Consider the following 139732-nt stretch of genomic DNA (forward strand, 5'->3'; position numbering starts at 1 on the left):
GCTGCACGAGCCAACACCTTGGGAGGATGAGTGCTGGGCACGTCTTCATCCTGCTAGCTGCGCCTGGGCGTGGAGGAGCAGCACTTTAACTAGTTCCTCCTGTGCAGGCCCTGAGGAGGAGCATGTGGCGAACTCCACGGTTACTTTTCCTCATTCTTCAATGCAAAACGGTGACTCTTTATGGTGCCATCCATAACAGCTTTCCTCTTCTGCTGCCGCAGCGGCCACATACATAATATTTTAACCACATTGGTGGATGACAGAGATGGACGGATGCTCTTAATCCCAACAGACTATTACGGTTCATATCATGTCTGTCAAATAAATATAATGAATCATTTCCCGTTATCTTTATGGGGGGCAAGTTGAAGACACCGGGGGATTGGGCAGGGAGACTCTTCCTTGAATATTTATCCAGCGTGTATGGATATGTGTGTGAATAGAGTGAGATTGATGGAATAATTGTTGATAATAAATGTCCTGATAAAATATATTATCTCCTCGCTTGATAGGCTAAGTGGGGAGAGGGGCAGGGCACAGGCAGCCAGGAGGGTGTGCCGCCTGGACAGGTGAGGCCGGGTTGCCACCCCAGGCTGGTTGTCTCACCTGAGCTTTCTCAGCTTCTGTGATGTGTCAACATCATCATTGAGTCATTTCATGCCAACAAGTCTTCTGTGGTTTGCTGGTCCTTCCACAAGAAGAGACTTGGGGTTCAGAGAAGTCACCTGTCCAAGGGCCACAACAGTTAGTGGCTTTGGACTCCTGCTGGTTACCCCCTGCCCCAGCACCCTGTGTTCTAAGTCCATCACCTGTCCCTTCGTTATCTATGGACTCCAGTCTTACCTGACAGTCTGGCTGTCTGACCCACACCCTGTGAGAAGTAGGCAGACACCAAAGCTCCTTGGAGGCAGCAGCGTGAGGTTGGTGGTTTTCTGGACTTGTTTTTGGAAGTCTGAGCAGAAGCTGGAGCCACCGTGGGACCCACAATCAGTCCCTGCCGCCCTCACTTGCAAAATGGACTACGGGAGTTTGGCTTGCCGGGAAGAGGCTAGAGGGGAATGAAGTCTAGCAGTGTGTAGCTGACCTGGCACCCGGGGGAGGCACCTGGAAAACACCTAGGTTCTCCTCTCAGGATTCTGAACTGTCTCACCCTCTAGAGCTGATCACAGGGCCTTGGGTTTTGACAGGAGTGCCTCTTTGGAGGTCCTTCAAGGAAGCCCAGATGCTTTTGCTCAGAGCTGCTCCCCCATCTTGGTTCCTCTCCACAAGATGCCTGTTCCCTGAGTTTGGTCAGGCCATCACTCAGCTGTGTTTCTTCAAATCAGCATCTGCCTGAGATGGAAGAAGGCTTCATACATGTGGACGTCAGACCCAAAGTGTCCTGCATGCAGAGGGTCTGATCCAAAGCACCCTGTGTTGCTCTGTGTGTGGATGCCCACACTTCTTTCTCCATTGTCTGATGACAGACACAGGAATGTCCCCCAGAACTGCAAATATTTCTCCGAAGGCCTGGACCTGGTCTCTCCTCATTTCTCTCTCACCCTCCCATCCTTTGTGGCCACTGAACAGGACAGAAAGGAGCCCAAGTGGGACAAGTAGCTTTCTCCCTTTCCCTCTAGAACAATAATGGAGAGTCAGGAGGTGATACTGAGATGGGGACAGAGGCTGGACCTCTACTCCAGGCCCAGTTTCATCTGGCCTTGCTGGGTGACTTTGGGCAAGACCTTTGCTTTTCTGACTGTGACATCCCAGCTTGGCTCAGTGTCACCACAGGTAAAACCCCCAAATGGGCCACAGGGGAGGTGAGAAAGGGTGGGCCAGGCTGGGACTGGGAGTGACTAAGACATCTCAACTTCTGTGAGGTCCTATTTACCAGCTCAGGATAATGTGAATCTTCTTCTGGGGAAGGAAGTGGGCAGTGAACCCCTGAAACTCATCTTGGGTCCCAGTTAGCACAGGGTCTGAGCTGTCAGCCTGATGCAGCCTTAAGGCACCCAGTGCCACAGTCAATGGCTTTTAAAAACACTGTGTACCAAGCTCTCCCTAGGCCGTTTACAAGGCGAAGCTACGGCAGTGAGTGAAGTGGGCCAAGGTATCTTAAAAAGCACCCTTCAGGGAGATTAAACAAAACAGATAAATAAACAAAAACGATCTTTTCTCAGACTGCAGTCTGTAAACAAGGGGACATTACTATAAAAATTAGCTGCAAAAGTATATGGCAGGAAGCCCGAGAAAGTTTTCTTTTTCCATGGTTTGATTGGACCTGGGTACCTAGAAAATAGGACAGCCATTGTCTTGGGCAGTTTCATGTGGGATAGCTTGCACTAAGGAGCCCCAAGTAGAGGGGCAGTGGAAGACAGTGGCCCACGGAAATAACACGCAGCCTGGCCATTTTCCAACCCGAAGCCGGTGGGTTTGTGGCAGGGCCTTCCTCCAGTGGTCAGCTGACTCTCTTCCTGCCCTCTGCCCCGGGCACCTGTGCCGCTGATTTCACACCAGAAAGGCGGCCTCTTGGATGCTGAGGCTGGAAGAAGGCTCTGAAGGTTCTGAATCCCATATGCTCCCCTCTGTCCATGGCTCCCTGGATAGGCAGGCTTCATAATAACAGAGGGTCCCTCTGGAACATTTAGCCATCTCCTGGCTGAGGTTCCTGTGTGAAAACCCATCTCCCTGGGCCTCACTGTCTCCAGGCGCTCACAGTTTGACAGTTTCCATGGCAAATGGCTGGTAGAGAGCAGTGGGATGAGAAGGAACCTGAGCCCAGCCATCAGGGTGTCCACTGTCAGGAGGTGACCTCAGATGCTGTCTCTAGCCTTTGGGATCCCTCCCTCCCAGCTTTTCCACAACTGTCCCTTGTGTTCGGACCTGCTGGCCAGGCTGTCTGCTCACGACTCCTCACCACCACACGGGCCCTTCTACCTGGGTGTGTTACCCTGACTCGACGAGACAAACATGTCCCTGCTTCCTGGCTCAACTCAAGGACCAGCTATCAGGAATGCACTGGGGCCATTCCCTGTCACTGCCCATGTCATTTCCTGTCTACCTGCCCTGCTTGACCCCAAACTAGGCATGGTGTGGCCCCTCCAGCCTATGAACTATCCCCATCTTGTACCAAAATAAAACAACTGCCACCTGCCCAGCCCTCCTCTGGGTCCCACTGTCCCTGGTTAGTTATGTCAGCGACAGCGAGGAAGGTGGGATCGTGTCCACTTTACAGAGGGAATTGAGGGAGGGAGGGAAGTGTCTTGGCCCCAGCCTTGTCCATTTTGTCTACACTTACCCCCACCCAGTACCCAAGTGTGGCCTTCAGCCTGGGCTATGCAGATGTCCGTTAACTGAACGGATGACCCACAAGCATCGGGAAACAGGCGTCACCTCCCACCCTAACCATTCTCTTCCCTTCTGTCCCAAGGCCCAGCAGAGGTGGGCTGCCCACAGCTCACAGAGTCTGCCAGTTGTGGGAGGAAGGCAATGCGGGGTTCTCAGGACAGGCTTTAGTTCAGATATCATGTCACCTCCCTAAGGTGAGGTATGCACCATTCTGTCAGCTCTCTGGGCCTTGCTGTCCACACAGGTCAAGCAGGTTCGTCCCGCCAAATGCCCACAGGCTGCTGGAAGATCCTGAGTGACCCCGCATGCAGGGAAGGAGATTGGAGGCCTTTCTCCTTGGCCACACGGGCCCCAGTGGAGCTGTGAGGACTAAGACAGGCAAGAAAGACCAAAAGCGCCAGAGATTGTGTGCCACCTCAAGGGTGGGTTCTAGGGGTGAGAGAGGGGACAGGCCTGAAAACTGGGCCTGGTTTGTGACACACACCCAGTGCACCCAGCACCTGCTTGCCTTCTCACTCCTGCTCCCGTTGGCCCGTTCTCAGACCCAGTAGGAGGAAGTCAGCTGGCTTTGTGTGGGAGATTGGGAGGGGTCTGTTGTGACTATGGCCATCTCTAAGCCCTGCTGCTGGAGGGAGGCTCTTTGGAGGGCAGGTTGCATAGATGGACAGGGATGTGTGGGGACAGTCAGGGGGTAGAGGGTCCAGAAGCCAGTGAAGGGTCAGGGCTGCCTCATTTGGCGTGCCCCTGGCCTTGGCCTGCACTAGGGTGGGCTCCCTTGTTGGGGGGAGAGGTGTCTTTCTTGGCAGCTCCCTGCTCCAGAGTGAACAGGGAAAGCTTCCTTCCTACACAGGGCTGGTGGTGCTCCTGGGTCGCTGCTAAGGGCTGTCATCTTTAGGAGATCCTTACTGTCTCTTTACACAGAGGAGAAAAAGTGAAGCACCCTGAAGGCTGGTCACACAGGTAGCAAGAGTGTGTGTCCTGTGAGTGCAGTGCGATGGCCCATATGCGCTCCTCTACCTCACTCTACCCCCGGCCCACCCTGTGCATCCTGTGGCCTTTGGATAAGCCCCTCTACCAGGGCCTGTAAGCTCCACGTTGGTGGGGGGCACCAACACCGAGCAGGAGGAGGCGTTGTTGCTGGTCGCCTGGCCGGGTGCTGGGGCGCCTTGTGCTCTGGGAGAGACTGGCTTGGCTCTGCGCAGGTAGCTCACACCCAAACCCGAATTCCAGCCGCCCAAGACGGCGGGCGGGCGGGCGCGGAGGAGGCCCGGGTTCTCCCTGGGTAGGAGTGCTTCCTTTCGTTTTTAAACAAACAAATCATGAATTTAAAAAGTCCGGGCAGAGAACTACCCAAGGTATAAAAATAGCCCGGGGCCACAGGCGATGTCCGACTGGGGCAGTAAAGCGCCACTCCAACCGGGCGCCTTGGAGGAGGGGTGGGAGACGACGGGGGGGGGGGGGCGCAGCGTGGGCCCCTCCCCCGGCCCGCGGGGGCCGCGTGGCGTGTAAGTGTGTGTGTGTGTGTGTGGGGGGGGGCGTCCAGAGGGCAATCGTCCTCTAAGCCCAGCAGGCTGCGTCAGGCGTCGGGGCTCACCGCCCCTCCCGGGCCTCAGTTTCCCCACGTGTGATCTGGGGTGCGTGGCGTGCCCAGGCTCTCCCGCAGGACGCCTTGCTGGGCTAGGGTCCCTGCGCGGCCACGGCCGGCCTCTTTGTGTGGCCGGGCAGACAATGGCCGGGCCGCGGGGCTCCCAGCCCCGCTCTCCACCACCTCCTCCTCCTCCTCCTCCTCCTCCTCCGGCGGCAGCGGGTTTTTTGGGCAGCCGGGGAGGGAAAACTGCTCCCGCCTGCCTCTTCTCCCACCCCGCCCTCCTCCCACGCCGCCTCTCCGCGGCTCCCGGGAACCCCTGGCGGAGGCAAACTTGCAAGTTTGCAGAGCGCTCTCAACTCGGCACCCGGGCGGCGGCGGCGGCGGCGGGCGGGCGGGGCGTGCCGAGCGGCAGCGGCGGCGCTGCGTCGAGTCCGCGCCCGTCGCGGGCCCCCCGCCGTCCCCCCCCCCTCCGTCACCCCCCGCTGCAGGCCGGGGCCGGAGCGCGGCGCGCGGCGGGTGCGCGGGGCGGCGGGTGCGCGCGCGCGGCGGCGGCGGCGCGCAGGCACAAGTAGTTTACATTGTTGGGCGACTTTTGCAACAACTCGCCGCGCCGCGGCCTCCGCGCGCCGCCGCCGCCGCTGCCGCCGCCGGCTCCCCGCCGCCCGGGCTCGGGCCGGCCGCGCCGGGGGCCGCCGCGCCGCCGCTCGCTGCTCCGCCGCCGGCTGGGCATGAGTTAGTCGCAGACATGGACACCAAACATTTCCTGCCGCTCGGTGAGTGCCGGCCGCAGCCGGGCGGGCGGGCGGGGGACGGGCCCGGTGGAGCCGGCGGGGTGGGGGGGCGCGTGCGCCGTGCGCGTGGGGGTCCGGCCCGATCCGCTCGGTTCCCCCGCGCCGCCGGCCTTCTCGAGAGTTCCGTCCGTCGTCGGGCCCGGAGGAGGGTGGGCGCAGGCTAACTTTTCCCCGGCCCCGGGCGGTGGCGGGAGTGGGCGGCGGGGCTCGCGGGCGGCAGGTTTGCCCTGGACCAGGAGAGGTTACTCCACCGCTCCGGACGTCCCCGGCAACCCGGGCGTCCACACCCGGCCCAGCCGCGCAAGAACCGGGCCGCGCTGGAGGAGCAACTTCTGCGCTTGCTGGAGAGCTCCGGGCCTCCCTGGCACCGGGACGACGGGGATGGGGGGGTTGGGGGGAGGTGGCGTGCTGGGCCCCGAGTGGCCACTGCGCCGTCCGTCGGGTTGCCGTTTGGAACAGGCCGCTGGCCCTTGGGTGTCTGTCTGCCCGGGGAAACAGGCTTGTACCCAGTTCATTCCTCATAGCAGCCCCAAGCCCTGGCAAGGCACCTTCACCCACGGGTCCCTGGTGAGGGGCATCAGATCCACAACCGGGGCCCAACACTCTGGCACCCCACAGCTGTTCTCCCTGGCATGTGAAAGGGAAGGCAGCCCAAAGGCAGGAGAGTCCGTTTTCCTATCCCTTTGCCATCCTGCCAGCAGCTCCCAGCCCCAGACAGCCTGCCAACTCTAGGAGGAGGAGGAGGAGGAATGGGTATGGTCAGGGGCCCCCACCCATTGCTCTAGCTGGGGTTTGGGAGCTAGTGGGAAGCAGTTGGGGAGGGGTGGGACTTTATAAATGAGCTCTGGGAAGGATATTAATTTGGTGGTGGGGACAGCAGCCAGGCTGTCAGGCTGGTGAAGGATTTGTGCTGAATGGAAATTAGGACAGCTGATTATGGACGAAGCCCCATGATCATGGCCCCTTCTGCCTGCCCCCCACTCCAGCCAAGCCTGGGGTGCCGTTAAGCCATTCTGGGAGGTGTTCAGAACTCAGCATAGCCGGAGGGACATTTGGTGATATTGGGAGGTGGGCCACTCTGGGTGTGAGGGAGCAGATCGGAGCACCCTGGCCTGCTTACAGCTCACAGACAAGCCTGCTGGTAAGGGCGACTTGGAGTAGTAGAGGGATTCAAGTTTTTCCAAGCTTGAGAGACTCCTTCTCCAGTAATAGTGATTCAGGTTGTGGGGTTTAGGCTGAATGAGAGCTTTCCTTGGATAAGCCCGGGTTCCAGCTCCTGGGCTGGCCACTCCTGCCCATGTAGGTTACAGACGAGAAACTTTCTGAGAGAGAGGCCTCACTTCAGGGCTGCAGAGTGATGGGCTTGGCGTCGGAACCTCTAGTCCATGTCTGCGGGACGAGAAAGCTGTGCTGTTTGTGGCTTGCTGCTGTGGGACTCCTGCGCAGGATACCTCCATCTCTACTGCAGCCTTCCTACTGCATGTGTGTGCACACAACAGCCTTTTGGAGCAGGGATTCTCTGCTCAGTCTCTGGCCCCTGGACATGGCCGTGCATGTTAGTTACTAGGACTGTTCCGCCTGGTGCGCGGCTGGGGACAGGGGTGCCCAGAGACGACAGTGGCTGTGCTAGAGTCCCTGGGAAGAGGAGAGGTTGTGCCTTGCAACTACTGCCCCAGGAGCGCCAGTGGATGGACATCCCACAGGGAGGCTGAGGTAGGAGTCTTGTGTTCCTCCAGCGGTGGCTCTCAGGACCCAGCTTGCAGCCTCCTGGGTAGCCCATGCCCTTGGGCTGAGTGTTGAGTCCTGAGCTCTGATTACATTTTATTTTTTCTTAAGCTTGTGACCCACTCTGAAGTCCAGCTCAGTTGAAGGTCCATTTAAGCAGCTACTTGCTTAAGCCCTTTTGTCAACACAGCCTAATCCCTACTGGTGGCGGAGTGTCAGAGGGCCTGGCCAGTCCAAGGCCCACAGACTGCTCAGGTCTGTCCTGAAGCTGCAGGGAAGGATCTACCACTCTTTTCAGTTGTCCGGCCACTTTTGGGGTTTGAAGCTGGGCGAGCTTCTCCTCCCAGCATGCACTGTGTGGGGCTTGGTGGGTAGGGGAGTCTCTCAGCCACCACCCACTGAGCTGATCTGTGTGGGGCAGATCTGGAAGGAAAACGAGGCTGGGGAATTCGCCCCGAGGCAGCCCCTGCTTCCTGGCTCTGATGTCCAGGGCTGGCTTTGCTTCGTGCCTGTTGAGGGGGTCTTGGCTGGTTCTCGGACTGGGCAGTAGGACTGGAAGGCTGAGCCTGCAAAGTCCAAAGGTCTTAGACTGCACTGACCCTCAGTTGCTTGTGGTTTGCTTGTGGGGGTACCAGGTGACCAGAGGCAGGGTTCTAGGTCCCCAACAACCTTCTTAGGGAGCACTTGAGGACCTGAGTGAATTTGGGGCCTGGGTGAGGGGTTTCTGGTAACATTACAACCCTTGTGACCCAAAATAGAGTGGTTCAGGGCCTCCTGAAATAACAGGGTCACGTGACTCTCGGGAGGCTGGGCTTGGAGTCCAGCTTGGGCCTGACTAGGCAGTTTGTGGCTAGGCCTGGGCTGCCGACTTGGGCATTTGTTTTGGGAAACTCTGGAAGGGGCTCTGTTTGTTGACTGGTGAAGTGTTAGGGTGAGTAAAACAGCCTTCCTTCCAGTGCTGGCCTGACTCTGGCTGTGGCCTCTCTGGCCTGCATCCTTGTCTGGGGCTGACTGCTACTGGGCCTGAACATGTGGCCCAGATGTGGGCTGACCTAGCTGGACTTTAGGAAGGGCCAGTGGAGGGATGGGGGCTCTAGACATAGCCCAGGGCTGCCCACCCTGGGGCGTGTGGGGCTCAGAGTTGAACGGGCAGCTTGGTCACACAGGGTGGCTAGTATGGGCTGGCTTCCAGTTATGCCAGGCCCCTGACAGCTCTTCCAGCTGTGCCTGTCTTTCAGGGATACAGCGAGGCATACCTCCTCAGGGAGGCCCCTCAGATCACCCTTCCAGGGCCCTCTCCCATCTCCACTGTGGGTGTGGAGGGGGCTGAGCTTGGTGGCCCTCATTCTTTACTCTGGAAAGTGGGTCCAAGAGGTTTGTCACTCTGCTGGAAAGAGTGGGTGCTCAGGCTATGTCCCTCTGCAGAGGGCCGTGCATGCCAGGGAGTTTATGTCCACGTGTATGAACAGACTTCACCACACAAAGTGGTATGGGATGGGGTGAGTCTCATAGGCCCACCCATAGCCATTGAGACTGCCCAGTCTTTCCTTTCTCGGGTGGTAGAGGGTCTTGCCATGTTGGAGCATTTCAGGGCTGGGGGTCTTGAGGGCGAACAAGGCTTAGGCTTGTGGAAAAGAGCTGCTGCCGGGCCTGGCTCAGCTATCCTGTAGATACAGGCCCAGGGCCTCTTGGCTGGCTTAGGGCCAGGACAAGCTAAGACCTGCTCTCTTTCCCTGCTCACTAGGACCAAAGTTTGTGGGCCAGGCAGAGCTAAAAGGGGTCTCTTTAGTTGCTGGATTTCCATGGAAAGTGGCCATTGGCTGGGTCACAAATGGAAGGAGGGGTCCTGGTTCTCAAGAGGCTGTGTGTCTGGACTAGTACGGCATGTGTGTGTCCATTTGGGAGTCACCTTCCAGAAAGTTATCCTGGTGCTTTTTAAACAGGTGGGTTTTGTGGATTCTAGGAAAGGTGGGGGAGATGTTCAAGTTCCCTCCACCCATGGGCCTATTGCATTTCCTTAGGCCATCTCCCTTCTTTCTGCTTAGACCTTTGTCACTCCCCCCCATGACCACACCCTTCCCTACAGCCACAGAGAGGCCCCTGGGCCCTGAAGCTAGATGGTTCACTTTGGCCATCTGCAAAATGGATGGGCTCTGCCCTTCCAGGGTGTTGGAAGTAGGCTGGCTGAGTTCACAGAACTGTGTTCATGGGGTGTGTCTCTCCCCCTGTGATCAGGGTGGGGCCAGGACTCCAGTATGGAACCCAAACCATCCTGAGAATCACTGGTACTATCAATATGGGAGCAAAGGTGAAAAGTGGGTGTCAGGCAAACAGATGTAGCCCCTTGGCTAGGTATCAACTGCTTGAGTGCCCTCATCCCTGCCAGGTTCTTAGGGCACCCCCTGACCATTGCACGACTTTCCCCAGAGCCCATCGTGTCAATGGGTGGGGGACTATGCACGTGCACACCCACCCAAGCCTGGTGCGAGATGTTCTGAACAGTCGTGCCCCAGCGCCTCACAGACAGGGAAATTGCACCCTAGAGTTACAAAGCAATTGTCTAGCTCAGCAGCTGAATGAGCGTGAAACGGAGCAGGAAGCAGCTAGATAAAATTGGCCTAGGCTGTGTGGGGAGTGGGGTGTACGCACGCGTGAGACCTGGGCGAATGCAGACATCCAGACACACCCGACACTCACCTGGCAATGCCCGCTGGCCTGCAGTGAGGCAGTGGAGCAGAGCTCAAGGCCTCCGGGGCCTCCTGGATCTCAAGTACTTCTGTCAGGTTCTGCTCCAACACTTGCCATGCAGTGGTTGCCTGCTATGTACCAGGGACTGAACTCAGGACCTCGTGGGTGATGGGGAAACCAGGCTCCCCAGTGGTGTCAGTTTGCCTTGGTGCCTGGGTCGCGCCTCTGCGTGCTTCTCCCTGATTTTGCTCTTCCAACTGATTTCCCAGGCCAGGCCCAGCCCTGAGCACTAGCTGGGCCAGAACTTGTCCTTGAACGTGCCCAGGTCTTCTTGCTGTGTTAGCATCCACAGAAGCCTACCTGTTGGCCAGGTCCACACCCAGCCTAGTTCTCTGGGAGGCCTGCTATTGTCTCCCTGGGGTTGAGCAGCTGTTGTGCCCTGTAACCAGTGGGCCTGAGGTCTCACTGTGACAGTTCTGACCCCTGACCCTGGGAGGCTTGCCTCCTCCCCCAGTACTGTCTGGGAGAGGAGACCCATTGATTGCCACTCCAGGGCCATCCTGTGGTAGGCTGGTAGCTGGGAGATATTTCAGGCTCCACCAGGCCACTCTTGGTTGGGGGAGCAGCCAAAGGCTCTTTATGTTAGAATCTGGTGGCCTGGCATACTGCCTTACCCACTAAGGACTGAGCTGTCTGGGTGCTGGGGGAGGGGGCCAGGGCAGGATGGCCAGGTCTCCAGGGTAGGGCAAGGACTTGGTTATCTTTGCAGTCCCCGCCCACAACATGCACACACATGTGCAAGCAGGCACACACACGTGCACCACTGTCTGGCCTTTAGGGACTCAGCAGTGCCTTTTCCAAGGAGGATCCAGGCCTGCTGGTGGGCTCCATTCTCTCTTATATACAGGAAGCACCTGGTGGGCACAGCCTGGTCCTCCCCATGGGCTACATGGGGAGGGTGGCAGAAGAGAGGTGAGGTGTAACAGGTAAGGGAGGAGTGATTGGCAAGGACAGACAGACAAGGCCAGCCTAAAGCCAGGAGGTGAGGCAGGAGGTGGTAATGTGCGAGGTGAGGCTGGAGCCCAACATGGTCACAGTGGTGTTGGCTCAGACTATCTGCAGAGGTGGCTTGGAGGCTAGAGGGAGGAGTGATTTCTGTCTGGTCTGGGGCCTGTGGCTGGGCTGGCCCACTCCACGTGGAACCTGGGCTGGTAAGCGTGCTCCCAAGGCACTTCTGTCCTGGTTGTATGGGTGTCTCCACCCTTCCTTGCCAGAAGCCCTATGGGCAAGGCCACCCTCCTTGCCCACCTCCTGCACTTCATCCCCCTTCCTGGTCCTTAGGTCCTTGGTCTGTTCCTGAGGGAGGGCCCCTTGCCTAGTTAACTGAGACATCTCAAGGCCTGAGGGCTTGTAACATCAGCGAGTGTCCCTAGGGTCTCTGGAAAAGGTGACAGAATAATTAAGCAATCATGAGTCCCTTCCCTGGCCTGGAAGGACAGACAACCCGGAGCACTCAGGAATACTGTGGGCCAGGCTGGTTGTGGGGAAGGAAGCAGGGAAGTCCAGCTTCATGGGGTTAGGGCTGGGACCCCAAGGGTCAGGGTGAAGAAAGGTGCTTTAGGCTTCCTTGGTGGTCTTCATTAAGGCTCTGGGTGTGTGGGGTTCTCTCCCAGACGGTCGTCCCTACTCAAGTTCAAACCTTCATGAAGGCCAGGCCCCTTCTGGACCAAGCTCTGCCTGCCAGGCTCAGGATGCAGGGGAGTTGGAGGCCCAAGGCCTAGCTAGTTCCGTAGGGGCCAAAACCTGCTCTAGCCTCCCTGCATCTCTGCTGGCCCATCTGGCCAGGCCTCCATTTCCCAGGTTGTGCCCTGGAGCCCAGGCCTAGTGCTGACGGGCTGTCAGCAGAGGCTGTAGAGTCAGAAGCGTGGAACCTCCAGCACCAAGGGGAACGGGGCACCCTGGGCCCCAGCCAGGTTGTGTGTAAATCTCACAGCGCCGTGGATAAGCCCCGGGGAGTTCAAAGCCGTCGGGTGCATGCTGGCTGTAATGAGGTTACTGATTCAACTGGCTTCCTGGTGCTGCCACCCAGAGTGCCGGGAGGCTGGGAAGCCCCGGGAGGGATCTAAGTATCCCATAATTGACCAATTTAGCTTAAGTGTCCATGCTGGCCCCAGGCAGAGGTCAGACAGTGACAGTCCAGGTGGCTGGAGCTGGTGAAGGTTCCTTATCCAGCCCCTCTGAAGTGGGGCCCGGGAGCAGCTTGCCCTGGACCTCAGGAGCTCGGCGGCCTCGGATCCTCACTACTGCAGCCTTGCCGGCTTCCTGCCTGGCCGCCTGCTCTTCTTCGTTGCTGCGTGCACAGGAGAGCACCCGTCTGCCCAGGCTCAGTGTTTCCCGCCAACCAGTTCTCTGCTGTCACTCCTCTTCCTCGCACATCCTGCGGGGTACCCACGCCCTGTGCTGGGCTTCCAGACCCAGCTGCTAGGATCCCATATTAGTTCCTGAGGGCAGGGCCTGGCTGTGGCCCTTAGTGCATGACATGTGCTGCCCCTTTGGTCAAGGAATGGATGGAATAGACCCTTTCCTGGCCAACACTGGCTGCCTCACAGTAGCATCAGTGAAGGGTGCCTTGTGCCCTGGAAAGGGGTCAGTGGGGCCATGGCAGCCCCTGTTCTCTTGGAAACCCAGGCCTTGTTCAAAATGCGTGATCTCCAGGCAGTGCTGGGTACTAGGCAGCCTGCATCAGCAATGGAATCCGCGAGGCAGGCCTTGAGCCTGTCGGTCCTTCAGCTCAGTGTCCTATGGGCTGGCTGTGATGTTGGGGCGCTTACAACCCTAGTAAGGTTGAGGAGGTTGCAAATGAAGGGGCTTCCTGGAGTTTTCTTCCACCGGACAGTTGGTGTCTGATGCATCCCTTTTGTGGCCCAGCTCCATTCAGCTGAACTTCTATGGTTCTCCATAGATGTTGCACCTGACTTTGGGTTTTAGAGGGTCTTCTAGAGAGTCCTTAGTCTTGCCCTGCTCAGGTGGGCTGGGGAAGGGACAGCCCGCCAGGCTTGCTCTCTGTCTAGCTGTCTGATGGCCCTGGGCAGGTCTTTTTCCTGCTATCTCTGTGGGGGTCCTGGCAGCTGGCAGCTGCTGCCTTCCCCTCGTGGCACCCTGGCTTCTTCTGCTGGGCTGCTGTCCATCCTGTCCTGTGACATAGCTGGGGAGCAGCCCTTGAGGATGACTCTGTGCCTTCCCTCAGCTGAGGGTAACAAGAATTAAGCGGGGGTGTCCCTGGGGTCCAGGAAGCCATGAGCTCTGAGCTCATCAGGGCTAGGGAGTCATGTGGTCATCCCAGGTGGACTTACTTTGGATTTGAACTGGGAAAGACACTTTTGGGGTAGAGTGTGTACTGTGTATATCATGGCATTTAAGAATACGGGGGAGGCAAGATGGGCACAGGGCCCATAGATGAGTGAGGTCAACCCTATACCAGCCACCATCCCAGGTTGGGCCAGCCTTCTCCGCCTGGATTCTGATCTCTTCTGCCTGGATCTTTTCACAGCTCCCATTGTTCCAGCATGGAGCCAGGCCCACGTCTGGATTCAGGGGGCTCTGTAGCCTCTCTAGCCTCATCAAAAACCTCTCACCCCCCTCCCCCCCCTCAGCTTATATCACACTAACTGATGATGTAGGCCAACCCATGTCGTGGTTAAATGCCAGCTCCTAGTTGGGGGATATGTGGCCCACCACCAGAAAATTCCTCTTTTTGGGCCTCAGTTGCTTTACCTTTAAGGTACTTGAGGAGATGAAGGAAGCTTCACAGAGGTGTTGTACATTTGACAGAGAAGAAAAAGCAGTGTTAGGGCCTCTGACTTCTGCACACCAACTCCAGACACATGTGCCAGTTGGTGCATCTGGTTTTATGTGGGTACTGGGGAATTGAACCCAGAGCCAGCAGGCTATGCAAGCAAGAACCTTTAACTACTGAGCCATTTCCCCAGCCCCTTGAAGATGGGTATTGAAGGATGGATGCAAGTTTACTGGATAGGCTAAGGAATTAAAGCAGATCTCCAGGGAATTACGGCTCTAGCCAAGGGCCCAGAGATGGGATGCTCAGGTGGGTATGGACATGTGCCCTTTTCTTGAGTGTTCCAAAAGTTCCAAAAGCTGCTTGGCCAGGCTCCTCTTTGCCTGCCCCTTGCCAGCTGGGCCACAGGTCTGTGCTGTGGGAGCCTTGTGAACATGGGGGTGTGGTCAGCTGGTCTGGGAATGATTAACCCTATGGAGACCTGAGTCTGGGCCCTGGGCCTGGTGGTAGTGTGGTGGCTTCAGAGTTGCTTCCCTGTCAGCCTGATGTCTCCTCTCTTTCTCTCTCCTGGTGCCTAAGTCTTCCTAAATGTGAAGCCTACCCCTGCTGGCTCGCCATCGGCCACTGTCCAGTGCAGAGCGTCAGTCCTGCCCTGGGGTGAGTGGCCCTTGCTGGGGCCCATTTTAGGTGGAGCAATTGCTCTCCCCCAAGCCCCCGCCATCAAGTCTGTTCCCACATCTCTGGTCCATCCTGCTTCTCTCCTTTTAGGCAGCTTTTGTGTCATCTGCCTGGGAGCCTGCAGGATAAGCTGGCTGTATGTTGTGGCCCTGTCTCTCCTAGCTGGCTAGAGGACAGTTCTGATTGGGACCAGAGTCCAGGGGAGGTGGCGGACCCGCCCCCACCCACCCTGCTGTGGACTTTCTGCCCAGGATCAAGGTCGAGGAGGGGTGGGGAGGCAGGGGCCTTAGTCATTGGGTGCCAGGACCAAGGGGGGGGGGCAGGGCTTGCATCCCCCTCATACTCCCTGGAAACAAGGTTGGGTCACCCACTGCCACTTGAGGTTGGAACCCTGGGGACTTGGCCTGGGGATGTTGGGTGGCCGTGGTCTCCAGGCTCTGTAGCAGTTGCACCTTAGGTGGAAGCAGGTCCAGGGCCTGCTGCCCCTCTCCCTTTGCCGCAGCACACGCCTTGCCTGGGGTGCATAGCGCCTTCCTTTGCTGGTTTCCTCACCAGCCGGCAGGAAGGATGAACACTGGGCTGAGGTAGAGGTGGGAAGTCTGTGGCTGGATCCTTGACAGCTGAAGACAGAAGAAGCCCTTTTCTGCATGGGCCAAGACTGCATGGCTGGCTCCCCGCTGCCAGACATCCAGGGAAGCTGGTTCCCAGGCTGCATTAGCTGCAGAACTCCCAGCGCCATGTGCCGCATGCATCCCACAGGGCTGCGGGACGAGTCAGGGCTCTCTGCAGACCCCATCCTATGCCACTCCCCCCCAAGTTCATGGCGGGGCTGAGATGTGGGCTTGTCCCACGCCAAGGACGGCTTCAGATCACTGTGTTAAGAACATCCCATTGGGCTCAGCTGGCTTCCCCGGGGAGGGAAGTCCTGCTTCTTGTCTATCCCAGCCCTGCCTGGGAGGGGCAGGGACCTTGCACTGGGGGTTCTGTGGAACTGCCTTCACACCCAAGGCCCTGCTGGCCCTAGTGTGGATCTGGACTGTTGCTGTGCATGCATGCTCCCGCCCCCCAAAAGTGTCTTCACCTGTGTTTGGCTCACAATTGACACAGCTGCCACTGAGCACAGCTTGCGTCTTCCTCAGACACAGCTGCCCAGATGCAGATAGTGGGGCCCTTACCTTCAAAAGCCCCCTGTGTGTGGACCTGGCTTGCTTTCTGGGCCAGATAGATCTTGTTGAAACATGTTGGCAAAGCTCCTCTGCCTGTCTACTCTCCATGTGTCCATCCATCTGTCCATGTTCGCCTGTACTCAATGAGTGCTGGAAGGAGATCTGAGCCTGTCCAACCCGAGTGGGCACCCAGAGGGCAGATTCCTGAGGTCTCTTTACACTTTTATTTTTTCAAAATTACCTAGTGGGTATCAGGGCAGGTGGCTCCTAGTGAGCAGGTAGCCTGGGCTGACAGTGCTTCCCTGTCTTTGATGTGGGGTGGCGATGGGGTGACTGTAGTGTTGGGAAGGTTTGGTCTTCTAGAGCTGGGTCTGAAGGATGTGTAGGAATTCGCTGAGAAGTTACTTTATGCACCCGGACTGTCTAGTCTCAGCTCTGTGTCCTTGGGCTTCTAACGTGGAGTTCATTGATGTTGCAGTCACTGTCTCACACAGGAGTGTGCCTTCCCCTGTGGGGGACCAGCTTTGAGACTCCTGCATGTCCTGTGGCTCCGGCCTTCAGCAGCTGTGTTCCTGACCACAGCGTGAGTGGTTGCAGTGTGCAGAACTTAAACCAAGAGCATTGAGATGGGCGGGTTTCCTTTTGCTTAGCTGGCTACGTGCCAGCCCTGCCAGGGGGCAGAGCTGAGGAGGGTCACGAGTACCCAGCCGCAGAACAACATCCGCAGGCTCAAGGATGCGCAGGGCAGGATCCCCTTCCCTCTGCTAGGCTGGGGGAGACATGATGGTTTGGGCCTCAGTCAGGATGTGGAGATGCTGAGTGCACGGAGCCAGAGCTTGGGGTTGCTCTGGAGAGGCCAGTGGTGGGCTGAGGGTTCATAGGCCTTGGGGATTAGGTGAGGGCACTGGGCCTTGGGGGCTGCCTCTTTTGGAGAGTAGAACCTGTGAAGGTGACCTGTGTGTGACAGAGGCTGCGGTGCTAAATGAGGAGCAGCTGCCAGAGCAGGTGGGGGTCCTGGCCAGGCTGGAGGTGTCCTGCAGAGCTTATTAGCCAGGAAAGAAGTGGGCTCGGCCTAAGGAATGGCCGAGGAGGAGGCTGCTGGGGTGGATGACTCTCCCAGGGACTATCTAGCAGATATGGCTCCAAGCCAGGTTTTGGAGGGTCCCTCACCTCACCTGCACCCCAGATCTGTGCTCCCTGATGGAGGTTGTGGGGTTTTTTGTGTGCTTAAGGGCAGCACTAGGACCATCAGGTTGAGCGCCAGGAGCAGGGTGGATCCCCAAGCCCAGCCTGAGCAGGAGGGAGGTGGTCCCGACTGTGCAGGGTGTGTGTGTGTGTGTGTGTATCTACACATGTGCAGCATACACTTATTCATACACCAGTATCCCTGTAGCTCTAGTGGTTCTGTGCCCCCCCGCCCCCCCCCCCCCCCCCCCCGTGGTCTCTGTGGTCCACTGGAGAAGTATACTTGGCCACAGCCAACCTGGGCGGGTGTGTCCGCAATCATTGGGCAGTTGACCCAGGCTCGAGACACTTGTGTGATTTTGGGTGCTACATGCTGTTACCAGCCCCTGCTGACCCATGTGAGGAGGGCTGGTCTGTATCAGACCATAAGAACATCCTCAGGGGGTCTCCCTGGTCCAGCAGGTAGTGGGTACTAGTGATCTAGCATCTCTTGCTGGCCTGGCCATTGTCATCGATGGGCCACCCTCAGCCTCAATGAGCGCAGGAGCATGGGGTGCAGCTGTGGCCAGGCACCTAATTCTGCTGCCTTATCCTGGCTCCTTGTGGCTGGTGTGCTGTGGTTTGTCAGGGAAAGTGCTGGTGTCTGCAGGCTTTCTTGGGAGTAATCCATACTCTACTGTCTGCAGGCCACGCTAGCTAGCTGATTCACAGATCAGGCTCTGGCCCAGGTGGCACCCCTGGTTCTTACCCAGGCTGATGCCCCCTAGGTCACCGTGGGGTCATGGGCCAGGTTACCCCTCTACCTCTGGCTACCTCACTGCGGGGAGTGGTGTGTTCTCCATGGGCGTTTGGCCAGCGTAGCTATGGCTGGTAGGGCAGTGTCAATGGGCCCGAGTTGCGGCCTCCCCGCCCACAGTGGCTTAGGGACTTATCTGCGTGTGGACAGTTATTGTGTCTCCAGGCTGGGTGGCTGGACGCACTTGCAACCGCTGATGGTCGGAGGAGGGGACAGTACCAGAACCCATGCAGCCTTGGACATGGCTGATAAGCTGGGAAGTGGTTATCAGAGGGGGCCTGCACCACCTCCCTCCTCAGTCATGATTCCAGACTTGCATGCAGACCATGTGTGAATGTTTGTGTGCCCTGTCCTGGGGGGACCTGTGCATGTGCGTTGTGTATGAACTGGGGCGTTATTCTATCTCTGGGGTCCCCCAGGGCTCTGGAGATAGCCTCCCTCCCAGCAGCTACTCTGCTCTTCCTGGCCATCTGCCTGCTGGCTGTCCCCTCCCTCCCCAGGTTTCCCTGGCTGCTTTCCTGAGAACAACGCTGTGATTGTTGTCACCACCATTGTCTGCCTCCCACTGCGACCTCCTCACTGGTATTTGACAGCCCCTGCCAGCGGGAACCTGGGCACCGAGGGTGGGTTTTGTGTGTCCCGAATCTGAGAGGCCGGTAGGCACTACCTGAAGTTGGTACTTGGGCCTTGAAGGCTCAGGGCCTGTCCCTTTCATCCTCAGCACTGGCCTGGTTGTACCTTGTTCATGGGGGTCCAGATTGCTTCACTGGACAGTTAGGAGGTTTTGCACCTGGCAGCTGATTCGGTAGGCAGCCTGGTCCCCTTTGTGAGCATGTGGCCCTCTGCTTTGCTCTGCCCTGTCCTTCCTTCATTGGCCTCAGCCCCACTGGACATTCAGTCCTTCTCCTGGGTTTTGGCACCCTGACTGCTGCAGCACAGGGTTTGCAGGGTACTCATGTGACTGGGTGCTGGGCATGGTGTGTGGTAAGAAGTCTGTGTGTATGCCTCTGGGAGTGGGGGTGACCCATGCCCATGCGCGACCCTGTGTTTGTGTGCACCTCTGACAGCATGTGACTCATGTGTCTGTGCACACCTACATCCATGTGTGAGGGTCTTTGTATTGTCAGCATGTGAGTGTGAGTGACCATACGACAGTGTGTGTCTGTGAACCCTGTCCATGTGTAAGAGTCTATGACTTGTCAACATGTGAACTGTGTACACACCCATGTCTGTGCATGAAGTTCTGTGTATTGTCAGCTGGTGAGTGAGTGTGTCTGCACACCTGTTGTAGTTACCTTCATGTTGCTGGCACATCTTTAATCCCAGCACTCGGGAGGCAGAGGTAGGAGGATCGCTGTGAGTTCAAGGCCATGCTGAGATTACATAGTAAATTCCAGGTCAACCTGGGCTAGAGTGAGACCCTCCCTCGAAAAACCAAATAAAAAAAATTTTTAAAAATTTGTCTTACAGTCTCAAAGGGAGGTTTCATGATGGTAGGAAAAAGATGGCAGAACAGAGGATGGGCATCACCCTCTTGCCAGCATTAGGTGGACAATAGCAACAGGAGAGTGTGGCACACTTTAGCAAAGAGGAGCTGGCTGTAACCCCCCTAAGCCCACTCCCCAAATACACTGCCTCCAGCAAGGCTTCACCTGCCAAGTTGCCATCAGCTGGGGAGCAATCATTCAAAACACATGAGTTTATGTTATGAGTTATGAGGAACACCTTATCCAAACCACCACAACACCTATGTCCAGGCATGAGGGTTTGTGCATTGCTCGTGTGTGTGTGTGTGTGTGTGTGTGTGTGTGTCTGTGCGCCCTGTCCCCCACTCCTGCTGTGTAGTAGTTGCAAAGCCAGGGTTCAGATGAGGCCCTTGCTTTGAACCTGACTCCCTCAGTCAGCTTAGCACCAGGGACCTCGGGGCCCGGCTTGCTTGGGGCGCAGGGACATGTCTTGCAGTCAGGCACTTAGAGGCCTGGCAGGCCAGGAAAGCTTCAGAGCAGCAGGTGCCCACAGACGTTATGCACTGCCTGGGGAGGGAGTCTTCTCTGGGGATAGGTGCTCAGCTCCTTGGAGAGCTGAGAGTGTGTATGTATTCTAGAAAGACCCCCTGGCTGGCATAGGAAGGTCAGACCAGTTGATGTCACTCCATCTGGGCCAGGTACCAGGGAGTGGCATGGGTGATGGGCATTAGTGGGGGCCCAAGGCGATCCTTGTGTGGCAAGGAACACTGAAGTAGTGCATTATGGACTAGTTAGAGGCTTGTTGTCATGGCTTTTGGCTCACTGTCCCCCACCCACGAGCAGCATTGGGACTGCCTATCCCAGGTGCCCTGGGCAGCCCCTACCTGCTGGTGAGTGCTGACCCAGAGGGCACCTATGCTGCCAGTTGTGCATGTGTGGGTGGGGGGCTGTGGAGTGATAGCTGTGGCAGCAGTCCTCTGCTGCTGCTGCTCTGGGGCTGGGGTGTCTCAGCTCCAGGAGTGGAGTCCTAGCACGGGGGTCTGTGCCCGGGACAGGGAGCTGGTTGGTCCCGAAGCTCCGGTCGCCATGCATACTTCAGTACGCACTCGCCTGGCGTGAATGCTGGCAAGGCCCAGCAGGGAAGGATAGGAAGGAATGCTTCCTCTCATTGTGTGATGAGGAAATCGAGGGCTGTGAGCTGCGGGTGGGGCGGGTGGCCCAGGCTGCCTCTGGTCTGAACTCCTGTGCCCCTGTCGCCCATCTGCCCACCCTGGGCAGAACAGACATGCAGACAGAGATGGCAAGCAGAGGGGCTGACCTTGATTCAGTCCCTACCATGGGGGCTCCAGCGGAGGCAGGGCGCAGCACTGTACACCCCTTCCTTCCACAGGGGAGGTAGCCCCTACCCCATCCCTGAAGCTGCGTGGAGACATGCGAAGCTCAAGGGCAGGATGGCAGCAGAGCTGGGATTCAAACCCAGAGTTTCAGGACTCTGTCTGGGGGCTTCCCATTGGACCCCAGGTGCCTGGATGACATTCTGGAGACAGCAGACCTGGAGACCCCGTGTATCTGGGAGGGACTGGAGCCAGCCTGCCTTGTTAGGCAAGGAGATGCCTCGTTTCCTATACAAACAACTGGGGCTGGCCGGGGCAATTTTATTTTTATTTCCTATTTTTACTTCCTCGTGAGCTCTTTTCAGCAACTCTGGGTTAGATGGGCCCCACCCTCCAGTCTCCACCCGGCTTCCTGGCCCAAGCCTGGGACCTCAGGACTGGGAGCTTGTGTGTGACCCAGCAGTGGGGAAGTAGGGGCACTCCAAAGGTGGCTGTCATACACCTGGGGCTAGGAGCTCCCCCCCTTCCTGTCCTCTGGGAACAGCCTCAGGCAGTTGGGTATTGGCAGGAGGTATGCCTGGTGTCTGACTCAGTTTCCATGGATGCCTCCCTGAGTCTCGCTGGGGGTGTGTTCCCCATGGGGTGGGGCATGGACTTTGGGTAAATAGATATGCAATGTGCTTACTGGGACCAGGCCAGGCAGGGTGCGGCAAGGGCGGAGCCAGGTTGTGGCTTGTGTGGATCATGGGATCATGTTCCTCTAGTCTTGGCTCAGCCCACTGAGATGTCCACTGTGTTGTGGGCTCTGTGATGCCCACCCTGGCATGGGGATTCTTACCCTGTCACTTGCTTGCATGCCTCGTGGACGTGTGGTCCTGAACTGGGCCCAGACCACTGTGACCCCCAGGTGTGTATGTGGAACTCCCCAGTCCGTACTGAGCCTGTGCCCCTCCAGGAGTCCTGGGGAGGGAGTCAGCCTTTGTAGGAAGGAGCAGGCTCAGAGGCAGCTTTGCCTGTGGGATGGGTGGTGGCCTCCATCAAGAGGTGGTTGATGTTGGCTGTCCCCTCAGGTCAGGACATCGGGGCAGGTGATCCTTTCTGCCCTGGCTGGCTTGGTGTCAGCACAGGTGGTGGCTGTTGTCCTGATGTGGTGGTGGCTTTCTTGGTGTGAGTCGAGTGGGAGGTGTGTGTTGTGGTGTTGGCAGAACCTGCACGTGTGGGTGCCAGGATTGTTGGTAATCCTTTGATTACAGGCCAGGAAACCAAACCCTGCAGTGCGGGGGCCGGAGGGGGTCCTCCTCAGAGAGGCCCCAGGAGATTATAGATTTCTACATGGCCACCCTTGGGAGGTGTCCTGGATGCAGGCATTCAGCCTGTGGAGATGAAGGCGAGCCTGCCTCAGAGACCTATAAGCTATCAGTGGGCCATAATACTGGGCAGGTAATGTATGCCGTAGGCAGTGGTGGCTCCTTCTTCAAGCCCCTTCTCTCATGTGTGGGTTCATGCCATCTGCTTCTAGAGTGGTCATGTGGATTACTGAAGGAGGGCCTATCCCTTGATGTTGGACCAGAAGCAGGGAGTGGGAGCTGGAGGCCTCTCTGAACCTCAGTGTCCTTGTCCCAAGGTCAGGGAGAGGAGTGCTGGCTCCAGTTATGGGGCCTGTGAGGCCTGTAGGCCAGCATTCTGGGATGGGGGCACCCTGTGGGGCTGGGGAAGGTAAGTAGGCTTGTAGCTCTGCCTACTGGGGAAGAGTGTTCCCAGATCTGGGCAGGGAGATGCTGCTGGATGTGGCCTCATAGGGACTTGTGGGTAAAGCCACTGTTCCAGTCCCATTAGCCTTTCTTATGACCAGAAGAGGGGCACATGTCCAGCAGGCTGGCCCTCAGGGCCCAGGCCTCATCCCCACCAGCACTGCGCTGACCATGGCCTTGAGCCTGAGGTGCTTCGTACTAGTTCCTTCCCCCTTCCTGTCTTCGTGGTGCTTTCGTAACTGTGGGAAAGTGCTTCCTCCCAGTCAGTGGCCAGGAGCATGGTCAGCAGATGCGCTGTCCCTGTTACTACAACTCTCTGGCTCTTTACAGTCCCACTGAGGGTGGCTCAGCCCTCCCTGTAATACATGGGACCTTCTTCATGGAGGTCCTGGCTGCCAAGCTCAAGATGTCTGGACCCCATGCCTTGTACCTTCTCACCTCGGGGCCTTTGCTCATGCCCTCCTTCTTCTTGGTAACTTGCCTGACACGGTCGCTTTTGTTCCAGCCCCTGGGGGCCTGGATTCAATGCCTCTGCCCCTGGAAACTGCCCATGGCCTGACCCTCAACCCTGCCCTGCTTATGAAGGCCAAGGGTATGCAGCCTGCTTGGAGTCTGCAGAATACATATGGATAAGCTCCTCCCCAGCCCCGCTTGGAACTCATTTCCTTCATCTCCATCCAGCCCTGATGTGAGGGTATTCTGGATGCAGAGTATGACGGGAGATGGCTCTCACAGCTGGGTGGCCTGGTGTTAGGCAGGCAAATAGGCTTTCTCTTGGGGCTCAGCTTCTTGAACCCACCATCCTTCTGAAGGGGTGTGAGTGGGGTCTGCCTGTGTTCCCAAGTCAGCAGTCACAGGCGGGGAAAACCTGCGGTTTTTCATCAAACTCCATTCTGATCATAGCCCAAATTCCTCTTAGGAAGGCAGGGCCCTTGGTTCCTGCCTCCAGTGCTACAACAGGAGGGTGGAGGTGGGGCTTGATCCAAGACTGTACCCCCTACCCACCTCCTCACACTGCTCCCCGCAGCACTGTCGGTTTTTGGTTCTCACAGGTGTCTTTTGTGTGCTGCCTCCTCCAGGCAGCCATCTAGGGTTAGGTCTCCTCCACCCTTCATGAGTGCTGTGCTTCTTGGGGCTTTGATGCTAGGGTTAGCCTAGGCTTGTCTGGACCCTGGTCATGATGGGCAGTGGCTGGGGGGTTGGGGAATGGGAATTAACCCTATCATGAGCTTTGCTTCTAAGCCTGGGCCACATGGCCAATCTCAGCAGGGCAGACGTGCTTAGGGAGGGATGGGATGGAGTTCAGAGGCTTGGTCTGGATATCTGTGCAGATAGCCTGGTTCTCTAACTGCCTCCCAATTGATCCCTAGACCACCAGCAGTGGTTGAGAAGATAGAAGTGGGTGTACCCCAGGGGTATCACCAGAGCTGGGGCCTCCACTGTCTTGACATGGCAAGTGATGTGGGAACTGATGGTGGTATGTGCTGACGTTGTGAAAAGCCCATGGGACAGGTTTCCAGGCATCCTCCTGTGCGTTGCTGGGGCAAGGCCAAGAGCTGTGAGCACAGCCATGCTGCCGTGTTGACCCTTGGCAGCTGTGGTGGGGTCCCTTCACTTTGGGCTCAGCTCCCCACCGCCATGGACCACGCAGAGCCATGGAGTAGGTTGGTGGTCTTGCTTGCCTGTGGCTGCCTGGCCTCCTAGGTGCTGGCTCAGCTGGTCCTCCATCTCCGTCCACCTAAGGCATTGTGGGAGCCTGAACTGAGGAGAGTCAGGCTCAACCTGGAGGGCGCCTGGTGGGAAAACAACTTAGACTTGCCTTCTCTCAACCCCCCACTTGTTGCTCCCTGTGCCCTGCACATGGCTCGTGAGTGAACGAGGCTTCTGCTTTCTGGCTGGATTACTGGGGACAAGTGACCATGGAGCAGGCCCCTGGGCCGCTCCTGCTCTTGGTCCTCTTGTAGGGACCATGTTAAGAGTGGTGGCAGTCTAGGCAGCTTCTGTGACAGAGCCTGGTGGGGTGGGTGTAGTGACATCCCAGGTGATAAGGCTTTGGGACCACTACTGGCCTCTGGTCTCCACCAGAGTTTTCTTTGTCTTATGTTCCTGGTCACAGTATTACCTGGGTCCCGATAGACCCTGACACCTGGCTCCCCAGTGCTGCTTGCTGGGAGCCAGCGGTTCTGCGGGGCCTGTTTCTGGAGGCTAGAGCGCCCTAGCCCTCGCGGCAGTGCCACCTGAAGGCCCTGTGGGTCCTCCTGGGGCCGCTGCCCCTGCAGGCCTCTCTGGGACATCAGCTCTTTCAGGACCCCCTTCCCTATTGGACACTCATTCCTCTGTCTGCTTGCCCTTCAAGGACTAGGCATATTGTGGTGTGGCAGTGGCTCTTGTGCATCACCTTTCTTGGGGCCTGTGGGTACGGGGGTGGGGCTGTGGACCTTGCCATCTCCTGGCATTGCCCCCAGAGTGGGCATGCAGGGGTGAGAGAGTGGATCTATGTGACACATAGGGTTCATTGGATGCTGAGCCTGTGTTCGGGATTTGCTCCCCTACCTCCTACCATGGCAGCATTGTGGGATCTGAAACTCAGTGCGCCCAGCCAGAGTTTTGTGCCAGAAATGGTGCAGTTCTCAGGAAGATTTGTGCTTGGAGAGGCTATTGGGACAGCAAGGGGGGAAGAAGGGGACAGGTGATCCTGGCAGAGACCCCTTTGCCTGAGCCTGCCTGTTTGTGGAGGAACACTTTGCCCAACGAGCTTTGTGATCAGAGCAGCAGCCTGGGGAGGCCTGAGCCTGGCTGCAGGCCCCAGGCTGGGCGGGAGAAGACTTGCGTGGTCACTGTGTAGCTGCCAGGTGGGTACGGTGGGCACATGGGCAGTGGTGTGGAGGAGTGGGCAAAGGAAGGGTTAAGGAACCTAGGGAAGTAACAATGTTTCTAATTTCCCTGTGTGATTTAATAAAAATGTAAATTGCTGGGTGGACGGCCGCACCGCCATGGTGTTGACCGAGATTAATTGCGGGCACTCGGTGGTCAGCCTGCCTTTGTCTCTGTGTTCCGAGCAGGCTGGTTCCTCCTCCTGGACAAGAGGCTGGTCACTGAAGGGCGGATACCTTTCCCCTGGCCCAGATGGGCAGCTTGGGTGTCCAGGCATCTCCTGAGCAGGAAGAGGACTGTAGAGGATCCCTGGGCAGTCTGGATAGACAGCAGCACCCCTCGGACCACCTGCACCCTAACCCTGGAGGAGCAGGGAGGGGGTTAGGCTATGGCCTGGTGCCTGCACTGAGGATGGTCGAGTCCTGGTATGTGGTGGGGTCCCGGGTCTCAGGGGCCATGGAAAGCCTTCGTTTGGGAGACATTTGGGCAGAGGTGATGGGAGGAAGAGTGTATAGGCATGCAGGCAGAGGAGGAGCCTTGCAGGCTGAGCAGCAGCATTCAAAGGCAGGGAGGTTGGGTTTGGAGAGAGGCGTCAGGGAATGAAGTGGGGGTGGTGGTGGTAGGTCGTGCAGTCAGGTGGACAGGGGAAGAGGTGTTAGATTTACAGTTGTGTCAGGGATGTGCCAGTGGTGTTGAACAGGTTCTGCCTCTGGGGTCTGATGAGTTCTGGTTGCTGGCAAGCAAGGAACCAGGGTGGTGACAAGGTGTGTGGGGAAGCTGGTGGGTTAGAATGACGTGGACACTCTGGGCTTGGGATGTAGACTTAGAGTGACCACACAGTTGGGGCCTGTTGGTGGTGCATTTGTGGGTGCATGCGGTGGGGCAGTGTTAAGGTGTGGACTGGGCTACTGGGCTGGGAGGCCCGGCAAGCCTGCTTGAGGTGGGAGGACAGTGCATGCTGATGAGCCTTCGACTTAGAGGCCCCCCAGAAGTGGAACTTGGGGTTTGTGGTCAGGTGGGATATTTTGGTGGCCTGGCAGCTTGGGGTGTTGTTGGGTGGCACCAGTGTTGTGGTGTGATCGCTGTGCTTAGGTGTGCAGCCACAGGTGCTAATCCTTCGTGAGCTTAGGGTGGTTGCTGGGAAGGTCCCTGGGGACCAGTATTAATCACTTGATTCCAGCTGCAGGTTTGAGAACTGTCATGCTTAGACGACTGGCCTGATCTTTGGGATCTTACGTCGAGGCTAGCTTGGTCCTCTTGGCCCCGTATGGCTCCCTCTCTCTTGGACTGATATGGACTTTGAATTCCTGCTCAGCGTGTCCTTGTCTGCACACTGTCGGAGGCTCCCTGTCAGAGGTGTCAGACACCCACCGAGTGCCAGCTCCGCGTCCAGTGTAGGACTCCGGGGTCAGATACTGAGTGTGGAGGCCAGGAGCACTGCCTGGGTCACAGTCCCCGGGAGAGCTGCGTTTCTGTGAGTGGCTCTGAAACACCTGGCCTTCCTAGCCCTGGGAGGCCAGCTGAGCCTGTACTGGCCTCTAGAATTTCTCAGGGCCCTTCTGAGACCCTGGTCATGCACCATGGGGGTGGAGGCTATGACACCGTGTGAGCCTTCTAGGGGGGCGTGTGTTCGATTTACAGTTGTGTTCCCAGCAGGTAAGAGCAGATCTTTGCTGTGAAGCCTGGTTGTACAGGGCATACTCATTCCCCTCGGGAAGGGACCTGAGCCAGCCTGTTTCACCCAGCCCACCTAGAGGCCCTGCTAGTTGATGGGGTTGGCCTGGCAGGCTTCAGCTCTTGGCCCGGCCAGCCCAGGGCTGCGGCTTCCCTCTGCCCAGCTAGCTCTGCTTTTGCTTGGGCACTTGAGCTGTCAGAAGTCTGGCCTTAGGTAGCTTTGGACAGTGGTGCCTCCGCCTGGGTGAAGAGCCTGGCTGGGTTTAGTAGATAGGCTATCAGGAATCCTGGCTGGGGGCAGGGGAGGGAAAGACCAGCCCAGTCAGCTGGGGCCTGTGGGCCTCAAGCACTGGTCCTTAGTGAGTATGGTGAGGCCAGTGTCCTTGCTGTGTGGGAAGTAGGGCTCCTGCCCTTAGTGCAGACCTCAGAGTGATGATGGGAGCAGCCACTGTCTTCCCACCTGAAGCTCATTTATTGGTGCAGGATCATGTGTGGACCTAGGTCCGGCATTGGAGGGCATGGCGTGGCATCTTCCCTCTGGTTGCTCTTCCTTCCCATACAGCTGACATCTGGAGACCTCACTTGGGGGTGGGCTTCCTGGGCACCTACCTAAACTTGTCGTGTGGGGTTTGGAATCTTGAGTCCTATGCGTCTGTTTGTGTTCCTAGAGGCACAGCACTGTGTCTCCACCCCTGGGACCGAGCCTGTTGTGTGGCATCAATTGAGAAGCTTCATGGAGAGACAAAGCCCGGCCAGTGGGGTGGGCGTCAGGGTGGGTGCAGCTGCTCCCCAGCTGAAGTGGTGTGGGTGCTGAGTTAGCTCTTTTCCCCCTGCCATCAGCACCTTCCTTTCCTCTTGGCCTGTGGGCTTCTCACCTTGGCTGGATCCCTTTTCCATTCCTTGGACCCCTGACTCATGGCTGTGTCCAGAGCTTGAACAGACTTGGGGTCAGGGAAAACCAGTTTGCCAGATGGCCAGGCAGGCACATCTGCCCAGCAACATCAGAAGATGCCGTGCTGAGTGCAGTTGATTAAACGCTCTGTCTGGGGCTGGCTGGGCAGCTGGTTAGCATCAGCCTCTGCCCCCTGCAGGGTGCAGAAGCCACAGGGAAGGGAGGAGCAGGCCCCAGGGAACCCTTGGGTGGGTGCTGCAGAACAGGGTGTCCAGTATAGCATTGGCTTCACTCCCTGGGTCTCCCACTCGCCAGCTGCACTAAATTTTAGGGGACCCCTGCCATCCAGATCCTCAGTTTTCCTATGTATAAGTTGGGGATGATTATTGTCACTTTGCAGGTCGCCCAGAACCTTACACACTGGGTGTGTTGGTGGTCGGGTCCCCGGGACTGCCAGGGTGCTTCCTGTGGTTTCCGGCCATGCTTTCCCCTGGGTGGGCCCGTCGCTCTCATGGAGGGTTGGGTGCAGCCCGTGTGCTCTGCCTGCACCTACCCAGGACACTGCATGGGGACCAGAAAGGTGGCTGCTGAGCAGGGCTTCTTGGCCTGGCCACCCACCCTTTCGTGGGAGCAGGCAAAGCTGTTTCACTGGGATGGCTTTCTTCTTGGTCTCCCAGCTGAGCCTGTGGGAACACAGTTGAGGGGCTACGTGGTTGAACTGGGGTCGAGCCTCCGTCCAGCGCCCTCTCCCCCACTGCTCCTCTCTTGTGGTGGTGCTGTGAGCTAGCGTGCAGCTGAGCTGGTGGTTGTTACCTCCTGGGCCTGTGTTGTGTGCACACCCCACCAGGTACCTGAGCCTGGGACGTGGTTCAGAGTATCCTTCCTGCTGCCGCACAGTCCTTGCGTGCAAGCTGGGGGCGCCCTGCTGGGCTTTGTGCAAGCATCCATAGACTCTGGGGACTCTGCCCGGCGTGGGAAGGTATTGACAGTGGTGGGCGAAGCCTCCAGCCCTTTGCTTCTGTAGTTATCATGTTGGGAGCTTGATTCTCCTTGAGACTCCATACAAGTGACTCAAGCGTGCAGCAGGACTAGGGCCAGGAAACCTGGTGCAAGTCACTGGGTCCTTTGGCAGGTGCCTAACCACTGGGTGGAAGTATTCTGCTTCTGAGAACAGGCAGTTGGTCAGGGAGCACAGGAGGAGCCTGGGCCAGCAGCGAAACAGTGAATGGGATGGGATGTAGTGGTGAGTATGCCAGTGCTCAGCCCCTGTCTTTGTGGGTTCCTGTCTTCCAGAGTGCCCTGACCCCATCACCCTAACTTGGTGTCTTCCTGGCACAGGAAGCTTCAGAGAAGGACAGCGATCCTGCACCTTGGGAAATGCAATCTCTTTATGGCCCATGAATATTTTATCATTAGATTAAAAATTGAAGCCACACTGTCCTCTTGCCTTCAAGAGGGTAGGTGAGGGGTGTTTGCTCCCATTCAGGCTGGTTTGTGTATTTTTTTTTTTTTTTTTTTTTTGGTAATGGAGTGGTGTCAATTAGAAAGTGGCATTGCTGTTTAAAGTGTCATTTTGGGGCCCTCTTTAATTAAGTCCACGATAGAATAACCAATCTGCCGTCGTGAATGAAATTTTAACTATAGGAATGAGAGGCGTATGCTGTGGAGAGGGCTTTGTCAGAGTGGGTGTGTAGGGCCTGGGTGATAAATGGAGGCCAAGGCCTGGCATGGGGTGCATGATTGTGTGTGCACACACATGCACCCAAGCCATGTTAGTGAGGAGGCCTGCAGTGTGCACAGCCTTGATACTGTGGCTCAATGGGGCAGAGTAAGGTTGCCCCAGGCAGAGGTCCATTCCACAGGATGAGCATGGCTTCCTTGCAGTATGGGGAGGTGTTCTAGGCTTGGGGATGGGGAGCATTGTGGTCTGGGGCTGCCTGAGAGTGTGGTGGATGCTGGCCAGGAAGGTGCTGTTAAGGCAAGAAGAGAGTGAGCTGGCTCTGGCCCTCAGCAGCAGTCTTGCATGGTGCATGGAAAACCATGGGGACTGTGTGCCAGGGTGGAGGAGGGCCAGGAAGTTGATGGCCGTTGGGCAGCAGCACTTTGGAGTCTGAAAGGCAAGGATAGGAAAGGGTTACATTGGGACCCCTGGGTGCATGTGGGGCACTGGAGGGTAAGATGCCGTGGTGGTTTGATTCAGGTGTCCCTCATAAACTTAGGTGTTCTGAATGCTAGGTTCCCAGCTGATAGAGATTTGGGAATTAACACCTCCAGGACGCAGTGTATTGTTGGGAGCGGGCTTATGGGTGTTATAGCCAGTTCCCCCTTGCCAGTGTTTGGCACACTTCCCTGTTGCTATTGTCCACCTTATGTTGGCTGGGGGTGATGTCCACCCCTCTGCTCATGCCATTGTTTTCCCTGTCATCGTGGGGCTTCCCTTCAGGCCTATAAGCCAAAATAAACCTCTTGTTCCCACAGGCTGCTCTTAGTCAATTGATTTCTGCCAGCAGTGTGAACTTGACTGTAAAGTAATGTTGGTACTGAGGAGTGGGGTTTCTGCTTTGGCATTTTGGGGCTGATTTTCTAGAGGAATGTGGAAGAATTTGAAACCTTGGCCTAAGAGATGCCTTGAAGTGCTGTAAGTACAGCTTGACAGACTATTCTGGTCACAGTGGAAAGACATGAATCCAGTAAGAACTATGGACTGTGAGGTTTGGCTTATGAGGATGAAAAGGAGCTTTGTCTGGACTGAGCTAGGAACAGTTTGTGTGAGAAGCTTGCTGTTTATGCCCATGTCCTGAGAACTTGTGCAGGGTTGCTTTGCGTAGAAACGGACTGGTGTGGGCAGAGGGATATGGCACAGAAATGAAATCTTTGGGCTGAAACTGCTGCCCATTCAGCTGCAATTATATGAAAGATTACAACCTTTGAGATTGGGCCAGCTGACCAGCACTGGGGGCAACAGGAAGAATGTAGATTCTTTTGAGGGGGCCTAAGCGCTCAAGGAGTGTCCTGTTCTTCAAAGTCTGCTTTATTCCCCATGGATTAACAAATTGGCACCCTACCTGGTATTGTGGAATATAAGAAATGCAGGAAAGAGAGGGTCATTGAGTTTTCAACACTGTCTTGTGTTTTGGAAATGGCCATGGCCAGTGGGAAGCAGGTTTGCTGGTTGCCTGCATGGAGACCCAATGGAGCCATGAGGATGAACCATGGGTTGCAGTAGAGACCCAAAGGAAAGCTGCTGGCCCCGATGAAGTTTTCCAGGATTGAGTAGCTTTGCTGGAGGGGCAGAATTGGAATACCAGAGACTTGTTGCTGGTTAGAATTATTGGACTTGGAGATTTGTCATTGACTAGAGTTGTTGGACTTGAAGCTACAGAGTTTGATGTTTGCCCTGGTTGTTTCAGATCTTGTATTAGCTGAATATTTCTTTGCTATGCCAAGTGCTATCTTTTGCAATGTGAGTGTTTATTCTGTGCCATTATGCTTTTTCGGGGGGGGGGGGCATTTTTTGGTATTATGACTCTGTTAAAAGATATTGGACTATGGGAATGTTTGAACATCATTGGCATTGATAAAAACTATGGGGATGTTTAAAGTGAGCCCGAATGCATTGTATTTTACATCATGTATGGTTATCAGTTTATGGGGTTCAGGGCCAGAATGTGGTAGTTTGATTTAGGTGTTCCCCCATAAACTTAGGTGTTCTGGATGCTAGGTTCCCAGCTGATGGAGATTTGGGAATTAACACCTCCAGGAGGCAGTATATTGTTGGGGGCAGGTTTACAGGTGTTATGAGTGTTTGGCATACTTCCCTGTTGCTGTTATCCACCCTGTGTTGGCCAGGGGGTGATGTCCCACCTTTCCTCATGCCATTGTTGCCCCTGTCATCATGGAGGTTCTCCCTCTAGCCTATGAGCCCAAATAAGCCCCCCTTTCCCACAAGCTGCTCTTGGTGAGGTGATTTCTGCCAGCATTGTGAACCTGACTGCAGCAGATGCCATCCTTCTTCTTGTGAGCGGGGCTTCTGCTCATGCCCCCAGATGGTGGACTAGTACCTGACAAGGCTGTCTTCCTCTCCTGTCTCAACCCTGTCCAGCAGTGGTCAGAGTAACTGCTTTCAAGGCAGGAGGCTATGCGAGGGAAAGTGCCTGGGCCTCCCAGCCTCTGCTCTCTGCTGGGCTCCAGCCTGTGCTTGTTTTGTCTTGGTGGGGCCAGATTCACCCTGGCTGCCTTCTGCAGCTCCCAGGCCACAGGCCTGACTTGGAGTGTCACCTTCCCTGGGGAAATGGTTGGGGATTACCAGGACTGGCTGAGAGGGAAGGTGTGTATGAGCCCCGGCCACTGCATGGCAAGAACATAGCTGGCCCTTACCACATGTGTGGCTCTGGCTCTGTGGCTGTCACCTGGCTCCTGTGCAGGAGCCCACGACCCCTCTACCTTTGGGGGCCTGCAGGACTCAGGGCTTCTTTCTGGGTGGAGGAGGGTTGGCTCAGCCAGGAGTCCTTTGGGTATGTCAGCCCTAACTCTTACCATCCTTGGGCTGAGGAGACCAGTCCTTGAGTGTACTCTCTCTGGGGATGCTCAGCCTGTCTCCCAAAGCCCATGGGGCATTGATTCTACTTAGGTTCTCTGTCAGGCTAGCCCCTGGCAGGTAGGTAGGGGACAAGTAGCCCAGAAGTCTCTCTCTGTGTTGGAGGGTTGGGGCACAGAGTGGCAGGGAGAGGGTAGACTGGTAGCTAGGGGGTTCTAGTTTGAGGCAAGAGCCAGCATTTACAATTTGCAAGAAGAGCAACCCCAACATCAGCAGCTCAGGGCAGGAGATGCACTTATCATCACTTTGGTGTGAGAGACTGCTTTGTCCTGCCTGGGACTCCCAAGGTGAAGTTTATAATAGCTCTTGGTAGCAGCCTCTTGGGCCTGTGTGGTGGAAGAGGTGACCCAGGTATGCAGGTACATATGCGCGTGCATGCTTGCACGTGCACACGTGAGTGCAAGTGTTACACGCCTGTGTGTGGTGAGCTGGTGCCTTCTATGGCCCACGTGCACAAGAGTGCAAGTGTTACACACCTGTGTGTGGTGAGCTGGTTCCTTCTATGGTCCACACGCACCAGAGCGCAAGTGTTACACGCCTGTTTGTGGTGAGCTGGTGCCTTCTATGGTCCACACGCACGAGATTGCAAGTGTTACACGCCTGTGTGTGGTGAGCTGGTGCCTTCTATGGTCCACACGCATGAGATTGCAAGTGTTACACACCTGTGTGTGGTGAGCTGGTGCCTTCTATGGCCCACGTGCACGAGAGTTCAAGTGTTACACGCCGGTGTGTGGTGAGCTGGTGCCTTCTGTGACCCACACGCACGAGAGCGCAAGTGTTACACGCCTGTGTGTGGTGAGCTGGTGCCTTCTATGGCCCACGTGCACGAGAGTTCAAGTGTTACACGCCTGTGTGTGGTGAGCTGGTGCCTTCTGTGACCCACACGCACGAGAGCGCAAGTGTTACACGCCTGTTTGTGGTGAGCTGGTGCCTTCTATGGTCCACACGCATGAGATTGCAAGTGTTACACACCTGTGTGTGGTGAGCTGGTGCCTTCTATGGCCCACGTGCACGAGAGTGCAAGTGTTACACGCCTGTGTGTGGTGAGCTGGTGCCTTCTATGGTCCACACGCACGAGATTGCAAGTGTTACACGCCTGTGTGTGGTGAGCTGGTGCCTTCTATGGCCCACGTGCATGAGAGTTCAAGTGTTACACGCCTGTGTGTGGTGAGCTGGTGCCTTCTGTGACCCACACGCACGAGAGCGCAAGTGTTACACGCCTGTGTGTGGTGAGCTGGTGCCTTCTATGGCCCACGTGCACGAGAGTTCAAGTGTTACACGCCTGTGTGTGGTGAGCTGGTGCCTTCTATGGCCCACGTGCACGAGAGTTCAAGTGTTACACGCCTGTGTGTGGTGAGCTGGTGCCTTCTGTGACCCACACGCACGAGAGCGCAAGTGTTACACGCCTGTTTGTGGTGAGCTGGTGCCTTCTATGGTCCACACGCATGAGATTGCAAGTGTTACACACCTGTGTGTGGTGAGCTGGTGCCTTCTATGGCCCACGTGCACGAGAGTGCAAGTGTTACACGCCTGTGTGTGGTGAGCTGGTGCCTTCTATGGTCCACACGCACGAGATTGCAAGTGTTACACGCCTGTGTGTGGTGAGCTGGTGCCTTCTATGGCCCACGTGCACGAGAGTTCAAGTGTTACACGCCTGTGTGTGGTGAGCTGGTGCCTTCTGTGACCCACACGCACGAGAGCGCAAGTGTTACACGCCTGTGTGTGGTGAGCTGGTGCCTTCTATGGCCCACGTGCACGAGAGTTCAAGTGTTACACGCCTGTGTGTGGTGAGCTGGTGCCTTCTGTGACCCACACGCACGAGAGCGCAAGTGTTACACGCCTGTGTGTGGTGAGCTGGTGTCTTCTATGGCCCACGTGCACGAGATTGCAAGTGTTACACACCTGTGTGCAGTGAGCTGGTTCCTTCTATGGTGCTCTGTGCTGCGCACTCTCAGTTGCGTCTGCTTGGTGAAGGTGTGCCGTCAGCTGAGGTACCCATGTGTCCATGTGCCCAGGGGGTCCCTCAGAATGTTCTGAACGTGGGGCTGTGTGCATTCTCTTCTGTAGGTGGGAGGGAGACCTGTTTCAACGTCACTGCTTTTCCCGATGGCGCGAGGCCAGAGGTGCATCAGGGTAGAGCCACTGCGCCTCCACCGGGTGGGAGTGGAGCAGCTGGTGGTGCTGGGATGTGCGCCTGCCTGTGAAGCCAAGAGACTCCGACATCTTGGCACATCTCACCAAGCCTTCCTGAGAGTGTCCCTAAGGTGCCATGGGACTGGGGCCATGGCAATGAGGGTTTGCTATGGATATCTGTGACCTAGGTTCCAGGGATCTGTTCACTAGGAGATAGGGGCCATGGGCCCCAATGGAAAGCAGGTAAAAGTAGGATTGGGCCACACACCCCAGCTGTCACCTTCTAATAAGGATTGGGCTGCCCTGGGAGCGCAAACTGTGGCTCCCGCCTACATGCCTGCTGTGTTGGGTCCATCGAGGAGCCTGGGCTCAGCAGTGACACATGGAAGGCAGCAGGGGTGTATCGGTGATGTCTTCTGGGACAGAGCTGGGTAGGCATGGGGACATGCTGCTCTTATCGTGGCCATTTGGTTGCCTTCCCTTGCCTGATCTGGGGTCTTCCACTGGAGTAAGGGTGGCTTTCTGTCCTTCTCGTCATCAGGGCTACAGAACTTCTAGCCATTGCTGCCTCGGCTCCCCTCTGGGCTGCCCTCTTTATAGGCCAGGCATGGGAAGTGGAGGGGCAGAGCTTGCTCAGGGACTGCACCCAGGAGCCGTGCTCTGGCTCGCTTGATTTAGTAGTTCCCTCTGCCCCCTGCCTTCTGCGTTATCTGAGGGGCTTTTGGACCTCTGGTATCCAAGTCACTGTTCAGCCTGTCCTGGCACCAGCCTCAGGGCAGAGTCTGGTACTGGGATTTTCTACCTCCCTGGGGGTCTTGCTAGGTTGTCAGGGGAGCCTGCTGGCCGAGCTCCTCTACAGGCATGCTCCTCTGGTCTTCACAAGCTCTGTTGTTACTGTGAGGTCCAAGTCTGGGTTAGACCTTCCTCCATGCTCCTCAGACCACGGCAGACCCTGTCCCGGAGGCTCGTGTGCTGACACACACTAGAGAGCACCCACCAGTTTCTTCCTCAGGTGTGTTTGAAGGCCGGCGGAGAGGCCACCGGAAGTCCCAGTCTTGGGAGTTGGGCAGTCTACCTAGGGATTCTGGAGTATCCGAATCCAAAGGACTCTATTCAAGATGTGCTCAGGACTGGGCTTTTAGGAAACAAGCATGTTCCTTTCCTTGTTGCTTGTCAGACTTTGGGGCTCAAAGCAGGGCTGGGTCACCCCTCCCCTGCAGGCAGGCAGGCAGGCAGGCAGTGTCCCTCTGCAGCTCATGGGTACCACCCCAAGATATGAGGGGCAGAGTAGGGCTGGTCATGGGAGGACTTGTCTCTTTCTCCCCCAGGCTCATTGTCATCATGGGAGTTGCAGGTCCAGGTGTCCTGAATTCGGGTCGTGGGTTCCTATTTGGCCATCAGCTTACTGAGGGCTTAGGGCTGGTGTGGGCGTCTCCTCAGTCTGAAGTCTGTGGGGGCAGGAGGCTCCTGCAGCACTGTTCTGGAGGGCAGCCTGAGCGCAGCCTGCCCCTTGATCCTCACAACAGGTCTGGGAGGCAGGGAGCAGAGCCTGAGCCCTTCTCAGTCCCGGGCTCCCTGCGGTCTGTGGTGTCTGGAGGCGAGCTGGAAGACGACCAAGATGAAGCTGTGCGGTGCTCTCTCCACGGCAGCTCAGCCAGCCCGGCTCTGCAGGTGTTATTTTTGTTCCTCTTTCCTCACTTGGGCTTCTCTTTGCAGAGGTGGGCGGAAAGGGGGAGACTCTTCTCAGGCCCAGAATTCAGGCCCAGCAGGGCCCAAAGGGAGAGGGGTAGTGGCTTCTACAGGCGGGTTCCAAAGTGCTCTTAAATGGCTGGCCTGGACTCCAGAGGTTGGGCAGTTGTGGGACCCTGCTGAGGATGGGGTGGTCCTCATCCGCAGTGTTTCCCAGCTCAGCAGGATGGCAGAGGCAGGTAGGGACCCAGGCCCTGTTGTGCAACCTGCATCTGGGCAGGAGCTCTTCCCAGGCCCAGCTCGCCCTGCCCTGAAGTCTGCGTTGTTTGGAAAGCAGCCTGGCACCACCTCCCAGTGGAGCAGAGGCTTGGAGGGGGCCCTGGTGAGGCTGGGCGGCTGCTCTCAGGTGTCGGAATGGCCTGGGGAGGGGGTCATCGCAGTCCCGTCCTTGGGTGGTGGCTATCCCCGGTTCTTGACCCCTGCAGAGTGGCAGGCTGTGCCAAAGGGTTATCCGTGTGGGAACCTGAGGTAGGACAGCCTCCTTACCCTGGTGACCTAGAAAAGCAGGAACCCTAAGCCCTACTTCCTCCTGCCCCACCTCCCCTGTTCCTGCAGGGACAGGGCCAGTGTCACCCTCTTGGCAGTGACCCTGCTGGTAGGGGGAGCTCAGGGGCCTTGGGCAAAATACTTTATACTACCTGAGCCATCTCTCAAAGGTGACGTGGTGAGAAGAGAGTTCCTACCCAGTGGGGTTTTGCAAGAGAGTTAGCTCCAACCTGGGGCATATGCGCTGTGGCTTGGGCTGGCGGTCAACCCACTGGTGAGGCTCAGGAGCAGGGCTGCACTGTGTGGGCCCCTGCTGTGAGTCCATCAGGCTTTTGAGGCAGCATTGCGTCCTCAGGATGCAGAGGTGGGGGCTCTGCTTGCCACCAGTGGAGGCTGTGAGAGTCCATGTCCTACCCATACCTTATGCGTCACCTCGATTGATGGTCCTGTTCTGTGGGCACTGACCACATGCCAACTGCAGTGAGGACCCCCTGGCAGTAGCTCTTGGATTAGATGTCTGTGGGGAGGATGGGAATGGGACAGGCCTGGGTGGTGGCTGCGTGCCCCTCTGGGGTTAGGAAAGGGTGATTTTCCAGGTGAGGGCTGCCCTGCTCAGTCTTGCTCTGCCTGGGGGCCTGCTTAGCCTCCACCCTTGATGGCTTTGATAGGGGTACCTCCTGCCTCCCTCCCTGCCATGAGCTCCCTCTCCACAGTGTAGCACCCCCAGGAAGCTTGAGGCCCTGAGTAGCAGGCACAGCTAAGGTGGAAACAAAGCAAAGCTGAGCTGAGCCACACCCCAACTCCCCCCCAGCCCACATCAGCCCCTGCTCCTCCTTATCACCGACTGCAGGCCTGTGGCAATCGCCTGCTCTGTGTGGTTGAGAAATGCGATGGGCAGATAGCCGCTGGGTGTCTGGGCGGTCTGACAGGTTTGGTCTCTGCCTGGAGTGAAGGCCCTTCCAGGAGAAATCTGGCCAGAGTTCACTGCCCAGTGAACAGGTGGCTGCAGCCTCTGCTTGCCATAGCCTCTGCCCACTGCCTGGGGCCCTGCAGGGTCCTAGAAAAGGGGGACGGGTTAGTCAGGCCCTTTCTTGATCTTGGTTTCCTGTTTTCCCCGCTCAGGCGGCAGTAGTCCCACAGTCGTCTGGCTCTGTGTGTTCACAGTGTCTGTCCTCTCTAGGCCCAGGGGTCTTCCAGTGGGGAGATCCAGGCCGTGGATCAGCTATGCTGTGGCTGCCTTCTGGGGAAGATCAGCTCTGAGGCAGGGAATGCTTGCACATGCTGCCTAACCACAAATCAGGGTCTGTTAGCAGAACCTTCTTGATTAGAAACACCCCAGAACTAAGCAAAAAGGGCCTCTTGGGCAGGTCCTGTGCTCTTAGAAAATGATATGTGTCGTGGTTTCCTCATGGCCTGTTCATCCCTTTAGCCCTGGCAACCCTTGACCTGTCTTGTTCTCTAAGGAAGCTCTGGGGACTGTTTGTGGCAGAGGGAGAAGTGGTGGTGAAGGAGGCAGAGAGACCTTCCTGTGGCCCAGGGCCAGGGCCACCCAGCTACCCATAGAACACAGGGAAATGAGGGAGATTGGGTTCTGGTTGGATAGGGTGTCTTTTGGGGGTGTGGCAGCCCAAGTCATAGGCCTTAATGTCCTGCTTACCTCACACTTGCCTTTGCAGTGTGGTTCTGGTTGGAGACAGAGCACCATTCTTTAAGAGGCCAGTGGCCAGTGCCTGTCCAGATCAAAGAATTTTTGTCTGGAGGGAGAGTGTCCAGGCTAATGAGTGGGAGTTGGGCACTAGGCCACTTGGGTTGTCACCAGCCAATCTGAGACAGTAGGCGGGTGGGGGCCGTAAAGGACACAGGAGTGGGACGTGGGTAGCTGCTGCCCAGGGCGTAGGAACTCTCTTAGGCTGGGGTGGAGTGGTGGTGAAAGAAGGGCCTGGGTGAGGTGACAACCTGCAGGTCACAGATTAGGGAACAGATGAGAACAGCACATGTACAAGCCCAGAGGTTTGACCGAAGCTCTGGTCTGCGTGGGGAGTCCAGCCAGAGGCTCAGTTCCTAGAGATGCTGTCAGCTCTGGCCTTGCTTCACGTGATAGTGGGCTGTGGGAATGCTATACACGGGAGCTGACAGGGTCCAGTTCTGAGGGTCTCTAGTCACCAGTGACCCTGCTTCCCATGCTGTCCTGCCTTCCTGGATGTCAGTGGGCCAGGGCAGGGCTTTGCCCAAGACAAGGAGAGTCTGTGGCAGAGGCACATGTGGGCCTTGCTGGTCTCCATGGGGCAGTGCTGGCCTTGAGACTACTGAAGGGTCTGAGGCGCGTGCGCGCGCACGTGTGTGTGTGTGTGTGTGTGTGTGTGTGTGTGTGTGTGTGTATACACACTGCATTCTTGTATGGGATGGTTGCAAAGATGGTCACAGGCTCCATAGAGGCCTGGGAATTTCAGGCACTAGAGGAGCTTTAGAAAAGGGGTGACGGAGAGTCAGCATGCCTAGCTCAAGTTGGTGGGGGTTTCACAGCCCCCGAGGAGGATTTTTATTGTTGTATCCCTCCATTTAACCGACTGCCTGCCTGTTTTCTCTGGGAGCCTTAGTACTGGTCAGTGAGCCTTTATCAAGTAACTTCTGGGTGGCTGCCATAGGGGGACACCAGAGAAGCTTGTGGCGAGGAGGAGGCCCTGCGCTTCATTGTGCGGTGGAGTGGATTGGTGCTGGGGTTGGGGTGTCTGTTCACACCCAAGAGTGGATTGAAACCCCACCACTGTTGCTGTGCAACTGGACAGACCCGGGGTCATATTGACTCCCAACTGGCAGGTCCCTGGGTATCAGCTGTCAGAGGAGCTTGCCATGAAAGGCAGCTTCGAAGGGCTCTCCTGGCTGCTAATGCTTCCCCACACTCACTCTGGTAATTATCTGGCAGTAACCTGCTAATTAATTGTTGCAGGTGTGTGGGCCAGCCTCCCCCCACTCCTCAGTCTTTTCTTTTGTGAGGTAGTCTCCTGTACCCCAGGCTGGCCTCAAATTCACCATATAGCTGAGGATAGCCTTGAACTCCTGATCCTCCTGCAGCTCCCTCCAAGTGCTGGTGCAGCCATGCGCTGTCATGTCCAGCTTTTCCTCTAGTCTTCACCCCTCCCCCGAGAGTTCCCGCTGGCCAGCTCTGTATGCTCTGCTTCCATCTACCAGTCCCCATTTGTGTTGCTAAACCCTCCCTCCATGGGAAACAACTCCACAAATCCCACAAAGAAGAAAAATCCACAAAGAAGACTTACTGTCTTCTGGGTTCCTCACCTCTCAGGAGACGACAGTTGTGGCCTTGTCGGTATGGGTGGGGAATCTCTGAAAAGGCAATTGTCACCCTCAGTAGTGGGCCTGTGTTTTGTTTTCCTCAGGACTTGTGAAAAGAGACCCTCACATAGTCTTCTCCATATATAATGCAAGCCTTGGCATGATGGGGACCTTGCAGTCAGCAAGGGGGGGGGGGAGGTGTGACACTGGGGACCAGAGCAAGCCATGTGTCAGGGTGAGTTTGGGCTGATACCAGGTGCTGGGCTCCCCCTATTCTGTTCTGACCTGGAAGGGCTGGTTCTGAAGGCCTTGGTTCCTGTCTGCCTCTTCTCTGCTCATTTGCCCCTCTGCCATGGGCGGCTGTGTTGGATATGGCTATGTTTGGCTCCTCATCCCCCTGAAGGTATCAGAAGGTTCTGGAGTTGAGTGGCAACTTCATTATGGGTGCCATGGCACTCCTTAGGCATATGAAATGGGGAGTCCCCAGGTCTTAATCTGAGGCTCTGCTTTTGCACTGTCTTGCCTGGGGTGACCCCAAGTCACTGGAGAGAACCTTGGAGCTGTCACTTGCCCTTGGTGGTCTTGGTAGGGACTGGGCACTTGACCAAATGCCTGGCTACATGAGAGCTGCGCCTGGCAGGTGACAGGCTGCACGTTGCTCATGGTCAGGAGAGCAGGGCATAGAGGCAGGAGACAAGTGCCCCCTCCAAGCCTCTTCCAGCCACCCGGGCACCAAGGTCAGGCTGCTGGAGCCCTAGGTTTGAATTCCACCTTTGTGTAGCGGGAGCAGGCAGTGCCACCAGCTTCCCTTTCTGGAGGCTGGCATTAGCAGAATGGATAGCTGGTTAGTGCTGGACATGCTGGGCACCTTGTCTGGGACCAGTCCCTGATAGGACCACTGGTTGTACTGACTCAGGCTGTTGGATTTTTTTTTTTTTTTTTAATGTGGAGATATACCTTGAGGCCTCTTGCCTATGTGGCCTGGCATGGATATACTGCCCATGGGCCTTCTGGCTCAGGGATGAACTTGGGCTCTGGAGCCACTGAGAAAGAAATTCTAGCTGGACTCCCTTGGAAGACATAGCCCACACCAAGTCTGGGGTCTTTGTGTGAGGGGGCTACCCCAAGGCTTGGGAGCTTCATGTGGGCTGGAGGTTAGCTGTGGACTACAGAAGGACTGGCTCTGCGCTGTTGCCCTGAGCAGAACTGCACCCCAGGCCTTCCTGTGAGGTCAGGAGGCCTGATGCAGACGGGTCCTGGTTGAGCTCACAGTTTTCCTTGTGGCCTGGGGTTGGGAAGGCCCTAGGCCGTCTGGGAGCCCCCGAGGGGCAGCACCCCTGTGCCTGGCTTGGCTGCAGGGATGTAGTGGCCGTACCTCCCCAGCTCTCCTTCACTGTCAGACTGGATCTGCCTGTCTGCCCTGCCATCTGACTCACCAAGTTAACACTGTGGCCATTTTGCTAATTCCTTCAACTCACTGGTTCTGGAAGCTTTTCTCTGTATGTGTGCGGTATACACACAACGTGTGTTCAGGCGTGCTTGCATGTGTGTTCATGTGGAGGCCCGAGGTCATCCCTGGGTGTCTTCTTCATTCGTTCTTCCCCTTAGTTGTTGAGACAAGGTCTCTCACTGAACCTGGAGCTCCCTGGTTAGGCTAGACTGGCTAGTTCGTGAGCCTCAGGGATTCTTCTAGTGCTAGGGTTAGAGGTGCACACCACCACACTCAGCTGCTAGGGGTTTCTGATCCCAGTTCAGGCTTTCATTACCCACTGAGCCATCTCCGTAGCCTTGGTTTTGGAACTTTACCTGGGTCCAGTGCTGGGTCTCAAACTCAGAGGGGAACTCAGGATTTTTAATTAAAATTTTTTTTGTGGGGGCTGGAGAGATGGCTTAGCGGTTAAGCACTTGCCTGTGAAGGTTAAGGACCCCGGTTTGAGGCTCTATTCCTCAGGACCCACTTTAGCCAGATGCACAAGGGGGCGCACATGTCTGGAGTTTGTTTGCAGTGGATGGAGGCCCTGGCGCACCCATTCTCTCTCTCTCTCTCTCTCTCTCTCTCTGCCTCTTTCTCTCTCTTGTCTGTCACTTTCAAATAAATAAAAGTAAACAAAAAAATTTTTTTGATGGTGCTTGGGTTGGAACCAAGGACATGGCATACTGCGTAGACAGTCTATCACAGAACCATATTCCCAGCTAGGAGATTTTGTTTTTGTTCTTTAGGACAGGGTTTCACTTTAGCAGAGACTGGCTTTGAACTCTCTGTGGTCCTGCTGTGTCAGCCTTCCAAGTACTGGAGTTACAGATGTGTGCTATCTTTTTTTTTTTTTTTTTAAATTTTGTTTTTTTTCAAGGTAGGGTCTCACTGTAGCCTAGGCTGACCTGGAATTCACTATGTAGTCTCAGGGTGGCATCAAACTCACAGCGATCCTCCTACCTTTGCCTCCTAACTGCTGGGATTAAAGGCGTGCACCACCATGCCCAGCTTCTGAACCCCCACCACTTTTAATATATGTATTTATAGGATGTGTGTGTGTGCGTGTGCGTGTGCACGTACATGCATGTAGTATATGCACATGTATGAAGATGTGTGTATCCTATTTGAATACAAGTAGAGGCCAGAGGAAGGTGTTAGGTATCCCCCTCTTTTCTTTTCTGCCTTATTTTTCTGAGACAGTCTCTCACTGACCTGGAGCTCCCTGTTCTTCAGTCAGACTGGCTGCTTAGTGTACCCATCCGTCCTTTTGTCTCCACCCCGCCCTCAGTGCTGGGATTACAGGCACTCCCGACTTCTTATATGGGTTCTGAGGGCCTACCTTAGGTCTTCATGCTTGTGCAGCAAGGGCTCTTACCCACTGAGCAGTCCTCCCCGCCCATGGAGATCATGTCACAGATCGGTGAACTGAAGCCTCCCATGTGGCTGAGCTTGCTGTCTCGTCAGCCCCACCTTTCCCTGGCTCGGCCCTGGGGTCTGCTGGCACGGTGTGTCCAGCAGGCCTCTCACGTGCCACGTCCCTCGAGCATCTTGCACTGCAAGGCCACGGTCTCCCATTGCTACCTTCTTTCCTGTCATCCCTAGGCTGACAGGTGGCCTGGCTGGCTGGCTGAGGCAGGACAGTGACAGTGGTGGCGAGACGATACAGGTAACACACGAGGCTGTGGGTGGGCACCAAGCATGATTTCTGGAGACCAAATGCCTCCAGTGTTCATGATTCACGAGGGCCTGTGGCACCCTCCATGGCTGTCGCCCATCATTCGTTGGTAATGAGCTTTTTGAAACTGTAATTTGTGTCTCCTAATTACCGAACAAGTGCCTAATGGCTCTGATTAAACTGGAGGAACTCCGGATGTTCCTTGTTTGGGAGCAAGCTGTGGCTTCCAGGGCTGCTCAAACTGCCTGCCCAAGTGACCAGGAGCAGGCAGGATGTTTGTGAACAGCGCCTCAGTGTGAGTGCTTGGCTTTTCTCCTGTGCCGACTTGGACAGGGCTTCTCCTGAGTGTCTTTGGTGTCCCTTTCTATAGAACGGAACAGCTGTACTTTGTCCCTGATGCCCCGTGGAGCTGAAATATATACATGGACCCTTGGCGCCCACCAGCCACTTAGTGTCCTGGGTGGACTGACTGTTCTTGTGTGCGTCGGGCTCTCTGCCACTGTAAGCTCACACCTCCGGGGCTTGGCACCACCACCTGGGTTCTGTCCTAGGCTGCCTGCTGGCATGACAGAGCCCCTGCCTGCCCACCCACAGCCCAAGGTTTATGTGGGAGCCCAGCCCTCCCACCCCTTCTGGCTGTGGCCAGCTCCTGACTGCATTGAAAGCTTGGGCTGGTGGCCGAGCCAGGCTGAGGGGCTTGGAGGGCGGGTTCTTGGGTAGAAGACTTGCTTCTGTGCATGCGACAGCCTTGCGCCCTCCCACATGCGTTCCCTTGGCCTTAAAGCACCCCCGTCTGGTCAGCTTTCCTGTTTCCATCCTGGGTGATACTTCGCCATCATCCATCCGAGGTATGGAGGGAGGGCCTGTAAAAAGACTCCTCCTTCCCACTCCACCTTCCAGACAGAGGCTTGGGGGTGAATCTGGGATGATAAGAGTCAACCTCCTGCCCTGCACTGTTCTCCCTGCAGGATGGGGTCCCTTTTGGGGACACTGTGTTCCTGGTGATGGCCGTAGGCCAGTGAGGAAGTCATTGCTTTCTGTCCCCTCCCAGCCTGGTGGGCATCAGGATGGCTTGTGTCTTCTGAGGTGCGTTCCCTGCCAAGGGGACTGACCAGTGAACCCAGGAATCCTAGCCCTTCTGCCTACCATTTGAGGGGGGCTATTCATAGAGAGTTTGCTTTTATCCCTCACTGGTGTGGACCCTAAGCCTGGCCCTGTCCTCTAGGCCAGAGAATGTCCGAGGGCACTCTAGGGAGGTCCCTAGAGCTGGTAGTGGTGAGGATAGCCGTGCACCCTCATCCCTGGGCCGTGCTAAGGACCAAGTGTGGACTTCAGTGGAACTGGCTCAGTAGTAGCAACAGTCTACCTAGGCATAGCTTCACCCCTCAGCATGGGGTTGGCCTGCATGTGCATCCCACTGCCTGGGTCATTCTTGGCAAACATGTCTTAGATATCCCTGAACCTCCAGTCCTAAGCCTCGAGGTCTTCTGAGCTACCTCGCTCCCCTTTCAGATCCTAGAGCTCACACATTTTTCACTCTTCTTGTGTTAGCAGGTTTTTCTTTTTTCTTTTTTCTTTTTTTTTGAGTGGAGAAGCCTCACCTACAGATGTTATAGCTGGTAAAGACAAAATGAGGGAAAAGAAAGAAAAGTGGACCATCTCCCAAGGACATGGTATCTGCAACTTACCCCATCCCTGTGGATTTTCCTGTTCTCACACTCATTTTTCTAGACTGTATTACAGTGGTGATGATGCTCATCTTTTTCCTCCTAAATCTCTAGCTGAATTCAGGCATTTCCTTACTTAGCTGGACATTTAGGTCCTCGGTATCTTGATTATAAGTCTAGGTCTTAAGGAAAGGGTGTAAGTCTATGACTGATGCTTTCCAGACTGTGTGGTCACTGGGTACTGACAGCTGATCTAATGCCCTCTCAGGCCCTTGTCTCTTACTGGATAGGCCAGTCAACCCTAGGACTCAGACTCTAGGAAAGTTCTGGCTGGTGTCTTTGGCATAGTAACCCCTTCTTGGATGTCTGTCTAATACCCAATGTGGTTTCTCCAGAAGCTCCCAAGAGGGCCAGGGCTGTAGTTCCAGTTGGTAGAGTGCTTGCCTAGCATATACAGAGCCCTGGGTTTGATTCCCAGCTCCACAGAAACTAGGCATGTCTCCATATACTTGTGATCCCAGCAGTTGGGAATTGGTGAATTGAGGAGATCAGAAATTTAAGGTTATACTCCACCATGTAGGGAGTTTGAGGCCAGCCTGGGATACATGAGTTTGTGTCTCAAAAGAAAACCCAGCAGTTTCCAGCAGCTCCCCTCTCCCCCATGGCAGTTGCACCTGCAGAAACTCAGGCCCAGACTGCCAGATGAAGTTCCCCATGGCTCTGCCTGCCTGGATCTGCTCCCTGCAGCCCTTCTGGGCCCCTTCCTGCTGGAGGGATGGGTACAGGTAGAACAGCTGCTCCTGTCCCAACGAGGCTGGCCCCAGCCATGCAGAGCCGTGGCTCAGCAGCCTTGGGAGCCTTGGTGTTCTTTGCCCAGTGCTGCCTCTGTCAGCACCTCAGGGCCCTGTCGCTGGTGGGGGAGGGGCAGGAGGGGTCTGGCAGTAGGCTTTGTGATCCTTGTAGATCCTGATCTCGGCCCTTCCCTCTTGCATGAGGATACCGAGGCTTGGGGGGGGGGGTTGTGCACACTGTCCAACATTACCTGGCAAGGGCAACGCAGGCCCTGAGTATCCAGGAGCACTTCAGTTGTAGGGAAGAGAACTGGGTGCAGGCATTGGCAGACGGGGTGAGCATCAGGCTACCTCAGCCTTGGTGTGTACCTTATCGTCTTGCTAGGCCTGCTCCAGAGCCCCCATCTGGCAGATGAGGGAAGAGGCTCAGGGTCCCCAGTGCTTGGGTCATAGCTCCTTACTCCATTGCCTGCCTCTGCAGAAGAGGGCGGTGGAGCAGTGGGTGTTGGGTGGGTGGACTGGGCAAGTGCTGTGTCTGAGGTCTGCATTGGCGTCAGTGACCCTCTCGGCCTGTGAGAAAGGGGAGGTCTGGCTGGGCTGCTGTGGAAGCAGGAAAGAGCTGTTGAAGGGCCCGTGCTCCTGGCTAGGAGAGCCTTGCTCTTCCTGCTGGCTTGGGGCTTTGCCAGCACCAGTCTGGGGCTGTGCTGGAGCCTAGTGGCTGGAAATGGGTCTGTCTCCTGCCTAGAGGCTCCGGTGTGTGGGTTGGGGCCTGAGACAGGATAGTTAGGATCAATTTAGTTCTCTTCTTGGTCAGTGTGAGACACTGGCCAGGGGCTGGGTACATCATTTGGCAGACTTCTACCCCTCAAAGGCTATCCTCATTCGCATGCCTGCTTTTGGGGAGAGGGCTGTGGTTTGGCCAGTAGAAGGTGTGCCCAAGAGGCCCAGTTGTTGCTACATACAGGGAGGTGTGTGTGTGTGTGTGTGGTGGGGAAGGGAGAGAAGTGAGTTCACAGGCAGGGCAACCTACTAGGTGGGGGCCAGGAGTCAGCCAGTGTGACCCTGGGTACTTTCCTGTCAGAACCTAGTGTGTTGCATGTTACCTGCCAGCTACCTGTACCCTCCTTTCTTGGCAATTGGGGTCAGTTTGTTTAGCATCTTGAGCTAGCCCATAGTGCCTCACTGTGGACCTGTGGAAAGACGCCATCTTCAGGGACAGGCTTCCAGGTCCATGCCAGTTTGTTCGCAGAGCATTTGGGGAAGGCTCCTGGACGTGGTGTTGTGTGGATATTTGCATGCACGCGTGCACAAGTGCGCATGCACACATGAGCTGCTCAAGAGAGGCGGTGTGAGGCCTTTTCCTCAGCTGCTGCTGGCTGCCCCTCCCCCTCTTGGTCCAGTGGGCTTTGGCATGGGCCCAGGAACTGCACGTGATTGGCTGTTCCCAGCTTCCTCAGCAGGGTGCCTTTGCTCCTGTCTCCCCCTGGCCACATCTGGAATGAATTACACCGAGTGTCAACTGCAGACTGGCCCTGTGGTGGCTCCCAGCAGGAGTGGAGGGAGCCCCCTGCCCACTACCCCTGGAAACTGTCTCTCGACCACACCTTGTGAGCAGCCAGCGAGGCCAGCTTGGCAGGGCCTGGCTGGGTGGGGTGGGGCTGAGAGGAAGCCTGGGCCTCCCGGGGAGGAGCGGGGCGAGGCTGGAGAAACCATCTCCTTCGCTGGCTTCCTGCTTCCAGAGCAAACCTAGAAGTTCACTGTGGGCTGGGAAGGGCCCCAGAGACTGCCCACAGAATCTTTTCCTTTTTCATTTGCCAGGGCCTGGTTAAATGGAACCCTAAAACTCCACTAAGGTCACAGGTGGTTGAGGACGGGACTCTGCAAAAGTCCGGCCCATCTCCTAGCCAGAAACCAGTGAGAAGGTTCTGCCAGTCCCAGTGTCTCTTTGGGCTCCTGTGGGAGGGGCTCAGGAGCTCAGTGTCTTTCCTGGTATCACCAGCATCTGGCGTCCATGGAGGCACCCCCAGCCTTTACCTAGCACCAGCCCCATCATTGCATTGGTTGACTGATGGGGACAGGAGTGACATGCCATAAAATTCTATTTAGTGCACAGTTGGGTGGGTTTTACTGGATTGCAGGCCATTTCACCACTAGCACAACCAGTGTTCAAAGTCTGTGCCATTTCCATCCATCTCCAAAGGACATTCTGGGATCAGCAGCAAATGCCGCCCTCCTCCCCCAGGCCTAGCAGCCACACTGGTCTTCTCTTTCCTGTGGACCTGCCTTACCTATGTGACTTGACTTGATCTTCAAGGCAGTCTGGGGCGGAATGGGCTGAGTCTTCACTCCTTGAAAGCCCCTGGTGAGGGCAGGGAGCAGCCCTCTCCCCCTGCTTATCCTGTGTCCCCGCTGTGGTCCTGACATGCCAGGGGCTGCTCGTGGGGTTGTTGGGGAAAGGAGTCACAGAGTGCTCAGGACAGCACAGGCTGGCTCTTAGTCCCTGTGACAGTGGCCTAGCTTTGGGGGTGGAGGTGATGGCCTTTGCAAGGTTCTATCCCACAGGTCTTGACTTGCTCCCTATGCCTGGGGGTGGGGTCTATAAACACCCACAAAGAGGTGTAGAGGCCCCACTAGGCTTTTGGCTCTCCTTTGGAAGGAGCTGTGCTGGGGCTCTGGTAACACCTCAGCATTTCTCTGGGGTCCTAGCCTACTTGGGCCAGTCTGGCCAGCCAGCAGTGTTTATTGACTCTGTTGCTCACCAGACCGGTGGTCTTCAGAGCTCTGTGAATGCGCCTTTGGTGACGGCCCGCAGGAATGCAGGAGCGTTGCATGCTGGACCGCTTGATGGGAAGTGGTGTAGGCTTCTCCGTGATGGGACCAGCCTGCTGCCTGCTGAGCCCGCTGGCCAGGGGTGCCCCAGAAGAGCACCGACTTCCACGTCCGTGGAGTCCATGTGTTCATGAGTTGGGCCCTGGGATCTCCTTAGTGACTGGGACAATTTCTGCCTTCTGAGGGGGCAGGAAGGGGCTTCCCCAGTGGGTGTTGAGGGGACCTGGAGCTCCCATGGGCACTGTTCTCCCTGGAGTTGGTGGTGTCTTGTCCTCCCAGTGTCTCTGCAGAGGGGTGCTGGTGAGAAACAGTCGCCCTAACCTACTTCCCAGTAGATGGGTCGGGTCACTTTGAAGGGTATCACCTGTTCCCCGTGTGGCGGGCTGGCCTAGTGGGCCTCAGGGCCCCTTCCAGGGACAAAGGTGGCTGCTGTTGCTTTGAATATACCAGCCCCTTCCTGGACCAGCCAGCTCCTGCCATGGGCCCCTGTGCTTTGATGCAGGAAAGACTATGAACCTGTGTGCTAAGAAGATTCTGGAGAGTTTGCTGTCCTGTTCTGTGTGAGCATGTGTATGTATTTGCATGATTTTGTGTGTGTGTGTGTGTGTGTGTGTGTGTGTGCACATGCACAGTGTATGAGAGAGTGTTTGTGTGCTTGTACATGTGTATGTTGGCTGCCATGCCTGTGAAGACCCCTTGTGACCAGTAGCTTGTGAGTTCTTCAGACCTCCAGCACCTCTGTCCCCTCCAGGCCTGTGGCCTCTGGGTTTGAGAGTCCTCAGGCCTGAGTTTGAGGTCAGTCCTGGAATGTCTGTCACCTCTTTGGCTGAGTGACCAGAAGATAGTCTTTTCCCTTCTCAGACCAGGTCGGGGCAGTTGACTCAAAGCTGTCTGGCGCCACCACCCCACAGCCCTATTTTGGAGGTGTGAGGGTAGTGGCCTGTTGGGGACACCCTTCTTTCTAGTTCAAGGCCCAAACTAGAGCAAAAGGATGTCATTTACTTATTGTTACATGTATGAATACATGTGCCCAGGTACACCCATGGGGACTTGCCACAGTCCTCCGTGCCCCGAGCAGGGAGCTCTCAGTTAGCCTTGCTCTAGGGCAAACACAGGCTGTGTTCGTCCTCCTGGTCAGAAGTCCCTAGGGTACTAGGGGAAAGTCCAGGGCATGGGAGAGCCGGTTCGTGGGGATATAGCAGGGTCTGCTCTCCTTGGGCAGGGTCTTTAAGGAACCCAGAGGAGACGTGAGTGGCAGCCGCGATGGACAGACCCAGGGAGGCTGGGCCCTGCTTCGCCTCCAGTACAGCTTTGCATGGTGCCTGGGGGAGCTTTGTATGGAAGGACAGGCTTTCTGTCTCTCTGCTGACCCCTTGCTCTGGTGCTGCCCGGAGCGTCACACTCTGCTGGACAGCTCCTCACGTGAGCCAGGTCTTGCCTTCAGCCTGTGCCTTTCACTCCTCACGCTCCCTGCCCCTTTCTTAGGTGCTGGTCTCTTTCCATCTCCCCTGGTGAAGCTTCACCTCTACTGGGCAAGATTTCTGCCAGGTCCCCAGATCTGCATGTGACAGGGGGCTGATCACCCCTTTGTGTGAGATTCTGTATCTGTCGGTACATCAGGGCCCCGGAGGAGCCAATAGGAAGGGAAAGTGACACCTGGCCACTCTTCCTCATCAGCTCCGTTGCTCAACAAGTAGACCCTGTGTGCTAGTTGAGCACCGTGCAGGATGTGGTGCCCGCTGTGTGCCAGGGCCCGGGGCTAGCTGGGGCTGCAGGACTTACTTGCCCGGCCTTAGACACAGCTGCATTCAGTCCTCAGGCTGAGGATGCATGACTCTGGGGGCTTGCATCGTGGAGAGCGTGTTTTCAGAAGATAGTGCTGCTTCTGTTCAGGGGTAGTGCTTTGCTTAGCAGAAGACACTCCGCCCCTCTAACTGTGCGTTTGAAGGTGAGCTGGGCAGGGGGCCGCCCTGTCAGAGAGGCCTGGGGCGAGTCAGCGCTGGAGGCTGAAGGTGGAGTGTTGCTGAGGCTGGCTGCTGCTCGGGATCAGCTGATGGTGGGGTTCTGGGGTGGCAGAACCTCCCCACTCTTTAGGACTCATGATAGAGGTCTCTCTGACAAGGGACTTGGTTCAGCCTCCATCCTACCTACCCCTGTCCTGCTCCTGTTCTGTTAGAAGTCTTCCCTCCCACTGGGTGAGGGGCTCGACTCTTTCCAAGTATGGCCCAGGAGAAATCCTTCTACCTCCCCAAGTCTCATGAGATTCCCCTTGTCTGATAAGGCTGCCATGTCAATTCAGGGCAAGGCCTGGCCGCTGTGGTCTTCAGCTGTGCTACGGACTGTGCTCAGGATTCGGCCAAGGCCTATAGACTACCTGAGCCTGCCAGCCCTGGCTATGAGCTGGGGCCAAGCCCCCATATGCATAGGGAAAGGATGGCCCACCGAGGGCCACTTAGGCCTTAGCATGTAGGGTACTCTGTGCACACAGACTGGGGACCAGAGGAACTGTTTCTTCAAGAAAGGAGGATGGTACCAACATGTGTGGATCCATATTAAGTATGTCCATAACTAATCAAAAAATAAATTTAATAAAGACAAAGTGTTTTCCTGAGCCTTGCACTGTAGGGAGTCTTGTTTCTGGCCATGGTACCAGGGTCTCACAGCAGGGCTAAGTGGCTGGGATTTGGGTGGGCTGGGCTTGCAGCTGGGCCTTGGGTCATAGACAACTGGCTGTAGGGACCTTTGCTCTTATCTTTGCTGCCCCGAGGATGAGCCCACCCTGTGTGAAGGGCAAACACGATAGCCGGCCCATCTCCCCCCACGAATTGAGCAGGTGGCCAGGCAGAGATGGCCACAAGTTCTTTCTGGGCTCTGCTGCGTGTTGAAACCTGCTTCTGACGCATCTGATGATGTTGAAATAAGTACTTGTAAGTTTCCTAACATCCTGCCAGGCCATCACAGGACTGGTGTCAGGTTGTCAGGTACCTGGTGCCAGACCTGGCCCCTGCTTTCCTCCTAGGCTGCCCAGGCCTCATTTCCCTCCCGACAGGGGACGCCGCCTTCCCCCACTGCTGCTGATTACACTGGTCGTGATTATGATGTCAGGACAGGGTGACACTCCTCTAGGCCCATGTAATCCCAACAACGTCCCCATTTTATGGAGGGGAAAACTGAGGCTCAGCAAGATGTGAGGGGTAGGATTTGAAGCCAGGCTGTTGAACCTGTGACTAGCAGAAAGGAGTTTGTGACTGAAAGGCAGAGCAAGGCAGAGGGCACCATGGCAGCATGGAAGGCATGTGCTATGGCTGGGGGTGGCAACAGAAGGGGCCAAGGGTCCTGGCACCCTTTGTACTCCTGAGGACTATTTGGACTGGCTGTGTAGGCCTTTTGCTGAGTCAAGCAATGCAGGAGATGATAGGATGTGAGAGCCTGCAGCACCTAGTGGGTGGCCCTCTAGGGGTTTGGCTAGGGGTTCTTGGTGCCTAGGACTTGCAGAGCACACAATAGACAGGCTGGTTGCAAAATCCATCTATCATTACCATGTTCTGGGAACTTGACTTCGAAGGTCTTCCATTCACAGGATGTTCCTAAGCTCCAAGTCTAGAGGAAGAAAAGAAGCCTCACAGAAGCCCAGGAAGCCTGGTGGGCACATACAGCCATGGTAGATACTCCCATGTCCAGGGCTGGCCACACAGGCCCAGCAATCTTAGTGAGGGAGCAGGGGCTGCTGTGGAGGGAGCAGGGGAATGCACACACTCTTGAGGCAGATTCCAGCTCTGCTCTAGTGAGCTCTGCTGCCCCAGCCGAGCAGCCCTGGCTTTCCGATTTGGCCAGGGTGGAAGACCTGCTGGAGTCTGGCCCTCTGGGTGAAGAGGAAGTTCAGAAAGCTTTGAGACTTACTCACCCCCCATTTGGTGGTTTGTGATCTAGATAGACCCCCCCCCCCAGGCAAGGGTGGGGGTCTGGGTTCCAGGAACCTCTTGGCTGAGCTGGTCAGACTGTGGCATCTGCCCATCAGCTAGAGAGCAGCGTGTAGATGAGGAAGCAGGTACCCAGAGAGGTACCCAGGCCTGGCCACATAGCAGCGCAGGATCAGGACTGGCAGAGGAGAGACAGGACCTTTGGGCTCTTTGGTAAGTGGAAGTTTTGGTGGTCAGGGCCAGCAGAGAAAGCTGTGGGTTCAGATCAGGCATGCTGGCCATGGGCAGAGCGGTGACTACAGAGGTACTTAGTTGCTGGGTACGTACTGTGTCCGAGGCCCTGTGCCTCCCACCTGCCTGCTTTCAGCAGCTGTTTGCCAGGGTGTGTCCGCTCTGCTCACGTGGCCATGTCTGAAGGTGGCCCATGAATCCCAGGCTTTGTTGGCTACTCCCAATGAAGACACAGCAGCTTAAAGACCAGGCATCCTTGCTGGCCTTGGACTGGAGCCTCCTGATGTTGGGGCCTGAGTGCCTGTCTGTTGGACCCAGCTGGGGTTCTGATGGTGGCCTCCCCACAGTGGCATGCATGCAGGTCTGCCATGTGCTACCCTCAGCTATGCAAAGGTCCCAGGGCAGGTTTGGGTGTGTGGGTGTCTGCTGTGCTGGAGCTGTGGAGCAAGATAGCAATGGTTCCTCCAGGAGGAGAGGGGAGTATGGCTCCTTTTGTGAGGAGGCTCAGAGAAGTCTTCCTGCAGGAGGCGCTGTGTGCCCGTGTGGGAGCCAAGAGATAGATGGATAGAACTGTCCAAGGGCAGTGGGGAGTTGCAGGCCCAGAGAACAGCATATTCAAGGTTGGAGACAAGAGCCTGGTGGTCCTGGAATGACCAGACTGGGGTGGGAATGGGTGGAGCCGGGTATGTGTGTGTCTATGAGGAAAGGGGGTGGATACGTCTTCCTGTGTGGTGCAGGTTGCTGTTGGCTGGGCACTCAGGAAAGCTTTGTGCCTCAGACTCCCAGGGCTTCAGGCTTCAGAGAAGGTGATCCTTGCAGAAGGCAGCAGGGTGCATGCTGGGCCTTGGCCCTTGTGGAGCTCCAGAGGTCCTCTCCCTCAGGGTGGCTGAGGAATGAGGGTTCCAGGTGGGCCCCTGCCTAGAGGGAAGCTGGTTCATCTTGGGGTCAACCTGATCTCCCTAATGATGGACCCAACTTAGAGTTGCCTCTTTGGGGGCAAAGAGGTTATAGCAGTCAAGATGTGCCTTGAGAGTGGGGGCCACCAACCTGCGTTAGCAGGCCATAGGATCATAGGGTAGAAGGCATTTCAGAGTTCTGGTTGGGGCCCTTGCCGTGTTGGGGTAAATGAGGTAAATTTGGTCTTAGCCAAAGAAGACAAGCATTGCAAAAGCCTCAGCACCCCTGGACTCTCACAGAAGCCAGAGAGAACAAAGACCAGCCACACCCGCCCCTAGCGGTGGGAAGAACGGCATTAGTCCCTGTGTGTAGACAGTGGCTCCCTTGGTGCAAATTAGACTCTGAACAGAAGAACAGCGTGGGTTCCAGCAGGGTCTTCAGTGTGAGGCAGCATCCACCGACGCTGGGAGAGAACATGAGGAGTCCCACACCTTAAGTGGACACCCTCTGTCCTGGGGTGGGGCTGTGCTTGCACACCCACCCACTCACCTGGGGGTGGGCAGTCTGTAAGGTCTACTGAACCTCCAGGAGGCCAGTGTGTGTCAGTTCTCTCTTCCTGATGGCATGGTCCTGTCAGTGCCTCTGGCTTCAGCACCACTGTTGTCCTGCCGGCCAGAGGTGGTTATCCTGGCTCTGCCCACATGCCCTGCCACAGCTGCCTGCCTCCCTCCCTCGTCCGTCTTTGTGCACCTCCACTTTCCCCTCTGTTCCTCTCCCTCTGCACTTCTAACCCTCTCTTCCTCCCTCTGCATCTCTGTCCCTCTTCTTATTCCTTCTCTTCCCCCTGCCCCTTGCCCTTTGTGCTCAGGTGGCCTTGGGCTCCTGACCCGGTCTGGTCAGCCTCATGGCCTTGAGCAGGATGTACTTTATCTCAGCCTCCTTGTCTCTTCTCTTCTGTAGGGAGAAGGTAATGCTTGTGGAGAGTTTGAAGAAGCTGGAAAGCTCCTGGCTGTCAGATGCCAGTGCAGAGCACCTTGGCTAATCAGAGGGTGTGGGTAGCAGCCCTCCTCTGGTTGCTACCTATAGGTGGGTGGCAGGGCATTGAGCATGTGCCCTTGTCTACCTGTGCAGGCTGAGGCTCCTTGTAGCCTAGCTCAGCTAGGGATCCTGGTATTTAGCAGTCAGCTGTGTTTCCTGTGCGGGAATGGCATTTCTGAAGGGGGCAGTTTCCAGTGGGGTAGGAGCACTTGTTTCCCTGGGCAGCTGGCCAAGTGGGCAGGCAGGGTGGAGTTCTGGGCAGTGTGTTCGTCTAGCTGTGCTGTGTCTTTGTGTCCTGGCCCCATGCCCTCTGTGTGTAGGCACACTGCTCGCTGTTGGGTCAGACCCCTAGCTAGTTTTTAGCCTTGTAGTTCTTGGTCTATGGCAGCTGGCTTTAAAGCTGTTGCTGAGAAGCAGGGATCCAAGCTATTTCCTTAAGAAGTGTTTTGTTTATTGATTTATTTGAAAGAGAGAGAGCGAGACAGTTAGAATGAGAGAGAATGGGTGCGCCAGGGCTTCCAGCCACTGCAAAAAACTCCAGATGCATGCACCATCTTGTGCACCTGGCTTATGTGGGTCCTGGGGAATTGAGCCTTGGTCTTTTGGCTGTGCAGGCAGGTGCCTTAACCACTAAGCAATGCCTCCAGCCCCCAGCTATTTTTGTTGTCTCTAGAGGCTCAGGTGTTGGAACTCAGAGGGAAAAAGAGCCCAGCGATAGGCAAACAGGATGTCCTTCAACTTTCCTGAGTCCTCCCTGCCTTCTGCTTCAGGGGCTCTGAGAATGCTGACAGTGAGTGACACATCGGACCAGCTTAGCTGACTGCCTTCTCTGCATCCAGCTTCACTGTCCCTAGGTGGAAAGTGATGATACCCTTGTCATCCTCCCGATGAGTAGCAAGTGAGGCTTGGGGACAGGTGGCCCATGCTCGTCTGACATCTGGCTGGAGGTGGAGCCCTAGTGTGGGTCAGAGGAGCGGCCGCAGTGTGGACTGTCGTCCCAAGGCTGTTCTGAATGTGTGCTCACGTGTGCCTGCATGTGTGCGTGTGTGCGAAGACCCACACACGACCATGGGTTCCACTTTTTTTTGAGGTGGGGTCTTTAGTTGGTCTGGAGCTCAGCAGTTAGGGTAAACTGGTTGACCAGAGAGTTCCAGGAATCCTCTAGTCTCTAACTGTCCAGCACTGGGATTACAGGCATGCGCTGTCATGCCTGGCATTTTACGTGGATTCTGGGATCAGACTCATGTCTGCATGCTTGTGAGACTCGCACTTTACTGACGGAGCTGACTCCCTAGACTCCCCCTCCTCCCAGTTCTTTTTGGATGGCCCTTGTATGAATTTACCAGTTAATTTGTTCCTCTGGCAGCTCTTGACTGTGAACCATTAGGATCAGTGTCCAGTGACTGCTCCGTGAGCACATTCTCCTTGGTTACGCTTGTCACATGGAGGGCTGGACTGTGTGTGGCTATAGCAGTTTTCCCAGGAGGTGTCTGGGTCATGCTCCGTAGGCAGGGCTTAGCTGTGCTTCCTGGTTGAGCTCATGTGGTACCTACCCAGTGGCTGCCACTGATCTGCAGACTGAACAGTGTTGGGACCAAGATCTCAAGTGCTGAGAGCCTTTGGTAGAGGTGGGGCTGAACATGCATATCTTTATGACCCAAGCCCACCTCATCATCTCCAAAATAATGGGAAGGATTTGGGGGAGTGAGAGTGAGAGAAAAAACCCCTTCCCCCCCCCCCAAGGTAGTGTCTCTCTCTAGCTCATGCTGACCTGGAATTCACTAGGTGGTTTTAGGCTGGTCTTGAACTCACAGCGATATTCCTACCTCTGCCTTCCAAGTACGGGGATTAAAGGCGTGCGCCACCATGCCAGTCTGGGACACTCAATTGATTCTTCCGGAAATTTGAAGTGCTTATCCCCATGTCTGATTCCCCCTGTGTTGTCGTTGGTCACACCTCCTTTCTGCCCAGGAGCCTATCCTGCCTTCCTAGTCACAAGCCAGTCAGAGTGTCTGGTGAGGTGTGAGGGTGTTGAGCAGGGTGTCTTGCTCTGTGTTGGTCCCGGCTGAGCCCGTGTAAGACCTTGTCCTTCTGAGTGGTGGCTGCACAGGTAGAGATGGGGCTGAGGGTGGAGAACAGGCTTTGACTGACAGTGATGGGATTAGGAGTGAGCCCAGCGGGAAGCTGGCAGCCTGGTTCTGGGCCAGAGCAGGGAGGAGCCAGAGTATTGGAGGAGGCCCAGGTTCACAAGGCACCTGCACCCCCGAAAGGGCCTTGGTGCGATCACTGCAGGCGAGTGGCATGCTGTCCACTGTAGGAGAAGCTATGGTGTGAACGGCATGGGGCCCTGGCCCAGGACTCTCGTCGTAACCTTGTGTGCACGTTCTTGTTTCAGTTGCCCTCTTGCCACCAGATGGAGAGTGGCACTCCCAAGTCTAGAAGGAGAGCAGGGAGAAGAGGTGAGACCTGGTGGTCCGTAGGGGCCATGGTTGTCCAGAGAACAGGCTCTGGTTCCCATCCCTGAGGAGCTGGCCTCTGTCCCCATGGAGGAGCCCAGAAGCAGGTGTGGGGTGGCAGCCTTGCCACTCCATTCAGTCTGAGGACCACGGACCACCAGTTCCAGTAGATGACTCAGTGACACTGGGGGTAGAAGGTGCAGGGCCCATGTCACACTTGCTAGGCTGGCTACCTTGTGCCACAGGCTTCAGCTTCCTCCAGAGCTCTGGGGTCCTGCTGCACATGGCCTCCTGGCCCGGCCATTGCTGGCTGCCGCAGGAGTGTGGCTGTCCTTGCCTGTGACTTTGTTTTGTTTCCTGAGTCAGATTGTTCTGCTCTGTCTGTGCGCTGCCCAGAAGAGAGACCTGCTTTGTCCTTGGGTGGGGCAGAGTCCCTCTCTTCCCTCGGCTGCATCTGTTGGTTGGTCAGCAGATGTGAGTCTGCCTGGTCACCTGCCTGCTGGCTTAGTTCTGCGGCTCCTGTCCAGACTCCAGCCCAGCCTGGGGACCTTGGCCACACCTCTGCCCCTTGGGACTGTCATCACGCTGTTCTGTTGGTCCTGCTTGTCTTTGCTTGATGGTGTCTCTCTTGACTTGCCCCCTCTTTCTTCAGGTCCTGTCCACCTCTATGGGCAGACACCACATGCGGGTTTCTTCATACCTAGCACCCCTGGAAGCTCCTAGAGTGCAGGGACCCAAGTCTGCCCCCTTTACTGTACCTGCTCATCTCTGGATGACACTTGTGTACAGTGGACAGATGACTGTGTATGGGCTATGGGGGAGGTGAAGAGGGCTGGGGGACAGCGACAGGAAGTAAGAGGAAGCAGGCTGCCCAGAAGGGAACCTGTGGCCCTGTGCTTCTGGGGCATTATGGGAGGGCTTTTCTTCTTGCCATCTGAGGGGGTCTACATCTGGTCATTGGACCAGGAGGGGCCATGTCTGGGAAGCCTGAGGAGCAGCCCATGTCTGCCACACAGTGAGCCAGTCAGCTGTGGTGGCCAGTAGCTGGAGTCTGTGACTCCGGGTTAGAGGCACCACTTTCATCACTCCCCTGACTGCTGCAGGGCCTCTCCTGTGGCTCTCCCCTCTCTTGTTCCTGGGAGGTATGCAGGACACCTTGGTTTCCAGATGGGGAGATACAGGCATTGACCTGTGCAGATGCACTGTGCAGGCCAGTGGGACAACCTCTTCCCAACCTGAGATTTCCAGGGCTCAAATCTGCAGGACTCACCCATCCCCTGGATGTGGGTTGGAGGTTCCTCAAAGTTCCATGGGCATGTGGAACAGACTCCATCTGACTGTCTTCCAGCTGGCTATGTCTCCTGAAGCCAGTAGGCCTGGGACTGTCTAGCTGTATTGGGCCTCAGGGTCAGGATGCGAGCCCTATGGAGCTGTTTGATCTGGGTTGTCTGCCCGAGTATGGCCTTCAAGGACCCTCCCCTGCAACTTGAGTTGACATGTCCAGTTGGCCCCGCAAGGTTAGGACACCTTAGTTCCCATGGTCCGTCTTCCTGCCTGGTGCGCCATGCTTAGCCTTGGTGCTACCTCTGCCTACTAGAGTCAAGCCCAGGCAGGTGAGTGTTGCGAAGCCGCCCTCAGTGTGGGCTGGAGGTGGCGTGCCGGCCCCATGAGTCACTTGGATCCTGGGAGCGGGGGCGGTTGAGTGGGGGTAGCAGGGCCTGTCGTGGATGACAGGCCAAGGCTTGCCTTCTGGCTGCCTGGCAGAGCCAGGTAGGGGGCATTCCTAGGGCCAGGTAAAGGATGTGGGGATGGGCAGTGTTGGGATGGTCTTAACTTTTAGACCAGTGTTTATGGGCCTCTGATGGCTGGGCCCAGGAATCTTGGGACTGGAGGCCGGCTGGGTTGTCTGACTGAGAGGGGCAGATAGGGTTTCTCAGGTGAGGCATCCCTGGCGGAAGGACCCAGAGAGAAGAGCCACGCATGCCCAGGGCCAGATCTGGGCCAGAAGGCTGATGTCCATACCTTCTAGCCATGACTAGGACTGGACAGGGCCCTGGATGCCATAGCCTATGTGCCGCAGGGTGCACTTAATGCACCTCTCCCCCAGATACCATCAGATGTAGTCATTTTCCCCCCTTTCCCTAAGACTCAGGACTTTGGGACAGACCAGCTAGTTAGCTGGGCCTTGTGGCAGCCTTTGTTCCCTATGCTGAGCATACTACCAGATGTTGGGCAGAAGGAGGGGGCTGTAGACTGAGTGGCTGTACCACAGGGATTAAATTTAATCTGCAAGAGACAGGTCTGCCTCTGGTCCCTCCTGGTCTTCACTTGGGCTCAGGGTGGCTACCTGTGGCTAGGAAGGATGCAGAGGTGTAGGTGGGGGAGGTTGCTCTGACTGGTCACAGAGGCTCTTGCCATAGCCCATGCTCTGGTCTCTGGTGCCCTGACCAGGAGGGGTAAGGCTTAGGAGAAGGGCAGTGGGGGCTATGGTAGGTTTTCTTAGGGTCAAGAGCTGGCTGCTAGGCAGACGCATTGTGTAGTTCCAAGAAGAAATGTCTACCCAGCGATGGAATGTAGGCTGCCATCTTGGATTTGCTAGCCTGCTGGAAGGTCAGGTCAGGTGGCAGGGATGAGACCAGGTGGGCTCTTGAAAAAGTGGTTCTGTGCAAGGGGTGAGGGAAGGGACCTTTCACATGTCTGCTCCTCCAGTGATGGCTGTGTTGTCATGCTGGTAAATGCACAACAGTGTCTTGGGATGGGCTAGTGTCTTCATTTCTCATGGTGTGAGCACCCCACCATGGCTGACTTCAAGCTCCCGGATATGTTATCACTGCTACAGTATTGGAAAGAGGTGGCACGAAAGCTGGTCCAAGTTGGCTGGGCTCCTTGCTGCCCACCCAGAGAGGGCTGCACTGCTCATGCTCACGCTCCTGCTCCAGTGCTGTGCTCAGTGCCAGTCACGTTGTCTAGTCACTCACCCATGTGAGGTGACTTCTGGCTGGGCCTGCCGCAGGCATGTTCCGGTGGGTATAACCCTGGCCCATGTGCCTGGTAAGGCTGTGCTGAGCTGGACCCGTAGGCCTGGTCATGCCCCAGGTACCAGCCTGAATTGCCTGGATCTACACAGTGGCTGTGTGTGCACACAGAGGTAGGGCACACGTCTCAGCACTGGAGCCTGTCAGGGACTGCCTCAGGTGTCAGTGCACCCAGGGGGGTCATGGAAGGTGCATTACTGCCGAGGCTGTTGTAAGGCCCACCCCTTACCTGCAGCTCCTTGCTGGAGGGTCTTTGTATCCTTGGTAATCTCTGTCAGGTCAGAAGGAGATGGGGTGGAGTAATTTTCAGGAGTGAGGCTTGGGATATGCTTAGAACCCCACACAGGACCCTGCTGAGGCTTTGAGAGGTGGCTTGGCAGTTCTGGACCCTACTGTCACCTAGGGGGATGAAGTTTAGCTTGTTGGGGACAGATGGACAGGATGCTGCTCTGCATTGACCTTCAGGATGTTGCGAGGGCAAGAAAAGGTTTCTTCTGGTGCCAAGGCTTTCTTGGTGCCTGGGACAAGAGGTTCCCATCCTGCAGGCCTGCCCACCGCCTCCCTGCCCTGCCATGGAAACAACTGGCCTGGCCAGGTCCAAGGCAGCCGGAGGCACCCAGGGGTCATAATGGACTGCCAACCACAGCTAATGTGCCATGGCTTGCCATTGGGAACAAAACCTTGACTGGGATGGGATGAGAGTCAAGCAGGTATTTGTCCCTCTAGGCAGGACTACCCGGCCAGGTGTCTGAGTGGTCCCCACCTGATCAGATAAGCAGGGAGACATACAGTGGGGATGGAGGAAGAGGCCCTAGCCTACATGCCGGAGGGTGGCAACCTGGGGTCAGCCCGGCCAGGGGCTTGGGTTATTATTGAACAAAATCCAAGCCAAATCAAAGTGGGCAAAATGCTTCTGTCACCTAGAGCTGGGATCCCAGATGCTCTATCCTACACGTTACAATCTCTGGAGACCACCTCATGGTCTTTCACCGCCAAGCTGGGTAGGTTCATAGGCACCTGCTCCATCTGGCTGGGCCTGGGCACAGTGGGGAAAGACTCATGATGTGGTCCCATATTGTGCAGGATGAACTTGAGAAACAGCACAAGCAGGCCAGTATGCTTCTGAGCATGGGCATCTATGGGTGAGGCCCAGGGGGGCAGGAGCTGCCCATGCTCCTCAGCAGGTGAGCTTTCCTGTGGAGTACGGGCAGCTCTGTGGCTGAGTGAGGGGCATTGGATGGCAGGGGCAGACTGGGCTGATGCTGGCCACTAGGTGGGAGGCTCCTCTGGCCCCTTTCTGTAAGTCTTCTGGAAGGAAGAAGTCACCTACATCCCGGTATCCTGGGCTATTGTGACCAGTGGGGGTCCCTGGTTGCCCAGGCCAGGTCAGTTGCCTGCTTTCTGTCCAGGGCAAGTTTGCCCTTTGGCCTGCAAGCCCAGTAGCGGTGGTACAGACAGGAAGTGCTGTGGGGTAAGCACAGGCTGTGTGCCAATGGTGAGTGCCTGCGACTCAGAGCTGTCTCCAGCAGCCTACAGTGAGATGGGATTCCTTTGGTGTCATCCCTGCCTGACAGTCCGTTGAGGAAAGAACGGACTGTGTCTTGGGTGAGCAGGGATGGAAGAGCCTACTTACATGCCAGGCTCTGGCAAGGCAGAAGGCTGTGTGCTGCATCCGATGCCTACCTCCTACTACTGTGGCCAGAGTGAGGATGGAGCTGTGAAGACCTCTTCCCTCCATGCTCGCTGAAGCCCCCCCACAGAAGAGGCAGCACCCCGATGGGCAGAAGCCACTCAGGCCTGCCTTCCCCGGCTGTGGCCCTCTTGCTCCGCTCCCACAGGGTCCCCACTTCTAGGCGTGGTCTTTTCTACTCTGCAGGGCTTTCTAAGCTAAGCCTGCTGCTTTGCCAGGGACAAGGGTGCAGGGCGGGGCATAATGCAGTGTGAGGACAAGGGGCCAGGCCTTCCCAAGGGCCCAGGCCAGGATGAGGCCCTGCACATTGGGTCAGATCATTAAGTGTGCCTGGGTGCCAGCTGGCACCAAGTCCCCTCAACCCACCAGCGTGTAGATGGGAAGTGGGCCCAACCAAGTCACATGACCTGCTGACAGCTGGGCAGCCGCTGGAGGTAGAGGCAGATTTGACCTCTAATTTTTTGTATCCCGGCCCTGGCCAGGGTCGGGGTCTGTTCGCACCAAGTACAGGCTGTGATGGTCTGTCTCAGATTGAGGAAATGAGGCCAGGGCCCTGTCTCTTCCAAGAAACTCTTGGTTTTGGCCATTGGGAGCTGCCTGTGGCCACAGGTGTCTGGCTGAGGGTAGTGGGTCGGGCAGGCCCTGGGAAAGGGGAACTGGGCCACAGAGCCAGTGCCAGCACCACTCGTTCCTGGGTACCCAGTTGCCTCCAGAGGCCAGCCTGTCTGCCGCCTATCCCTCCCAGGATTCTGCTCACTCGCCAAGCCGCCACACTGCATCGCCTGAGGCTGTGGGACCCCGAGCCAGCGGGCCGGGGACTGATAGGGCCATCCCCGTGGTGGGACCTCTCCCCCGCCCTTGCCATGAGGCTGCACTTTCTCACCTCGCTCTCAGGAGGGGGCCTGGCCTGGCGAGCAGGGGACCCCAGGTGGCTGGCAGGTGAGGGCAGGGTTTGGGAAGTATCCTATTGTGGGGTGTGGGGAATGGGCTGTGGTAGGTCTTCCTGGGTTGGAGAGAGGGCCCAGGGGACCCCAGGTGAGGGAGTCTGTCTGGGCGCAGGGATCTGAGTGTGAGAGACCACGGCTGTGTGGATTCGGTCAGTGTCTGCTCACGGCAGCCTACTGTGCCTGGGCTGGGCCGCAGCAGAATGCCCCGCGGCCGTCTTACTCTTGCCAGCCCCTTCCCGCAGGCTGCTCTGGCAGCTCAGACCATAGTGAGCCAACAGGCCAGACCCAGAGCTGCCTTGCCCCACAGCCCAAGGCCAGGATCCTATGGCCCTCCAGCCTCTGAATATCTGGGTCAGAAGGTTTCTTCCTCATATCAGAAAGTTCTGGAAGAAATACCCGGGTTCTAGGCTTTGGCTAGGGTAGGAGAGTGGTTGTCATTACCCTGAGGTTCTGTGCAGAACTTCTCCCATTCCCTTCCATAGGCTTGGCTGGCTCCCATTTTATAAATGGAGGAAACTGAGGCTGGTGAACAGTGTGAGATTGTCTAGTGGGGTGCAGAGAGCCCAGCTCCATCTTCCTGAGTCTGGCATTGGGAGAGGAGCTGAGGAACTCTGGCTGCCTGATACTGTGAGATACGGCTTGGCCTTGCTTTGCTTTGCACAGATATTTGCCCTGGCTGTCTATGGCTGTCCACGGCAGGAGGGCGGCGCCTGTGCTCTGCTGGAGAGATGGGGCTGCCATGAGTCCCTGTCGCCGCCATCCAGTGACTCTGAGCAGACTGTGCAGTGGGGCTCTGGTTCGCTCCTGCAGAAGTCACGCAGGAGGGACTTGGCTGCGCGAGCTGCCCCACTCCACTCTGTGCCTGGAAGCAAAGAGTGAAAACCTGCCTGCATTTTGCCTGTGCTGCTTATTCTTAGCAGGACAGAGTGTGTGGGGCATCTTGGTTGTTGCAGCCATGGGCATGTGGCATTTGGTGGTCTGGCAGTGTGAGTGTGGCACATTCTCTGACTGTCTTCCCCATGATAGCTCAGGGACCAGCTTGTGCCGTCCGTGGCTAGAGGTGAGCCAGGCACCCTAGTATTCCTGATGACTGCTGGGTGCTTGATTTGCAGTCTTTACCACTCTCTGTATTCCTTGACACCTCTCTCTCTCTCTCTCTCTCTCTCTTTTTTTTTTTTTTTTTTTGAGGTAGGGTCTCACTGTAGCCCAGCCTGACCTGGAATTCACTGTGTAGCTGGCCTCAAACTCACAGCGATCCTCCAACCTTGGCCTCCCGAGTGCTGGGATTAAAGGCGTGCACCACCACGCCCCCATTATCCTTGCTGCCACTCTTCTCTTCCAGTTGTTTATTCTCAGAGAATCTGGCTGAGACGGCATGCTGGCGCTGTGTGCAGAGGGGAGTGACAGGTTCTGAGCAAGGTCCTCTCAAGTGGGCCAAGCGTGTGGAGTCGGTGGCAGCCACCGGGAGCTCTGGTTTTCTGTTCGTTTGGGCTGTCTTCCTGTGTCTTAGTGGGTACGGGTTGGCTTGTGCCCTCTGACCTAGGGAGTCTCTGCTTCATTGGCTCTCTCTCTGTCTTAGGTGAGGCCAGGGGCTTCCTGGTGGGCACGTGGCTGAGATTCTCCAGAGGGATGAGGGAGGGCCTGGACTGTGTGAGCGTTGGGCAGAGGTGGGCCTGAAGTCTTGGAACATAGTTTCCTGGCCCCTCCAGCTTCCTGGCAGGTATTAAGGTGCTCCCCTCACTTCTGGCTGGGAACCTGGTTGCTTTACTTGCCTGGCCTGTTTGCTCCTGCACTGTGCCCCCCTTTACTAACCCAGCCCCTAGGGAAGGGCTGGGCACCAAGGCATTTTGGCACAACCCTGTTCCTTGGAGAGCCGGGTCAGTCACCTGGCTGGCTCTGTCATGGGTGGCCCCAGCCCATTCTCTTGTTCCTTCCCACTCCACTCTGGGTGTCTGACAGTGCGTGCTGTTCTCACTCCAGAGAGCCAGGAGAGGCATTCCTGGTGGAAATGCCATTTCCCCAGGTCCCCATCATTCTTGCCACTGATCCTGGCCTTGGTTCTCTGGGGGGGGGGGAGTGTTGCTTGGGAGCAGGTTGGGAGAGGTGCTGGGCTGGGGTTGCAGGGCAGAGAGGGCAGGCTGTGCCTCCTTGCTCACAGGGACTGGGGTTTTAGTGTTGGGAACCAGTGGAACATCCTGCCAAGTGAGGGGGTGGTGACTGAGAGGTTGTGCTGATCTGGCCTTGGCCTTACCAGCTGCAGGCTCTTACCCACCTAGAGGGCTAGCAGGTCGCTCACACCTTGTGAATGGAAGGCTTGGTCCTTGGGGTCTGATGAGAGGCCATCCGCTCTGCTCGTCAGTTACTCTGTCCCCTGCCCCTGAGACCCTGTGGACTGCTGGTGGCTGGCTGCATGTTTCGGGTGCTTGCTATGCCCTCCCTTGGGCTCGGGAGTGGGGCTGCAGTGCAGTATGTTACTTGTCCCCTGCCACCTTCACGTCTGTCACCTGCCACAGCAGTCCTAGTACGATCTGACTGGCAGAGGTGGGGGAGAAGACCCCGAGGGCCTGTGGTCTGTGGTGCTGGTGGCGAGGACACTGTCCTGAGCTTTCTGTTGTCTCTCGGATGGCAGTTCCTCTCCACCGGCCTGTCTCCTGCAGAACTTTACTGCCTCCCCCGCTGCTCCCCACTGCTTGCTTGCTAGGCTGGGAAGGGCCTGCTGGGAACTTGGCAACCAGGCTGGGTTTTGTGGCTCAGCCTGGGGCCTTGGGCTGTTGATAGCATGTCCCAGAGCATTCACACACCTGGCAGGGTGCTTGGCAGGGGGAAGAATGTGAGGCTGGGCCCCAGGGGGTTGGGTAGCTCTGGTGGTCCTTGTGAGCTGTAATGTGGGCACTCCCCCTTCTGGGAGTTCTCAGGGATTGGGAGGGTACCAGGCTGTAGGTAGTGATTGGGAAGTCCCAAAACCTCATTCTCAGTTTGTCTCATGAGTGAGGTCCTGTCCCATTTGCAGAGGCACTGCCAACCAGCCCCCACTTGGTGGGTACCTACCTACACTGCCTGTGGCAGACGGGTTCCATGGGCATGGGTGAATGCCTGTCAAGGGGAGGATGTGTGCTGGTGTGGCTGGGGACCTTGACTCAGCCCGTGTTCACAACTGATGCTTAGCCTTTTGGTTACCACCTGGCCCTGGATGGACACACGCAGCTGCTACTGATCATCGTGCCCCTGTCGGTGCCAATTCTCAGCGGGTATGGGACAACTTGAAGATACCCCAGGAGACTATCCCCTGCCTGGGAGTGTCCCCTCTGCCTTGACCGTTCTGGTGTCCCCAACATAACTCCTCGAGCCTGCTTCCCTCTGTGACAGGCAGGTAGGACATGGCCCCGCATGGCTTGGAGTCTTGCAAGTGTGATGAGAAACCAGTTAGGGATATGAATGAAGACTAGGAAGCTGGGAGGTTGAAGGCCCAGCTAGGCGTTCCGTGGGTTCCCCGAAAGAACTACGGTGAAGGCGGGCAGAGCCCCTGAGCCACCAAGAACAGTGGCTCAAATTGAAACAATCATTTCTCTTCCTGTTCAAGAGAAACTGTCTGCAGAGTAGGCATTCTGGGGGGGAGGGGGCGGGTAAGAGGGCCCTCACCCCCCGCCCCCGTGGCTGTGAGGGAGTTGGGATTTTTCTTAGAGTTCTCCACCTTTCCTCCCACCACTCTTCTTGAGGGGTTGGACAGACAGCTTGCTTGTTGGGTCCAGCTCGGGCCCTGGAAGGAAGGCTGTGGTGTCAGAAGCCCTGCCTGGCCTTGGGAAGGTGAGCAGCAGGTGACATGTCCTGGCATCACTCCCACCCCAGGCGTCATGGCTGGGGCTCGCAGGACCCAGGCAGAGGGTGGTCTCCATGGGGCTGTGCTATGGTAGGGACATGAGTGGCAAAAGAGCCACACTTGGGAGGGCTGGCAGCTCCAGGTTTGGGATTGGGAAGCCCTTGCCTGTCTGCAGAGCAGTTTTGATGTGCTACTTTTGTGAGCCCACAGGTGTCACGTCATGCCAGCCCAGTGAGGATGCAGGGTGGTGCCCAGGCTGTACTGACTACCATTGGATGTGCCTCTACCACCTAGTGTGGTTTGCAAGGTGCTGACAGTGGCCATGTGTCGGTAGGAGGTAGCCCTTAGTTATCAGTCTTGCACAAGACAAAGGCTAGGGAGGATGCCACATGGCAGTTCAGTCACATCTCCCAGCGTCTTCGGCCTGTCTTTTCGGTCACACTCTTAGGTGGCTCTCCTTCCATTCTGGTAGCTTGGGGTGTGACTCTTGCCCTTTACTTGCCTCTGTCCCTGGCAGTACTTCTTAGGCCACTGGGAAGGAGGCAGGATAGGCATCCACTGAGGTCTCTTCCCCCATCTGGAGCAGAACCCTGGTCTGGGCCGTGTATTAGGATGGGACTTTGTAGTTCTAGCTGATGCCTCGGCTCTGCAGTACCCTCCTCCCAGGACTCTAGGGAGAGCCCCTCTGCTGCTGCTAGGGAACCCCACAGGAGCCCACTTGGCTTTTCCAAAGAAAGTACACTGCCCTCAACTGGACACCTTGAATGCGCAGGCAAGAGGGAGGTGTAGGATGGACCAGGTAGGAGGTGTCTGCAGCAGACCTGGTAATCCTGAAGCCGTGAGCAGCTGAAGGGTCTTGTCTCTGCTGTCCTGGAGGCACATGAGCTGAAGGAAAGGTGCATTGCAGTCAGAGCTCAACCAGGGAGGGCAAGGCTTGGCAGGAGTCCAGCCCAAGCTTTCCAGCCACCTGGCCAGGCTTTGCCTGGCCTCCAGGAACAAGGTTGCTCAAATTGAAACAATCATTTCTCTTCCTATTCAAGAGAGACAGCCTGCAAAGTCCCAGGACTCGGTTTCCTCATTTACAGTACGATGGTTTGGGTGGGATTTCTCCCAGTGATGAGTGCACCTCAGCAACCAAGGCACTGTGGACAGTGGCCACTGTGGGTGGCCCCGAGGTGATGACAGAGACTGGCAAGAATTGGGGGCAAGAGATTCTGACAGCTTTGTGTGAGACCTGGTGCACAGTCCTGGTGGACTGTGGGCTTTGGGGGAATGGGCATGGAGGGCCTTGCCAGCACGTTCACGTTCGAGCTGTTTTCTTCTCTCCTCCCTCAGCTCTTCCCCACATGCTGCCTGCACAGGTGTGGGCTGGGCATGGAGCCCTTCTCCCCACCTCGTCCCGTGTGCATGCCCCACTTCCCTTGCTGTGGTGGGGCTCTACCACACCTGTCACCACCAGGTCTAACCGTACGACCTCCAGAGCTGTATGAGAAGTGGTTGCCAGCCTAGGCACCACTTCCTGTTCCTTCCTGTGTCCTTCCATGTCAGCCTGAAACTTGCTGAATATGGCCAGGAGAACCCAAAGTACCATCGCTTTGCTGCTTGTAAACACCACCGCCCTCTCTAGGCTGCAGCCATCATCTGCACAGTGGAGTAGGGCAAGAGAGTCCAGGTGATGCTGGTAGTCACAGTGATGGTGGTGATGGCTGTGAAGCTGATGGTAGGGGTGCCGTGAGGGTGATTCTGGGAATGGTGATGGTGATGGTGATGATGTTGATTCTGATGGTAATGGTGGTGGTGATAGTGGTGGTAATGGTGATACTGATGGTGGTCGTGACAGGGGTGACAGTGGTGGTGACAGTGAATGATATTGACGGTGACAGTGGTGGTGATTGATGATGATGCTACTGATGATGAAATGATAATGGTGATGGCGATATCGAAGATGGGCACGGCAGAAGTGGCATTCACTGAGTGCTTGCTGATGTCATCACAGCCGTCATCCTACCCTGAGCTTTGTTATAAGTGTAGTTTCCTGTGCTTAGACCCTTAAGCTCTTGATGGGCCCATCTCCATGAGGATTATTGCATGGGTCCCCTGTGCCCTAAGAGTTGGAATTTGGTCACAGCTGAGAGGCATGAGATTGGTGTCCCTTATCTGAGTCAAGAGAAGGCCAAGGGGTAGAGCTACCCTTCCTTGATGTCTTGGGGGGGGGGCGGTGCTTGCTCTGGCAGGGCTGTGAGCTGTGGCGTTTGTTCTCCTGAGGTTGGGCTGCATGGCCATCCTGCCCACGTGCCACGTGCTTTCCCTTATCAGGGACCAGCATCCTTGTGCCCCTCACCTTCCTCTCATACTCCCTCATGTTACCTCGTGCCAACTAGTCTCCTGTTCCAGCTCTTGATTCCCTCTCCATCAGGGAACTGGGCAGACAGAGTCCCTGTAGCGGAGGTCTCCTGGGATAATGGGGGCATGGGAGGGAAGCTCAAGGAGGGAGACCCCATTGTGTACAGACTGGGTACCTTTATGGTGACATAAACAAGAGTTTGATATTCAGCCCCTGAGGGCCTCAGGTTCTAGGGATTGGGGTGGCACTCAATAGAGCAGTGGTCAGATTGGGGCCCAGCCAGCACCCAACCCAACTCAACTCCCCTAGGCTGGCTGTAAGGCCTGCATGCCTTGGGCTCTCATGGAACCATCTGGTTCCTTCTGAGGCCTGCAGGAGTTTGCCCAGGGTGAGGCTCTACCCCCTGGTTCCATTTGGCACTCTGGTGTCCTTGGGGATAATGAGACTATGCAGATGTGGTCAGCCTAGGGGTAGGTCTCTGTTGAGAGGTTAGGCAGGACCAACCTCAAGCCTCCTGTGTCCACTCTGCCTGCTTCTTCCTTACTGTTTTCCTTCTGGACCACTGGTTGGCTATAGGGATAGGTGCTGATCCTTTCTGGTGATCCTGGATGACTCTCCCACTGGGCCCCTGGGGCATTTCCGCGCATTCTGCAAGGTTGGGTAGGACCAAAGACAGGAAGTCAGCTTTGGAGCTGGCCAGCCAGTCTCTGTAGGGCCTTCAGGGATGAAGCCCTGCTGGGTGCCCAGGACCGGTAGTCTTATGGCCACTTCCTGTCGGTGTCTGTGGTCAGATGGGGGTGAAGGAGATGTACATCTGGCTCGCAGTGCCTGTCCTCCCTGCTGTTCCGCCAGGGTCTGGTGGGTTGAGGGCTACTGTAGGCACAGAGCAGGGGTCTGCATTTCTGTCCCTGTGGGCTGAAGGGCTTTCTGGGCCTGGCCATGGGAGAGGACTAAGTTCCTCCTGTCCAGTGGAGGCCTATCTGTGGAGGCTCCCTGTGGTGGTCTATATGCTAGTGATTGGACTCTGCATTGGGTCTCTGGACCTTCAAGGGCTGGCTGGAGACCCGGGCTTCTCTTGACCACTCTAGAGTGTCCAGCACAGTGCCTGTGACCTCCTCATAAGTGGGCTAAGATTTGAGGCTACGGTCTTTGGTTAGGAAAAGGCCAGGGTCTTTCAGCATAGTCCAGTGGAGCCGTAAGCTGACACAAGGCCAGGAGGCAGTGCATAGACCAGGCTCTCAGCGAGAGGTGACTGCCCAGGAGTCCTTCCTTGGCAGTGACAAGCCGGCTGTATAGCAGGGCCACATTCTGGGTGGGTGTACCAGTCTCCGCTGCTGAATGCTTATTTTATAGAGGAGGGAGCTGAGGCTTAGCAAGGTTAAGGGGTCCCCTGTGACCCCAAAGATGGGCAGCAGTCTTTTCTCACTGCAACCAGCACCTGTTGGTCGAGGCCTGTCTGCCTCCCGTGCCAGTTCCGGAATTTCTCCCTGCCCATGGGGCTTGTGGCTTGCTTTCTGCTTCCCTTCTCTTTTGACCACTCTCGGCCTCCCCAAACCCTGGTGCTGTGGTCCCTGCCACATCTTCATCCTTCCCTGCGAGGGGCGCCACTTCTCCCTGCTAGGGCTTCAGGGGAAGCAGTACTTCCGGAAGGTGGGGGCTGGAGGTGGGTGGCCCAGGAAGCTTAGGGGCCAGAAGTCACCCGCTTCAGGGTTTCGGTTCCTGGCGGGGGGATCCCCCAGGCGGGGGGGGGGAGGGGAGGTGGTAATGTACTTAGAACACAGGGCAGCCTGCATGTTGGTTAAGTGTGTGGGCCTCTTTCTTGCCTTGATAATGTGCTGGGTGCCCTGTTCCGGCCCCAGGTACCCTTCCCCTGTGCTTTCCTTTGGACCTGTCTGTCCTTCCATCTGCTTGTCCCTTCTGTGTGTCCTACTGCCAGGTCCTGGATGGGCACTGGCCCCGTCTGCTTGTTTAGTCTGACGTGGCTTGCTCAGAGCCTGCTGCAGTTGGTTCTCTAAGTTTGACAGGGCTATGGAGCGCCTTGAGTTCTCTCCACCAAGAGCTGGGGATCCTTGGCTGCTGTGGAGGGATGGGGGGGGGTCACCCACCCCAGCTGCAGTGGGCTGGAATTTCCTGTACCCTGCCTGCCAAGAAGAGGCCGGAAGGGAGTTGGTGGGGGTTCCCTGGGTTTCCTGCTCCGGGGTCCTGCTGCTGGCTGGTGCTCTGGAGACGCCTGTGGCTCAGAAACTCTCATGTGGGGCTGGTGCGCCCTGCTGAGTGGTGCCTGGCTTCGGCTTGCACGCTCCCTCAGGAGGACGCCTGACACCATGGGGCCGTGGGACTGTTGCTGGGCATTCTCTATTTTGGCTTTATTGTGACGTTCATTCCTCTCATCACTTTCTGTGGTCTTGGGTGCTGGGCTGGGGACACTCCATCTCTGCTCCACACTGACTTGCTCTTTAGGCCCCTGACATTCATGTTGTGGAGTCAGTTTTTTATCAAGGGAGTGACTCACTTTGCTGCCTCTTCCACATAGCCTTCCATGTTCGGTACGCGGTCAGCTGCCTACGGCCTGCAGCCTTCAGAGTATCTCCTGTACCGGAATCGGACCGGCTTTCCACTCTGCTCTCCGTCCCTGATGCTCTGCATCCTCCCTCCCCAGTGCCGCAGGCCATCGTGGTTGACGACGGCCCTGCAGGGGCATCTTGGGATATGGGATGGCAGGCAGGACCTTGTGCCTGTGGGTTCAAGGTTGTGATTCGATTTTACCTCTCAGGCCCTTTCCTCTGAGGCGCCTCTACTACTGCTTTGAGAGGGAGTACAGCTAGGGTGACTAGATCCCTGAAAGTAAAAAAAAAAAGACGGGAAAGTTTGTGTTTGTCAGCAGTCAAAGACGATTTTACTTTATTTATTTACTTTTTTAAACAATCAGAACCTCTTCTTGTAGGGAGGTCTTTTATGGGATTTAAATATTGTGTGTGGTTGGTTAAGTTTATCCCTGGAACTTGGTGTCGGGGCTAGTCTTTCTTTTTTTCAGATAGTCTCTAGCCCTAACTAACCAGTTGGTTTTTTGGTTTACCTGTCTTGGAAGACAGTCTACTACCATAAGGCTATCTTTGTAACGGCAGGGCAGGCTTTTTGACCACTTGGGAACTTTTAGCTAACTAACATTTTAGTTAGTTTTTATATTGGCGGTGTCTGGGTTGGCTTGGCCCCGCCGGGCCTAGCCAGGCTGAGCCAAGGGGGACCTCCCCCCAGCCCTTTCTCTCCACATGGCCCTTTACCCGCTCCACCTCCCCACATGGCAGGAGCTCCTTGAACTGCCTTTTATCTCTTTTCCTTCCCTCCATGGCTTTTCCAGGCCCTCCACATGGGATCTCTAGCCATGTGGGTGCCTTTCCTTGGCTCTGTACGTCTCTCAATAAATACAATAATTTAATAATTATCCTTCTCGGTCTTTCTTATTGAAATTCTTAGCATAAAATTAGAAATGAACCTAGGGTTTGGGGTTCAAGGACTTTCTTGGACCCTGAGCACCCTGTTGTACCATGAGTGGTGAGCAGGCTGTGCGTCCTCTAGCCTCTAGATGTGCGGTGGAATGCCACAGCCCCAGGCACTGGCCCACCAACCCCGACCAAGTGGTGGAGGGATGTGAAGGGTCCCTAAGTAAGTGACACCCTGCCAGTCCAAAAAGTATGGTTTTGTCAAAATGTGTGGTGGCTGTAGCTTACCATGGGTGGGGCCAGCTGAGTGGGCAGGACAGGCAGAACATGCAGTCACGGTGGGATGGGGCGGGTGGACGAAAAGCTTTTCCCTGCAAGCAGAGGATTATCAAGAATTTCTTGCATAGTCTCTTCCTGATCAAAAAGCATCTCCTTCCAGAAGGATCCAGAACACACATCCAGTCCATTGTCACCCAGGCTCCGGGGAAGGTGTCTGCAGTGGACATTCTTTGTAAACAGGAAGACCTGGGGTGGGGGCCTGGGGACAGTGGGGGTGTGCCGAGGCAGGCTCTGCTGGAGTGGCACTCTGCTCAGACTGGAGCCCTAGGGGCTCAGCCTGCTTGAAGCAGAGTGCTTGGCCCTGCAGTGCCAGGTTGTGGTGGGTGGTGGGGATATGCCTAAGAAACCTTCACAGGGACAGCCACACTTCCAGGCTGTTTATATACCCTGCTTCCCCCTGCAGCCTATTCCTGTATTGCTACTGGCCTGATTTCTCACTCATCTAATTACCCCTGAGTGATTTCCCACTTAAGCCAGGTGTGGATGGTGCCTGAGGGATTAGAACCTTTGGAGTACAGCTGGTACATGGCATCCAAGCTGCCTGACTCCCTCCCTCCCTCCTTTCCTTCCTTCCTTCTCTCCTTCCGGCTGAAGCTTTCTCCTGCCACTCCCTCTTCCTGCTGGGGAGAGCAAGCCAGCCCGCAGGCAGGCCAGCAGTTCAGACTTGGCAATCCATGTGGGCCCAGCAGCAGCCCAAACCCCTGTTGCTGGTACCCCATGTGGCTGCTGAGGTCCAACCTGAAGTTTAAGGCTGAGCAGTCCCCTGGCCTGCCCTTGGGCAGAAGCATCCTCATGTGGTGGTCTTGCTTGGGTGTCTGAGGACAGCAACTAAGGAGAACTGAGCCCAGGGTGGTGTGACAGGCTGCCCCAGGTCCCTTGCCACTCCATGTCCAAGCCTGTTGTCCCGGTCCTCCCATGAGTGGAAGTGCAGAGAAGATGGAGGAATTGGTGGGACTTTTCTCCTGGTTGTGACCTCCATCTTGTTCTCAGAGGCTAAGAAGAAAGTTGAGCATTGCCAAGGCCTCAGGGCCTCTCGTGGTCTGTAGAATGGAAAGGTAAAGGCCAGTCTTAAGTTCCTATCCTTTCTGGCTCAGTCTCTTTTTCTTCCTCAATTTTTATTAACATTTTCCATGATTATAAAAAATATCCCATGGTAATACACTCCCCCCCACTTTCTCCTTTGAAATTCCATTCTCCATCATATCTCCTCCCCATCTCAATCAGTCTCTCTTTTATTTTGAAGCCATGATCTTTTTCTCCTTTTATGATGGTCTTGTGTAGGTAGCGTCAGGCACTGTGAAGTCATGGATATCCAGGCCATTTTGTGTCTGGAGCATGTTGTAAGGAGTCCTACCCTTCCTTTGGCTCTTACAGTCTTTCTGCCACCTTTTCTGCATTAGACCCTGAGCTTTGGAAGGTGTGATTGAGAGGTTACTCAGTATTCGAGTCACTTCTTTCTAGCACTATGATACCTTCTGAGCCATCCCAAGGTCACTGCCATCCTAAAAGAGAAGATTCTCGGGCTGGAGAGATGGCTTAGCGGTTAAACGCTTGCCTGTGAAGCCTAAGGACCCCGGTTCAAGGCTTGGTTCCCCAGGTCCCACGTTAGCCAGATGCACAAGGGGGCGCACGCGTCTGGAGTTCGTTTGCAGAGGCTGGAAGCCCTGGCGCGCCCATTCTCTCTCCCTCTATCTGTCTTTCTCTCTGTGTCTGTCGCTCTCAAATAAATAAATAAAAAATTTTAAAAAAATGAAAAGAGAAGATTCTCTACCAAAAGTGAGAGCAGCGTTAATATAAGGGTATGAATATTAAGAGAAGTGCTTACTGGGCAGTTTGAGAAGCATAGTATATATACATTTTTCCAGACGTCAGCTGATGTTACACCCCTAGGGCTCATGACTACCCCTGTTTTAAGCTTTCAATATTAGGGAAGTATTCTCTCTCATGGAGTGGGCCTCCAGTCCAATTGGAGGGCAGTTGGTTTCCACCATGACAGATGTGCCAATATTGCACCTGTTGGTTCATTTGGCCGCGCTGGCCAATTATAAGGCTTGCAGTGTCCATTGTTGAGTATCTTCACTGGTGGTATCCCTTTCTCCCTTTGAACTACATGTAGAATGGCTTCCAGCTTTCTGTCAGCTGGTTTACATGGAAGAGGTTATCAGCTCAGTTCCAGCAGGATTTCTCACTGACCTTGCAGCCCAAGTATGTGGAATCTTCAGCAATAGGGTCTTACCATCTATTCCTGGTGGGAAACCAAGGGCGTCGGCAATGGCCTATAATGTTTTGGGGGCATCTGGGACCTCCCTGGCCAACAACTCACTGGAGGTATCCCATCCCTGCTGGCTCAGTCTCTTGATTAGGCTACAGGAGGGGTCCAGCCTGATCAGGGAGGGCTCAGCCCTGGAGGGGTTCAGGTCCCACAGGAAAGCGCTATAGAGATGCGTGCTTATCTGTGCATCAGTGGGGAGGAAACAGGATTGAGAAGGAGAGAGCTAGCCAGGGCAGATGAGGATCAGGTGAGGAGGGATTGTGCTAGGGCCAGCGTGGTAGCCCTCCAGGTGTCTAGGCATTGCCGTGGAAATGATGGTGGTCACTTGCACTAGGGAAGATGCAGAGTCAGTTTCCCATTGCTGGGATAAACATCCAAACCAGACACAGTTTACAGGGGGAAGGGACCTATCCCAAGCTGACGGGTCCAGGGGAAGTTCCATCAGTCGTGGAAGAAACTGCTTCCATACATCCAAGCTGAGGGAAGCCAGCAGACACCCACAGCAGCAGCACAGAGCTGCAGCAAGTGGCCCCAGAGCTCAGACCTCTGCGCACCTTTGGACTGGAGTTCAGATCTGTCCCCCAGACACCTCTGGGCCGGACCCCAGGATCTGCCCTTGGTGATACCTCCTCCAGCCAGGCAGCTGGACTCAAGCTACAAGCTTAATAAACATCTGAGTCTATGGGGTACAAACATGCACATCGAACCACCATACAGACTATGGGGTGCTTGCCTTTGATTGTTTCTCACTATGTACCTCCTTGCTTCCTCAGTATCCTCATCTGTCACAGACAGGTGGCTTCTCTGACAGGGTCACAAGAATTCAGTGACATCAAGGGCACAAAGGCATTTCAGGCTATAGTGAGCCCTTGAATTTTGTATTTGTCCCTGTTTAGACACATTCCTTTCCTGGGACTCCTCCCTGCGATTATTTGGGGCTTACCTCCTCTTCCCCGGGTCTAGTGGCTCATAGAGCCACTCTGCAGCACCCATCTTGGCCAGTAGTAGGTGCCGATGCCCTCGGGTTCTGGAATGCCTTAGCTTGGCATTTTCTGGTTCAGTGAACTGGTTTATTTGCACTGTGGTGGATGACAGGCTTCCAGCAGCACAGATGAAGCTCATGTGCTATTCAAGTTGGTCTTTCTGGTTAGAGCCCTCGTGGCAGCCAGGCTGACCTCCCCAGAACAGACCTGGTCATAGCAGGCCTGGCAGACCTGGAGCTGTCACCTCCTTCCTGCACCCCTTCACATGAGTGTGAGGGGAAGTCAAGAGGAAGTGCCTAGGAGGCTCTGAGATAGAGATGGGTGAGGCTCCTTCCTGAGGGGCTGGGCCTGGTGGCAAGGACCCATGTGCCCCAGCTTTCTATGAACTGGCATTGACACAGCCACTAGGGTCATTTTGTGCCATGACAGCCACCCAGCGTCTTTGTAGAAAGGTTTATGAGAGCTGAGTGGAAGCATGGGTTTTGGTCAGAGTTGTGGGGAGGGTCCTAAGACTGGTGCTGTCTCCTCGGCATGGCAGGAATGAAGGTGGTGAAGTCTTCTTGGGGTACAGCAGAGTGAGTTAACCAGTGCCCCCATCTGGGTTGTGCCCTCTGTCAAAGTCATCCAAATGCTTGTGGTTCCCCTGACTTACCAGAGTCAACTGTGACCTTAGGGAGGAGGGTAAGAATGGCCAAGACCATTCTGCAGACTGGAAGGCTGAAGGTCAGTGAGGGAGTGAGTGGCTCAGATCACCCAGGCTTGTCGTGGGCCGGTGACTCCTGGCACAGCAGGTGTCCCTGGGTTCTGCTGCCTTGTGGAGGCTCACTGCCTTTTTTATAGCCTGTCAGGCCTGTGGGCAGCAGATCTGACACCTGGGAGCCTCCAGAGCCTCTGGGGTGGGGTGGGGGCAGCCTAATTAAGTGTTCGTTCAGAGCTTTGAAACCAATCATGAAAGCCTGGCATGTGGGAGGTCCCAGCCCCAACTCTGCTCTGCGGGCTGCTGGTCTTATGCCTGGCATGCATCCAGTCCCTTCACTAGGCCACCTGGAAGCTCTCCACCCACATGGGAAGTACCAGGTGTACCCCCTTGTCCTCTGGTACTCTCCTACCCAGAAATGGCAAATGGGGCCCAGGGCATAGAATCACAGGGACCTGAGGACCTAGAGTCTGGGTGCCCTGCTGTGGTACCAAAAAGGCTGGGCCATGTGGACCGAAGACGACCACACACTTCAGAGCCACCAGTGTGCAGTGCTGGCCCACACTGTGCACAAGCAGCTAGGAGAACTCTGGGCATGTACCTGGGTAACAGTGGCACCTGCTGGGACTCTAGGAGCCCAGCAGGGGAGACTGCCTATCCTAGCTTGGCCTCCAGTGATTTGAATTTGTCTCTGAGTGCAGATTCCCAAGGGCCATCTTCCAGGTCTCCCTATGGGCTTTCTGTGGTCTGAAGGGGTGGGAAGGGGTAGTTACAGGGTCTTGGATTCTGCTCTGACGTGCCCTCCTGCCAATTATTGTCTTGCAGACTTCTCCACCCAGGTGAACTCCTCGTCCCTCAACTCCCCGACAGGCCGAGGCTCCATGGCTGCCCCCTCGCTGCATCCTTCCCTGGGACCAGGCATCGGCTCCCCACTGGGCTCCCCAGGGCAGCTACACTCACCCATCAGCACCCTGAGCTCCCCCATCAATGGCATGGGCCCACCCTTTTCCGTCATCAGCTCCCCCATGGGCCCCCACTCCATGTCGGTACCCACCACACCCACCCTGGGCTTCGGCACTGGCAGCCCCCAGGTGAGTGCAGGGCTGGGATCTGGTGGGTCGGGGGCGGGCTTCACCTGTGGGCTGTCCCCACTGGGGACTGAATTGTCATCTTCACCTTTTCTCCGTGAGAGGGAGCTTGGTGGGCCTGTGCCCAGTTCTGCCTAGCCTGGGCTAGATGCTCTTGGTCCTGTTAGCTCAGCTTCCTTGCAGCTAGTCCTCGACCCAGCCTGGGCCCTGTCTTTATGACTGGTGCTCTGGGGCCCTTGCTTCCTCAGGCTCACGTCCACCTCCCAGGGAGCCCTGTGGCCACTTATGTGTCCCTCTGCCCCCAAGGCCAGTGGTTTCAGTCCCCCTGGGCCTTGAGAGGAGGCCCATTCTGGCTCAGTGCGGGGGTGTCAGTCTTGGACCCCGCAGAGACTCTTGGTGGCAGTCGGTGTTCGACGGCCCAGGGTCCCTGTGGCTCTATGGATACCAGTCATCTCAGGACTTGGCCACCTTACTGTGAGCTTGACAGGGCACAGGTCCTGCTATGGGCACCCTGGGTTCTTTGCCAGCTGCCCTTTCCTTCTTGAGGCCCTGTGTACTTGTCAGACCCCTGAGGAGCTTGACAGACAGTCCTCATGGATCTGCGGGGACCTCTGTCCTTGTGCACACCAACTCCTCCATCAGGAGAGCTGCTCTTCTGACTTCCTCCTCTCCTTCCTGAAATACACTTGGGACCCCCCCCCCTCCTACTCTGACTGAGTTTCTTGGTTTGGGTTCTGCCCTTTCTCCTATAATGGTTCTGTTGTGCTATTTCACAGTGGGCCACCTGGGTCCCCTCCCCAGTCACTTGGGGCTGACAGCACCCATGCTTTCCTTAGATACACAAGGCCTCACACCCATTGAGCCGCACTGCCTCCTAGGCAGCCTTCTTGTTCTTGGCTCAGGAGGACTTGGTTATACTGGGGTTTGAAACTCACCCACCTGTTTGGGGCTGGCCTGGGTCTCTCAAGGCCTAGACTAAGACAGTCTGGCCATTTTTTTAGGCCAACCCCATCAAAGCCTATTTGGTGTGTATGTGTGCATGTGCATGTGCAAGTGCATTTGCGTTTGCCTTTGTGTGTGCATACGTGTGTGTGTGCACGCAGGAGGTAGACCCTACTCATGAACATGTTACTTTCCTGTCCTTCTCACCTTACCTGGCCTTGTAGAAGCAGACAAAAGGCTGAGGTGCTGGCATGAGGTAGGCCTGACTACTTGTCAACCTCCATGGATCTGGACATGCTATTTTTAGCACAGCTGCTCCACACCTGCTCTTGTTGGCTGCTGATGTCACATACGTAGGGGGCAGATGAAGACCTGTCCTTCATGGTCCCCTGATGTTACTGCCCAGTACTCTGGCTCTCACAGCCCCATGAGGCTCCTTGATGGGTCTGGGTACAACCATATCAGATCACAGCCTCCTAGTATGCCCATGGTCCTATAGTTTGGCCATGCCAGGCTCCCTTGCATGCCTCTCAGGCCTGGGCCTGGGGAGTGGTGCTAACTACTAAGTAGGAAGTGCCTCTGAGTGTCCAAGTGTGGGGCTGAGGAGGCATTGAGGCCTCTGAATTCCAGATCCTCCTGGTATGACGGCCTGTGAGGCCTGTAGGGTCATGGTGTCTTTGTGAACAGTGTATATGGGAGGCCTAGGGTGCTTCACAGGGCCATGGTGAATGGATCTGGGGGAATATGCAGAGCCTAGGGCAGATGTAGGCCCAGAGCTGATCTGAATATCCCCTGGGTGGTGGGCTTCCCCTAGTACAGCTGGCTGGGCCACTGTGGGCCTGGGAAGTCAGGGCGTGGTGGGTGTGGAAGAGAGGAGCCGGAGAAATGGGCAGGACCCTGATGGGGTGCTGATGAGAGGGAACTGAAATAAGTGCCAAGACTGTGAAAGGGGAAACAGCATGGCCCCCACCCAGGGAGGCACTGGGCTCTGGTGAAGTGCTGGCCTGTCCTGGGTCTCTTGGGAGATGGGTTGGGAGCACAGCAGTCCCAGGTAGGTGGGGGCTGTGGGGCCATGAGGGGATGCTCTTCTGATCCATCAGTGCAGAGCTGGGAGGTCAGCAGTGTCTCTGTGCATTGCTGTGCTATGGCTGCCCCGCCAGGACTGGTGGAGGCCTGCAGAGTCACATAGAGGGGATGAGTGCTCCAGCCCAGCCTTGGCTCTGTCCTGATGTCAGGAGCCCGTCAAGCGCTAGGTTGTTTGAGCTTTCCAAGGCCTCTGGTCTAAGGCAAGGAGAACAGGACAGGGCAAGGTGGGGAGACCCACTGGTAACCATGTGGTTAGCATTGTCTGACTGAGGCGTGTGGCTCACTGCTCTGCCCTGTCCCATTTGGCCTGAAGGACTATGACCAATCTTCCTCATGGCTCTCTGGCCATACTAGTTTACCTAGGGCAGACACTGAGGACCATGACCCTGGACGTAGCAGCCAGAAAACAAATCAGGGGATCCCAATGTGGTTGGAACAGCTCTAGAAAGGAAGAGAGAGTGTGTGTGAGTGCAAGTTGTCTCTTAGCAGGGGCCTGCCCTGTGTCATAGCAGGCCGGACTCTCACAGCAAGAGAAGGTAGCAACCTGGGGGCAGCCTTCTGACTAGCTTCTAGCCTGAAGACCTACCCTCTGCTCCAAAGGATGGACATGGCATGCCATTGTCCCTGCCTGGGCCATGGCTATAACTTTCCCTGCCCTGAAGGGCCCACTTCTTTCCCCTGTGCAGACAGAACTTTGGTTCCCACATCTACCTTCAGGTGCTGACTGGGCCCTTGCCTGGGGAGCTGTATCCCAGCTAGAAGGGCCAGTGTCCACTGCTCTGTCTGTAGGCTGCCTGCGGTATGCTGGCTCTGCTCTGAGCCCTGCCCCTCCAGCCTTTGCCACCTTCACATCAGCCCTCAAGTAGGTCCTGTGAGATCCAGCTCAGACAGGGGACTTGGGTGCTTAGTAAACTCCCAAAGCCAGCTGAAGGTGGGGAGGTAGGATCCGGGCCAGGCATTGCCTTGGAGCCCTTGAATCTCTGAATGGTGCCCATGGCCTCTATGGCCTCAGGGCTGCCTTTGCTTCCCCTGACTCCTTTGCTGTGTGGCTTCTAGGTCACAGGCCCTGTTGCTGTGGCTTCTGGTGGGCAGTACTACAGATGAGCCCAAGGAGCCCACCCTGCCCTAACTGAGCACTCTCTGTCCACCCCCTTCAGCAGCACAGAGAGACCGTGTGCTTGGTGGTCACACCTGCTCTGGGACCCAGCTTTTAGGTGGACCTGGTGAGCCTCTTGTCCTTCAGGGTCTCATTCTTGGGAGGGGAGAGCCTCACAGTCTGGGCTTCCTTCAAAGTGACTGGCATGAAGGGTATGTGCTAGACCTGTGTTCAGTCCTAGCTAAGGTCCATTGTGTCTTCCTGCTGCCCACTACTCACACATAAGGCCTTCAGCAGTTGCCACAGAGATCACCCTCTTTTGCAGGGGGACCCTGGATATCCTGCACACACCCCCCACCACCTCAAGCATCCTAACACTTAACTGTGCTGTACCCGTGTTGTGTGTGGGCTTCTGGGCCTCCCTGAAGCCCACCTGAGGCCAGCCCTGGCCCACTGGGACTGGAAAATCCCATTGGGTTGGGTGCCCAGCCCTGTGAAAGGAAGCTTCAAGTGTCTGTGCTTGCTTTGGGCACAGAGCTCTTCCTGTCCCGTGAGAAAGGGGGATGGTGAGGAAGGAGGTGAGGTTCCCCTTGCAGGGGTGGCTAGTCTACATGAGGGCAGTGCAGCTACAGTCAGCTTTCTGCCTTTGTCAGGGGTTTGCAGAACTGGGGGGGGGGGCTGCCCAGCTGGGGCCCAGCACCCCAGCAGACAGGCAGGCGGCTGGGAAGCGCCACAGGGCCCTATGCTGACTGCAGAGCTGGGCTGGAGGCTGCGGAACCAAAACTGCTGTGTCATTGAGACGCTGCAGCTGTTGCCAGGGCGACCGGGTGAGTTTCCCACGCCTGCCCTGGTGGCTGAGCGGGCGGGGCAAGGCAAAGGGATGTGCAGAGGCCAAGGTGTCCCTTCCACTCTATGCCTGGGGTATCCATCTGCTTCCCTCCTTATCGTGACCCAGAGACTGCTGCCTTGCAGTGTGGTGGGGGCGTGTGTGGCTCTGGAGGAACCCAGCTCTCCCCCTTACCTGTGTCTGGGCTTCCTGCCTTCATCTGGGGTTTGGGGTCCCAGAGCACCTGTCCCCTGGTGTGTTCAGAGATGGGTGGGTGCCTCCTAGGTGGGTGGGTGGCAGGTGTGTGAGGGCCTCCTATATGGTGCTGGAGCCAGAGCTGGACAGGGGAGACTGGCTATGTGAGGTCTTTGGCACACCAGCTCTTCTTCTGTAATGGTCTGGAATTGGCTGGGAGGGGCTCCTGAGATCTACTATGCACATACCATGTGGGCATAGAGTTGCTGGTCAGTAGGACTGGATCCTGTTTCCTCCCCTCCTGTCTATATGCCTACCGCCCCCCCAGACAGGGTCTCTTGTAGCACAAACTGCCTTGAAACTTGATATGTAGCTGACTCTGGCCTTGAACTCCCTGTTCTCCTACCTCCACCTCTCAAATGCTTTGATTACAGGTATGTACCACCACTCCTGGCTGGACCTGGACTCTATTCTCTTGAGGACAGTGGTCCCACTGTCCCTTAGCTGTGTGGCCCTGGGGTGTGGCCCTGGGGAAGGTACTCTGTAAAGTGGGGTGTGGCCTTGCCTTCCTCGTAGGGCTGTGTGGAAGATGTTGGGGACTAGGCATATGTTAGTGCCTGTCCCCAGCCTGTCTTCGCTGACCCACTCCCCTTATCCTGCAGCTCAACTCACCCATGAACCCCGTCAGCAGCAGTGAGGATATCAAGCCCCCGCTGGGCCTCAATGGCGTCCTCAAGGTTCCTGCCCACCCCTCAGGAAACATGGCGTCCTTCACCAAGCATATCTGTGCTATCTGTGGGGATCGCTCCTCAGGTAGGACTGCCTCGGGGGCGGGAGTGTGGCCCCTGGGAAGAGTACAGAGGGAGGGTTAATGGGGACTGGCCTCCTCTTTGGTCTGGGCTGAACCTGGGTGAAGGGGGCCTCTGCCTTACACCACCAACGCCTAACCGCCTGAGGGGCAAAGAATGGTGTCTCTCCCCTGCCAGAACACAGCAGCTCAGACACAGAGACCAGGACTCTTGCTCGGAGCACTAGCCCCAATTGGCAGTGACCCCATAAGCCCAGTAGGTAGAACATGGAAGGTAAACCTGCCCGATGATGATGGCAGACAGGGCTGAGCAAGGGCCTGCCTGAGTGTAGGCAGCGCTTCTGGAGACCTGGAGGTACAGCGCCTGCCCATAGCGTGGCACACAGGTGACGGTCCCGCCAGGATGGCGGTAGGTCACCTGCCCTCTGCTCCCTCTGCAGGCAAACATTACGGCGTGTACAGCTGCGAGGGCTGCAAGGGCTTCTTCAAGAGGACGGTGCGCAAAGACCTGACCTACACCTGCCGCGACAACAAAGACTGCCTGATTGACAAGCGGCAGCGGAACCGCTGCCAGTACTGCCGCTACCAGAAGTGCCTGGCCATGGGCATGAAGCGGGAAGGTAGGCTTCTCTTAAGCGCCTCACGACCAGCACGCTCCGGGGAGACCTAGGACTTCCTGCGTCCCCTTCCCCAGGATCCTTTGCGTGGAGGGGCTGATTCACAGAGTCCAGGCCTTGACCGTGCAACTCACTAGGCTCGGGTCATGCCTGGAAGGTTCCTTTGCAGCCCTCAGGTGGTGGCGTGCTCCCTGTCCAGCGCTGTTCCACAGTGGAGCCCGCTGGCCTGTGGTGTCACACGAGCCTGCCTGGCCAAAGTCCCCTCTAAAGTCAGTGCTAGCTTCTCCTTCGCTGAGCTCCTGCAGCATGCCAGGCCTTGGGATCATAGAAGAGACAAAAGGCTGGGTCTGGCCCAGGAACAGGAACTGAGCACACAGCCTTGTGCAAGGGCATGGAGGGGCAGAGCTGGGTCAGTACATGGCTGCAGTCAGTGGATGCCAACCATGAGCTAGAAACGTAGCAAGGGGAACCAGATGGAGGTGAGAAAGAGGAAAGGGGGCCCTGTAGAGAGAGATAATCATGTGGTCATCTGGCTGGCTGGCTATCCAGTGAGGGCACTGTCAGGGAAGTCAGTGGTGAGGAGGCCTGGTTAGGTTGGAGTACTAGAGAGAGGTCTCCAGGAACCATGAAGGTATCCTTTTAGTCTTTTTGGGTATAAGGGCTACCTTGAGTTCTCTTTCCTCCCAAGACCACCTCCAGTTCCAGCCCTGGCCTGGGTCCAACTACCAACTCACAGGCACTCAAAATGGTAGGATTTTCAGCCTAGTTCATTGACAAGATGTGTTGGGGACTGGCTTTCTTCTTTTGAGGTCCCAGAAGTGGTCCTGTTGTCCAGCCAGACCCTTGGGTTGCCCAGCTGGCGGCCCCTGCATGGGGAGCAGTCCCCGGGTTAGATGTGCGTGTGTGTCTGGTGGTGCCTGGGCGAGCTTCCTCCATCACCCGGACTCCAGGTCTTGTGATGCTTTACGTGCTGCCTTGAGTGCAGTCTGCCCCTCTGCCCCTAGCACCACAGGGCTGCTGGGTCCCTCCAGCTTCCTCTGCCATGGCCTCACATGTGTCCTGATTCTTTCCCATCAGCCCCGGAGCTGCCCATTTACCCTCTTGAGGACCAGCCTTTGTGAGGCCTACAGTGCTGTGGTTACCACTCATTTCACGGCTTGTCATTCCTGGTTTTTGGCTTTGTTTCTAGGTTCATTCTGGGCCTCTGTTTATGAGAAACAAAGAAATGTTGATGGGTCCTGTCCTCTTGGGAGATTTCTTCGAGGCTGAGAGGGCAATGTAGTGCGGGAGGCGCTGGCAGCCTGGTCTCACTTCTGGTAGGGGTGGAGGCCTGTGGACCCCGAATTGTATGCTGGGAACTGGTGGTATGTGAATGTGAATGATGCCCGCTAGGCTTTCGTAACTGGGCACACGTTTTATAGAACCCATGGAGTTCTTCAGGACTGGCCTTGCACTAGGAAGAGAGGGAGGTTAGGAAGGAGGACGTCAAGGCTCACGGAGTCTAGGTCTTGACAGGGTTGTCCCACTCAGCTCCATCCTTGGTTCCGGCTCCCATTTCTTTCTGCAGCGAGAGGGCACTCTGTGCCAGAGGAGGGGTGAGCTGTCCTGTCCTTGCACCAAGGGCCCTCAGCTGGGGAGGCCCTCAGTGTAGCTCTTAAAAGATAAGAGCTTGAGTGGGGCATCCCTGGGGTGGGCAGTGCCTGGCCAGAAGGTGGAGGTGGGCTTTGCAGGCCTCTCAGGAGTTCGCTCCCACTTATGGCTCACTGCTGCTGGTACCTGGCACTGAGCCAGGCGGTGAGTATGAACCCCTGTCCCTGAAAGTGGCCATCAGATAAGCGTGCCGGCTCCCAGCTGCAGGCAGGGAAGCTCAGGTGGTGACTGTTGTCACGGACTCAGCCAGGTCTGGAGAGTGTGGCACTGCACAGCGGGCTATCCAGGCCAGTGCCTGGGGATGGAGCAGCATCTGAGAAAGCTGAGGCTGTCAGCAGGTCGGGCATGTGGTAAGGACCACAGTTCTGACCGTAGAGAGCAACCTTCCAGCCCACATGGCTGACCCCTCCTTCTGAGGCCCCTGCAGTCTCTCTCGGGTGCCCGGTGTTCTCAGGCTCCAAGTGCCTAGACCCCCAGAGCCTACCTCCCAGTGGAGTGGCACGTTCTCAAGGCTGGAGGCACCAGTCTGGCCCCTGCCCTGATACTCACAGGGACTGGGTCTTGTTAACACTTGCTGTGGGGGTATACTGCACCCCTTGTCTAGTCCCCATATGTGCTCTGCACACACCCCAACAGTGCCTAATGCTGCCCAACCTTCACAGATGGGGATATGGGGGCCCTAGGGAGGACCTGGAGAGGGCTTAGGGTTGGCACAGGACAGGGCTAGGCTGTCCAGTGGCCTGTGACTTGAGCGTCATGACTGTCAACTGATGTTCTGTGTCTTCAGGCCACTCTGGCCTTGTGTGGCTCTGGTTTAACTTGATCCTCTCAAGAGACACCTCTCCTTAATTCCAGCTGGATTTACAGGCCATGAGTATGTGTAAAAGCCCTGCAAAGCACCCTTGTTCCTAGCCACAATAGCCACAGAACTCGGCTCCACAGCTCATGCCAGCATCTTGTGTTAGCTGGGGACCCTCATGCCTAGTGGTCCTGCTGCCCACTGCCTGGCTTTGTTGGTGGGGAAGAAGGGAGCTCTTCTTTGGTATCCCTAAACTTTCAGCATTTCCCAAAAGCTGAGGTCTCTAGTCCACAGCCTCACTCTTAGGATGACCAGCCCTAGAGCAGTCTGGGTGGCTGGGAGGAGCCCAGCCATATGCCCACCTCTGTCTATACTTGGGTGCTGTGTACTGCCCACCAACGACGTCTGTATCAGCTCTAAAGCAGACTCCTTCCCTCTGCTCTCAGACTGACTCCCCAGAGTGTTCTGGAAGTACTGGGAGGGTCTATTGGCAGTTTGAGTCTGGTGGCTTGGCAGCTCTTTGGAGAAGCCATGGAGCCAGGTTGCCAACCCAGGGCTCTTGGCCCAGAGCATGCAGACTGTGTGCTGTTGGCTCCAGGGCTAGCTCAGCCTGTGAGGTACGTGGCCCTCGGTGGGCCTCACACGTTCCCTCGCTGGACTTGAAGGCACATAGCCTGGAAACTGAGGCTTTGCGCAGGCACTGTTAGGGAAGGAAGGGCTGGCTGACCACAGAAGGGCTATGTCTCTGTAGCCTGTCCTGAGGAGGGTGTGCTGGCTCTGGTTATGGAGGATGCAGCAGACTGATAGCATCTGTGTGGGCAACAGCAGGGGCCTGCACAAGCAGGCAGCCACAGGGACTTGTTCAGCAGCATTCCCCAGGTGGGGGTGGGCAGTGCCCTGGTGGGGCCCTGGCTCCTTTCCAGGCTGAGCCCAGGCCTGTTGGCTGGGGCAGGTGATGGTGGGGCTGGGGGGCCTGCAGTTGTACTGGTGTGGCAGACTGGAGGGGCCACCTGCTGCACACCTCGCTTTCAGCTCCCTCCCCCAAGGCCTCTTTCCATTTCCTTCCTGCCCCTCTTTGCTTCCTGTGCCCTATCCCTTGGCTCAGGAGCACTGCGTACGGAAATGGCAGTATCTTCTGTGTGTGCACGGGCGCAGATGTGAGCCTACCATTTCTGTGGGCAAAGGTCCCGGCTCCTCTCGCTCTCTGGCGTTGTGATTTCTCCCTCTCTGTACCATGGCTGGTGGTGTTAGGGTTGGAGCGTGGTGGTCATAGCAGGCTTTTGTGCTATGTGTTTGTGTGCATGTATGTGCCTGTGTATCTGTACTGTTCTTGTGTTCAGAGCTTGTTCTAGACCGGACCCCGTGAGGTTAGGGTGGCCACTGTCTTAGCTAGAAGGACCACAGTTTGCTATGGGGCTTCTGGGAGAAAGTTCCCTTCCCTGGGCCTCCATTGCCTAGGCCTTCAGAAGGGGCGTTGGGCCAGAGTGTGTTGGTAGACTCCAGTCCTGCCTATCGCAGAGGCCCAACTCTGGGCTTCCGAGGGACAAAGGTAAGCAACAATCACTGGAGGAGTCCCAAACAAAGAAGGCCCAAGGCCTGGGCTGCCCATGTATCCGACACCCCCTCTTGAACAGATCCAAAGCAGCCTGCTATGACTGTGTCTCTGATGTTGGGGACCCAGGACCCAGGGGTGCTGGGGGAAGGGCAGCCTGGCAGAGCTTAGCCTGCATCTGGCTGGACCAAGTCTGGAGGCAGGCTCAGCCTCCTCTGGCCTCTGCCGCAGCCACCTCCCCCGCAGCCTCTTGCACTTGGAAGGATAACGAGGCCCTGTATTTACAGACGCCTCCCGCCTGAGGCTTCCCGGCGCCAGTGGAGCATAAGTCAAACATGACTGCATCTAAAAGGTGATTGAGCTGGCAAAACATAAATCCCCCACTCCCATTGCCCCCTCCGCCATCTATAAATAAAACGATAATATTTATAACGATGCCGCCCTGAGCTGCTGAGGCCCTTCACAGCTTCAAAGTGCTTCACAAAACATTTGCTAATTAATTCTCAGCCACCCCCGCGTCGGAGGCAGGTGCGAGGCCCCTCACTCGCCTGCGCCAGGCACCCACAGGGATCACAGGCCAGGCTCCTCATGCCCAGACTGTCGAGTCTTCCTCTGGGAGTAGGACTCGGCTGGCAGAGTGGAGCTTCCTAAAGGCAGGCTCCTTGTTGGCATATTATGGATGAACAAGCCAACGTACAGAGAGGTTAAGGGAGTTGCCCAGGGTTACACAGCTCAATAGCAGGCTCTAGGGGCCTAGGACTGCTTAAAGCAGTGGAGCCTGCTGCTTTAAGCTATGACAGTATACTCGCTAAGCCTCAGTTTCCTCACTTAAGAAAGTGAGGAGAAGCCGGGCGCGGTGGCGCGTGCCTTTAATCCCAGCACTTGGGAGGCAGAGGTAGGAGGATCACCATGAGTTCGAGGCCACTCTGAGACTACATAGAGAATTCCAGGTCAGCCTGAAAAAAAGAAAAAGAAAAAAAGAAAAAGAAAATGAGGTGGCCTGGCCTGAGGTTTAGAAGTTCTGACCAGAGGCCCTAAGGGACGCAGCCGTCCTGATTCTGGCCACATTGACCTATTCAGGAGCCTTCTACTGGTGGTGGTGTTTGACATGGGTGGCCTCATCTTCAGGTAGAGTGACCTAGTCCCAAATGGGCTACTAATAAGGCCCTGAGGAAGCCCAGCTGGAAAGGGCTGGAGCCTGGCGGTCTTCTGCAGCTCTGCGGGCTGGACACCATCTGCCGCAGCCCCCTACTCCAAACCAGCCCCCACCTGCTGTCAGACATTCCACAAGAGCCAGTCTTGCAAAACACTGGCCAAGGTCTTTGCCTGGCTGCTTGGCCCAGTTTGTGCTTTCTGGAGACATTGGGCCACCCTCCTGTTTTTGGGTATCATGTGTGAAGAAAGTCCCTCATTCAGTCAGGCCACTGGGTCTTGGGAGCCCAGCATGGGGCAGCCATGTGTCTGCACAGGAAAGGCATAGGGCTATCCTTGAGGAGCCAAGGCCCAGGGCACATACATCTATTTGACTGTTGGCTGAAGGGTGTTAGTGGGCCAGCAAGAAGCAGTTGTCTAGACAGGGTGTTAAGAGGTGGCCAGACAGGCTGCTACAGCACTACGGGAAGGAAGAGAACCATGAAAGGCTGAGCATCAGAGCAGGAGCCTTGAAGGTGTGAGGGGAAGTGAGCTGAGAGGGGCCATGATCCTGGGAGGAAGTAGCCTCTGGCTGGGCACCACAGTGTAAGCAGCCCTCTCACCCATCACGTCCCTGCTGCTGTCCTTTATGTTTACTTTTGCCAAGCTGGAAGCTAGGGCTAGAGGACCTAAGTAAGATAACTGCCCGTCCAGCAGGGGGAGAGGTGGGTCTGGGTGTGGAGGGAGGAGGCTGCTCCACTGATGGCTGTTGCCTGTAGGAGCCCGAGGTTGCTGGGTCCTGCTCTGCTACCACAGGGAACACAAGGCAGGCACTGGACTCGCTCTGCCTGAAGTCCTGAGACTGTGGTACCAGGAACCCCTCTGGGTCACCCTCTGGAGCTTTTAGAAAGACATTGTCTTAGGTCATCAGACTTGGGAGAAGGGGGTAGTCCAGATTAACCCCTAGGCCTGCTGTGGGATCCCCTGATGGAAGAAGGGGCTGGGTTCTGTTGGCATCTGGGGTTTGCAGGAGTGATCTGAGGTTGGTGGAGGGGAAGGAGGCACAGCCTGTTTAAGGCTGCTGGGCTCCCACCCAAGGCCCATCACTGGGCCTCCCCTCTAGGGCTGACCACAGGTTGGCAGCTGTTGGAGTCTGCCCCTGGCTGCCTGGATCTCACTGTACTTTGTCTTGCCATGCTGCCTCTGGCCCTCAGGCCCAGCTACTCATGGGGTGGATTGGCAGCTATCTCGGTGCCGCTGTCTGGCACACAGCCATTGTGGAGGAGGTTGGGCAGTCTCGGGGGCTTGTCCCTCCCATTTGGCAGAGCCCAGTGTCAGGGGGTGCAATGGATGCGTTTTTCACACTTGCCGAGGAGTCTTGGGGCATGCTGCTCCTTGCACCGTCTTATCACCAGGGTGCCCCCCAGTGCTTGTCAGGAGCACGCTGTGCTTTGGCTCTGGGCTTTTACACAAGCGATTTCCTTTGCCTGAACTGCTAACCCGGGTTTGCTTCCTCTTTTAGCCTCATTACTACTTCTTTCAGGTAGCCTTCCTGGGTTTCTTCTAGTCCGTGGGCCAGGCATAGGAAGGTGTGTGTGTGGCCCCTCAGCCAGTCCTGGAGGAGGGGACACCAGTGTCGGAGATGCACTGATTTGGAACTGGTCCTGCCTGGACCGACCTTACCATGATGGGCTATTTTGGGAGCTGAAGGCCTAGCTGGCCTAGGTGACTGCTTCCTTCTTTCAGCTGTGCAGGAGGAGCGGCAGCGGGGCAAGGACCGGAATGAGAACGAGGTGGAGTCTACCAGCAGCGCCAATGAGGACATGCCTGTGGAGAAGATTCTAGAAGCCGAGCTGGCTGTCGAGCCCAAGACTGAGACCTATGTGGAGGCAAACATGGGCCTGAACCCCAGCTCAGTGAGTCTCATACTTTGCAAGGGTAGACAACCTTGCCTACCTCAATTTCTTCTTTGTTCCTCACTTACTCTCCTTGAGACTGCTGTGGCCCCTTATCTCCCTTGGTGTGGCCTTTGCCCAGCTGGGTTGACCATACTGTACCTCCTGGACCTGGCATGGTGGCCCTCCTTGGCCCATCCAGTTCCTCAGTGGGTCAAGGCCATCATCACTGTGGGGCCTTGGCCTGTATTCACTGTAAGGCTTGGATTCTGGGTGCTGAGCTGATCCCCAGAGAAGATGTGAGGGGCTGAGCTCTGGGTAAGAAGGTTGGTGGCAGCCACTGGGTTCCAAGGATGGCTCTGCTAGCAGCGTGTGGCCTGCTGCAGAGATCTGCCTGAGCCTCCCTGAAGGTGGAGGGGCCAGCAAGGAAGAGCCTGTGACTAGCGGCCCTGTCATCACTGTTACAGTGGAAAGTGGTTTGTGGGCCTCCAACTGGTCACTTTCACACTGGTCACCTCTAGCAGTGGCCTTGGCATACTCCCTGCCTGTACTGTCTACTGTCTCTTGTTGCCACGGTTTCCAGGTAAGACCAGAGGGCTGTAGTCCCTTCTACTGACTATCTTCCTGGGCTACCCCTGACTGCCCCCAGGGTCTTGGTTTCAGGCCTTTTGGGCCTCCATGCTTGCTCCTGGATCTCACTTGATGTTGCTCCCTGTCTCCCTCAATGTCTTCTATGACGTGGGTCTACTCCTCCTGTGCCAGGTACAGCACCATGGAGACTCCCGAGGTCCTCTTCCCAGGGCACAGGACCTGCACTGCTTTGGGGACTGTTGGCCCTGGTAGGCTTGCCCTAGTGAGGAGGAAGCAGCTTAGGGGTCTCAGGCCCATAGTCCAGTTGTGTCTGTCCCATGTGTGCAGTCAGCATGGCGTCTGCACTTAATCTCGATCGCCGTGTGTGTTCAGGGCTGGGACCAGATCCTTGTGACCAGCCGCTGGAGACCTGGTCCAGGCAGACCTCAGAGTTGTACCGACTTCTCTGCATTGGCTCATGCTGGTCTCCCTTTGTCACCAGGACCACTCGCTGGCTGTTGCCCCTTTTTGCCTATAGGAGCTTTGCTTCCTTGAGAGGTCCCCACCTGAGCCCTCCGTAGTGTCCCTACCTGGCCCTCGTGCTGGAACATGAGCGCAGGGCAGTGGCTTAGTGAGCTGTTCCAGGAGGCAGTGGGGTGGCGTCTGAGCTGTAGGTAGCAGCCTTGCCCTTGCCCTGGGTGCTCTGGCGTGTTCCAGTCCAATCTGAATGGAGGTCCTCTCTCACGTGCTTGTGAGGCCCTATGGCTGGGTCACTGGCCATGCTATCTTGTCCTCACTGTGATGGGACAGCCAGCACTCCACTCTCACAAGCTCTGTCCATGTCCCCCTGGAGCCATCCTGCAGGGAGGGGCCCTTCCTACAGGGACCATCGCGAGCCCGCCACGTGAGCCTCTGCAGAGTTTCCTGCTGTAGTCTAACCCTCTAAGCCCTTCTTACCAGGCCTGGATGAAGGATGGGATGGGCAGAGGGAGGCCGCCACCAACAGCTCCCAGGAGGCTGTCTAGGAAGTGAAGGGTGGCCAGAATTTTCTTTGTTAGTCAAGTAAGGACATTATTGGGGATGTCCTCTGCTATCACTCTTCCTGTCTTTCCACGAGGGTTCAGGGCTTCAGAGTCATGTGCAGAACAGGGCTGTTAGACACCTGGTGGAGGCTCAGTGCCCTTCTGGCCTGACCTTGAACTGACCGTCCCATGCATGGGGCTGGTGCTCCGTCCCTCAGATGCAATGTGGAGTGACCAGGCAGTTCCCAGCCTCCCAGATGGGCGTCCCTGCCTGGGTGGTCCTGTGGCCACACCCCCTTGGTAGGAACTGGCAGCTCTTTAAATGTCTGTTGTGGAATCAGCTTAGATGAGTGCAGCCACACAGCAGGGTGGAGCTATGTCCTCCAGCTCCTCTCTCCCAGTCCTCCTCCAGGCTTAGCTTTCTGGGCTCCTAGCCTTCACACCTTTGTCTCCTGACAGCTGACCCATGTGCCCTCCTACAGAGGCCCAGTCAGCACCGGAGTGGCTTTCTGTCCACAATGACACTGTGGCAGTGCCCATGTAAGGCTGGTGAGAGTGAGGCTCCTGAGCAGAGCTGAGCACCGAGGCTTGTTTGCTGTTGCTCCCTAAGTCCCCGTGGCTGCCGTGGGCTCTACACCCACTGCAGAACCCCCATGTGCTTGAGAGGTACCGAGCAGAGGGCCAGGCGCTGGTCGGTGCTGGGACTCTGCAGGCCTGAGGGATGTCACCCTCTCGTGACTAGGTCCCTGGGATCCCATGTGGGCATCACCCTTCCCCTTGTAGCTCAGGTTCCTCTCACACCCAGCCCAGCCAGCCCCATGCCTGGAGTGGGTTTTGTCACCACCTTGAACCTGAGTCCTTTGTAGGCCCTTCCTGACATGCTGGGTGTTTAGACTGCATGCACTGCCAAGCAGATGGTGCCTGTCAGCTAAATCCCTTCAAAGGAAGGCAGTTTTCTCCCACTCCAGTGCCTGGTCTCCGAGGTTCTGAAACCCTTGCATCCTTTTCTTGGGTCTGGGTCCCCCTGGAACCAAAAGGTGGTGACCCCAGACCATATCCCAGGCACTGAGAGGGGTACCCCAACCCCTCCTCCATGAGAAAGACTAAGTAGCCCCCTCCTGAGCAGGACTTTCTTGAAGGCTCTGATGCCACCTTGCCTTCCCCAGGGGTTTGAGTCAAGTACAGGGCTGCCCCAAGCTTCTACCTGCATACCTGTGACCTCACCTGCCCATCATGTGACTTCCCCTCATTCCCTGACACCTGTTTCTCAGGGCTGGAGGGGCCTCCATGGATATGGTGGGCTGTACCACCTTTCCTTGCTGCTCTAACAAATGGTCACAACTTAGTGGCTTTGGCTCATCTTCAGCTCTCGAGCTCAGAGACCTGCACTCTCTTGGCAGGCTTCAGTCAGGGCAGTGGCAGGGGCGGTTCCTCTGGGGAGGAACCTCCCGCTTTTCCTGAACCTGGATGCCTCCATATGCTCTGACTTGGGTCCCCCTCCAGCTTCATGCCAGTGATGGCCCCCTCTGATCTCTGCTTCTCCTGAGGCTCCTGTCTCTCATAAGGAGCTCTAGGATAACACTTGGCCTGCCCCAGTACTCGAGGGTCCGTCCCCATCACCAGGACTTCAGTGTGATCCCACGTGCCAAGCCCCCTTCCTATGCCGGGCCACAGGCTCCAGGGGCTGATATTCTGCCCTGCCTCTGACATGAGTATCATGTATGAGGCAGGATGTGGGCGGGGCTGTTCTGTGTGTGCTGGTGACACGAACCCTGAACCTGATCGCAGTGCCTTTTCCTCACTGCAGCCAAACGACCCTGTCACCAACATCTGCCAAGCGGCAGATAAGCAGCTCTTCACGCTCGTGGAGTGGGCCAAGAGGATCCCACACTTCTCTGAGTTGCCCCTGGATGACCAGGTCATCTTGCTGCGGGCTGGTGAGTAGCCAGGCCAGGCAGAGCCGGGCCAGGAGGCAGACAGGGTGGGCATCCCTCCTGCTATCTGCTGTCCCCTCTCTCCTCTTCATCCTAAGAAGGTTTGCAGTAAAGAATGTCAGAGGACTGTCTGGGCACTGCCCACCAGTGTTGTGTATCCCCTGTCCCTTATCCCCCTTGAAGTCCACTGACCCCTTTCTAGGCAGGGGTTTTCTTGACGCAGATAACTAGAACACAAAAGGTACTTGTCTCACACCCAGTTATGCCCCATGGGGAGAGTCAGGCAGTTGGTATGTTGTTGGGGGCTTGGAACCAGGCCTCATTTGTAAATGGGTCCCTAGACCTGCTAACTGTTGGCTGATTTCTGCTCAGTGACAGGCATGCTGGGTATAGGATCTTAGGTCCCTGTTCACAGCCCTCCTGCTGTGGTGGTACTGGTAAATGCCCTGTGTCCTGCCATGGGCCTTGGGGGCCACACTGTGTGGGGCCTGAGCATCCTGGCCTCTTGGGCTTCTGCTCTACGTGGATAGCTGCCAGCCTCAGCACAGTCAGCTGGCTCAGGCCATTCCCAGTGAAAAGTGGAGAAAACCAGCCAGAGGTGGCGCCCTGTGCAGCACAGAATGCTCTGGGAAATGTTTGACCAGGGTGAGGCTCTTACCTCCTTACTCCCCCTTTTTGGTGGGCTTGGGATTTCTAAATGAACCAGGATGGCACCCCATCTTTGGGTCCTGTCATGCTTGCCTCTACCTGGTAGGCTTCTGTCCTGTTGGCCTGATTTGTGGGCATATATTTCTCTCAGAACCTAAGGAGCATTCTGCCTACTTAATTTACAGCTCCTGCCCCTCCGCCCAGAACTCTGAACTCTGCTGCCTTCAAGGCTGGTCTGATCCTGGAGGTCTTTGGTAGACAGAGCCAGGGGAAAAGCCTTCACGCATGGTGAAGCAGGGGACAGAGGAGGGGCCTCCCAGGACATTGAGTAATGTGGTCGTTTGTTTCTGTCAGAACCTGGGATCCTCATGACTGCTGGCTGGCTAGGGGATCTGCCAGTGGGGTGGAGCTCCAGGTGGGCTGGACACCTGTGGCTCTTTGCTCCTGTGGGGGTGGATCTTATGTCTAGATCCTGGATTCTGCTCAGGATCTATGTCTATCGTCATGGGAGCCACTGGCTCCCCATGTTTCAGGCTGGGCTCTCCTGCGACCTGGGGGTGTGTCCACATGGGTTTTCTGAGCTGCTGGGTGGTGTGCTGCAGCCACGGCTCCATAGTAGGCAGAGGGTCTTAGCCTGGCTGGTGTGGGTGCAGATTTCATTTCTTGGGGCCAGATTCCTTTCTCATTATCCAAGCAACATTCCAAAAATAAAGAGTTAAATAGCCCTGGCTTTGGTCTTGGAAGATGGTTCAGAGGGTAAAGAGCTGGACTTGAAAGCATGAGGATCCCTAGTGCCCATGTGAAAGGCCAGGAGTGGTAGTGCAGTCCTGCGATCCCAGTGCTGAGGCAGAGGCAGAGGCAGGGGCTTGCTGGCTAGCTAGTCTAGCCTAGTTGGCACGGGAGACCAGGCCAGTAAGAGAGCCGTCTCATAGGAGGTGGACGGTGTCTCTGAGCATGACACCTAAGGTTGCCCTCCAGCCCACGCGTGCACATAAACGTACACACGTGTGCATACTTAGACGCAGAATTGGAAAAACAGCTTTGGCTCATTCCTGGAGCACTCTGGCCCAGATGGGTAAGTGGAGGCAGCGTGTGGGCTCTGGTGTCCCCGCCTCCCCCCTCCCGTCATCCAGCGTGTTGAGTTCTGAGGCCTTACCCGCTGCTGTCGTGTGTCTCCTGAGGGTCTTGCCGCACAAGAACTTCCACTGCTTGGATGGTCTGGCCCGGGTTTGAGTGAGAGAGACAGCATACGTTGCCGCTCTGGTCTGGCTCCTCTTGTCCTGTGCCCCACCCTGGGTGGAGAATCCAAGCCAGGCCCAGGCCGTGGCACCCTGGGCCAGCCCCTCCCTCCACAGGCCTTCAACAGCTGTGACTTTGCCGTGCATATATGTTTCCCAAGCTTAGTCACCTGTGGAACCCACCTTTATTTCCCTTTACAGAGGTCACTTGACTGGGATGGGGAATTGTAGCCAGGTGGAAAGACTAGACTAGCCCCTGTGTGGCAGGGCCTCTCTGGATGAAAACTGGCACACCTATACACTCTCTGTGTCTCTTAAGTAAATAAATACAAGTTTAAAAAACCCAACAACAACAACAACAACAACAAAAAAAAAAACCAAACCCAACAATCCAGGGGCTGGAGAGGTGGCTTAGCAGTTAAAGAGCTGGCCTGCAAAGCCAAAGGACCCAGGTTTGATTTCCCAGGACCCACGGAAGCCAGATGAACAAGGTGGTGCGTGTGTCTAGAGTTCGTTCACAGTGGCAGGAGGCCCTGATGCACCTATTCTCTCCCTGTCTCTCTCTCTCTCTCTCTCTCTCTCTGTCTCTCATTCTCTCTGCCTCTTTCTCCTTCACAAATAAATAAAAATACATTTTAAAGAAAGAACAAAAAGCAATCCAGTACCTCCATGTAGAACTGCAGTCAGGGTGATGTGTGGTAGTCAGTGTGGTATAGGAGCTGTGGGGCCTGGAGTCTCTGGCCACCTCCACTTGTCAGGGTGGCTGGTGCTGAGAATGGCCATGTGCATGGTGCTCAGGGGCCACTGGGCTGTGTGCATAGGCTCCCCACACCTCATGTTTCTCCCCCAGGTCCTTCTTAGTCCTTGGATGCCAGCGCTGACTGGTCTGTACTAGAACGTGATATGTGACATTCACCCTGTGGCTTTTCTTCTTAGTACCCAGTTCTTGTGGCATTCCACATGGCACACCTTGGTCTCCAAGACCTTTCTTGGGACGAGGCTGGTAGCGGTCATCCCAGAGGGTGTGCCTGGTCCCTTCTCTGAGGCACGAGCACTTCACAGGCAGAGGGAAACTTCCCAGAGCCCCTGAGCTCGTCACAGGGAGTGCTCAGTCCTAGACTTCTCAGAGCCTTCACAGTGCCAGTGCCCGCAGTCAGAGCAAGGGGCACAGTCCACACTTACGTGCTCAGGAGCCTCTTTCCTGGGGAACTCCTCATGGGGTTAGGGCTCGTGACTTGGCTTTGGAAAGGGTCTGGTACATGCTGCTTTTGGACAGCCCAACTCGGGGACAGGGCGGGGATGGGGCCGTAGACAGCCGGCAGCCCAGTGATCGTGTGTCTTCTCCCCAGGCTGGAATGAGCTGCTCATCGCCTCCTTCTCCCACCGGTCCATAGCCGTGAAGGATGGGATCCTCCTTGCCACTGGCCTCCACGTTCACCGGAACAGCGCTCACAGCGCGGGGGTGGGCGCCATCTTCGACAGGTGGGCGGGGTGGGGTGGGTGCCGTCTTCAGCAGGTGGGGTGTAGCCCCTCCTGTCCTTCGGTGTGTCTGTGCAAAGGAAGAACGGGCCGTTCCCGGCACAGTCCAGCATCAGGGCAGTCGATTGCATGGTTGGCGCTTGGGTTGGTTCAGTTCCAGTTCCTTCTTTTTTGAATCCTGAGTATTTATGTGCAGGGACAGCTGCGCTTTGTGAACAGAGCAGATCACACCATCGATACGGTTTTATAGACGTGCCGGTGTTTGGCACATTGTGGATATCGGCGCAATGCTGCTGTTGTAGCCCTGGAGGTGGCTTGTGTCCTCATCATCGAGTGGCTGGTGTGCCTGGCCCATTGCCACTCACACCCCCAGCAGACACTCCTCAGCAGCACACTTAGGGACAGGCTGGCGAGAGTTTAGCCACTAGAGCCACCTGACTCCATGCAGTTCCTCTCCTGGAATGCTCCACCTGTGTATGCTCCACCGGGCGAGGGACAGTGTCTTCTTGTCCATGTCTGGACGGCCAGCCCTTGCTGCCAGCTGAGCACTCAGCCAGACCTGGGTGTTCTGGGGACTTGGATGTTGGCTGCAGCCAGCAGGAGTTAAGATATGGCCAGTGCAGGGCGGGGGCTGAGAAGGAGCAGGCCTAGGAGAGGAAGCAGGAGGAGCCCCAGGTTGAGCCCTGAAGTTGGAGGTGAGTGGAGCCACCCACCAGCTTCCCGGGGGAATACATGTGCAAATCAAGCTGTCCCCGGGGACATCCAGATAGGACACATGCGGCCTGAGGCCCTGAGATATATACGCACCTTCAGAAGGCTTGTGGTCCCATGTGTGGTAAGTGCTGGCCTAAACTCTGCCCGGCTCCATGCTGCAGCCTTCCTGGGCTCGTGAGAAGTTCACATGCAGAGCTGTGCAGGGTCTGTGTTCATCACCTACTCGCGTGTCTTGACAGGGTGTGGCTTTGGGAAACCATCCCCAGCCATGCACCAGGTAGTAGTTAGGTGATGATGGGGGCCTCAGGCCTGTGCTCTCCAAGGCATCCGGCAGCGACGGCAGAGGCCCTGCTTGTCCTTGCCTGAGCGCGGTGCTAAGTTCAGCTCTTGGCCGTGGGGCTCCTTCCCACTTGCTACTTGTCTGCAGCCCTGTGCCCTGGCCAAGAGCACAAGTCTGGGGCCCCAGCTGGCCCTGGAGCCTCATGGCCTCTGGGCTGCCATTTTCTCCCATGTTGCCCCAAGCACCCTCAGGTCCTTTAGGTGGTTCCCAGGAAGCATCACAGCTTCCCAGGCCTACAGACCTGAGGACCACCCCTCCTTGGCCTGTTGGGAAAAGCTTTGACTTCTTAGAGGAACCATCAAGGCCCCATGTGGGCCTCTGGCCTCTCCTCTCCTGTGGGACCCAGTGGTCACCTTTAGGGGTTGGAACAGGCTGCTGAGGTTGGGAATGGCTGAGTCAGATGGGTGGGACACCCCTGATTCCACCACAGGGGCTGGGCAGGCAGAGGCTGAGGACAGCCAGAGGGCCCCAAGAAGGGGTCGCCACCTTGCTGGTGACAGCTGCATGTGATAACTGGTGACAAGAAGAGGCACCTGTCTCCCCTGCAATGGCTCAGGGAAAGATCTGTTTGGGAGCACTGGGAGTGCAAGGTAGCAGACCTTGTCTACCACTGAGCAGGGACAGGAGTGAGTCTGCTGGACACACAGCAGGGGTCTTGTCCCTGGCTTTTCTTTGCGCCGCCATCACCAGGTCTCTCTTCTGTGCCCGTGGTCCCAGGTGGAATCTGGCAGGCAGCCCCAGGGGAGTGGAGGAGCCCACCCTCTACAGGACCACTGCTCAGAGGGACATGTCCTTCTTTTTGGGTCCTTGAGAGGCCTTGCCTATTGCAGAGTCCTGGGGGTCTTTCTGAGTGGGCATCCTGGTGAGGGCATGTCTCACACTGACCTCTGCACTTGCCTCCTTGTCCCACAGGGTGTTGACTGAGCTGGTGTCCAAGATGCGGGACATGCAGATGGACAAGACCGAGCTGGGCTGCCTGCGTGCCATTGTTCTCTTCAACCCTGGTGCGTCCTCCCGCCTCCCTTGCGGCCAAGGATGTTCATGTCTTCCCAGTCACTCTGCCGATGGGGCTGCTGTGTAGGCCAACAGCCACCCCTTGGGGCTCATTGTCCTGTCACAGGGGGAAGCAGTCCTGCACCTCTGTTTGTCATGAGAAGTAGCTGAGAGACTCACATGGCACTCAGCACAGCCCCTGGCCCTCGCTTAGCCTGCGAATGTTAATGGTCTCTAGTGGAGCCTCTTGGGTCCTGTCTCCCAGGGAGCCTCACCAGCGCACGTACTAAGATCCTTGCCTCTGAAGATGTGGCTCTGATGTGTCATGTCCTGTGGAGTCATGATTAGTCTGGCTTGCTAGGTGTCCTGGCCAGCTAGCATTGTCCCCAAGGCTCAGCTCCAGGGTGTTTCTAGGGTCAGGCCTCAGGGATCCAGGACAGAGTGAGCTGGAAGCTATGAGGCCCAGTCTAGAGCAGGCCTCTCCCCAGGCAGCAACTCCCTCCTACAGTCTCTGGATCCTCAGTATTAAAGGCCTTTGAGGTATCTCTGTCACCTAGCAAAGGCTGAGCCAGTGCCAGATGGGTGGCACCACACTTGGCATGGGAAGCTGAAGTCCCTGGGCAAGCATTGAGCCAGGCTTGTGCTCACAGTGAGATCAGAGTTAATGGGATACACTCATGTCTGCTAGAGCTTGGGGTGAGTGGGAGACTCTTGTGGCCCTGAAACAGGAATTTTGGGTTTCCTTGCCAATACACCAATATGCCATGCACCAACAAATGTAGGGTACCCTGGAGACTTGTCTTATGAATTTAAAGCAAATCCATAGACCAGAAGGTAGGGTTTAGAGAGCCTTTATTAGGTTAAGAGAAGGAAAGAGGAAAACGTGAGGAGCTCCTGCCATGTGGAGGGCAGGAGGGGTAGAGAGCCCATATGGGAGTAAGGGTTGGGCTAGACTTACCAGAACTTGATGTTCAGGAGATAGGACTGGGCAGCCAAGAGAGCCTTTGCCCCAGTAAGGGTCTATGTATAACCTTATTGTAGTGAGGTGCACCTTCAGGCTCAGGTGAGCCAGAAAGACAGCTGATAGCTCTGGGCTAGAGGCTGGCTCAGGAAGAGGCCAGCTGTGCCGCCAAGTTCTGGGGTCTGAGCTTGACCAACCACAATGCCAGGATCAGGTTTGAATTCTAGGAAAGAGGACCTCCCTCCCAAGAGGGGCTCAGGTTTTTTTGTGGAAAAACAGATCTAGGTAACTCCTTTAGTAAAGAGATAAGGAGAGGAGAGATCCTGCTCTAATCTCTAGTAAAGTAGAGATTGCAAAGGCAGACTTAAGGACATTTCTGCCTTTACTTTAGGGGGACCAGGCACCCTAACTGCCTCAGGCCCTCCTGTGGTGATGACAGCGCAGTGTGGCTGGGAGTGTGGATACTCCCTGGGAGGTGAGATTCAGAGAAGGGTGCAGGGAGTGGACGGTTGTCTGGACTAGCCCTGGAAAGCTGCTGAGTCTGGGGAGCCCAGCTTTTCATTGTGTGTGTTGGAGGAAGCAAGTGGGCTTCAAGGTGGTGGACATGAATGAAGGACTTAGCACCAGGGATTCCCCCCTCCCCCGGGCTAGGTAGAGAATGCGGGAGGACCTCTTGCTAGCTTCTAAGGCTGTATTACACCTCCTGGTCTGGTCTGGTGGAGCCCCTGCCAAGCTTTCCATGGCCTGACCACAGGCATCAATGCACCAAGGAGGCCTGTGCCTGGGCTGCAAGGGAAGAAGGTGAACTGACTCGGCCACAGGAGCCTGGCAGTTCAAGGAGCTCCAGCACGCAGGCCCCTCAGTGTTCCTCCTGGGTAACCATGCTCTGATAGTGTTGGTGCTCCTGGCCATGGCATCCCTGTGGTCTGGGCTGTGACCACAAGTCCTAGGCTCTGAGGAGCCTACTGGGATATCTGCCCATGATGTGGGTCAGGGGGTTCTGAGGAAGGGTGTGTAGCTCTTTCTTGTCATGGGCTCTGGGCCCCAAATTGCTTTTCATAGCTACCTTGGCAACAGATGGGGGTGAGTCCCTGGAAGTCAAAGGACTGGCCCAAGGTCATGTGGGGTTCAAGTGACAGAACTGGAGTCTGGAGTCTGGCCCCCATTCCCCACCCCTCGTGCTGGGCTGAGTGGGGCAACCGTGTTCCGCTGCTGTGCCTGAGTCAGGTTCTTGCAAAATGACCACTCCACTCTGGGTCTGAGACCCCAGGGGCAGTTTATGAGGACAGCCCAAGGTGACGTCTCTGACCCAAGGCTGCTTCTCCCCACAGACTCCAAGGGACTCTCAAACCCTGCTGAGGTGGAGGCCCTGAGGGAGAAGGTGTATGCATCGCTGGAGGCTTACTGTAAACACAAGTACCCCGAGCAACCTGGCAGGTGAGCTGCGCTTCCCCACTCATGCAGGCAGCGAGGGTCTTGTTTGGAGAGCCCCTGCGCCCCTGCTGGGTGCAGCCATGCAACCCCCAAACCTCTTGTGTACGACAAGATAGTGGCTTCCTCTGTGGAAGCTTCCTGGGGCACCTTGTGGGCCCTTGGCAGGAGCCAGGCAGGGCACAAGAGCACACATCCCACCTTAGCCTATAGCCCACCCCAAGGGTTGGCCCAGTGCCTGGAGTGCTTGTCTTCAGTCAGATGGACCTCTTCGGAGGCCCGGCAACGCCACTGCATACTAGGTGCTTTATATTTGTGATGAGCAGATGGCACTGAGGTTGCAGTTTGTCCCCACTCGTGGGCCCCAAGAGGACTGGGATCTTTGGTCATGTCCAAGTCCAGAGTGCTGGGTGCACATTTCACAGTGCTAGACACTGTACAAAAGGAGAAATTGTGGGTTCCTGGGGTTCACTCTGTGGCTTTGTTCTGCCCCTCTTTTAAAGGACACCTCTTGGCAGACTATGAATGAAGGAGGGGCTGGGCATTTGGGACAACCAGCGCAATCCCAGTGCCTGGCATACACACAGTTAACTGTCCATGCTGCTGCTCAGCCCTCATCTGGTTTGGTTTAAAGTGAAACTTCCCGGAGGAGGAGGACAGGAGGGTGGCAGCAGCTTGTTTTTTCTGGCTTCCTGCCTCAGCCCATCTCGCCAGCTCAGCAGAAAACAGCCTGTTCTCTGGCACCAGTCCAGCCTCCAAGCTAAGCTTGGGCCTTTAAACTCAGGACGGTGGGGCAGCTGGCCATGGGGCTTCCTCCCCTGGAAATAAAGGACGTTAATAATTAATGAGGCCCGTAGCCCCTCAGGGGGCATGGGGAGGCCTGGGGCAGACTTAGAGGTCACATGAGGGTCCCCTAGGTCTGGTCCCCACACCACACTGTCCTCCCTTGGGTCAGCTATGGCTGACTCTTATGCCTGTCCTCCCAGAACCTCCTGGGAAGAAATTCCTGGGGATGGAGCACCCCAGGAGCCCCCACCCCTACCAGTAAGCCCAGCAGAGGCTTTCGTGGAGAGGAGCCTGCACGAGAGGCTGGGGATACTCGCCGACGCACAGAGCTCCTTAACTTGGTGCTGCCTCCTCTTCCAGGGGATTTGCACCTCACGGCCTCTTAGTGCCCACCAAGTGCCCTGTGCGCAACCTACGGAGCTGTGACTCCCTTCCTCCCTGTCACGTCTCTGGCAGTCCCCACTGCCTGGTAGAGGAGGTGCTCCTGCCCTCAGAGCCACTCTTGCTGTTCCACCTGCAGCTCCCATTGCCAGGGGAGCGAGACACACCTGGAGCTTTGGGTCTCACAGTTCCTTGCATCCTGTCTTCCCTCAGTCCTGGGCCCCACGGATCTCGGTGGCCTCTCATGCTCTTGTACCTCAGAGATACCTCCTCTCTCTCAAACATCCCTTCCTCTTCCTGAAGGGCCAGAGCAGGCAGCTTCCACTGAATACCGTGTTTGGGACCCTAGGGAGGCTACTAGGCACCAGATGGAGGGAGGGAGCACTTGTGCCCAGCCTGGCAGCTGGTCCTCACCTACTGCTGTCTGGCAGGTTCGCCAAGCTGCTGCTCCGCCTGCCTGCTCTGCGCTCCATCGGTCTCAAGTGCCTGGAGCACCTGTTCTTCTTCAAGCTCATTGGGGATACGCCCATTGACACCTTCCTCATGGAAATGCTGGAGGCCCCTCACCAGGCCACCTAGGCCTCGGCTGCCACGTACCATCCTGCGCCCTGCCTGGACACAGCTGCTCTGCTAGGCTCCAGCCCTGTCTCCGCTCTTCTTAATGGCCTGTGTGGACCTTTGGGGTACAGAGTGTCCCTGTGTCCCCCAGAGATGTGTCACCATCCTTGTCATCTTTATTACTGCTTGCCTTTGGCCCAGGGCCATTGCCAGAGCTGGTGTGAGACCCAGCCAGCATCCCCTCCCAGGCTCTTAGGTGCTGTGCCATCACCCAGAGGGTCTTGGGATGACTTAGTGGTCTTCAGGGCCTGGAGCTGCAGGAGTTGGGAGAGGGGCTTGTGCTGGTTGCTGGTTTTCAAAGTCTTCTTATTTGGCCCCTCAGCTTGGAGTCCTGGTACTGGTCAGTGTGAGAGCCCACCCAGGGTAAGGTGGGGACAGGCCCTGTCTCATTGCAAAGACCTATGTCCCCTGGGCCGCAGCTTCCCTTGGCTTAGAGTACAGGGGGAACAGGCTGTGAGTTCCCTGCAGCCGTTGCGCAGGTTTCTGGAGACAGGTCAGGGCTGCAGGGGCTAAGGGTCTTGCGGTCAGCTCATCTCAAGCTCCTGTTTGTGTCATTGTCCTGGTTTCAGCTTCTCTCTCAACCCAGGGTGAGCACACTGCCTAGTGCCCTGGCCTCTTCCCTACCCCAGACCGCCTGTGACCTGTGTTGGGGACTGAAACTAGTCCTTGGCTCCAGATGGCTAGTCCTGTCCTAGGTGGGTCAGCTTCCTGTGGCCCTTTCCTGTGGACGCTGGATCTGAAGGCTCTGAGAAGGAAGAGGAGAGGGGAGGGTCCACCCTTCTAAGAGGCAGAGGCAGCTAGAGGGACTAGAGGGACTTGGAACTGTGTCCTGGTGTGGTCAGCATGCCGAAGTGCTGTATGGGCCCCATCTCTGGCTAGCTGGTTTGTGCCTGGAATACCCAACAGGCCTTGCTGTAACCTCCTAGCATGTTACCTGTAGAGGATGTTTACCCAGAGCATTAACCAGGGGCTCAGTTACATGAGCTTGGCAATGAGGAGTAGGTTCAGGCCTCAGCCCGGCCCTGCGCAGCCCGCTACAGGCCAGTCGCCTCTCAGGTTGAACTGCCTCGTTTGCACTGTGAGGCCTCCTTGGTCTCCAGTCCATGTCACGCTGGTGTCTCCTGTCCATGGCCCCGATTTGTCAGAAGGGGACTGAGTAGGTGTGGCAGGTGGATGGCGGGAAGGTCCACACTGGCTTCCCTAGCATCTGGTCTCCCGCTGGTGCAAGGGACGTGTGGGGCTCCTCATGGATCAGGGCATCTACGACATTGGGCCTAGAGGTAAAGGGCAGGAGGAAATATGTGGGGAAGGACCTGTTCATTCATCTTCTACTTTCCCAGAGACCCCCATCCGAGGCTCCTGAGCAGAGGCTGTAGGCATCAGATGTTTCAAACACATCTTCCCTGTGCCCTACCCCTCAGTGTTATGTCTTGGGAGATATACACAGGGCACCTTCATGCTGTGCCAGGACCAACTAGCCACCCCTTTTCGCAAACTGTCCCAGAAAGTCTGTGCCACTTTTGAGATGTGACACTAGGCAGTGGGGGTCCCTGCTCCGTACCCACTGCTACGCCATCTGCAGCCAGATACACCCGTAGTCCACACCACCCTGTCGTAGGTGGTACTGTGGGTTCTTTTGGACCTTTCAGTATTGCAGGTGGCTCCAGGGGAGGAAACCCTAGGTCGGCGCCTGTAGGGGAGCCGTGTGTCCCGGGCCTGAGTTGTAAAGCACCTAACCCTGAGCAGCCGTCTCCAGAAGCCAGAAGCCCAGGCCCTTCCGGCCTGTGCAGCCTTACCCAGCACTGTTTGTCATCTTAGACTCCTTGTGGGCTTCCTGTCCCCTGAGTCCCATTGTCACTGTCTTTCTATGTACAATGCTGTTTGTGTGGGAGGTGTGGGCACGCACTCATGAGGGACCTGGCATGTTCATTACCAGCCCTTCAGTGGTGTTACAGTCTGGCTCATTTAAGGTGATTGTTTTGTAATTATTATTGTTATTGTTATTTTGGTGGGACAATCTTTAATTTTCTAAAGATAGCACTAACATCAGCTCGTTAGCCGCCCCACACCTGTCCCTGCTTCGGCCTGGCTGTAGGAAGCAGCTGCCACCAAGGGCCACATGGTTTCTACATGGCCGCGTCTTGGTCCTCCGGGCCATGCTCTGCTCCCCAGCTCTGTCACCTCCTTGCTTGGACACTCGATGAGGCTTCCGTGGCTAAGAAGTGAAGATGACCATTGAATCTGGTGGCCTGCCTGGGGCATGTCACCCAGATAGGCCCCTGTGGCAGCTGCTGGTCCTTGTCACCCTGGAAGCACACAGTCTCTGAGGGGAATTTGACCCCACTCCCTCCGTTTCCATGTCACAGCACACCCAAGGATTCTGGCCTGGCAGCCTGATAATAGTGCCGAGGGACAACAGAGCCCCCTCCTCTGGGGTCCCCAAGGAGGCCTGGCCAGGGCAAGTGGCCAGTGGATAATGAGCTGGTGTCCCCATCCATGCAGGTGTGCGCTGTGCAGACACCGTGCAAGAGACTGCATGACAGCGACGTGCAGGAGACGCACCGCAGTTACTGACGCCTTGTGTTTCATTTTAATCAAGACTTTCCCGTTTTCTTGTAAATTTGCTTCGTGTAAGCAAGTACCTAAGACCCCTCCTGTGGTGACATCAGGCTCATGACTAGCTGGAGGCAGGAGATGCATCTATTTTCAGATGCCATGGAGCCGGTGCCGTCCCCATATCTAGCCATGCCTTAGCCGGGACGTGTAGCCACTGTGGGGAGGATGCCACGTCCGCAGGGAGAAAAGATAGAGAAATGTCTAAAGCACCGGGAGAGGTAAAAGAATCTATTTTTGTACAAATGTAATTTTATCCCTCATGTGACTCTATGGTATGGCGGGTGGGACCTGTTTTGTTTCTGCTTCAAGTGCCGAAGAGGAATGTCAGGATGTCGGGACACTGAGGTCGCAGAGGAGGCTCTGTGACAGGCCAAAGACAAGACGTGTGGGAGACTGCCGCAGACGGACATTTCCTGTTGGGCGGGGGTGCAGGCCCAGGACCTGCAGGATTTTCTTCCCCTTTGGAGTGATTCGAACAACCGTACTCTGTCCTCGGTGCTGGCCAGCCTTCCTGCGACTCATCTGACTGTGAAATGACTTCCCTGCGTAACTGCTGTCTGGGACATCGTGGCGCAGACGCTGGGCTTGACCAACAGTGGTCTCAGGATTGTGGAATAGAAACACACAGAAAAACGTGAGAGGAGAAACAAAATATGAGCGTTTCAAAATATATTTCCATTTCAGTTCTCATCTGTTCTGTGTGGGGGTTTCCTGCGCGGGTTTGGGAGTCAGACATGTGAGGCTGTGAGTGGTATCAACGCTGGGTCAGGAAGGCCTGGGTCAGCTCCAGCACCCAGCCTGGTACCAACGCTGGGTCAGGAAGACCTGGGCTCAGCTCCAGCACCCAGCCTGCTACCAACGCTGGGTCAGGAAGACCTGTGTCAGCTCCAGCACCCAGCCTGGTACCAACGCTGGGTCAGGAAGGCCTGGGTCAGCTCCAGCACCCAGCCTGGTACCAACGCTGGGTCAGGAAGACCTGTGGTCAGCTCCAGCACCCAGCCTGGTATCAACGCTGGGTCAGGAAGGCCTGGGTCAGCTCCAGCACCCAGCCTGGTACCAACGCTGGGTCAGGAAGACCTGTGGTCAGCTCCAGCACCCAGCCTGGTACCAACGCTGGGTCAGGAAGACCTGGGGTCAGCTCCAGCACCCAGCCTGGTACCAACGCTGGGTCAGGAAGACCTGTGGTCAGCTCCAGCACCCAGCCTGGTACCAACGCTGGGTCAGGAAGGCCTGGGGTCAGCTCCAGCACCCAGCCTGGTACCAACGCTGGGTCAGGAAGGCCTGGGGTCAGCTCCAGCACCCAGCCTGGTACCAACGCTGGGTCAGGAAGACCTGTGGTCAGCTCCAGCACCCAGCCTGCTACCAACGCTGGGTCAGGAAGGCCTGGGGTCAGCTCCAGCACCCAGCCTGCTACCAACGCTGGGTCAGGAAGACCTGTGGTCAGCTCCAGCACCCAGCCTGGTACCAACGCTGGGTCAGGAAGACCTGTGGTCAGCTCCAGCACCCAGCCTGGTACCAACGCTGGGTCAGGAAGACCTGTGGTCAGCTCCAGCACCCAGCCTGGTACCAACGCTGGGTCAGGAAGACCTGTGGTCAGCTCCAGCACCCAGCCTGGTACCAACGCTGGGTCAGGAAGACCTGTGGTCAGCTCCAGCACCCAGCCTGGTACCAACGCTGGGTCAGGAAGACCTGTGGTCAGCTCCAGCACCCAGCCTGGTACCAACGCTGGGTCAGGAAGACCTGTGGTCAGCTCCAGCACCCAGCCTGGTACCAACGCTGGGTCAGGAAGGCCTGTGGTCTGCTCCAGCACCCAGCCTGGTACCAACGCTGGGTCAGGAAGGCCTGTGGTCAGCTCCAGCACCCAGCCTGGTACCAACGCTGGGTCAGGAAGACCTGTGGTCAGCTCCAGCACCCAGCCTGGTACCAACGCTGGGTCAGGAAGACCTGTGGTCAGCTCCAGCACCCAGCCTGGTACCAACGCTGGGTCAGGAAGACCTGGGGTCAGCTCCAGCACCCAGCCTGGTACCAACGCTGGGTCAGGAAGACCTGGGGTCAGCTCCAGCACCCAGCCTGGTACCAACGCTGGGTCAGGAAGACCTGTGGTCAGCTCCAGCACCCAGCCTGGTACCAACGCTGGGTCAGGAAGACCTGGGGTCAGCTCCAGCACCTAGCCTGGTACCAACGCTGGGTCAGGAAGACCTGGGGTCAGCTCCAGCACCCAGCCTGGTACCAACGCTGGGTCAGGAAGACCTGGAGTCAGCTCCAGCACCCAGCCTCCTGCCTCCACTGTCTGGTTGGAGTCCCCAGACAGATTTGGAGCCCCACACTCTGGCTTACTCGGTGTTTTCCCCGTCTGCCCTGCCCCATGCTCCCCTGGTAGCCTTGTGCCTGTCCAGCATCCTCTGCAGAGGCCCCTCAGCATCCACGGGCGTCAGGCTTGTGCACACTTGCAAGGCCCATGAGTTGCTGCTGCCCAGCCCCAAGCTGCCTGCACACAGCCTCTGTATCCATGTCGGCTGGAGAGAGCAGGCAGTTCCCATAGAGGGCCCCAGATAAATGATGTCATCTAATTGCCTGATTAATAACAGGTTAGTGATGCCCATCCGTGCCATCTCATGTGATAAGTGCCCTGCGTCTCCATGCCGTCTGCATGTTGGACTTCCTGGCTGGCCGTTTGGTGATGGTGCCCCTGTCCTCTCATGCCTCTTGTCGACCTGGTCTCTCCTGGGAGAGGGAAAGGACCTGAGGTCCGAGGGCCTGGTCCAGCCTTGTGATGATGGACACATGGCTCTGGCTGGTTCAGAGCCACCTGGCTCTCAGGGAAGACTTAGGCCATAAGATGGCAGGGGTCAGTAACCAGGAACACACAGACATGCGTGTGTGCACTTCTAAAGACACACCAGCACCCTACGCACTGCACACTAAGCCCCAGAGACTGGTAGCAGTAGTGGGAAGCCAGGCCCAGGCCGGCGGGACGTGGGAGCCCCTACACTGACATTCTCCTCCTTCCTGGGCCATGCCGAAGGGCACTCTACCTGCAACTGGGCTTCATGCAGGCTCTTGACTGGCATCTGCAAGACAATGTACCACCTCCCTAAGACCTGCTGCTGACCCCCGGAGTTCTCTCCAGCCCCCAGAGGCATTCTGCCCTGGTCCTTCCCTAGTCAGGGCTATAGTGTCAGCGTCCCCCGGGGACTCGCCTGGCCTTTTGGACAGGGCTGGGAGCAGCCTCACTGAGGCGCCGACCCCAGCGTACATGGAGGACCCCTGAGTTGCCTAGAGGCCAGTGCAAGCCCTCTGCTAGGCCCAGCCCATCTGGTTCCCCGTCAAAAGGTCTTGTGCCTGTGGGTCACATGGCCCCCTTTCTTGGTGTGGAAGGAGGGTCGTCAGAGGTGTGGGGCGTTGCCTTGTCTTCGGTGTGCTCTCAGCAACAGACACTGTGAATGAGTGGAAACCAGGTCTGTCCTCTGGCGGCCTCCACCCTACCCAAGGAAGTGCCAGGGGACCCTGCAGGAAGCCTCAGGCCGGGGCTCAGGGAGCCAGTTGACATATTGGGTAGATGGGTGCAGGAAAGGCCACTGGGAAGGGTGGGGAGGGTTCCTTTCAGGTTCCAGGGTCCTTGGTGCTGGCACTCAGTGACCCACAGGAGATGGGGTGAAAGGGAGCGGAGGGAGGCAGGTGCGTTGAGGTGGAGCAGGACTGGCTCTAGCTCTGTCTTCTCTGGGACGGTGTGGGACTGACCACCTATCAGGACATGAGTACCACTCAGGGCTGCCCCAGCTGAGCAGAAAACCCAGGCTGCCACCCATCACCCCCCCCCCCCCCACGACAACATTGCTTGGTAACCTGGCCTCAGGCCTCCCTGCTGCCAGTGGTTGCCGTGACAACAACGGCTCAGGGCAGTCCCTCTGGACCAGAGATGCTGGGCTTGATAAGTCTATCAGCAGCAAAATCAGGCAGCAACAGGCTAAGCCAGCGCGGAGGCCCCTGCGTGTAACTCGAGAGGCCGGGGTGGGGGGCAGGGCCTCTGCTAGGAGAGCACAGCATAACGTGCGCATGGGGTGTCATGAGAGCCCTGCCGTCTACTGGGCCTTGTGCAAGGGTTCCAGGAGCTGCGAGGTATGAGAAGCAGCCCGCCATCAGCAAGCGCTCTTGTGATGGACGAAAGGGCATCGTGGGAGGGGGCGTTGCATCGGGGCCCATCGTGGAGAAAATAAGACTGTGCTCCCCCACCCTTGAGGCCCTGGCCACAGACAGAGACGTGGCAAGGGCCCGCAGGCCGCCACATCCTCCTGTAGTGCTGAGGGAGCCAGGCCAGGCCAGGCAGGGAGGGAGTCACGGAGAGGGGGCCAGGTGGACGTTACTAGTAGGGAAGTGTGGGCTCCGGCAGTGTCCCCTCCAATTCAGAGACTGGTGGGGCCTTTGGAACCCCTGTTGCAGAAGCCTTGGGTGAAGCCAAGCGGAGCCGTGGCGTCGGAAGGGTCCCAACCCAGACTCACCTGGACAGCCTTTGCAGCACCCACCCCCCCACCCCCCGGGAAGGACGCTGGGGGTGAGGCTCAGATGGACCAGACTAACGTTCAGAAGCTCGAGGCTGTGAAGGCCATGCAGGATGTTCCAGGACATTCACCCCACTCCGTGACAGGTTCCCAAGTGTGAGGCAGCACTGCCCTCTGCTGGGGACCCTGGCATAAGGCTGATAACCCTCAGGACCTTCTAATTCCTTGTAATGCCTGGTGGTCCACAGACATTTCCCGCACCTCAGAAAATGACCTACGGAGCTGGGTCGGCTGCGCAGGGCCACAGCACAGGTGCCGGTTAGCAGGACCCTTGGGAGTGGGGCTGGGTATAAGGCTGGGCATGTAGCCCCACTGTGTGCTTGCCTGGCAAATGACCCATCCTGGACCCGTTTCCCAGTCTCTGAATTGAGGACAGAGTCCCCACACCCAGGGCTGTGATGACAGAAATCCCAGTCACCTGGCAGGTGCTCTGCAGGTGACTCTTGCTCTTCTGTTGATGTGAAGAGACTCAAGCTCAGGTGCCAGGGTGGGGTTTGGGGGCAGTGAGCAGTGAGCCCTGGAGCTGCCTGAGGGGGGAGTGGGGCGTGGGGGAGGGTTAGGGGAATGCAGAGAAGGGTCTCAGTGCTACTTCCTTTCCCTCCTCCCCTCCTTTATTTATTTCTTCTATCTGTTCTTCCTGCCAGTCACCCATCCACCCATCCACCAGGCACCTAATAATCCATCCTTCTGTCTCTCCACCACCCATCTGTCCTGTCTGTCCGTACACCCACCCACCCACCCACCCACCCATCCATCCATCCATCCATCCATCCATCCATCCATCCATATATCCATCTACCACCTCATCCACCCACCTAGCCGTCCATTTGCCATATATCTTGTCTATTCATCTGTTCATCCACCCATCTATTCTTTTTTTTTTTTTTTTCGAGGTAGGGTCTCACTCTAGCCCAGGCTGACCTGGAATTCACTCTGTAGTCTCAGGGTGGCCTCGACCTCTCAGCAATCCTCCTGCCTCTGCCTCCCGAGTGCTGGGATTAAAGGCGTGCTCCACCATGCCTGGCTTACCCATATATTCTTTTTTTTTTTTTTTGGTTTTTTGAGGTAAGGTTTCACTCTAGCCCAGGCTGACCTGGAGTTCACTATGGAGTCTCAGGGTGGCCTCGAACTCATGGCGATCCTCCTACCTCTGCCTCCCGAGTGCTGGGATTAAAGGCGTGAGCCACCACGCCCGGCTACCCATATATTCTTTAATTCACTCATTGATTCATCTATCTGACATTATTTCTCAGGCTTAGGCTTAGTTCCAAGGGCCTCTTGTCTGTCCCTCCAGGCCATGAAAACATTGCAGGGCTGAAATGAAGTCCTAGACACCTCAGCTTGAATTCCCACGCCTGCAAGCTTCACTCTTCCAGGCTGTCATCCCCAACAGTGGAATCTACACCAAGAAGCCAGCTCTGACAGGTCCCAGATGCTTGAAGAGAGGGAGCTCTGTCCTCTGGGGCTACTAGCTAGAGCCCAGCCCTCATTCTCCTGCCTTTCTTGCATCAGGAGCTGCTGATGTCTGGCCCAGCCTTTCTTGTGGGGGAGTGGCACCCCACCCCTCAGTGTGAAAGGAAGTTGGTCCTGGGGTCTAAGTCCATCTTCAGGAGAGTGGGTGATGTTACTTCTCTGGTCTCAGCCTCTCTGCTTGTAGGGCAAGAGAACTGCAGTGACCTTTGTGTCCTGCAGATCCAGGATGATCACGCTGCCTGAACCTTTACCTATGAGCACGGCAGTGGCCTCGCATTGCTCAGATACGAAATGTGTCCATGAAAGGACTCTGTGCCTAGGTCAGTGCTCGGGACAGGAACAGGCCCAAGCCTGCCTTGGAGCACCTCATAGCTGGTCTGCAGCCCCGACGCTGGCTGGACTCAGAGCTGGGACAGCAGTTGGCTGCCAGGCTGGGCTGGGGCACGGCTGGGAGCCACCGTGCAGAGGGTGGTGCGGTCCAGGCCGGGGGGCCTTTAGGCGTCACCTTTCCCTTGGCTGGGGTCGTGGTGAGATGCAAGCTCTAGATCCCAGAGACCTGCATTTGAGGGTTCAGAAAGGGGAGAGGCTACCGTAGCCCAAGGCTTTCTCTAGTGCTGCCTTCCCCTGGGTCTTGGGGCAGCTACTGTGGAAGGTGGCGGGGCGAGTTTTGCGTTGCTGAGTATGGCTCAGCAGTCATGATCTCAGGCATGTGCCCTGTTCATCTCAAAGCTTATGCCCACCCCCACATCCGACAAGGAACACCAAGAGCACCTTTTCCCCCTAGTTGCCCCAAACTGGAGGTGACCAGGACATCCTTCAGTGGGCGAACGGCAGCAGGTGGTCTGCTGGCACCGTGGAATGTGGGCTGTGGAGCCCTGGACAGACTGCAGACGTGTTCGGTTAGCCTTGCACTCGGGAAGGAAGATCAAGGAGGGGAGAAGCCATACTGAGTCGACTCCATCTGTGCGGTCCACGGCTCCTCCGGGAGGAAGGGTGCTTGGTGAGACGCAGCCGGGGCCATCCAGGGCTGGGGATACTTGTCACCACCACCATGAGGGAGCCTTGCTGCAGGCAGTTTGGGGAAACCCAGGATGCAAAGCAGAGGGGACAGTAAATCTGACTGTGTCACAGGGTTGGAAACCTCTCCCTACAGTGGGCTGGACTGAGGTGCTGGCCTAGGGGCCCAGAAACAGTGGCAGTTGACCCAGTGGCGGCCAAAGGAGCCTTGTGGGAGCACGGAGTTAGAGCCAGTGGATTGGTTCTGGGCACAGACAGCAGCTCTACTACTTTAGACTGGATTTCAACGCCCAGAGTGGTAAGAGTTGGGTGCAGGGCTGGAGAGATGGCTTAGTGGTTAAGGCATTTGCCTGCAAAGGCAAAGGACCCACATTCTATTCCGCAGGACTCACGTAAGGCAGATGCACAAGGTGGCGCATGGGTCTGGGTTCATTTGAAGTGGCTGGAGGCCCTGGTGTGCCCATATTCTCTCCTCCTCCTCTCTCTCTCTCTCTCTCAAAATAAAAATAAAATATTTTTTAAAAACCAGTTGGGTGCACCCCTGCTAGAGGGGGACTGCATTAGTTACATGTCTTGTCACTGACAAAATACATGCAGAAACAATTTAAGGGAGGAAAGCCTTATTTTGGCTCACTGTGTTGGAGGAGTTTCAGTCCAGATCTTGGCAGGGAAGGCATGACCAAGGGGCTCCATGCTTGTGTGAATGTGTGGTTCAGCTGTCATTCCTGGCCAGAGCAGGAAGCAGAGAACACAAGCTGGGAAGGGGAAGAGGCATAACCCTCAAGGTCCACTGCCAGGAACTCTCCCCCACCAACCAAGCCCCATGTCCCAAAGGTTCCACAACTTCCCCAAACAGCATCACCAGCTGTGTGGTGTCCAAACCTATGAGCTCTTGATGGTGGGGGGTCGGGGGGGGGGAACAGCATTTCAATTCAGACCACAGCCAAGCTTCATTCAGGAGGCTGAGGCAAGAGGATCACTTAGTTCACTACCAGGCTGGACCCACAGAGTAAGTTGCAGGTCAGAGCGAGACTTTGCCTCAGAAAACAAACAAACAAAATCAAGTTCAAGCCACAGCAGGGACGCACAGACAAGCTAGGCGAGGAGGCGGAGCCACCCGTGACTGGTGCTGGCTGTGGCTGGAGCTAGGAGCAGAGTCTCGGGCTTAGCGGGGCACAGTTAGGTGTGGAACTTGAACTTGTGTGCCCGTGCGACTCTCGCTGACAGCCGAGAGAGAGCTCCACCACGGGCGCCTCCTGGGAGCAGCGAGCCCCCGGCTCCCCGGCGTCTGCCGTGGATTCTGTCCTCCAGCGGTGCCGGGGGAAACGGCTGCATGTAGGGCTGGGCTGGGAACTGTACAGTTGGAGCACGGGGTTTTGTAGGCCTGAAAAGTAAAAGTAAAGAACTGAAGACCTTAAAACCAAAAATCTAGCAACCAGGCATACAGAGAGGACACGGGAGCCCACCAAGAGTCCCGGTGTCCGCTTGCGGGGGCAATGGCGCTGCTCCGCAGTGCGGTGATTGGATTGTACCTCAGAGTCGGGCCGCGCTCGTATACCTGCGTGACGGAATGCATAAACAAACACGGGGGAGAGGACACCCCCAGTGTGAGAGCCCCAGACCGTCGCTCCTCCACTGACACGGAGCGAGGACAGGACAATCCCACGCCCTGAGTGACTTCCCTGTGAGGAGCGCAGTGTGGAAGATGGAGGGGCAGGTCTGAGACACTGTCCCAGCCAGGCCGCCGTGAGCAGCACCGTTCATGATGGTACCTGTATCCTCACCTCTGTGTTAGCCTTTTTCCCTGAAACAAATACTTCAGGGGGGGAAAAAAAAACAGAAAGAAAATGCATTTTGGCTCATGATTTCGTAAGGTTCGGTCTGTGGTCACTTGACTCTGTGGCAGGGTGGACTGTCATGGTGGGAGAGTGCTGCTTACCTCGTGGTAGCCAGGAAGGAGAGAGAGAGTTCAGAGCAAGATGTGCCCTTTAACTACATGGGCCTGTGAACTTTATGCTCCAGCCATCAACTGCTAACAGTCCCCCCAGCTATGAGCTCATGGATGGATTAATCCACTGAGGAAGTTAGCCCCCTCACGAGTCAGTCACCTCTCAATGTGCCACCAGCTGAGGAACAAGCCTTTCACACCAAAGCCATGGTGGGGGGCGGGGTGGGAACCACGTCATATATAAACCATAACTGCCCACTCCTGTCCTTCAAAGGCTCGTGTCCGTCTCATAATGTAGCACACATTTGGTCCATCTCCAAGAGTCCCCGAAGTCCCAGCTATTCTAGAACTGCTCACAAGTCCAAGTCTGAGCCAGGCACAGTGATGTACACCTGTAATTATGGAACTCAGGTAGCAGAGGCCGGAAGATCAGGAGTTCGAGGCCAGCCTGAGATACATTGATCAAAAAAATTCTCATTTTGGGCTGGAGAGATGGCTTAGTGGATAAGCACTTGCCTGTGAAGCCTAAGGACCTTGGCTCGAGGTTCGATTCCCCAGGACCCACATAAGCCAGATACACAAGGTGGTGCAGGCATCTGGAGTTCGTTGGAGGTCCTGATGACAACCATTCTCTCTCTCTGTTTCTCTCAAATAAATAAATATAATTAAACAAAAATAAAAAAAAAGCAGGCTGGAGAGATAGATGGCTTAGCGGTTAAGTGCTTGTCTGTGAAGACCACAGTTTGAAGCTCGATTACCCAGGACCCACATTAGTCAGATGCATAAGGGGGCGCATGCATCTGGAATTCGTTTGTAGTGGCTGGAGGCCCTGGCATGCCCATTCTCTATCTGCCTTTCTCGCTCTGTCTGTCACTCTCAAATAAATAAATAAAAAATGAACAAAAATTTTTTTTTAATTAAAAAAATCCTTTTCTCAAAAAAAAGTTCAAGCTCAGAGTCTCATGGGAGACTCAAAGACTCAAGGCTAACTCTGTGTGAACCCTGCAAAATCAAAAGAAGGATATGTTTCCAGCACACAGTGGCACAGGGAAACTGCTGTGAGAACACTAGAAGATACCCACAAAAGCATTCTCCTAAAAGCCATCCAAGTGAGTCATCCAAAGCCAGGGGAGCCTGAGAAACCATGGTGGCCGAGGGGACCTGAGATGTAGATGAGCTTGTCGATGTGACTGTCACATGATAACATGATTATAAAGTATCAGTATTGCTCAGTTATAGCAGTGCACCTTCATGTGATGAGAATGGGAAGGAAGAGGGGGAGGGGAAGGGAGGGTTGTAGGGAAGGAGGGAGGCAAGAATGGAAGGAGAGGAAGAAGGAAGGAAGGGTGAGAGAACATGGTATGCAAGAACTCTGTTGTCTACAACTCCAGCAAACCTAAAATCATCCTAAGGTAAAACATAAAGTTAATTTTATATAAAAATATTTTAATTATTTAATTGAAAACGGAGGGAGAGAGGGAAGGAAGGGAGGATGGAGTAAGAGACGGAGGGAGAGAGAACGTGTGTACTCTCCTTAGGCGAGAGTGTGGGAGACCCAAGGGCCCTTGCTGGGGTGTGGAGGGAGACAATAACTACTTCCCCAAGTGACAGTTCACTTGCAGGTGGCCGCTGAGACCATGGCATCACCTGACCACTCAATAAATAGTGGTCATGCTTAACTGAGAGCCAGACCCTCTAGGGCCCCCAGTATTTTTCCCTCTGAACTTTTCCACCAGTGGTCTTTTCCCTGGGCACTTGTGGAGGTGGGAGCATGCATAGACCCTGTGACAAACGCGAGAGTGTAAGAATCAAAGTATTTTGATGAGGGCTGGGAGGTAACCAAGGCGCACGTCCATGGACCGCGTCTGGGGTGTTAAGTAGAAAGCCTCAGTACGGAGGTGGAGGGGAGAACTGGCTTAGAGGGCTGTGTGGTCCCAGCACCAGCTGGTGGATGCTGTCAGGGGGTTGAAAGCTAAGCTGTCATGGAAGGCTATGATTCACAGGTATCCTGGACGGTGACAAGTCGGTGGGGGAAGAGCCAGGATCTCACCATAAATACAAATCTGGTGGAATTTGGATGTCACAAGTGACATTTTTAATTAGAAAAATAACAGTTGATGAAACCGGAGGCGAGTTAGGAACAAGTGGAACATGGAACAACAGGGGCTTCAAGTTCCCTCTCATTCTTCACAGCAGCAGGGGCCACCGTGTTGGGAAGGACCCCAGGCCCTGTCTCGGCGTGGTAGGCAGACATGAACGGAGGGAGCACCTGGCAGCCTATGGGAGAAGTGCCACACCAGCTGTCTGCTTGGGACTCTGGGGATATAAGGATGGCAGATGGCAGCACCCCTAAGCATCCTGGGCACCAGACTTGTCTCTGACCATCTCCCTGATTCTGGAAACTTCTTCCTGTTGCCCATGTCAACCCCTGTGGAGCACTAGAAATCCCATCAGTCCCTGCCCCCTCCCCAGGTGGACTATGGCCTCTTATCAAGCTGGGCTGCAGTTCTCACGGCCAACACTAGGTGGCACTTGTAGTTATCACAAGCTGCAAGTTTGCAAGGTTAGGGTTTATGAAACCAAAACATATTGAACAAATTCATTAAAGTGGACTTTCAGCAGGGGTGGGAGGGGGAGGGCTGCAGAGATGTCTCAGTGGGTAAAGTGCTTTGCCACGCGAGCCCCGGCACCTAGGTAAAAAGTCAAGCACAGCAGAGCACACCGATAAAAATCAGTTGTGGGAGGCAGGATCCCCGAGGCTTACTGGCTAGCTATTCTAGCTGAATTGGTGAGCTCCAGGTTCAGTAAGAGACCATGTCTCAAAAAAGAAGGCGGGGGCAGGAGAGATGGCTTAGCGGTCAAGCGCTTGCCTGTGAAGCCTAAGGACCCCGGTTCGAGGCTCAGTTCCCCAGGTCCCACGTTAGCCAGATGCACAAGGGGGCGCACGCGTCTGGAGTTCGTTTGCAGAGGCTGGAAGCCCTGGCGCGCCCATTCTCTCTCTCTCCCTCTATCTGTCTTTCTGCGTCTGTCGCTCTCAAATAAATAATAAATTTTAAAAAAATTTAAAAAAAAACTAAGGCGGGTGGGACTGGGCAGACAGATCAGCAGTTAAAGGTACTTGTTTGCAAAGCCTGGTGGCCTGGGTTTGTGTTCATAGATGCAAAAAGTGCTGCATGCATCTGATGTTTGCAGTGGTAAGAGGTCTTAGTGTATTCAAGTAAATTCAAAACATAACAAAACAAGGTAGAGAGCAGGTGAAGAAAACACCCAATGTGTGACTCTGGTTTTCACACGCATGTGCACATATGTGCACGTGCACCCCCCACACACTTATACAAAAATTTACCATTGCACATTGGATTCTAGGGATCGAATATTTGTGGTGGGCTCTGAGGCCAGCTGTCAGCACTCCTGTTTACCACCAGAGGGCAGCATCTCCTCACTGAGTGCAGGGTATCCGTCCAGCCAGCGGACCTGTTGATTGGCTTAGGTCTGTCTCCCTAGCAACCTTACGCCCCTCCCACTCGTGAACTTGCTGCTCAGCCTTCTTGCTCTGTTGTCTCCAGGGTTAGGGGCCAAGATGCTGTCTTGGGATGACCCTGGAGGGCAGCGCTGCCGCCTTTGCTCGCCCTTCCTTTCCCGGCTCAGCTCGTCACACACTGGTGTGGAGTGAGCCTGGGAGGGAAGAGGCAGGGGTGCCCGGTAGCACCAACAGTCCCTCTGTCCTAGCACACCGGTTCTTCAGCATGAATCAGGGGCGTGTTTTCACACTTTGATAGCTTCTCTGCGTCCCAGGTCCTCAAGGCCCGAGTGGAACCAATCACAGGCCTGGGTTGGACGCGCGCGCCCACACAAGGAAGGAGCTGTGGGTCTGTGGACTTGACACTTGTCCTTGGCCAGGGAACAGTTGCGCTGTGATGAGTCACAGCCTCCAGGGTAACTGAGGCATTTGGTCCTGACCACCCCTTATCCGTCCACCCGTCCGTCCGTCCGTCCACCACTCAGTAGCCACTGATAAACGCATGGCCAGGCAGGTGTTCATGGTTCCAGAAGAGAGTCATTTCCAGGTCCGCCCCACAGTAATCTGATGTGGGCCACATATATGATTAAAAATTGAAAACTTCTTGCTAGCCACATTAACACCAGGTAGAATGAATTTGGCATTTTATTTAAATTATTTTTTAACTAAAAATATTTTATTTGTTTGGAGAGAGAGAGGAGAGAATGAATGTACTAGGGCTTCTAGCCACTGCAAATGAACTCCAGGTGCACACACCACTTTGTGCACCTGACTTTATGTGGATACTGGGGAATCAAACCCCAGGTTGGTAGGCATTGCAGGCAAGCACTTTAACCACTGACACGTCTTTCCAGCCCTTCTGTAACTTTATAAACAGCTATCGGTTCCGTGTAAATCAACAAAAGTGTCATGAATGAAGCATTTTCATTTACTTTTTGGCATCAAGTCCTTGAAACCTAATGTGTCCCTTACCTTGCCAGCACATCTCCATTAGGTTAGGCCACAGTTTAAGCTTTCAAAAGTCCCATGTGGGGGCGGAGGGGATGTCTCGGTGGGTCAGGTACTTGCTTTGCGAGCATAAGGACCTGAATTTGGTCCCCAGAACCCACGTAAAGTGTTGAGTGTGGGGCTGGAGAGATGGCTTAGCGGTTAAGCGCTTGCCTGTGAAGCCTAAGGACCCCGGTTTGAGGCTCGGTTCCCCAGGTCCCACGTTAGCCAGATGCACAAGGGGGCGCATGCGTCTGGAGTTCGTTTGCAGAGGCTGGAGGCCCTGGCACGCCCATTCTCTGTCTCTCCCTCTGTCTTTCTTTCTGTGTCTGTCGCTCTCAAATAAATAATAAAAAAAAAATTTAAAAAAGTGTTGAGTGTGGTGGCCCATGCCTGTGAGCCCAGCTGGGGAGGCAGAGACAGACAGATCTTTGGAGCTCACTGGCCAGCCAGTCTAGCCTAGTTGACAAACTGCAGGCCAGTGGGAAATCCTGTCTCAAGAAAAGTGCATGGTGCTCCTGAGCATGACACCTGAGGCACACCACAAACACGTGTGTTCCCGTGCACGCACACACGCGCACACATAACTGCACATCTGGCAAGTGGCGACTGTCTTGGCCAAGGAGGGTCTGGAGTGTTCTCATGGGCTGTGTAAAGCCAGCAGCAGGTGCAGGCTCATCACATTAGAAGGAGGCCACATTCAAGGTGCTATGGGTTCAGAGAAGGGAGCAGCCAGTCAAGGAGTCTAGAAGGCTTCTCAGAGGAGATGGCATTTGAGCTGGGCTCCGAAGGACTTCCAGGCGCCAGGAGACCCTACTCAACAATCTCACTTGGTTGATGGGAGACCCACTCACCCCCAACCATGTGAGCAGAGCACACATTCCTGTCTTCTCCTGCAGGTGGCACTCTGGAGACAAGGCAGAGCTAGTTTCCCGGAGGGACTGGTTAGGGATTCCAAACCTTCTTTTCTGGCCTTGGGATCTGGGAAGGTGGTTGGCTGCCTGTCCATGGAGGGTCCACAAACACTGAGCTCTTCTCACTGGGTTATTAAACTGTTACCTGGTTCAAACACTGCTTTGTAAGGACTTTCTTTCTTTCTTTCGTTCACTTGTTTTTTCTTTCTTTTTTTGTTTTTTTGAGGTAGGGTCTTAACTCTAGCTCAGGCTGATCTGGAATTCACTAGGTAGTCTGAGGGTGGCCTCGAATTCACAGTGATTCTCCTACCTCTGCCTCCCGAGTACTGGGATTAAAGGCATGTGCCACCATGCCTGGCTAGGTCTTTCTTTTTAAAAAAATTTTATTTATGTATTTGAGACAGAGAGAAAGAGGCGGATAGAGAGTGAATATGGGCATACTAGGGCCTCCTGCCACTGAACAAAATCCAGATGCGTGTGCCACTTTATGCATATGGCTTTATGTGGGTACTAGGGAATCAAACCCAAGTCATCTAGTTTTGCAAGCAAGTACCTTTGACCACTGAGCCATCACTCCAGCCCCGTTTCCTAAAGACTTCCTGATACCACCAAGGCTTATTCCCAACCACTATGAGTATGCTTGTCAAGCTTCCAGATCCTTCACCCATATGGTTCTGGAACTTATCTGTAAGGTGGCATGGCCACTGGCTTCCACTTAGGTAGTTTCTAGAAAGAACCAAAAGATGAACTCCACACTAGGGATCCCTCTGGGTAGATGATCAGAGTGGGGCTGGCTCATTGTAAGAAGCAAGAAAGTGTTCCCCCCCACCACAGCTCTCCTCTGCTGTCTGGGCCTTAAGCACTAGGACTCTCTCAGCTGGAAGGAGCCCCAAACCTTCCCCAGCTAGAGCTAAGGTAACCCCACCACCTTCTGCCTAGGGGTCCTGAGAGGGATTGAGTGGGGGGTCCAGTGGGGTATGAGACCATGTGTGCCAAGTATATAAACTCCACGTTAACTGAAGGAAAGAAATCCCAGGCCTTCCCAGAGAGGGGCTGCACCATAGCAACCACACCACCCCTAAATCCAGATCCCCACAGACCAAGGCCCAGATCCCCAAGGCTGCCCCCTGACACAGAGCTGGAGGGTAGGTGTGGGGGTGGTGGAGGGAGTGTGCACCAGGGAAGGTTGGTGGATTTGGGCTTCACCACGGGTGGTTCTGAGACCCGGGCACATTGTAACCCCTCCACTGGCCTGTGTCTGTCGTGATGTCCCCATGACTCTCCGATGGCACTGTGACTTTTCCCTGTGGCTTTTTGCACCTCACTCGCCCATCATTCCTTCCTATGGGGCCCAGACAAGCCTATCACCTCCCCACATGCCTGCTGCTGAGTCACGGCCACCGTTCAGTCAAAGGTGAGCTTTGCGGACCCAAGTTGACCACATCCTATATAGTCCCCAGAGGTCTGGCTCTGGTCTAGCTTTAGGAAGGTGACCTCTGACCTCCACCCATTTGGAGAGTCTGGCCTGATAAGACTTCTGTGTTTACCTGAGAGTCTTGGGTCATCCTGTGGGGTGGGGGGCATGTTGAAGATGTGTTTTATGGAGGGGCCTTTAACGACGCTGTGGACCTCAGCAGCCGAGAGTACCACCTTTGCGGGTGGTCAGGAATGTCAAACCAGGGCTGGGCCTAATGAAACCCTCACTCGGAGGCTTACAGCAGGCCATTCAACGTCCGCTCACGCACCTGGGGGTGTCTGCGTGACTTCTGGGAGGGGATATGTGCACGCGTGATCGCAATCTTCTATCATCAGCCTGCGTCTTCTCCCCGGACAAGCCCCAGCCGCCGTGGGAACTGCTGACTGGTCTGGTAGCCTTCTGTCCACCCCTGGACCTGAGGTGATCTTCGAGCCCTTGAGCATGGCGCTGACTGCTCTGCACGACACGCGGTTGTTACATGGCTATTTGTGTCACAGCCTGGGTCTCACGGGCCCTGCATGACAGTTTTCAAACCCTTTGACATTTCGTGGAGATTTTGCCTGGCCTTGGCTTATCTCTCTCTGCTCTTCCTCAGAGGCCCTGGGAATTCCAAATAGTTGCAGTTCTCTGTGTGTGTGTGTGTGGGGGGAACCTGCTGACTAAGTTCTGGGAACCTGGTCTAATCCCATTGTGGGGGAGGCACATGGGGCCCAGGGGCAGCAGATGGGTACAGACGGGGTGCAGGGGAGGCAGATACAGGGTATGGGGAGCAGATGAGGGACAGTGGAGGCCGACAGGATTCAGAGGAGATAGATGGGGCGCAGGAGAGGCAGACGGGGTTCAGGGACCCGGGATAGGAGGACACTGCCACTAGAAAGATAGCCCTCTGGGGGAAGGGCTTGTGTCAGGTGGGATTGGTGTTTCCCAAGACAGCACCAGGACGCTCTCTGTGTGTCCTGTGGTGCGGCACAGACTGGCCACTGCCCCCAGCAGAGCTTCAGTGGTGTGCAGGGACTGCAGGATGCAGCTTAGGCTCCTGAGTGCAACTCTCCGGGGTGCCTGTGGTCCAATAGTACCAGGCTCAGCCTAGGCCTTGGTTCTAGCTAAATAAAGGCAGCAGCCACCCTGTCGGTCTTTGAGGTGGTCCTGGCCTGCTGGTGAGGCTCACACGAGTGACCTCAGAAGCTGATGGAGTTTAACCCCCATTTATGTAGCTCGAGCACGTGGTCGGGGGCCGTTCCGTCTCCATGTGCTGCCCAAGTGAGGGGAACCCAGCTCCAGTGGCGCCCGATGTTAGGTCAAGCTCCCAGCGACCCCCTCCATCGCTCGGGGACCACGCCTGCAGTCGTGGCTGTCCACGGCCGCACGTGTGGACAGCAGAGCTGGCCGGGTTCCCAGGTCAGCCTGAACGGTGGGGGACCCGGTCTTGACCATCCTACCCTGGCCTCGGTTCGGCCCGCAGCCTGGACCAGAGTCTCTGCATCTGGGACAGGGGTTGTGTGTGAGGCTTGTGGCCCCCTGTCCATGTCCCCTTGAGTTCTGGACCCAGGGACATGGGGTAGAGGTGACATGAGTCTTAAGGAAGTCTGGTGAGCCTGGGCCTGTGGATGCGGCCGTTTCCCCGCCCGTCCTGCAGACGTGGCCGCCCCCACCCTGCCACGTTGCCACTTCCACCCCAGCAGGCAGGAAGCTGTGTGCTTGCTCCCTTTTTGTGAATTTTTTTTGGAGGGCTGTTGTTGCAGAGAACATCTGGACGGAGCCCAAGGAACATAATAAAAAAGAGAGGAGGCCTGGGGGAGGAGCGGGGGCTGGAGGTCGGAAAAACCATCTGACTTCACTTTGCAGAGACAACAGCAATCATGCCGCCGAGGGTTCTCGCAGCCGCTTCAGACCACGCCACTGACGTCAGTGGGAAACTATGAAGCCCGCGATGGTTTGGTGACACACAGTGAAATACGTCCCAGGCCTCTCCTGCCCTGCTCAGAGCAGGATGATGATAGGGACACTGGGGGCTCCTAGGCTGCAAGCTGGGAGTCTAGGTTCCCTTGCTGGGGACTTGCTGGGGCCTTTCTCGTCCACACCCTCCACGGGATCAGAGACTGGACGCTCCTGAGACACTTGGCGTCTGTCTACCCTCATCCCAGTGCGCTTGGCTTCGGGGCTAGAAGCATGTCGCTCTTTTTTTTTGTTGTTGTTCTTGAGCCTTCCCTCTGTCTCCTAGGCCTGTTGGGATGCCATGCCTGGCCCTCAGGGTGCCCCACTTTTGGCGTGCCCCCACTCCAGGGCTTTCCACAGTTGTCCTGCAGTGTATGGCCCGGCGTTGGTGCCTCTAACAGTGTCTGCAGATCCTGAGCGTCGTGGGTCTTGGGGAGGAGTGACGCTCGCAGCAGCCCTCTGTCCTTCCTGACCAGGGACGCCTTGGGGCTGGGAGTCCCTCTGGGAGCAGAATAAAAATTGCTGATGTGGTCCTTGGCATAGAGGGAGGGTGTGGGTGCCCCTGCTCTGAGATTCCGGGGCTCCCAGAGACGATGGCCCTTGTGACGAGGCTCAGCCTCCCGTGCTGGACTGCCCGTCTTTCCACCATTATAGCCAGGGTCTGCCAGGCTGGAAGACCCAGGCCCTGGCCTCATATGTCACTCACGAGGCTGTACCCGCTCCCAGCATGGTTCCAGTGGGGGTTTGATTGTGAGTCTCGCCTTGTGCCCTCCCTCATGTCTCAGAAACGTGTCCTGAAATAAAGCCCAACAGAGACACCCAGTGCACAGAACAAGTAAGTCAGCACCTGCCAAGGGTGCTGCCTGGAGACCTACCCCAGTGGGGCTCAGGCCCTGCACCCTTGCTGGGGTCTCCCTTGAGCAAACCTCCTATAGACTATTGGGGTCCTGGGAGCCGCTCCACAGCTTAACTGCGTGCTCCCTATGTGGGGAGCTGAGTTCCTGGTAGAGATGTTACTTATCACTGGGCTCTGGCTGGCTGGGCCCTGTGGATTTCCCTTATTCTCAGCTAGCCATGGGGCCGTGAGCTGACCTCGGGGCTCTGCCTAGAGTGGCCCTAGTTGTGACAGGAGCCAGAGCCCAGGCAACCTGACAGGAAGCCATGGGGTAGTCGAGAGTCTTGACTCATGGCTGGGCTTCTAGCCCCTGGGGGGCCTAAAGGCATTTTTTCCATGGAAACTAGCTAAAGCTCCTAGCTCACCCAGAACTCTTCTGCCCCTCCCGCTGTCTGCGGTGGCCTTAGCCGGGGCTGTGCCCCTCCTTACTGGGATGTCTGTTGGCTGGGGGTGAGACTGCAGTACCAAGTAGGGGGGTCCGATAACAGGGTTAGGTCCCAGTCTAGCCCCACTGAGGGCCTGTTCTTGGAACCCCCTCCGTTTTGTCTCCTCCTTGGGTGAGGGCTTGGAGCGGGCAGCGCAGAGCGGGCAGCGCAGTGCTTGGGGCTGGCCTGCAATAGGACCACCCTACCTTGAAGTGTTCCTTATTCTTCCTCAAGGCCTGGGTTGGCCAGTGGTCCTGAGGTGGGAGCGTTTGTCCTCCTGAGACTGGAAAGAAATGTCTGCTGCCCCTGCTAGATTTGGGAGCTGCCCCTCTGAAAGTCCCCCAATGGAGCCCTCACCTGTGATCTGCTGGAGGCCCTGAGTTATCAGTCCTTTGAAGGAACCCCCCCCCCACCAACTCCCAGGAGCCAGCGCTGTCTCCCCAGTCTAACAGCTCATACCGCAGGCAAGACTGAGCCGTGGCAGAGATCTGCAACAGGCCGGCACCATCAGCAGTAGGGGTGAGCGGGCTCCTCTGCTTCTGCACCTACTGTAGCCAGCAAGGGAAGGAAGGGTGAGCTGACCGGCAGGCCACAGCCACACGTGAACAAGCCCCAGGGAGAGCTGTCCTCTCCGGCCATCCCCATGTCACCCATCCTCTAGGAAGTTCACCCAGGTCACCCGTACCTGCTCACCCTCTTCCTTGGCAGGATTTCTGGGTTCAGCACGTGACCACAGGGCCTGACTGGTGAGCACAGCCTCGCTCCCATCGCGGCTGGGTTGGGTGGCCCCTCCCATTGGCTGGAGGTCTCCCCGTGGAGTTCTGTGCCTCAGTATGCTGCAGGCCTGGCTGGGTGTCACTGTCACTTTGGGTCTCTGTGAGTCGCTCAGGACTCACACTTACCTCCTTCCTTGCCACTCACGAAGGACATTCTCCAGACAGTGGCGCATGCTGACCTCTGGGTCCCTGTGACCAGGTTTGAGTCTGAGCCTAGAGCTGGGGACTGATCCCTGCTCTTGAAGACATGGAGGCCAGACATCCTGGGCCTCTCTGTCCCCTTGCAGTCTCCATGAGTTTTGTCTCAGGAGCATTAACCCCAGTTTCCTGGGGTGCAGCAGGGTGCACACAGGCTTTCTGGACGACACACGGCACACCAAGGCCCAGGGAAGGGGCGTGTCAGCTGATCACCGAGCTGGTTAGCTCCTGAGTTCTGATTCGAACCCAGGCCTCTAGTTTCTCAGCCAGGTAGAATTAGCACAGCCGTGGTGTGTGTGTGCGTGTGTGTGTGTGTGTGTGTGTGTGTGTGTGTGCACGCACGCACTTGCTCACAAAAGATGATGGTGCCCCTCTCTGCTGTTTAATGCTCATCTTTCCTTCCAGAATGTTCTAGTGCACATCCTACCCATGACATGAGCTTAGTTTCTGACTTTCCAACATATCCTCCTCTCCACACCCAAGAGCCTCTTTCTGGGCATTGGGTAGGAAACTCTTTCCAGCCATGTGCAGATAATTGCTGTGTATTTCAGCTGTCCCCAGCTAATACCACCACACACAGAGCTAGCAAGTGCTTCTCCCAAGTAGTTCTTGGTGGAGAAAAGGGGTCTTGGGAGTGTGTTTTTGAGATTTCAAGCCTGGGAATGCTTGAAAGAAATAAGCGTGAGGCACGTGTGGGGTTCTGCTGGTTTCTCCTTTCCCAGCATGGGCCAGAAAGGCTGTCCACTTCCTTCTAGGAAGCACTGTCACCAGGAAAGTGACTGCTCCAGTCTGTTCCTAGAGAGGCTATGACAACTGAGAAGCCAGGATGAAGAGGCCCATAGGACGCTCATGCCACACCCGGAGCGAGGTATGGACTTCCTCAGGTGGGCAGAACAGCTGGGACGTCGTGTCTGTGTAGTGAGAGGATTGGTCACAGGTGTCCTGGACAGAAGTCATCAATGAATGGCACAGCCTGCACGTGACCGTCTGCTCATATGTCTTTAATATGCCATCTGGGAACAAGAGGGCTCTGAGGGTATGGGAAAGCCTGTGACCTTCCTACCTGGAGGGTCACAGCTCCAGTGTTCAGATAGTCTCTGACATGCTGTGGATATGCCAACTGATCATTTCTCACACTGTTCCCTTCAGAGACCCTGGAGGCATCTCCCTCCCTCCCTCCCCCCACCCCCCGGCCCCATTGCTAGGGATTGAATCCATGGCTTTGTGCTTACGAAGCAAGAGCTCTTCCACTGAGCTGAATCACCACCCCTGTTTGTTTTGCTTGTTGTTTTTGTGGCTCTGGGACTTGAACCCAGGATCCCAGGCATGGTAGACAACTCCTTTACCACTGAGCTAGCTCCTCAGCTCCCAAGGAGGGTCTTAGAGGATGGTGTGGCTCCATGTTTCTTGCTTGCTCAGTGCTTACTGGGACAGCAGGGACCGCTATGTGCCCCCAGGGTCTTAGTGGGAAGAACACAGGGCAATAGACACCCTGAAGTACAGGTCTGGGTCCCAGGGAACACCTCACCTTTCTTTGGTGAGTTTAGTGAAGGGACTGTCTAAAGACTTAGAAGAATGATCCTCACCCACCATTGACTACAGGAACAGGAGTTCAGGAGTAGCATGGGTGATAGGTGGATGGGTTTGGTTTGGGGTCCCCAGGGGTCTCCGTCCTCTGAAGGTTAACCAGACAGTTCCCAAGATGGTCACTGTGTGGCTACAAACCATGTCCTTCTCATACATCTGCATGGTGTGGCCTAAGTCTCCTCCCAACATGGCCCTTGGGTGAGAGCCCAAGGCAGCCAAGGTGAAGCTACCTCTGCCATGGAGCTCAGTGGGCTCACCCTGTCCCCTTCACTGTGCTCTGCTAGCTGTTCAACCCCTCAGATTGCTTTTTTAAAAAAAAATTATTTATTTTTTTGCAAGCAGAGAGATAAAGAGAAGAGAGATAGACAGGGAGAGGATGGGCACGCCAGGGCATCCAGCCACTGCAAACAAGCTCCAGACGCAGGTTCCCCTTGTGCATCTGACTTATGTGGGTCCTGGGGAATCAAACCTGGGTCCTTTGGCTTTGCAGGCAAATGCCTTAACCTCTAAGCCATCTCTCTAGCCCTCAGCTGGCTTTTATGGGCTCCGCCAGGTCCCAACAGTGATGTTCTTCAAGGTGGTCCTATGGCTCTGTTCTGTGGCTCAATAAACACACTGCCTGACTCCTTTCCTCAACAATGGGACCCATCTCTGGTGTGCAGGAAGAGGTGAGTGGCTGTTTGAGTCGGTCTGAAGCCCAGGCCTCTTTATGCACAATTCCAAGGCCCCAGAGCTAGATGGGATCTGGAGGGCCTTGTAGGTGGGTTGTGACTTAGGAGTGCCCAGTGAGGGGGACACGTATCCCAACCTCAGTTGAGCTTCCTCAGTCTTCTCATCTGTGAACTGGGTAGGGTGAGAGAGGCTGCTGGGAGCAGTATGGTGTCAGTAAAGTTTCTGGCCCAGTGGGGGGAATGTAGCAGTGGGCCATTATCATCTTGTAGACAGACTGGGCACGTGTGTGCTTGGTCCCCAGCTCTCGAAAGCTGTGCCTTTGTGCCTAGTGGGAGAGAACCATGGAGAAGAGGGGCAGGGCAGGGCAGGGCTGCCATCTCCCAGGTGTGGATATGGCCCCAGGCTCAGATACCAGGTGCCACTTCGTCACAGAGGCCAGTGCCCAGAGGCGAGCAGCAGTCAGAGCCTGGAGGGTAGGACAGCTGCGTCCCAGGCAGCTTTGTGAGGAGTCTGGGGGCTCCGAAGAGCTGTGAGTTCCTCCCCCTTCGCTCCTTCTCCCACCCATGGACATGGCGCTTCCCTGCGGTATTTTTTCTGCCTAAAGACAGATAGCCTGAGGAGGCGGGGCTTCAGTTTTACCGGAGCAAGGGAAAAAATAAACCTTTACAGCAACCCAACAGTACAATACACAGCCAAGTAAGTGCCCGGCTGGCAGGGGGCTGCGGAACTCCTGAAACACCCATGCCGGGAGGCCTCTGGTCACCCCGGGCTACCTGGCGGCGGGCCATGGGTATGCTGCCTGGCTCTGCCACATCCTCCAGAAGGTTCCATGTCTAGCCTGTTCCGAGTGTCTCCAGAGCAGGGGCTCTCATACTCCATCACCTAAGATTTCCATTCAGTGAGATAAAAACAAAACATTTAGAGGATGGCAAGGAGGCTCAGCTTGTCCGTAACCTCTTTAGGATAGGAGCCCAGGAGTCCCTGCCGGGAGCCTGGTAAGAAGGTGGGGTGGAAGGGACTGCCTGGGTCCTTCCTGTGACAGCCCGCCCATACCTTTGTCGTCCAGTCTTGTCTGTCCCCAAGGCCACCTACCCTGAGGCAACATAAAAAAATTACAGCAGAGGGCTGGAGAGACGGTTCAGAGGTTAAGGTGCTTGCCTACAAAACCTAAGGACCCAGGTTCAACTTGTTAGTACCCATGTAAAGCCAGATGCACAAAGAGGCACATGTGTCTGGAGTTCGTTTGTAGTGGATAGAGGCCCTGACACACCCATTCTCTTTTTTCTATCTCTTTCTGCTTGTAAATGAATTATATATATATATATATGTATATATATATATATATATAATATTATTATTATGTGTGTGCATATATTATAGCAGCAACAACAGTAGCAAGGTGCTTGGTCTCCCTCCTGGCAGCTGTGCCCTCTGTATTCTAGGCCAGACTACAAGGACATGCTGTTGCTCAAAGGCCCAAGTGGTTGGAGCCTGTCCTCAGGCTGAGGTCAGCTGGGCCACCCACTCCTGACTCAGTGACCAGGCGTCACCACCCTTCCTGCTGTGCGCCCCAGAATTCCACCCCAGAGCTCCCTGCACCTCTCTACCTGGCTCTGCCTTCTCCCTCAGGCATAGCTAAAACCCTGGAGACCCCAAGATCCTCAGCTGGCTGTGGTCTCTGTTCTCTGCAGCCCCTGGAGCCCCATGAAACTGTCCCCTTTCTTGTCAGGCTGTGACCCCAGCAAGGGCTCCTACAGCCTACTGCTCAGGCTTCTAGGCTAGGCATGTGTAAACTTGGCCATGATTAATGTCTCCTTTGTGTTTTAGACTTCCTGAGGTATTGGTGGGGAAGGGGTCTGCCCTGGACACAGGCTGATAGCCCACAAAGACACACAAAAAGCCACCAGACCGAGGTCCTTATCCATGTATGGTCTGTGTGAGTCCCAAAGGAGTAATGTCAGTGGCTTGACAGCCAACTTGGGGTCCAGGAGGTCAGAGAATTCCAGGCTAGAAACCTCATCCCACAGATACCCTACTATAGGCAGAACTATCCCTGGCTGGGGACAGGGAGGAAGGCTGAAATGATGACAGGCACTCTATGCCTGTCCTGTAGAGTCAGGGATATGGTGGGCTGGGACCTCTTGTGTCCCTGGCCTGGCTTCTGGTGAGGACCTGACATCCTCCCCGACCATGCTGGCTCATGTGGAAGACAGCGTGGATTCCCAACAGAGGGAAGCCAGGCTCCTCTCTTGGTCCAGAGCTGGACACTCGGTCTCGGACTCCCTGGGGACAGGTGGTACGGGCTTGTGTCTCCACCTTGCCCTGTGCTCGGCTCTTCTGGCTCCCTCCCCGTCTCTCTCTCTCTCTTTGCTGTAGGCTGGTGTCTCAGTGGTCACTTGCCTTCCTTGTATGTCTCTGCTGGGCCTGCAGCTGGGAGGGAGGCTCCTGCCCCTGGAGCCCTGGAGCACAAGGACAGTCCAGGACCTACAGGAACGAAGTTGAGGGTGCTGACGAGGAGTTGAGCCCCTGGGAACTTGGGTCACGGGGATCTTGAGTCCTTCCCCTTGTTTTCCCTTTTCTGTCCCCATGCCAGGGTCCCCTCAACCAACTACACAGAACTGCATTCAGGGACCCAGCTCAGGCATTCAGGGGTGATCTGGGGCGGGGCCAGTGAGAAGACCCTGAGCCCAGCAGCCTGGGACCATAACAGCCAGACCTCGTATCCCAGGGACTCCTAGGCAGTGGCTCACACAGTGGGAAGAACCCTTGCTGGGGGTCCCTGGGGTCCTTCAAGTCCCTTTTTTTTCTCTGATAGGAAGTGGGGAGACTGCCCTGTAAGATGGAGGATCAGAGAGATGAGAGGGTCACAGAGCTCCAGGGTGTGGGGTGGTGGGCTGGCTCAGGGTCCATTCTAGCCAAAGAAACTGAAGCTCTGAATCTTTTCTTCACCCCAAAGATACTTCCCAAGATGCTCAAAGAACTCAGTTGTCACCTACCAACCCCTAGGCGTAGACAGAGGGGACGACTCTCACCGTCGCAGGAGACACACCGCATGGCTTATACACGTGTACACACACCACAGACCAGATGGTGTCTACTGATTGTCAATGTGACCTGATCTAGAAGCACCTGTGAGGGGTAACGAGGCAAGGTCAGCCTTTGGGTGTGTCTGTGACAGATGATCTTGATGAGGCTAATTAAGGCGGAAGACCTTCATTAACTGTGGGCAGCACCATTTTCTGGGCTGGGGTCCTGAACTGTATAAAAGGAGACAGCAGGCTGACCACCAGCCTTCTCCACTCTGCTGTTTCCTTAGTGTGACTGGCCCTAGCTCCCACTGCCATGGCTTTCCTGACACGAGAGACTGCTCCCCTTGAACCTGTAAGCCAACATTAAACCCTTTCCTCCATAAGCTGCTTCTGGATGGGTATTTTGTCCCAGCAACAAAAGGAACCGAAAAGGTCCTATTCATGGAAAAAACAAAAAAAGTAACTGGTATAACCCATAGGCAGATATTGTCGGGGCACCCTGGAGCCCTCCTGACTCCCAACCAGTCTCCTAAGGACCCAGCTAGCTTCCGTTCCCCTGTGTCCACCTTTGTTCCTGCTATCTAGCCCTGAGATGATATGTAAGCCTCAAATTCTTTTATTTTTATTGTTAAAGATATTTATTTATTTATTTATGAGAGAGAGAGAATGAATGGGTGTGCCAGGGCCTCTAGCCCCTGCAAATGAACTCCAGACACATATACCATCTTGTGTATATGGCTTTACAGGGGTCCTGAGGAATAAAACCTGGGTCATTTGGCTCTGCAGGCAAGCATCCTTTTAAAAAATATGTAATTATTTGGTAGAGAAAGAGGGAGAGAGAGTGAAAGAGTGAGAGAGAGAATGGGTGTGCCAGGGTCTCCAGCCACTGCCAACAAACTCCAGACACATGTGCCACCTTGTGCATCTGGCTTATGTGGGGACCTGGAGAATCAAACCTGGGTCCTTAGGCTTCACAGGCAAGCACCTTAACCGCTAAGCCATCTATCTTTCCAGCTCAAATTTCAGTTTCTTGGTCTGTGAGATGAGGTGACATTGCTTTCTCAGCATGGGGGGGGGTCCCCAAGATGGGATGAGAACAAAGGGTAATACAGGTTCTGGGGGCCAGGCTGGTGCTGCCCTGCTCAGACCTCACCTGGCTGCTGGAGGCATAGACAGGGTACTCCCCAGCTGCCCCCTGCTTCTTCTTCTTCTTCTTTTTTTTTTTTTTTGGTGTGTGTGTGCGGGGGGGGGCGCACATATATGCCACAGTGGGTTTTTAGAGATCAGAGGACACGTTTGGGTGCTGGTCTTCACCTTCCACCTTATTTGAGGAAAGGTTTCTCATTGTTCGCTGCTGGGTTCACCAGATTAGCTGGCCCGAGAGCTTCTGGAGCTTTTCCTGGCTCCGCCTCCTCTCTTGCCACAGGCACTGTGGGATTCTCTTTTCTTTTTTATTTTTTTTGTTTATTTATTTATTTGAGAGTGACAGACACAGAGAGAAAGACAGATAGAGGGAGAGAGAATGGGCGCGCCAGGGCTTCCAGCCTCTGCAAACGAACACTCTGGGATTCTCAATGCCTGTTACTGCGTCCAGCTTCCATGTGGGTTCTGGGGATCTGAACTCAGGTACCTGTGTTTGTGCACCGAGTCATGTTCCTGGCCATCCAAGCTGGTCACTCCTGAGGCCCCTGGCGAGCTCCCTCTGGGACTCAGGTTCACCCTGGCAACAAAGTTGCCTACCTGGATATCCTGGGGGATGACCCTCTTGGCCTATGAGGTCAGTGGAGACTGAAGCTGGCAACCTGGACACCTCGCCTGTCCTGACGTTGTGATGGTGGCGGGCAGCCGTGGAGGCTACGGAAGGCAGAGCCGGGGGCTGGGAAAGCTACTGGAAGGGGGCTGGTTGGCCTTGCCCACCTGGTGTCCTACGTCTGGGAAAGGGTAAGACTAGGAAGTGACAAGTAGGTGGCAGTGTGATTGGGGTGAGCTGACTGGCTTTCTGGGAGGGGTGGGGTGAGGTTGTGGCTGCTGGCCAGCTAAAGGCTGGGGACCAAGATGCCGGGTCAGTCTCACCTCATGTCAGGACGGCTTGGGCCGTGGAGGCACGGCAACATCGCCAAAAACAAGGCTTAAAACATCTCAGAAAATGTGCACTTTTTTTTTCCCCCTATGGGCTTCAGGCTGAGTTCTGGCTTTTGGGGGGAAAGAGGAGAAGTCAGGAAGTAAGGAAGAGGGGACCAGGGAAAGAAATGAGACCCTGAGGAGGCCTGGGGCACATCTTCATCTAGTCCCCTCTACTCTCCCTCTGTCCCTCGACCCACCATCTGCTCAGGATTTTGGAGCTCTGAATCTGTTTTCCTCCCCCACCTCCCCTGGGAACTGGGCCCTTAACTCACTTCACGGATGGGCAGCCAAGGCAAGAGGTAGGGCAGTGGCTATGTCTCAGGGGAAACGTGGGAGCTGGAAGGATCCACTACAGAATTTGGGGAACCTAGAGCAAAACAAAGATACAGGGCCTTGCATGCAAACAAAGAATATTGAGAAAACCATGGAGACAGTCCCAGAGGTGCAGCCCAGCAGGCCTCCTGGTCTGGGATCTCTGGGCACGGACCTCCTGAGCCATGGCTGCAGGGGACACTGCAATTCACAGGCTCCTGAACTTCCACGAGGCTCCAAGCTCACTCCCCTGTGGATGGCCCTGGATGCCATATGCGCCAGCAGTGAGCCCTAAAGCTACACTAGTTCCTGGCCTTCAACCTGGTGGGACAGTCTTGGCAGTGCCCCGGATTTTCTTCTGTCTGGACCTGAGCCATGATGGCGGGTAGGTTCCCCAGGTGCTGGACCTCAGGTATGAGTAAGAGCACCCTGGGGGATCCACCCTCATCTGAGACTCTTGATGGCCTGGGATCCTTTTAGGGCAGGGTGCTCTAGGCAGGTCACTCAGTGCCACCCGGTCCCATTCCTGACGATCCCTTTGTCCTGCTCTATGGACGATCCTGGGTGTACTCCATCCAGTATTTCTGGTGACCGAATTGAGGAATATGAGTGACGTCACCTGTCATTGCTGTGCTGTGGGAATTTTTGCCCCTGGGGAGACAAAATACTAGTCTTCACCCCAAATAGGGCTCAGATGACAGACTAAAGTGTGATTACACCAACACCAGTTCAGTGAACCATTTCCTGGAGTTTATTGGGGGGGGGTCACTTACAGAACATCAAGAGAGGTTACTTATAGGAGCGTGGGACCCCCAAAGCAGCCACTTTGATGGAGCTCCCTGCATCAGAGTTACTCCTTGGCTGCTCCTCGCCGAGCCTCGGGATAAGGGCTTACGTACACAGCATCGGGACCCCAGAGCAGCCGCACCTCGGAGAAGCCTCATCTACCCTGAATGACGGCTTCCCTGCGGATGCTTCTACAAGCTCCCTGTCCCTGTCCTGGAGTGTGAGACCCCAGAGCAGCACTCTGTGCCCCTCCCTCAGCCTGGCCATGAGGACTTACTTACAGACACCCCAGAGCAACACTCCAATGGGGTCACAGTGCCCCTCCCTCAGCCTGGGGTGAGGACTTTCTTACAGACACCCCAGAGCAGCATCCTTTGGGGTCACTGTGCTCCCCCCTCAGCCTGGGTGAGGACTTTCTTACAGACACCCCAGAGCAGCATCCAGTGGGTCACAGTGCTCCCCCCTCAGCCTGGGGTGAGGACTTTCTTACAGACACCCCAGAGCAGCATCCAGTGGGTCACAGTGCTCCTCCCTCAGCCTGGGGTGAGGACTTTCTTACAGACACCCCAGAGCAGCATCCAGTGGGTCACTGTGCTCCTCCCTCAGCCTGGGGTGAGGACTTTCTTACAGACACCCCAGAGCAGCATCCAGTGGGGCTCACTTTATCGGGATTACCCTTGTGGATGCTCCTTCTTCAGTCCTGGAGTGAGGATTACTGTCAGAGCATGGAGACCCGCTATATGGAACTCATTGGTCCTTGATCTCTTGCCCTCTCTATTCTCTATCTCCCCCCACCCTGGGGCCACAAGGCTTCATGTATTATTGTATACAGCTAGCAGAGGGGACACCTGAACCTCAAGAAGGGGTCTCGTGATTCCCCTCAGCCCTGCGCTGGTGAGTTGACACAGCTGCTTTGATAAAGCTGGCGATGGCTGTTTACACCTTTCAATGTGGAGGAAATTTGTCAGTTGACATGCTAAAACAGGGAGCGGGCAATCCACAGCCTAGGGAGGTCATGCCCTCATAGCCCAGGGACTCCGAGACTGCCAGAGAGTCCCAGTGGGCCCTGCATTGGCAGCTCTAACCACAGCCCTGGGGACCCATCCCATCATCCCGTGTCCTTCTTTTCTTTGTCTCTCTTCCTCCCTCCCTCCCACCCTCCCTCTCTCCCTTCCTCCGTCCCCTCCTTTTCCTTCCTTCCTTCTTTCTTTCTTTCTTTTTTCTCTTTCTTTCTTTCTTTCTTTCTTTCTTTCTTTCTTTCTTTCTTTCTTTCTTTCTTTTTTTCTCTTTCTTTCTTTCTTTCCCTAATCCTGTGCCCTTCTTTTCTTTTTTGCTTTTTTAGAGAGAGAGAGACAGAGGGGGAGAAAGAATTGGTATGCCAGGGCTTCAGCCACCACAATCGAACTCCAGACACTTGTGTCACCCAGCCGGACAAGTGTTTGCCTCACCTTTGTGCGTCTGGCTTACATGGGATCTGGACAGTTGACCATGGGTCCTTAGGCTTCACAGGCAAGCGCCGTAACCACTAAGCCAACTCTCCAGCCCCTGAGCTCTCCTTCTCTTGGCCTGTCCTTCTAACAGGAAGGCGGTCTGAGACCTGGACTTCCCTGGTTGTGTGAATGGCATCATGCCATGGCACAGTCCCTGCAGCCTCACTTCAGCTGCAATTCATCCCTGCTGTGTGAACACAGGCCCCAGGCTTCACACCTCCTTCATGCTCCCAATTCATCCCCTAGCCAGGGGGGACGATGTGTGTGTACCATCTTTGGGTGTGGCCCCTGAGGTTGGGTCCCCCTCTCAGTGGCATAGGACAGGTATGTTCTGGTGTAGACTGTGGACTTCATGCTCCTCTCAAGAGGGTGTCCCACCCCAGTCAGGAAGGAGACAGGTCACAGAGGTTTCAAATGGCCGTGGAGGAGGTAGTCCTGGTCCCTTGTGGTCTTGGGATCTTGCCTTTCATTGTCCCCAAGTCTCTATAGTTAGAAGGGCTCCTATCGGCTCGTGTAACCTGATGGGCCGCTGCCCATCTTCAACTTATCCCCTACGGTCTAGCGCCAAGTGCTTTTGTCCCCTGTGAACATTGCATGTTCTGGGTCCCGAGGGCTCCAGCCTCACAATCATGTGTTTAGAGTTACCCAGCTGGAACTGCTCATTTCCATTTCTTCACGTGGGCCTCCCTTGCCCAGGAAGCCACTGGGTAGGCATGACCAGTGGGCTGGCCAGGCAGCGTGCTGCTGCGGACACAGGAGGTGTTTCTTCTCCCAGGAATCCTGCTTTCCCACCTGCAGACTTCTGTGCATCTGTTCCAGAATGTCTTCCCTGGTGGCTGCTCTTGGGCCTGGCCCCCACAGAACATAGGGGTGTTGACGTGGCCCATTCTGAGATCCAGGTGGCCATGGGAGTGTGGAGCTCCACTGAGCACTCTCTGACCCAGGCTCATGCCTGGATGAGACATCCAGTGACCAGGTGACCGACAGCTTCCTGGAGGTGAGTGTCCTCCCCTTTGGGCTGGTGTCAACCCCACTCACAGGGTGCCGGGGGTGCCCGAACCCATCCTATCAATGTAGCTGTCATGACAGATATTTGTGATTACATTGGACAAAGAGCGAGCAGGGCAAGGGGACCGCTGAGTGGGTAGGAGGAGGACCATGGGCCAGGTGAGCCCTGCTGCTTTCTGTGAGATGGTGCCCTGAGGTGCCCTCTAGGCACTGGGAACCTCTTAGACTTCCACTGGCCCTGTGTCTTGCTTGCTTTTCTCCTTGCTGTGACAACATGCCTGGTACAAGTGAATTAAGGAAGAGTCTATGTTAGCTCACGGTTTGAGGGGATACAGTCTATCGTGGTGGGAAGGCATCATGGCAGGAGGGTGTGGCAGCTGGTCCCATTGCAGCTGCAGGCAGGAGGCAGAGAGAGAATAGGAAGTGAGGCTGGGGTATGAAACTCAAGGCTTTCCTCCAATGACCCACTTCTAGCAAGGTTCTTCCTCCTGGAGGTTCCACAACATTCCCAAACAGTACCACTAGCTAGGGACCAAGTGTTCAAACACACGAGCCTATGGGGGTTATTTTGTACTCAAACCATCATGCCTTTGCCCTTCCACCCTGACCTGACCACTTGCCTTCCATAAAGGCCTCTCTACACACCATCGTCAGAGATCCTGGCCACGTCCTGAGGGCTGCCTTCCTGGATTCTGTCGTGTGACTTCCCAGGATGCATCTCACCTTGAGGGTGAGAGTAACAACTGTGAAAGGAAGGTCAGATAGGGCAGCAATGCCTTCCCCATGCTATGGCATCCATCATACAATGCCACACAGGACAGTAAGTGCCTTCCAGAGTCCCATCACCAGAATGTAGAGGCAGGAGACATGGCCTTTGCTGGGGAAGGTTCCTGAATCTGACCTTGAGACTATGTAAGAGTAAGTCTGGTGATCTCTTACCCTCACTCTACTAGGACCTCCCTGGGGGAGGCTGTTGGCAGATACATGTGTCCCCACTAAGACCCTCAGCTTCAGAAGGGGGTGCATGACTGGTGTCACTTGTGTTTGCTGAGGGGATACATGGTCAGTAACATAGTCTATGTACTCTCTCCTGGTACCTGGTGTCCCGGTGGGAGCCTCAGGCTGTCTTTACCCACATTGTTCTGGGTCCTGGAAGACCCTCTCTTGCTCTGGTCTGGTTCCTTGTGCTGGCCTCTGGGAGTCCCTACATTGGAGCACACTCCCGTGGTGTCTGAAGCACTCCTCAGATCTCTACCCTTGCTTTCAGGCTACCTTTGGATGGATCTTTTCTGATGGACCAGGGATGGTCCATACCCTTTATCCTCCTGCTGCTAGGTCCCCGCTCCTCCCTCTGAAAATACTGCATGTGTGAAGACTCACTATGATTATAGAAATAAATCTGAGGTGTATGGAGGGACAGACAGATGATGGTGACTACTGGGGAGATGCAGACCCATCAAAGTGCTGAGAAGACGTGACAGTTAAATGCTTAGCATTAAATTGGACATCTCAATCACACCTGTCAAGACTCAGAGAACATTGTGGAAGAAGTGGCTCAAAGAATGTAAGAGCCTGAGGATGGGTAGCAGTGCTTTTGCATGTTCCTATTCCAGGGCTGGAGAGATGGCTCAGTGGTTAAGGCGCTTGCCTGCGAAACCTAAAAACTCATGTTCAAATCTCCAGGTCCCATGTAAGCTGGACACACAGTGATGCAAGTGTGTAATGCCACACATGCGCACAAGGGAGTGCACATGTCTGGAGTTTGTTTACAGTGGCTGAAGGCCCTGGGGCACCCATTTTTTTCTCTCTCTCTGCCTCTTTCTCTCTCAAATGAAAAACAAAAAACATAAAAATAAAAATGAATGTTCTGTTCTGGACACATGGTGGCCATTGCATTCATGACTTCACAGTGACTGTCATTAACTGCGCAATATTGGGCCCATCAACATGTCATCACAAATGATGAAGAAGGTCAAAAATAAAGACATCAAAATAGAGGGACTGATTGTAGGGAGGAAGATGTTCAATGGAAGAGGTGTGGAGGAGTGGGGACAGGAAAGAGTGACAGGAAGGGACTGTGGTCAAAATACACTTTGTACATATATGAAGATTGTGTTAGTTTGAGTGTGATCATTTGAGTGTAGGGCTCCACAGACCCAGGTGTTTTATTAAAATTGACCTTATAACATGAATCCTTAGCAGACAGATCCCTGCTATCATGGGCATGTCACTGTGTGTGTGTGGCGGTGGAGGGGGTGTGAATCTTGGAGTCCAAACCTAAGGTATGTTTGGGAATGGATCTTAAGTCCAGTCCTAAGGTGTGGGGGGAGCAGTCAGAGCTCTGGCGGTTTTGTGGTGCAGGCTGTGCTGGTGTCTCTCTGCTTGGGTCTATGACGGGAGCCAGCCTCTTTCACCATTTATGGTGTTCCCCCTGGATTTGTAAGCCTGAAATAAACCCTTTCCTCCATAAGCTGCTTCATTCATCCAGCAACATAAATCTGACTGCAATAATAAAAAGGCCAAGAACCGGAATGTAGGGCTTGGGGGACAAAGTGTTTGCTGCATACGCATGAGTCCGGAGCTCCGGAACCCATGTAAAGCTGGAGGCTACAGTGCTCCTGTCTGTAATCCCAGCATGCCTGTGGTGAGAAG

The 139732-nt window shown here is 56.0% G+C and overlaps 1 protein-coding gene across 1 annotated transcript; it reads left to right on the forward strand.

The window, feature by feature from the left end:
* The first annotated feature begins 5600 nt into the window (after positions 1-5600).
* Rxra (retinoid X receptor alpha) lies at positions 5601-106620 on the forward strand. Its single transcript, XM_045153365.1, has 10 exons — positions 5601-5691; positions 77358-77623; positions 82428-82578; positions 83014-83193; positions 90069-90238; positions 93617-93746; positions 96979-97111; positions 99075-99166; positions 101448-101553; positions 103146-106620. Exons 1-10 carry the CDS (start codon positions 5664-5666, stop codon positions 103291-103293), a joined length of 1404 nt encoding a protein of 467 aa, XP_045009300.1. The 5' UTR covers positions 5601-5663; the 3' UTR covers positions 103294-106620.
* The last annotated feature ends 33112 nt before the right edge of the window (positions 106621-139732 follow it).

Source organism: Jaculus jaculus, chromosome 1 (assembly GCF_020740685.1).
Source record: "Jaculus jaculus isolate mJacJac1 chromosome 1, mJacJac1.mat.Y.cur, whole genome shotgun sequence".
In the NCBI taxonomy this organism is placed as follows: Eukaryota; Metazoa; Chordata; class Mammalia; order Rodentia; family Dipodidae; genus Jaculus; species Jaculus jaculus.

Bases quoted from the DNA above. Each gene is read 5' to 3' on its own strand.
- Rxra (XM_045153365.1), top strand. From the start codon at position 5,664: ATGGACACCAAACATTTCCTGCCGCTCG. The intron at 99,167-101,447 runs GTGCGTCCTCCC...TTCTCCCCACAG, and splicing joins CATTGTTCTCTTCAACCCTG to ACTCCAAGGGACTCTCAAAC. The intron at 101,554-103,145 runs GTGAGCTGCGCT...GCTGTCTGGCAG, and splicing joins TACCCCGAGCAACCTGGCAG to GTTCGCCAAGCTGCTGCTCC.